Raw genomic sequence first — 120806 nt, forward strand, 5'->3', positions numbered from 1 at the left:
ACACCTAGGCAGCCCGTGACCATGTGGGATTTTTTCAGAGTGCTGGAGATGGGCATACTCTAACCCTCTTGATAGAGCTCCGCTTTTGTCTGGTGTTTAGAAAAACAAGAATATTAGATTACAATCTCAACATTAGAGCAGCTATTGTAACATTTATGGAAAGATTCCAGAATGAATATTTCCATGCTTTACTACAAAATCTGTATTATTATTATTATTATTATTATTATTATTATTATTATCTTTAAAGATTTTTTTCAGCTCTCTTTCTATTCTGAAGTTGCTCAAGTATTTATAAATACACAACCATGCAAAACACACACACACACAGAGGCCCCAAATGAACTTGTAGCTTTAAGCCTGATGGAAGCTAACTGGACTAAACCAGCTTAAACCGAAATGATCATCTGTCTAGGCATTTTTACAAGCAAGATCTCTAGAATTGGGATGATGTCATTCCTGGATCTAAGATATGGAACTGGGCAGATCTGAGTCTGGAGAACACCTGGATGGTCTACTCCTACCTAGGCCTCCACGATGGTAGATTGGCAGAATATATGCATATAGGTCATATGTATCATCACACTATTAGATTTCTAAGATCAGAAATAAGTATTAAAAATAAGAAGAAAAAACATATATCTCATTAAAACTATGAAGAAATGTTTTATAAAAAATGCAGTTTAAATATAATAATAATGGAGCCTTTCAAGATTCTCTGTCTGGCTCTGGGGATTTCCCTGCCCCCCCCCCCCGACCAAACCCCCTTCTCAGCAACTCTCTGTAGTGGCTCTGCTTTGCGCCCTCCTTCATCGCTGTATTGCCTAACTAGAATGTGTCTTTGAACTCTGATGATGCCTTTTGATTCCCTGGATGAGTGGATGAAGGACCCAACTGTACAGGGATGTATGAGTGAGTGCAAAAACTAATACAGTGGCAAAATTCACATTCATTGTTCCACCTACTTTTGCCTCTGGCCCTGCCCACCACTGGAATGTGGCCCCCAGAAAATTGCCCAGAAAGGGATGCAGCCCCCGGGCTGAACAAAGCCTTCCACCCCCGTCCTGGCCTTAGGGCACAATCCAACAGGTGTTTATCATGACAAAGTCCCACTGAAGGCAATGGGATGGAATTCAGTTGTACCTATTTTAAGTCCCACTGATTTCAATAGATCTTAACTGATACAATTTTTTTTTTTTTGGATTAACCTGATTATGTCTGATCTTACAGCCAACTAAGCCAGTAAACCAGCTGTTTCGATGGCAGGTAATGATACATTTAAAGTCCAGCGTCACTGAGCCTATTTCATGGCACAGAAATGAAAGCAGACAAATGGCGAGGAATTGAACACCTTTTTTTAAAAAAAAGTGTTTTATCCATAAGAATATCTTATTATGTACTACAACAGTCTGCAGTCTGAACTTCCTATAACTTGATTATCATTTATATTTCATGTATTACATTTCTATCCTGGCACACTTCTGCCAGGGAACTCAAGACCTGGAATGCCCAAGAGGCCTCCCATCTGGATGCTGACCAGATCCAGTCCAGCGTAGATTTAGCAAGTTTGTTGTATCAGGTACCTTTAGACCATGCCCAAATCATTCCCAGATTCCCAACACCTTCTTGCTCAGCACATAGCTTCTGGAGAAGTCTAAATGAGTTTATACACCTCTACATCCCCAAATCAGCTTCAGACCACCTCAAATCCTATTTAAATTTATTTCCATGCTCAGCCAAGCGCTTAAAGCCCTAAATGACCCAGGCTGCCTCCTTCTCAACAGACCTTCTTGAGGGTCAAGACTGGCAGAGGTGGCCTTTTTGGTAATTCCACTGCCCTCAGGTCACTGTCTGGGACAGGTGTGTTTTCAGGATCTATCCTATTCCTGTGACTGTAATTTGTTTTTAATTCTGAATTTTAAATTGCAACAACAACAACAATTTATTACTTATACCCCATCCATCTGGCTGGGCCTCCTCAACCACTCTGAGCGGCTTCCAACAGGATATTAAAAACACAATAAAAGATCAAACATTAAAAACTTCTCTAAACAGGGCTGCCTTCAGATGTCTTCTAAAAATCAGATCGTTGTTTATTTCCTTGACATCTGGTGGCAGGGTGTTCCACAGAGCTGGCACCACCACCGAGAAGGCCCTCTGCCTGGTTCCCTGTAACCTTACTTCTCACAGTGGGGGAACCGCCAGAAGGCCCTCAGAGCTGGAAATCAGTGTTCGGGCTGAAGTGGAGATGAGCCTTCAGGTCTACTGGGCCGAGGCCGTAACCCACCCTGGGACCGGAAGGGCTGCTACTACTCTGAAGTGTCGGTCCAGAGAAGTTTTATCTGAAATGCATTGCACAGGAAATAAGCTTTGGGCTGGAGACAAAGGTATGGAAGGTCTGCCTTAGTCATGCTCATTCATTTCAATAGTTCTACTCTGTGTAAAACTTAGTTGACTATCACCCACAATTTGGAGTGGCCCAGACCTTGACCCTAGATCCAGAGATGTGTCAACTTCAGTTTCATATTCAGATGGCTCATGTAGTTCTGTGCCAAAGAAGAAACATGGGACAGCTGCCCTTAAACCAGGCCAGGTGACTTGCCCATCTTACCTAGATCCATCTAACAGCAGCTCTAAAAAGTCTTAGGCTTAGAAGGGGCTTTTCCGTCACTTGAACCTTGATCTTTTTAATGGAAGATGTCAGGGATGGAGCCTGGACTCACCTGCTGATCTACTCTGCGTCCTCAACAAGGAACTGCTGACTGGTTCCAGCCTCATTTTGGAGTGAACTTAAAAAGAGGGCCACGTTCTCCCATTAGCCATTTCCAAGCGCAGGATGTCTCTGGCATTTTATCAGCACCAGCCACTCTGTGCATGGTGGCTTGTGACTCGTAAGGTCAACATATTGACTTCCACCCTTCTCTTCAGTCCTAATGCTCTGCCTCCATCAACAGTATGGGCGGGGAAGAGCCCCTCCAGATGTTGTTGGACTGTCCTGGATAGTAGAGCCAATGGTCATTGATAATGGGAGCTGTAGCAACATCTGGAGAGCCACAACTTCCCCACCCCTGTCCTACAGGAAAGAACAAAGAAGCTGTGACCCTCAAGATATTGCTGGGCTCCAGTCCCCATCACCCTTGCCCATTGGTCAAGCAGGCTGGAGGCAATGGAAGTTGAAGTTTCAGCACCATCTGGACGGTCTTGGTTTCCCCACCCTGGCATCAAAGGTTCTGGTTATTTCTTCCTCCACCTCCTCTGGTATCTGGCTGTTGCTCAACCCTAATACAACCAGCAATATCCCTGTGGAAATCTGCCCAGGTTCCCTTCATCCTCCTCCTGCAGCAAAGGCCTGATGGCTTACCTTAGGAAGCCTGTATTTATCCCGAAAGTGGGTCCGCAGGGTGGCTCGTTCTGCTTTGCGCTGTGCAAACTGGGCATCCCGCTCCATTCTGCAAACAACATTGGGAGAAGATGTCGATTAGCTGCAATGTGTGTGCCCCACTTGGCATGGCGAGCAAATGTCTTGGTCACTAGGGCAGAGGAAGCCTGAGAAATTTCCCGGTACAGGCCATTAATCTCTGCTCCTAAGCATTCCACACAGCTGATATGATGCTAGTCAGAGTGCATCCACAAGATCACACACTGTTTAATCTTGCCTAATTAACTTGGAATAATTGCCAGTGCTCTTTCTCCACTCATACTCAGTAATGCTGCAGATAACATGCACATCACACACACAAAGAGAGAGAGAGATTTTATTTTATTTTTACACAGCCTTGCATGTAAAACAACTCATTCTATTATTTTATGTATTCATCCCCAACAGAAAGGGCCATAGCTCAGTGGCAGATCACTTGCCTTGCATGCAAAAGATCCCAGGTTTGGGTCTTTGTGGCACCTCCAGTTAGGACAGGGAGACTCGCTGCCTGGAACCCTGGTAAGACACTGCCGGTCATTGTGGGCAGTATTGGGCCAGATGGACCAGGGGTCTAATTCACTGTAAGACTTCTTCTCATGTTCCTGTGTAAGTCGTAGTTGTTAAGCGCCATCCACACAACACTAAATCTCAGCCTCAACATTATACAATCCAGAACACTGACCATCTCAGGGTTTTACACTTACAATGGCTAATGCACACTGGGATGCCCATACTGGGACATGCTGGAGGTGTGGGGAGAAAAATCCCCATTTTTATCATTTTTAGAAAACCATGATGGAGAATAACAAGCTATGTGGTATGGAATTAATTCAGATTGGAAGAAATTAATATTAATAAATCCTGGGTTATGGTCTCAGGCTGCTCATTTAACCAAATGACTGGAGTGTAGGATAGCTGTGAGAGTTCTTTCACCCCAGGTATTCCCATCCCCGAATGAATCAGAGCCAGCCCATAATATCTAAGAACATAAGAGCCCTGAAGCTGGATAAGACCGAATGCCCATGATGTCAAAAATTTTGCTTCCACAGTGACCAACCAGATGCCTATGGGAAGCTCACAAGCAAGACATTGGCACAAATAATATGGCCATAATGACTTATAGCCATAAACAGCCATTCACCTCCTCCTTTTCTCCCTTCTATGACCACAGTAACATGGACAGGAGGGTTGTGTAGTTGGATAAGGATGGAGAAGCTTAACATTGGCCACAAGTAGACTCTTGTTTGCTAACTTCTAAGGCAGGCTTCCCCATTTGGCCAGTGAGGCCATTTCCATCAAGCCATGCCCACCTGCCATAGAATCATAGAATCATAGAATCCTAGAGTTGGAAGAGACCACAAGGGCCATCGAGTCCAAGCCCCTGCCAAGCAGGAAACACCATCAGAGCACTCCTGACATATGGTTGTCAAACCTCTGCTTAAAGACCTCCAAAGGAGGAGACTCCACCACACTCCTTGGCAGCAAATTCCACTGTCAAACAGCTCTTACTGTCAGGAAGTTCTTCCTAATGCTTAGGTGGAATCTTCTTTCTTGTAGTTTGGATCCATTGCTCCGTGTCCGCTTCTCTGGAGCAGCAGAAAACAACCTTTCTCCCTCCTCTATGTGACATCCTTTTATATATTTGAACATGGCTATCATATCACCCCTTAACCTCCTCTTCTCCAGGCTAAACATGCCCAGCTCCCTTAGCCGTTCCTCATAAGGCATCGTTTCCAGGCCTTTGACCATTTTGGTTGCCCTCCTCTGGACACGTTCCAGTTTGTCAGTGTCCTTCTTGAACTGTGGTGCCCAGAACTGGACACAGTACTCCAGGTGAGGTCTGACCAGAGCAGAATACAGTGGCACTATTACTTCCCTTGATCTAGATGCTATACTCCTATTGATGCAGCCTACACCTGATGTCATATATGATGGCAGGTGTGGGGCAGATGAGGGTGGGGCCTGGACAAAACCCCCTTGTGCAACCCTTCCTGAGTGCCCGACAACCAGCTGGTGCCCAGGTGTGCAAAGGTGTCTTGCAGGTCTTGTGCATGACTCACAGCAGCACAGTTCTCGGGAGAGTTTTACTTCCACTAAAACCAATGGGACGACTGAATACATTTCCTCTCATCAGGTGCTTTGGCTAAGTTCATTTGCAGCTCTGGAAATATCTAGTACTTCTGGCTGATTTTGGTACAGCTTCTGGGAGTCAGTGGAGACAGTATTGGTCTTCATGATGGGGAGATCAAATGATACTGAGCAAAACAGAAGCTGACTCTGTTGTATTGGGCTGGGGAACTTGCGCCTCCCCCCCCCCCCCGATGTTGCCTGGTTATCACTTTCATCATCCTCAAACCATGGTCCATACTGTCTGGGGTTGATGGGAGTTGGAGTCCAGCAACATCTGCTGGGCCACAGGTTCTAAGCCTTAAGTTAAATGGACTATATGAACAAAGAATGGAGGAAAAGAAGAATTATTATTGCTCTTTTTGACACCTCATTTGTTCCTCAGCTAAAAACGACCATTTCCAACCAGTTTCATCATTTTTGTGATTGTGAGCTCACTTTGCATATGAGTAGGGTATATATATATACATACATACATATATATATATATATATATATATATATATATATATATACATATATATATGGAAACATTATGATCAAAATTTAATATTTCCAATGTCTTTCAGCAACCAGATCTCTGAGCCAGCTCAGCCAATTAAAAAAACAAACTAGGAATTTGCTCATGAATGACTTTTCTAACTTTTTATGGTTTTATGTTCTAATTGTTGTAAACTCCTCTGATATATATATTTATGATACAGTGGTATGCAGTTTTAAAAAATAAGTAAATAAAAAATTCAAGAGTAACTTTCCTGGATCACTAATGACATAATGCTTCTATCAATGTGTCCCTAATATGCCTTGCAATGGTAGGTCTTCAGTATGATTTAGGTGTTTTATGCAAATCCAGGAGTAGATCTAAGTTCCCCAGAAGACCTGTGCTTGACAGTTCTGTGGGGCTTCCACCCAGACAAGTGTGTGTAGGATTGCCACCTAAGTGATGGTGCTGATGTGATCTGTTCTCCAGAACATAAATTGCAGCATAGAATGTTTCTTTTTCTTTTCTTTTTTTAAAAAGTAGGCTACTTTGTCCTCTTTCCAAAGATGATTGTAGTGATGTAGACAAGGGTACAGCGGGGTAATTAATGGTTTTTGTTTTGCTCTGGCAAGCGAATGAGGTGATACTGAGGCTTTCAAATTTGTTTGTGGAAGATTAGCAAGGCAGAAGGAAGAGAATGAAGAAAGTAATTGAGGAGTCTGGATACTTCTTTCCTTTTCCTCCTTGGAGTTCCTACTAGACACAAGCAATTTAAATGGCAATACTTCTTTGCAAAATTTCTTTTTCATTTATAATTAAATGCTAAAGGTTAAGTTTGAACTGGCTGGAAATATTTTATTAAAGCTCATTGTGTTTACCAGTCGAATTTATCCTGTGACTGCTGGCAGACTATAACAAACTGGGTATAGTGCTATTTCTGCACTGCTGCTCTTTGGAAGGTGTAAGGACATATGTGCATATATAAATCAATACAGCTGCCTGTGCGTTTGGAAAAAAAATCCTCAGGAGTGGAGTGACTACAGGGGCTGCCACAATCAGTTCTTGCACTTCAGAATTTTCTGGAATGCCACTTGATGCATTAAATGGACAGCAGAGAAAACTGCATAGCACAAGGCTTGGAAGCAAACTGCGGGTGGGAGGGACAGGTGAAACACAGTGAAATTATGCATGCAAACTACTACAGGAAGCAAACGGTTGGTGCGGGAGCAAAACGGCATTTAAAAAATGTGTGTAAATGCAGCCTTGAATACCCCTCCCCTTTTCAAAATCGGAAATGGTGAATAATCTAAACTCCAACTTCCGGGGGTGGGGGGAGCTATAGTGAGATGTAGTTTTTCCTGAGAAAACAATCCCATCTCTTGAAGGCAAAAGCGGATTAAAAGATTAGGGGTTCATTAAAATGCATTACTAACATTCCCCGCCTTCCACAACAAATGTAAAGTCCTGGGTTCACTTCCTCTTTCCCTTCACCACTTATTTGGGAGGAACTAAGGCAGAGGATCTCTTTAACCCAGTTTGGGCTTAAATGGAAAGATCAGCTTCCACAGGGCACCTTCTGTAGCCCAGATTCATATGCTGACATCTAAAAAGGGGAGGATTTGGGTCTGAACTTTGCATAAAAACTGCTTAGAGCAAGGGATTTATTTTTGCACAGACACTGCTTAGCGCTATTTTAAATTTATTTTTAAAATTGCCCTATTTTTATTGTAGGCGTGGACTTTTTAACATCCTGCTAGAATCAATCCAGTGGAGCCAGCATGAGGTTTTCAAATGCCCTCTTTTGTACACCACTGTTTGATGCTCAAGGTACAATCCCAGGACAATACAAAAGCAGTTTCTTGGGAAATAAATTTTACTGTGTGTGTAGTATTGGATGTTGGTGGAGGGATCTTTATCATCTCTCTGTGTGAACTTGCATGCTCTTCCTACATTCCCTTTAGCCTATTTCTCTCCTTCCTTAAAGATATAAACTGGTGCGATCAGTGAATAAGCTTAGACTTAGACCCACACTTGTATTGTTCTTCAGATGTTGATTCACCGAACTTGCTCACAGCAGCCCAGACGTCTCGTGATTCTGAGACCCTGATTCTAGACCTGGGAATAATAGTCATTTACCTCAACAGGGTTGGTGGTGGGATGAGTCTGAGATGAGGCAAAGCTCAGAATCCCCTTCATCTCAGACTTGCTTGCCTTGAGTCTTCTGGCCAGGCTCTACATTGAAATGCATAATATGTCATGAGCTGCTATCAAATCACTCACATTTCCCTGGTCTGATCTTGATTTTGCTCAGGAATTTCCTTAAAGGGGGTTATCAAGCAGTTTCTTTCTCCATCGCCTCTCCTGCTAATCTACCATGCAAACTAAGACAATAAAAGACACGTACGGCTAAGGTTTCTAAAAGTTACATACAGAAAGAGTCATGTGATATTCTCCAAAGGGATAGCCATGGCTCTCATGAAGTGGACTCTTCTCCATGAACGCTTGTGCCAAGGCTCTTGGTTGCAATATAACTGGACAGATACAAAAAGGAGCCCTTCATCACCCGATACTTACTTTTCCTCCACTAGCTGCTTCTGGTACTCTTCGTATTCTTCCTTCGTCATCCCCTGAGCTTCAGCCGGGGACTTCTCCCCTTCTCCTTTCTCTTCTCCCCCCAGTCCGCCGGTGAGGTTCTTCAGTTGCCCACCAACCATGGACTTCACCATGAAAGCCATGACTAGCTGTGTTGAGGAGGGGAGGAAGTTGCTGGAGGAAGAGTTAGGATCAAGGAAAGAAGAAAAGATGGGGATTGAGCTTGGCCGGCTTGTCAAAGCCCAGCGACCAGGTTTGATCTAAATCAGCATCGTCTCCTGTTGGGGATCCCGTTGCTCATTGGGAGATCTGGTTCTGCTGCAGAAGGAATGGTCCGGGATTCCGCTGGGCTTCAGCACCGGCGGGAGGCGGACAGTTCCGAAAGCTCCCAGCAGTGCCGAATGAATCCGCTCCCTTCCTTCGGACCACCGCGCGGCTTTTGCGTTCAGCACCACGGAGCGCGGACAGCGACTGCTGCTTCGGAGCGTCTGCGCGCGCCTGTGGCTGACGGAGCCGGCCGCGAGGAGGGGGCGCCCCCTTGCGGTGGGCAGTAGCTCACTTTCCAGGGACCCTCACGCTCATCTGACCTCGCCTCCGACGGTGTGGCAGTTTGGCTTTGCTCGCCCACTCCGCCCTCCCTCTCGCGCTCCAGCACCGCCTTCTTTGCCTTCGTAAAAAAAGATGAAAGCTGTTGACTGGTGTGACGAACCTCGCGCATCTTCCAGAGTGGGTAGCTCTGTGTTAGTCTGTTGCAAGAAAACCACAACGTATCTCGTGGCAAAGACAGGTTTGTTGTGGAAGTAACTGGCACAGAGTACAACCCGCTTCGTTAGTTGCAAGAAGGGTTTATGCTCAGCTGATAGATAAGCTACACAGAGAGAAAGTGATGAGCTTAAAGGGGGAAATGGGAAAGAGGGGAACCAAAGGCAAGAGGTCACCTGCGACAAACCTGTAAGGTAAAGGGACCCCTGACCATTAGGTCCAGTTGTGACTGACTCTGGGGTTGCGGCGCTCATCTCGCTTTATTGGCCGAGGGAGCCGGCGTACAGCTTCTGGGTCATGTGGCCAGCATGACTAAGCCGCTTCTGGCGAAACCAGAGCAGCGCACGGAAACGCCATTTACCTTCCCGCCAGAGCGGTACCTATTTATCTACTTGCACTTTGACGTGCTTTTGAACTGCTAGATTGGCAGGAGCAGGGACCGAGCAACGGGAGCTCACCCTGTCGCAGGGATTCGAACTGCCAACCTTCTGATCGGCAAGTCCTAGGCTCTGTGGTTTAACCCACAGCGCCACCTGCATCCCATGTGTAGCTTAAATGCATGCAAAAGAAGCACAGAGTGTGTGTGCAGGTGTGTATGTAATACAAACATGCATTTAAACTGTACATAGGAGTGTCATAAGCTGTACATATTGCGAGATACCTCAATTTCCCAGCAGTGAGAGACTCCGGGGGCTTCAAGTACTTGGTTTCCTTGGAATGAAGGCCAGCAGAGACTGTGGGGTCTTTAGAATACAGTGGTACCTCAGGTTAAGTACTTAATTCGTTCTGGAGCCCTGTTCTTAACCTGAAACTGTTCTTAACCTGAGACACCACTTTAGCTAATGGGGCCTCCTGCTCCCACCGCGCTGCTGGAGCACGATTTCTGTTCCCATCCTGAAGCAAAGTTCTTAACCCAAGGTACTATTTCTGGGTTAGCGGAGTCTGTAACCTGAAGCGTATGTAACTTGAGGTACCACTGTACAGTATATGGATACACATGTACACACAGAGGGAGCAGAGGCTGGCGGTGCTCACTGCGTTAACACTCCGACACAGTTTACTTCCCCATTCTGTTTTGGGCGGTGGGGTGGCAAGCACAGAGCAATCAATGTTTCTCTCCCTCTAGCACTGAACTTCCAGCTCACTCTTCACTCAGCTCAGCCCATTGTTCTTCTACCTACCAGGTGAGAGAGGTGGGCCCATCACTTTTTTCCTATGGCAACCTCTTTGGACTTCTAAATCACAGTACTTAAGTAGCTAGCAAATAGTCATTCCATTAACAAATGAACTGGATCAGGCATGCCCAAAGTCCATTTCAGGGGCCTAATCCAGCCCTCTGATCAGTTTAATCCAGCCCCTGTGGCAGTTTATTTCCTGGGGTAAAATCCTAAAAAAAAAGCTCAGCAGCTTCAACCCTAAAAAAAGCTCAACAACTACTTTGATTTGGACACTACTGTCCCAGTTCCTACAACTGCACTTTTGGAAAGTACAGAAGGTGTCATCCAGACTGATCCCTCCCCACATAAACTCATAACACTACTGCAGTGGTTTTCAACCAGTGTGCCATGGCACCCTGGGGTGCCTTGAATGGTGGTCAGGGGTACCGGGGCCTCTGTCCTTTCTCGCCTGCTTCCTCTGATGCCCTCTTGCGTCTCTGCCTCTCAAAGGCTTGTGCGTCTGTTTGTTGCAGCAGCCCTGGCTACAAGCTCCCTGGGCAAATGGTGCCTCTGGGGCTGGCCAGGGGGTGCTGGGTGCCAGGAGCTGAGGAAGCAAGTGGGTATGGGAGCCCAGGCAGCTAGTTTGCCAGTTGGGGGTGGATAGACAACTGGGAGGCCAGGCAGGCAAGTGCCGAAGCTACGGGGGAGGGGGCTAGCTTGGTTTTTTGCCCTGGGTGAAGCCTCCAGAGGCGTGCCATTGAGGCTCCCAGCCCGTGTGTGTGTGTGTGTGTGTGCGCGTGTGCACGCACAAATGGGTGTAGATGGGTGTGCCAAACTGGGTCTTGGACTCAAGTGAAATAAAGCCTAGTTTTTCCCGGGGGGGCGGGTGGGGGCGAGGTACATCTTATGAGGAATGGCCAGGGGCCTAACGCCCACTCCCAGCACCACCTTGTTCTACCTAATGGTAGGTCTGGTTTTGCTTTTGAACCTGCCAGGTGATGGTGTTCCAAATGAAGGTTGTCATCACCGAATAAAGGTGGGGCACCCAGAGAAGATCCGTGTGCCCTCAGTTCTGCTGCTAGGATCACCACGGAGATCTCTTTGGCACCTTGAAATGACTGTAGCTCAGTGGGAAAGCATCACCAGGGGTTCTCAACCTGTGGGTCCCCAGATGTTGTTGGACTACAACTCCCATCATCCCTGAGCTCTGGCCTTGCTAGCTAGGGATGATGGGAGCTGTAGTCCAACAACATCTGGGGACCCACAGGTTGAGAACCGCTGCTAGCCTCTCAAGTTCCATTTCTGACATCTCCAGGTGGAACTGGGAAAGCACTCCCCATCTGAAACTCTGGAGAGCTGCTGCCAGTTGGAGCAGGCTGTGCTAAACTAGATAGGCCTACACCCTGACCTGGTATAAGGCAGCTGCTCTTCACAGTGGCGTAGCGTGGGGGGTGCGGGGGGGGGGGCCCGGCCGCACCAGCCGCAACATCTGGGGGTTAGGGTTAGGGGGCGCAAATCCACGGGTTAGGGGGCGCAAATTACTTGCCTTGCCCCGGGTGCTGACAACCTACGCTACGCCACTGGCTCTTCATGTCACAGAACTGAAAGGAGGCTCACAGCCAGAGATGATAGAGATAGATAGATAGATAGATAGATAGATAGATAGATAGATAGATAGACAGATAGATGACCTCTGGATATGAACGGGATCCGTTCCGGAGCCCCATTCGCATCAGAAGCAAACGTAACTAGCAACAGCATGTCTGCGCACGCACAGGCCGCTTTTCGCCACTTCTGCACATGTGCGTGATGTCATTTTGAGCGTCTGCGCATGTGCAAGCGGTGAAACCCGGAAGTAACATGCTCCATTACTTCCAGGTTGCTGCAGAGCGCAACTCGAACGTGCTCAACCCGAAGCGCATTCAACCCGAGGTATGACTGTAGATAGATATTCTGCTTTTCCACCATGTTTGGGTCCTAAGCATGGTTTCCGGCAATGGAAATCAAATGCAATTGATACTGGAAGCAGCCTATTTGGGATCTTGGCAGTTGATGACCTCGTCAAGGGTCCCAGCTCTCAACTCCATGAAGGAGGGGGACAATGGGAGCCACATAAGGACTCACGGGGGGGTGGGTGAGCGCTGTTGAAAGGATGCCCACTGACAGAAGCAACCCACCCACTGATCTGCAAAAGAGTTCCTTCTGACCCTGGAGAGTTGGTGCCATCATCCAGAGCCGAGCTGTGCTTTTGCTGTTTTATTTATAGATGTTGTTATTATTTGCAAAATCCATGAATATTTCTATATCTCCAGCACCACCAGGATGCTTCCTGTCACTGTCTGGGATGGCTGCTGCCTGGGCAAGCAAGGCGTCCTCTTCACTTGTTCTGAGGCCTCCACCAGGAACCTTGCTCAAAGCAAGAGGGAGATGGAGGCCCATGGAAATCCCATGTGATGGGCACAAGCTCAGCAGAGGACAGCCTTGGCTCTCTCTCCTTCTATTTTCATCTGTGGATAGAAGCTGAAACCGGGGGGGGGGGGGGGGAGGACGCCTAGCAGAACTCCAGACTACCCTTTGAAAACTAGATTCGTCTCAAGGAGACAGGCTGATCTTCTCCCCCTCAGCCCTCTTCCAACGGAGGCAGGGCAGCCTTCAGATTGAATCAGGGCTCCTTAGGAGAATGCACTCTCTCCAATGAGACTTGCGCCGTTAAGTCACACAGAAGGCAGCAGAGCAGTTCAGTCGCCTCCAACAAGAGACTCTGGAGGCATATGGGCATGGGGGAGAGAGGTGCCCCCCCCCAAGTTTAACTGGGATCTGCAGTGGTGTTTTTTGAGGGGCAGAGAGAAATGCAAAAAGGAAGGAGCCAGGGCCCTTCTAAAGGGCAGGGGTGGGTAGCTCAGGACATTTTTGTACCACATGCATTTTGCACACAGTTATTTGTTAATTCATTCTGCCCTGTTTCCACATTAACAGGTGATTTCTCTCTAAAAGCAGCAACAAAAACTCTGTACAAAAATTAAATTTAAATGTATGTTTGTGTTTTTAAATCCCTGCTTAAATCCATTCTTTAATATATATTCTTTCAAAAAAAACCCCAACACATTGAAATGTGCATTTTATCCCCATGCATGCACTTCCAAAATAATGTTATCCTAAACCAGGCACTTTAAAAAAATAAATGTTGGTACATTTCTTGAGCCAAGAACTGTATTGCAAAAATTTGGAAAGCTGCAAAATTCCAGTCTGTGCATTACTTCAGGAAGAAACATTTGCTCCATATTTATTTCCTATATTTTTTATCCTGCTTTTCAGAGTTATTGTCTTCCCAAGACAAGGCTAGGGAGATCTGGATTCAAGTCTCACCTGTGCCACTTGGTAGCGCTGGAGAAATTCCTTCTCTCCAGCTCAACTCCCCATTTGCAAAATGGTAGTACAGGGACCTAACTTGCATGACTGTTGAAAAGACGAACGCAATATTATAATTTTCAGAGCAATTATTGCAGATTACAAGCTGGCATGTCAATAGAAAATGGTAATAGCAAAATGCAGCACTTTCCAGATGGCAGCAGCGTCCTTGGAGTTCACTCCCTCTTCCCGTTGCGTGATTTAGGTAGCAGCAGTGAAGAGGAATCCATTTATATCTGCTTTGATTTTTCAAGATTACAATGTACTATGTCTGAGGATTAAAATGTCGAAAGAAATGTAAATCTGCAGAGCTAAGGCAGAATACCTATCTTTCAGCGGGGGGGGGGGGGAGAGAGAGAGCGTGCGTGCACCACACTAGGGTCGTCTACACCTGCAGCACTGCCATAGGCAAAATGTCATTGACTTCCCTTTTCTTTCTTTGCTTGAGCAACAGTCTGGGATATGATGGTCGTTCCTTCACAAGGGTTCAGTTAAAAGCAGAACGTGCCGCTTCTAACAAGCCCTGGTCTTTATTTTCTACAACAAAAAAGACTTGCAGTTTAAGCTTTGCGAATTCCACTGGGCTCAACATAATGCTATGCTCTTCTCATTTTTCCTAAACAGGCGCTCTGCCACTGAGCTACACGCTTACCCTGATTTGATTCTTACAAACACCACACTGGAACTCACAGTTTGGGTGATGGTGCAGTTTAGAACATTTCCAAATAAAAATATTGCTCTCCCAGCCATTCACTCCCTTGCCTCTCCTGCCTTCCTCCCTTGTTTCAGTCATTCTTTGCCCACCCTCGGCTCTGTTCTGCTGCTGCTCTCTCACCTGGCCTGTTCAACTGTTGGCAAAAACTGTATGCTCCTTGGAGCAAGGCCTTGTCTTTGGGGCTTATGGGAGAGGCAGCATCATGTGTATTGATGGCGCTCAGTGGCGTAGCGTGGGTTGTCAGCACCCGGGGCAAGGCAAAAGTAATTTGCGCCCCCTAACCCGTGGATTTGCGCCCCCTAACCCTAACCCCCAGATGTTGCGCCCGGTGCGGCCGGCCCCCCCTGCACCCCCCACGCTACGCCACTGATGGCGCTGCATTAAACAAGAACAGCAGCAACAAGATCTTTCTTTTCTTAATGTCCTGAAACATCTCCAGAACCAGGAAAAAGAAGCATTTGTACGTTTCTAACCCACCTGCTTCTTAAGTGCCTGCAAAATGCACAAAATGAATATTCTCTACTTTTTTGACAGGCTACCTATTAACATAATTCCCATTTCTTTCCTTACAGGTTAGGGCCCTGAGCTTAAGCGTGACTCACGCTTGCTCAAGAATATGTCATGGATGGAGAACAGCTTAGTTCCCCAGCGCAAGGGGGTGGGGGTGGGGATGAACGCAAGTGCCTCTACCTTAAGCTTACCTACTTAGAGTCGAAAGGGATATGGAAAGAGGATTTTGACAGTGCAGATGTGTGGATGTTGTAACAGGAACAATTACAAAATGAAGAGGAAGCATTGAGTGTTGACATGAACTGAAGTCAACTTGTTGCCTGAGCTTTATTGAATGTTTGCTAAAATGAGAAAAGTCTGAAAGCTCTGCAGATTGATGCCTGCCTGGTTCTGGTTGTGCTTTGTTTGTTACCAAAAGGAACAGCTGCTGCCCTTTGTGACCAGACTGTGGTATTCAGTGCCAAGAAGGTGAATTGCAGGCAACTGGAGCCAAGAGGCAGTGTGGCATAGTGGCTAGCGAGTGCCATGCTTGAGCTGGGTGAGACCAGCTCCAGGGTTCAAATCTCCAGGAAGCCATGAAGCTCCCTGGAGAGGGTTTGGATGAGTTGCTGTTTCTCAACCTAGGCTACCTCATGAGTTGCTGTGATGCTAAAATGGATCCATCTCTGAGCTTCTTGGCCTGGGATGCAGCAGGCAAAAGTGAGTGCAATGCTGCTTGTTTAGGTTTGGATACCGGTAGGTGCCTCTCTTCCAAGCGAGACTGTGGCCACATTGCCTTGCCTTGAGCTCCAGGGAATTTAAAGGCAGGGAGCATATTTCAACTTTGTGAATAGAATAGAATAGAATAGAATAGAATAGAATAGAATAGAATAGAATAGAATAGAATAGAATAGAATAGAATAGAATAGAATAGAATAGAATAGAATAGAATAGAATTTATTATTTATACCCTGCCCATCTGGCTGGGTTTCCCCAGCCACTCTGGGCGGCTTCCAACAAAGTATTAAAATACAGTAGTCTGTTAAACATTAAAAGCTTCCCTAAACAGGGCTGCCTTCAGATGTCTTTAAAAGTCTGGTAGTTGTTCTTCTCTTTGACATCTGGTGGGAGGGCATTCCACAGGGCGGGTGCCACTACCGAGAAGGCCCTCTGCCTGGTTTCCTGTAACCTCACTTCTTGCAGTGAGGGAACCGCCAGAAGGCCCTCGGCGCTGGACCTCAGTGTCTGGGCTGAACAATGGGGGTGGAAACGCTCCTTCAGGTTTACTGGACCAAGGCTGTTTAGGGCTTTCAAGGTCAGCACCAACACTTTGAATTGTGCTCAGAAACAGGAGAGCCACTGTGTGCCAGTAGGTGCCTTCTCTGCAATTTACTGAGCATCGCTGTTAATGCTGTCCCTGACTTCCAAAGGGTCCTGTCTCTCACCCTTCATGCGCCAGGGCTTGTCCCCCCTGAACACTGAGCCTCAGGGGCTCCCTTGGCGCGCACTGGGCAGGCTGTCAAAGGGAGGAGCGGAAAATCCCTCCAAGCAGGCAGGCATGAAATCACAAAATGGCCCCATGTCACCCAGCCTTGGGAATATGCATGCGCTGCCGAGCGCTCATGGAGGGGAGGGGAGCGCATGCACCCAGAATGACACAAACATGCATGGACAGACACATACTGTGGCAGAGCCAGCCATGTAAACAGGCACATGGGGGTGACATGTGCTGCCGAGATGCCCTGTGGCTGGGAGTGAACCCTGAGTATGAACATGCGCACTAATATATATATATATATATATCTCTACGTGCGCACACACACACACACACACACACACACACACTCCCAGGGCTTCCCCCGAAGGGGACATCTCCATCCATGTGTGGTTTTCCTTGAGATGCAGGATGGGAGGTCAATGTCAGAGGATGGGGTGCCTTTCTGCACTGCTGTGCCATAAGCACACGGCAAGGAAGCACTGGGGTTTGTTGCAGGAAACGGCAGCCGTGTGTTTGCCCTGGGAGGGCTCCCCGGCTGGGCCCCCAGGGATGCAGCAGACGCTTCCCCACTCTTGCACTAACTGGCCCTAATTAGGAACTGCAAATAATTAGGCAGCCAGATGGCAAAGAGTCACCCCCTCTTCCCTGCTTCTAACTAGAGCAAGCCTCTCCAGACAGCGATGAGGCAGTTGTGTCCGGATCCAGCTTCCTCTCAGCTTTGCAAATGGAAGGGGAAAGTATCCCTTTCCAAAACAGAGAGGGTGTGTTGCTCCACACAAGAATGGGCTTTGCCAGACACCCACCCACCCACACTCCCCAGCATTCGCACCTATCCTGCTGCTCATATATCCTAGTGGGTGACATTGTTCCTGGGAAGAGGCAAAATCAACCTGGCTCTTTCTGCATTTAATACAGCACAGGATCATAGAATTCTAGTTGGAAGGGGCCCTGAGAGTCTTCAAAGACCTACATTGGCTCCCAGTACGTTTCCGAGCACAATTCAAAGTGTTGGTGCTGACCTTTAAAGCCCTAAACGGCCTCGGTCCTGTATACCTGAAGGAGCGTCTCCACCCCCATCGTTCTGCCCGGACGCTGAGGTCCAGGTCCAAGGGCCTTCTGGCGGTTCCCTCACTGCAAGAAATGAGGTTACAGGGAACCAGGCAGAGGGCCTTCTCAGTAGTGGTGCCCACCCTGTGGAACATCCTCCCACCAGATGTCAAAGAGAAGAACAACTACCAGACTTTTAGAAGACATCTGAAGGAAGTCTTGTTTAGGAAAACGTTTAATGTTTGATGCATTACTGTATTTTAATATTTTGTTGAAAGCTGCCCAGAGTGGCTGGGGAAGCCCAGCCAGATGGGTGATGTATAAATTATTATTATCATGATGATGATGATGATGATGATGATGATCATCATCATCATCATCATCATCTAGTCCAAGCAGAATTCTCAACTAAAGAATCCCTGACAGACAGCCATCCAACCTCCGCCTAAAAACCTCCAGAGAAGGTGAGTCCACCACCTTCTAAGGGAGTCCATTCCAGTGTCCAACAGCTCTTGCCACCAGAAAATTATTCCTGCTCTTGAGTGGGAATCTCTTTTCTTGTCATTTGAATCCATTGGTCCTACACTCTGGAGCAACAAAACACAAGCTTGCTCCATCTTCTTCTGACAGCCCTTGAAGCTGGTTCTCCCCTCTCCTCTCAGCCTCCTCTTTTCCAGGCTAAACATACCCAACTCCCTCAACCGTTCCACCTTCGGCTTGGTTTCCAGACCCTCAATCATCTTGGTTGCCCTGCGCTCCCCACGTTCCCGCTTATCAGTATCCTTCTGGATTGTGAAGCAGTGCACTGGATGCGGGAAATCCAGGTTTAAACTCCTGTCAAGATGGAGTTTGCGACACTCAATTGGGTGTGAGAAGTCACAAATGTGTTTTAAAAACCTAAAAATATTTTTGTAGATTGCGTTGAGGTTGTTGTTTTTTACAATCAAACGGTGTATAAATTTTATGAAATAAATAAATAAAATAAATGAAACCTTGAGCAAAATATTGACCTTTCGTGACCTTTAAATCATGAACCAATCCATGGTATTTCAATCATTTTTGCACCTCTATTTCTGTACTTTTCCTGCAAGTGAAACAAGGACATGTGAGAGCCAAACTGTCTTTAATTCTCACAATATTTTAACACCTTGGCACCAAGCCCTCTTCTGTTGCATGAACAAAACTTGCAAACTTGAGGACTATTAAGACTACAAAAGCTACGAAACGGTATAACTGTAAGCAAAACAGGCATCCACTAAAACACCTGCGGATTTCATCTGAAATTTGGGGTGTTGATTGTATATTGTAATAATTGTATATTGTGTATTGTAATAATGCAGGGGATGCGGGTGGTGCTGTGGTCTAAACCACTGAGCCTCTTGGGCCTTGCCAATCAGAAGGTCAACGGTTTGAAGCCCCACAACAGAGTGAGCTCCCATTGCTCTGTCTCAGCTCCTGCCAACCTAGCAGTTCAGAAGCACACCAGTGCAAGTAGATAAATAGGTACCGCTCTGGCAGGAAGGTAAACGGCATTTCCGTGTGCTCTGGTTTCTGTCACGGTGTCCTGTTGCACCAGAAGCGGTTTGGTCCTGCTGGCCACATGACCCAGAAAGCTGTCTGAGGACAAATGCCAGCTCCCTCCCTGAAAGTGAGATGAGTGCCACAACCCCATAGTTGCCTTTGACTGGACTTAACTGCCCAGGTGTCCCTTACCTTTGCCTTTTACCTGCAATAATGGCAGGGCCAACAGAATTAGCCCAAACTTGAACTTGCTGATGGGTTTTCCATGGAAACCTCCTGCTTGGAGAGTGGCAAATGAACCCCAAACTGAAATTCCTCCTGCTCTAGACCTAAGCTCTGGCACCTCTCACTCCTGACACTGAAGTTTGGCCATGGGAGTTGGCAGAGAGCCACTATGGTGTAGTACCGTATTTTTCGCCCTATAGGACGCACTTTTTCCCCTCCAAAAATGAAGGGGAAATCTGGGTGCGTCCTAATGGGGCGAATGCAGGCTTTTGCTGAAGCTTTGAGAGCGAGAGGAGTCAGTGCGCACCGACCCCTCTCGCTCTCCAGGCTTCAGGAAGACACCCGCAGCCTAGGCAGCCCTGTGGGAGTTCCCTGCAAGGCTCCCCACGCTGCGGATAGCAGCCTGCTGCCCAGCGCGAGGGGCGCCCTGAAGCAGAGCGCCCCCCGCGCCCGGCAGACATCCGCAGCGTGGGGAGCCTTGCAGGAGTTCCCCGCAAGGCTCCCCATGCTGCGGATAGCAGCCCGCCGCCCGAAACAGAGCGCCCCTCGCGCCGGACAGACATGGGCCAGCCCCACAAGCTCGGGGGACAGCAGGGAGGCACAGCGCCGCCATCCCGCTGTTCCTCAACCTGGTTCGGTTTCCCCAACCTGCTTTTGGAGGGGGAAATAAAGGGAAAATTTTTTTCCTTTATTTTCCCCCCAAAAAACTAGGTGCGTCCTATGGGACGGAGCGTCCTATGGGATGAAAAATACGGTAATTAGAACATCGAACAAAGACTAAGGGGACCCAGATTCAAATCCCTACACAGCTAGGAAGTCACTGAGTGACCTCAAGCCAGTCACCACGGCCACATCCTGCACTCAAAGCCCATTTATGGACAGAAGATTTTGCTTCTCCAGCAAAAACCAACCATGTCTCTCACTCTCTGGCTTCTGCCTGCTTTTAGCCCTCGCTCTCTCACACAGCCACTCTGGCTATTGTCTTTCATACTGCCAGCCAGCCAGGCGAGGGAGGGGGCACACCCCTTTGCCCTTTCTTATACTAGTGAGCCAAACTTAAGGGCCATTATGGCCCTTGCCTGGAGGATTCAACAGTTGGATCCTCCATTAGATTTTAATCCTTCCTAGAGCCAGGAGTTGTTGGGATGTGGGTGGCGCTGTGGGTTAAACCACTCTGCTGCTTGGGCTTGGCGATCGAAAGGTCGTGGTTCGAATCCCCACGACGGGGTGAGCTCATGTTCAGTCCCAGCTCCTGCCAACCTAGCAGTTTGACAGCACGTCAAAGTGCAAGTAGATAAATAGGTACCACTCTGGTGGGAAGGTAAACGGCATTTCCATGCACTGCTCTGGTTCGCCAGAAGCGGCTTAGTCATGCTGGCCACATGACCCAGAAAAACTGTCTGAGGACAACCATTGGCTCCCTCGGCCAGTAAAGCGAGATGAGCGCCGCAACTCCAGAGTCGTTCGCGACTGGACTTGTCAGGGGTCCCTTTACCTTTACCTTTAGAGCCAGGAGTTAAAAGGGACTCAGCCATTACACAGCCTAACTCCTCTTATCTCCAAATTCATGACGTTACTCTTAGTTACAGTTGCATAAGTGGACTAAGGATTTGTACCAAAGTAATTGTTACTCAACATGATAACACTATTCCGCCCCGCCCCGCCCCCGCCCCCCCATTTTGGTTTGCAAAGGGATGGGGATGGAGCAGGGAGTTCCTCCTGTTTTATCAGCTTCCTAAACCTAGTTGAGAACTGTAACAGCATCTCCACAGACCATTTTCAATTCGTGAACCGAAAAATCATATTCCAAACACAGGAAATAAGAATATCCTGGTTGAGGAGCAGGGTGGAACAGGACACGTGTTTCAAACATTTTGAATTGAGAGGGATGAACAGATAGATAAATAGATAGGGCAATAGCTTAAATTTTCCTATACTTAACAATGATGTTGCACCGAGGTGTTGGGAATGAGAAGGCAAGCTAGAGATTACAGATCTGCGATGAACAGGCATAGAATAATGAAGCAGCATGGAGGGAGAAGCCGGAAGCTAAAAATATAACCCAATTTTAGCCAGGGCAGATTTGGAAGGTGGGCACATGAATTTCTCAGATGGGGATATGCAAGCTGGCAACAGGGACGGCTGCCCTCTACAGTCTCCATCCCCAGCTGTAGCAATTTCAGGGCTACATTTGCAGGCTGCATTTCATGAGGAGGGTAAAAGGCCTGCTTGTTTTTTTGTGTGATGATTTGGTTTATTTATAAGTAATACAGGTGGAACAGGTGCTACGGGGGTGCAGAAGCAAGCAAACAGGCAGCATTCGTGCCAAGGAAGCATCCTTGCTGTTTTCTCAAAAACGTCTGCTGTTTTCTGTGACGTCTGCAGCCTTGCTGCATGTTGTGCTACATTGGTAGTTTGCTGGTGAATGCAGCAAGGTGGAAGTTGCAGGATATGGACGGGCGTTTGGGGGAGTAGCCTTTCACCCCAAGAGAGTGGTTCAGGCTATAGAGGGCTATTAAAGTTAGGGGTGGTCAAATCTGTCACTTTTGGTTTCTCTCAGTATTTAATTTTTCTAGCCTTAAGTTCTATTCTCCATATGCCCACGTCAGTTTGTGTTTTTTGTTAAAGTCCTCATGAAAATTCATTAGCATTTTTCACCCCATGTACACATTTTTGTTCGAATTTTCCCCCAATAGGCACATTTTTGCAAAGCAATTCCTGCTAATATAATGCATTTCTGCATGTTGCTTTCACTAAAATATGGACACTTTGCCCTAGGACTGTACCGTTCATGCATTTTCTACACATTACTTGGCCAGAGGATTGCATTGCAAAATCTGGACAAGTGCAAAGTTTGAAGGATGGGTGTGTTTTAGTTCAGGTCCTTTTTCAGAAAGTGTGAATTAGGCAGATTCTCCATACTCCTTGAAATGCAACCTGAATCCTTATGTACTTCCATTTCAATTAGAACCACAGTTTCTAAATTTGCATCTACTGTATGCATAAAAAACAGTGCATGCAAATGCTTTGTGAATCTGCAATCTCTTCTGCCCTCTTATTTGGGAGATGAGTGTTACCCATGCTACTGGTACACCAACTGACTGAAGGGGGTCTGCTCTTGCCTCAGTTTTCTCTGCACTTGTCACACCCTGGCTAGGCTACTGTAAAGTGGTTTACACAGGGCTGCCTTTAAAGATGGCTCAGAAGCTTTGGCTGGTCAACTGCCCAGGGACTGGTAGGAGGCAGGCTGCTTCACACCAGTTTCACTGGTCACCGGTGGCTTCCCAAGCCCAAGCAACAGTCTGGGACCACCTTCAACCTGCCTGCACTTGCAGCCCTGCAGCGGAGGCCCTTCTCACATTGCTGCTCTGACAGCAGCTAGGCTGGTGATGGCAAGCAAGAGGGCTTTGGTGCAGTCACCCCATGGCTGTGGGATGTATGAACATCAGGCAGGCTCTGTCACTCCAGCAGCTTGGGAGCGCATCAGCGACCAGGAGTCAGTTTCCTCTTCAGGTGATGGAGCCAAGGACAAGAAATCCTAGAGCACTCTCTTGTTTTCAGTCGATTTTCCTTGTGCTTAACCACAGTGCCAATAATTTCTCACTGCTATCCTGTATTTTGGGTGTGGGGTGTAGATGTTTGTTATTGTTATGAGTTGGGGAGAGAAAGAGAGTGTGATGTTTGACTTCTGTTTGAATCCAAGGCTGAGACTATGGGGGAAGTGAGGCCCTCTTGGGGTGTTAATGCCATGAACCCCTCCCTCTAGACTCAGGTTGTAGATATGTGTAAATAAACCATATATCCTAAAGACACCACAGTCTCCGCTGTGCCTCAATTCCAAAGGAAACCCAAACCCTGGACAAATGTCTGTAATCCCTCGACTCTCACACCACTCACGAGACTGAGGCAGCATGCAACATTGTATTACCATTACTGGCTTTTATTAATGGATTTATGCTGTTGGTTGTATTGTCTTTCATTTTGGAAGCCACTTCGGATGCGACCCTGACCCTCTCCGCAATGTAAACGTGCTGCTGGTCCTGGGAGCAGCACAGCATGTCCTGTTTCACCCCTTGAGGCAAGACAGGAAGTACCATCCCTCCCACCCTGGCACCTGAACTGCTCTCTCTCTCTCTTTTTTTTAAAAAAAGATATTTATTGAGAAAAAAAAATTAAATATAAGAAAAAATGGAAAATAAACATGCAAAATAATAAGCAGTTAAATACACACATTAATTTTCAATAACATATCTTCCATACCCTTATTTCCTCCAACCTCCTCATACTTCCCTTCTTTGTATTCCAGTTCAGTTTGTTAGCTCAGCAAATCCTTACCATAAATTTTTTACCCATTTATAATGCTTCCCCCCCCCCCTGTCTCCTAAAGCATTACAGCTGGAAACCGCTTAATTTCTATCCAACATCTTTCTAACATTCATTAATTTTACAATATTTCTTTAAGTAGTCTTTAAATTTCTTCCAGACTTCTTTCACCGACTCTTCTCCCTGGTCTCGGATTCTGCCGGTCATCTCAGCCATTTCCATGTAGTCAATCACCTTCATCTGCCATTCTTCCAGAGTGGGTAGATCTTGTGTCTTCCAATACTTAGCGATTAGTATTCTTGCTGCTGTTGTGGCGTACATAAAAAAGTTCTGTCTTTCTTTTGCACCAATTGGCCGACTATGCCCAGGAGAAAGGCCTCTGGTTTCTTCAGGAAGGTATACTTAAATACCTTTTTCAATACATTATATATCATTTCCCAGAAAGCCTTAATCCTAGGGCACGTCCACCAAAGGTGAAAAAATGTACCCTCAGTTTCCTTACATTTCCAACATTTATTATCGGGCAAATGATAGATTTTTGAAAGCTTGACTGGGGTCATGTACCACCTGTATATCATTTTCATAATATTCTCTCGGCACCTGAGCTGCTCTCATGCCACCCACCTCTGCCAACATCACCTCTGTGCTGCCTCTGCCACCGGCGGAGAAACAGCTCTGGTACCAGCACTGACTGCCAGCAGGATCTTGTGAGGTTTCACTGAAATGAAATGCTCTGTGAGATCTCCTAAGATTTCAGTGAGATCTCAGAATATCTTGCTGGAAATGGGTGCAGAGGTGGCAGAGCAGGTGGGGCACCCGTGGGGTGCTGCCTTGGCAGCTTCCACTGCCTGAGACAGCTGTTTCACACTGCCTCATCCTAGCCAGACTGGCCACTTGTCTGCTATCAACCTGTATGCTGCGTTCCAGCACCCTGGCAGCCTCGCTTTGGATCAATTGTATTTTCCAGGGCATCTCCACCCAAGTGCATTGCTATAATCTCTCCGTGCTGGTCTCTGATCTGCCGTTTGGGCTAACAAGGAGCAGCAGGGAAACATCTGCAGTTCTTGGACGGCTTGTTCAGGTGATGGACCTGACACTCAGTTCACCGCACTCTGCTCTGGGGGAAACCCTGAGAAATGTGACCTGAGAGACAGGAGGAGAAAAGAAAGGTTAGCCAAACAGTGAAAGGTTGCTACGGCATGTTTTTCTGCATTAGACTCACTTCTGACCTTGGCTTTGGCTTCTGCAGACCCAGAGGCAAGAGGTCAGAGGAACATTTGAGGTGCCGCATGCTATGATCTCATGGAACGCTTTGAGCCATCTTTGCGCTGTGGGATCCAACAAGTCTGATTCGGGTGGGGGAGAAGACAGAGGAAGGAAATGCACCCCAAACTTCCTTCTGCTGCCTCTCCCAGCTGGGTTTGTTACCAGGGGACACTCTTCTCAGCCCCCTGCACCCCCCCAAAAAAACAGCTGGCACCCTTGAGTATCTATGCAGCCTCTTCCAGTTCTGCAATGCAACCGACAGCCTGATATACTCACCCCCTCACCTTTCAAAACCTCCCTGAATGTGGTTTTTTGGGGTGACTTTAGGCAAATCACTCTTTCAGCCTTAGTTCCCTGGTCTGAGAAATGGGAATATTACTGTTGTTGTTGTTGTTGTTTCTTATATGAAAGTGTTCATTGGGAACTACATCAGGCAATGCTCAAAAGAGCACCCAGGCCCCACATGGCAGCCTCTGCTTGCCCCCACCAGCACTGCATGTGGGCCATGGCACTTGGAAGACGCAGGGTGGGCAGATGCCAGGACCCCATCACCCTAGCAGGGCCCATGTTGATGGGTCATTTGAATCCACTGCCTGCCGCCTGCCCCCATTGGCCTGGTGCTCTGAGCTGTCCTAAGTGGGGCTATCCTTTAGATTTCCCACAGGGACCCTGACCTACCACCACCCCAGGGCATTGCAGGGCAACTGAAGGGGGTGGGGCTTGCCTGGTGTTGCTCATGAGTTCTACCCCCATAGCTAAGAAAGACACCCAGGGCCCACAAAGCCCACTGGGGAACACTTTGGCCACTGGCCAGACCCTCTAAGTGTCCCTATTTTCCAGGCACAGGCCCATACACAGAAGCCATCCCGGTTTCAGATTTGATCCCAGAATGTCCCGCTTTTCCTTAGGACGTCCCTATTTTCAGCAGAGAAATATTGGAGGGTATGGTAGGTTGTCCCTGTTTTTTACAGATAGATGTTGGAGGGTATGGAGTTATTTGAAACCTGAGTATAGGGAAGTTTTTCAAATGTTTAATGGTTTATTATGTTTTTATATATGTTGGAAGCTGCAGAAAGCTGACTGGGTGATCTTGGGCCACATGCCATTCTTCTCAAGCAAACGCACCTCACAAGGTTGTCTTGAGGGTGAAATGGGGAGGAGGAGCTCAATGGAAGAAAGGTTGGCTATAAATGTAATGAGTAAATAAGAAGTCGTGCTAGTCTACCTCCCTTGGGATATATTTGTCCCTGAGCGGGTGGAACCAAGCCTTGTGGTGTAGTAGTTAAGAGCTGTAGACTCGTAATCTGGGGAACCGGGTTCGCGTCTCCGCTCCTCCACATGCAGCTGCTGGGTGACCTTGGGCCAGTCACACTTCTCTGAAGTCTCTCAGCCCCACTCACCTCACAGAGTGTTTGTTGTGGGGGAGGAAGGGAAAGGAGAATGTGAGCCGCTTTGAGACTCCTTAAAGGGAGTGAAAGGCGGGATATCAAATCCAAACTCTTCTTCTTCTTCTTCTTCTTGTGCTAGTTTGCCTGCCTTCTCCATGGGAGACCACTGATCATCACTTGAGCAGCAGTGAGGTCACCTGGCCAACTGGAGCGCCCTGGGAATGGCCTGATCAGGGAGGAGAAACAATTGTGTCTGATTTAGTGACTGATGACAATAGCTGCTGAAGATTCCTGCAGGCGCTGTGAGAAGTGATTGTGGAGCCCGCCCAGGGACTGCGGCTGCCATCCTTTGTTGCTGACAACGGATTAAAAACAAAGATGGAAGAGCAGGAATTGTTGGCCTTTCTGGAAAGATGCACAGTATCTACCTGGCTAAAGTGTCCTTTCTCATTGTTTCCAAACAAGCACCTGCAAACGGCCACCCAGACTGCCAGGCCCGCTGGGCAGCCCTCTCTGGCAATGCCACCAGCAAGGTCCCTCTGCTTCCAATGGGCTCTGAGAGGGCTGGCATTGGGGGGGAAAGCTCTTTCAAGTCCAAGCCATTGCGGGCTCTCTATGCTAGCTGTAACACCTTGAAGGGGGACCAGTGGTTCCCTGGCAGCTCATGCAGTGCTTTCAAGACAGGTGACACATAGGTGAACTCAGGGAAACTCATGGCAGCCTGGAGCTAGAAGGGACTATGGAGGATCTACAGCACAGGATGAATCCACAGCAGATCTAAGAAAGATGTATCAAGGCTTTGCTGATATGGTCCAAGGCCTATCGAGGCCCCTTCAATGCCTTCATTTCTGTGTTGCTCTGCTTGGAAATGCATGCAAGGCTAGAAACTCACCACAGTGCTTCGCACGCCTGGGCTCTTCCTGAGGATTTGTTGCACCTGAATCCAGGGGGACACATCACAGTGGATGGAGATGGAAGGCGCAGCAGTTTGAAGGCCCGTGTTCCAAGGCTGCATTGGCAAGTTGACCACCTGTTGTCGCTCATGATGATCTACCATGTAGCTTCATTTCCAGTCGGTGCAAGTTCTTTTATCCACCTGAAATCCTGTAACTTCTTACACTGCAAATGTTCTGGGGCTTTTATTTTTCACCCCACTTTTGTTGCATGGTGTAGTGGGTATGAGTTACTCGTGCATAAACTGGTGCCTCTCTAGGCTAATTTGCCTTGTTAAACCTTTCTGACTGCGCAGCCCCTTCTCATAGTGGCTGCCTCAATCGCTGGCAGAATCCGTCAGTGGGCGTTTCTTGAACCTCTTCCAGCATAAAAGTTGTTTGACGCCCAGTCTCCGCCTTCTCTCACTGCGCGGGAGCCTCCTGTGCAGGGAGGGCGTGGGCAGCGGAGGACCTGGGCTCTCCTCACTGATGTCCAGTGAAGAGTCCTGGAGCCCTCTCTCCGATTCCCCCATCAGCCCCCCTCTATCCCTGGTGTTGCGCTGAATGGCTTCCCCCTCTACTGGGCTGTTTCTCCCCCTGCTGCTTGGTCCTTCGCCAGCATCATCTGGGAGCCTCCCCTTCGCCTCTCGCTCTGATGTCAGTTCCCTGACACATGGATTTGCCCCTTCAGATGACGCTGATGCAACAAGTGGAATGTGATGTGTGGACAGTCCGCCACTGGCGCTTTCTTATTGTGCCAACATTGCAGGGTGCACTCATTTTGGTCCCCGCATTGTTTTGGAAAATGCTAACCAAGTAAGTTCGCTTTAGGATGCAAACTGAATCAAGATTCCTCCCTCATCCTTCATTCCAACCTCCATGTGTGAATCTACCCACTTGGGCAGCTGACATGCATATAAATCTCCTTGGCCTTGTTTTCTTCCTCACTTACCTACGATAAGTGAGATGATCAGGATGGAGCAAGACAGGTGCAAAAAATAATTTGAAGGGGAGAGAGAGAGAGAGAGAGGCAGCAGGTGAGATGTAGAGAAAGGGGGTGGGGTGAGGGAGAGAGAGGGGGGCCTTGTTTTTATCCCAAAAGGGCAAAGCAGCCATTGCATATTCTGTATCTTAAAACATTTCAAGCGTCGCTCATGTGGCTTTGACTGTAAATTATTTTAATCTTCATAATCCTCAAAAGGAAAGCTGCTTATGTGCCTGTGGCTGTTGGAGCAAAGAATATGGGGGGGGGGTGAGGAGGGGCCTTGTGGCAGGCGCAGGAGGCAGGAGGAGCCGCGAGGCCTAAGGAGGCCAGCAGAACAAAAGGGGGACAGGCACTGGGGAGGAATGGGTTAAGGAGCCCCGCCCTCCCACCAACCCTCTGTGCTTTTCCAAATGAGAAAATAGGAAGCTACCCTGCACTGTCAAAGCACTGGTCCACCCAGCTCATTATTGTCTGCAAGGACTAACAGTGGCTCTTCAGGGTTTGGGTCAGAGAGGTTTCTCCCAGCCCCACCTGGAGATGTCATTGGAGACTGAACTTGGGGCCTTCTGCATGCAAGACATGTGACCTGCGCTGTGTGTGTGTGTGTGTGTGTGTGTGTGTGTGTGTGTGTAATGTCACATCACTAAGCATCTAAACACACCAGGGATGGGGAACGTTGTTGCCCCTCCACAATGCTGTTGGACTACAACTCCCATCAGCCCCCAGGCACCATGGCTAATGGTCAGGGGTGATGGGAGTTATAGTTCCACAGCAACTGGAAGGCCATAGGTTCCCCATAGCCACAAGACCATTTGAGCTTCCTATGGGGCTCACCTCTGGGAGAGTGTGCATCGAGTTTCCAGCCAAAGAGAGCAACCCTTTACACGTCTGCTCATAAAGAGGTCCCCCTGGTTCATCGGGGCTAGCCGCCCCCATTACAGCACAGCCACTGGTGTTTACAGTGCATGCATGCACAAACAGATTTAAACTTAAATGTGCTAAAATGCCCTGAAAGCTTCCCATCTGTACCCCTGAATGCATGAGTTGTGTACAACAACGTCTGCCTGCCCGGCTAATCTGCCTCTTCTCTGACAGCTCAGATCCTGAAGCCATTGGCAAAGTAGGAAATGCAAAACCAAAGAGCTTCAGGTCATTGAATATTTGTTTTACACTGAATAATTCTTTCGGGAGGAAAGAGAACTATTTTAAACCTCTCCTTGCATGTGAGAGACGCTTCCTTGCAGAGGTGGATTAGAGCCCTGCTGTGGGGGAAGCATCCTATGCGGAATTACAGGCTAAGTCAGAAGGGCACAAGATGCTTCATCTCAGGGTTGTGGGTTCAAGCCCCACGTTGGACAAAAGATTCCTTCATTGCAGGGAGTTGAAGACCCTTGGGGACCCTTCCAGCTCTATGATTCTATGAAATAAATGCCTCTGTCCCCCTCTCCTGTTTGTCATTTCGTATTTCTGCCTGTGCTCCTGCAAGTGCACCTTAAAGCGAGGACTTCATGGAATAAAGTCACACCTGCTCCCCTGTTTAGCCCTACCTCTACTTCTGCTCCCACCAGAGTGGCGGAGTGTCTCTGCAGGCACATTCTGCAACATGCCACCGATGTAACAGGAGTGCAGTGCAGTTATACTGTGCCGTCCACACAGCATCCTGGTTTATTTGTTCTTCTGTGCTGCTTCCCCAGTATTACCATAGGATTGCCACCTGGAGGCACATTCTTGCACTATAAAGGTAAAAGGTAAAGGGACCCCTGACCATTAGGTCCAGTCGTGGCCGACTTTGGGGTTGCAGCGCTCATCTCGCTTTATTGGCCGAGGGAGCCGGTGTACAGCTTCCGGGTCATGTGGCCAGCATGACTAAGCCGCTTCTGGCGAACCAGAGCAGCGCACGGAAACGTCGTTTACCTTCCCACCAGAGCGGTACCTATTTATCTACTTGCACTTTGACGTGCTTTTGAACTGCTGGTTGGCAGGAGCAGGGAGCGAGCAACGGGAGCTCACCCCGTCGCGGGGATTTGAACCACCGACCTTCTGATAGGCTAGGCTCTGTGGTTTAACCCACAGTGCCACCTGCGTCCCTTTTCTTGTACTATAGCACATCACAAACTATCATGTGAATGTTAGTTTGCCCCATACAATCAATATTTATCAATATTTATAAATATTGGCTGGAGAATTGCATTGCAAAATCTGGAGATGTGTTAAATTGGAAGGATGGCTATTTGGGTTTCTGTGTTGTCTCAGATAAGGCAACTCAGGTAGACTCACCTATAAATGCAGTGTGACTGGGATCCCTCCCCCTCCCCCACAGCACAAGAGGGAACCTGGACGAGAGAGAACGCCAGCCGTGCAGTTGATTCTGTTGGTGATTTCCTCTGCATGAGACGGAGCCCCTTTTCAGCCAGTCAAGGGACTGTGCAGCCAGTTTATTGAGTAGCTCTTGCACTATCACAAATACCCTCAGTCTATGAAAGCTATTCTGGAAACTAGGAACATGTTACGCCATTGATTTTCTTGCCAGGGGACTGGAAGCAACACATTTTCCACAGAAGGATAGTCCCAGGAGGCCCCACTGCCTTTTTGAGCCTCGCTTGGGAGAGTTCTAGGGCGCCACAATAGTCTGTTGCTACAAAACCAGAAAGAGAAAAAGGGGGAAAAGAAAGAAAGAAAAGAGAAAAGTCATTTTATGGCACCTTCAGGACTAGCGACTCTAACGTAGAAGACATGGAGCAGAAGCCTGGGCTGGCAGGAGCCACACACAGGATGGGAGCGAAGAAACTGTCTTAAGAGGAGAGCAGCTCACTGGGTCTGCCTTAGCTCAGCACAGCTTGCTCTCTGGTGCCTCAGAAAGTCGGCTGTCGCCTCACTGCCACCTGATCCTTCTTAACCAAAGCAGGCAGGGACTGAATCTGGGATCAGGCACTTTGGAGAAGGTCCACAGTTCAGTGGCAAATGTTGCAAAGGAAGCTTCCTGTCACCTGGTGAGGCCGTGGAGCCAAGTAGCTCAGCAACACCCGCCGTCTGGTGGTGTGCAGGCTTCCAGGCCAAAGCCCCATTGGGAGATGCCAAGGACTGGACTAGGGACCTTTTGAGTGCAGGATGAGTGCTCTACTGGTGAGTTTTGTCTCTCCCCCAACCCCTGCCAGATACAGAAAATATTAACAGCTGGGACAGGAAGGAAGGAAGGAAGGAAGGAAGGAAGGAAGGAAGGAAGGAAGGAAGGAAGTTGTGTTGGTGCTTAAAAGGGGGGGGGGCACCAAAATCTACAAATAGGCAATAAAGGCATTAGGAGCAACCCAAATACTGAAAGGGGGAGTGCAAGCTCTTGAGCTCCAGAACTCACCTGAAATTTTACACCAAGTGCAGGGTGTGAGGAGGTAAATAAATTATATCGTGGCTGGATCCTGTAGCCCCCAGGTCTGCATTTAGACTCAGCCTAAAGATGGAGGCCACAGACTGAGTCTGGTACTTGCAGGCATCAGCAGGTTCCACCTAGAACGATGAAGCAACAGATAATCCCTGTTGTTGAAAACACAAAGCCTGGCGGTTACACAAAGCGCACACAAGACCTTATTAGAGCTTGTGCACAATTGGTCCTAATGAACATGTGGAGGGGAAGAAACAACAACAAATTGCGTCCACTTCTACACACACGTTAAAGTTCATGAGCCTTTTGACCCTGCTCCCTTTGACACTTGAATGTGTGTCTTCAGGACCCGCCCTATTTCCTGATGTCAACTGATTTTAATACTGAGTTTTAATTTCTTGTAAGCCACCCTGGGGCCTGCTGGTAAAGGGCGAGTAATAATGAGCTTTGCATCAAAATGCCCCAGGCACACACTGGCGCCACTCTTCATTGCATTTTTCCTCTGCGTATTTGTATACACCCAGAGAGACACACATCTTGTAACTGAGAACGACACTTCCTGCATCTGAGGACTTGTGACTCTCGTATACCGCTCTCATAACTTAATATGCAAAGTGGCTTCCAGTTGGGGAAAACTGGCTAGTATCAACAATGAAAGCCAACAAAACAGGGTACACTAGCAACATGAGGTGGGCTTTACGCTAGGAAAGCTGTTTCTACAATAGATGAAATAATATTTAAGGTGCTTCAAGATCAGGGGTCCCCAAACAAAGGTCTGCGGGCTGGATAAGGCCTGAGAGACTCATTTATCCGGCCCGCGGTGACCCCCACTGATGCCGCCCACTCTTACCGGCGCTGCGCTGCGCAGCTGCCCACTTCCGGGTTGGAAATAGCTTGTGCACATGCGTGTTTTTTCCGGTGCACATCCTGGTCGGAGGAGCCCGTGCACATGCGCACAAGCTATTTCCGGTGCTCCTCCGACCTCGAAGTGTGCCAGAAATAGCGTGTGCACACACGTATGGGCACAGGCTCCCCCACCCTCTGGCCCACCGCGCGATAGGCGCTGGAGACACCGGCGCGAGGCGCAGTAAGCTTGCTGCCCCGTTCCAGATGATGTAGTACCTCCCTCTTTTTTACCTAAGCCCAGTGGGAACCTGAGAGCTGGTGGCCAGATGTGGCCCCCCAGTCCTATCTGGCCCCTAAAACTCTCCCTGAGCCCCACACCACCCAGCCACCCAGCACTGCTCCACCCCCTCGAGTGTTTTTGCCTGGCTGGAAAGGGTCCTTGTACTCCAGTAATTGCCAGGATTGGGCAGGGGCATGGAGGGTCTCTCTCTCTCTCTCTCTGTGTGTGTGTGTGTGTGTGTGTGTAGAAAGTTAAACTAGCCTATTATACAAAGTAGGGATGCAGGTGGCGCTGTGGGTTAAACCACAGAGCCTAGGGCTTGCTGATCAGAAGGTTGGCAGTTCGAATCCCCGCAACGGGTGAGCTCCCATTGCTCTGTCCCTGCTCCTGCCAACCTAGCAATTTGAAAGCACGTCAAAGTGCAAGTAGATAAATAGGTACCGCTCCAGCGGGAAGGTAAACGGTGTTTCCGTGCGCTGCTCTGGTTCGCCAGAAGTGGCTTAGTCATGCTGGCCACATGACCCAGAAGCTGTACACCGGCTCCCTCGGCCAATAAAGCGAGATGAGTGTCGCGACCCCAGAGTCGGCCACAACTGGATCTAATTGTCCGGGGTCCCTTTACCTTTATTATACAAAGTTAAATTTTACATTTGTTGCTCTCCCCACTTTTCCTCCGGCCAGTCCCCCCCCCCCATGGCATGAGATCACCAAGCGGCTGCCCAATAGGGAATGTGAACCTTAAGACTCTATTGACCCGTAAGAGAAAAATAGAACAAAAGATTCTCATTAGGGCCACACCTTTACTAGGCCAACCAAAAGGCTGCACAATGATGTGGAAGTTTTTAGGTTCTACAGAGCTCTTCAGCAGGTCAGGTGGGAGAGGAAGAGGGTGGGGGGAACACATTGCTCTTCGATGTCGATTTTGGAATTTTTCTGTGGGCAAACATGGCTACCTTAGCTTCTCAGGCAAAGGAAGAAAACCTTTGGTCAGAGGGCCATCTAGTGGCGAAAGATTGCAGACAGCTATGTGGGTCCATTAGAAAAAGGGACTACTGTATTAAAACAGTCCAAAAATGCACAAAAGCACATTTCCTGATAAAGGTTTCATTTTCCTTGTATATTGTTGAGGAATTTCGCTCTTTTCCTGAAACGTTCAGCAAAATTGGTCCTCCTTCCAGTCTTTTCCTTTGTTCCATCACCCACTTACAGACACAAACAAAAGTGTTTTGTTTAACATTAAGTGAGCTGAAATTTCTCAGAAGAGTTTTCTAAGAAATGTTTGAGAACACTCATTTTTCTCTCCTCATCCAAACAGGTGAAGGAAACTACATGCTGTGCCATTGCACTATTTTCAGTAAATGGACCAAAGTGAAAATTAAAATTGAATTCGGATTCTTGTTATTTCTAGACAAAGCTGTGCAGTGTTGGATATTGCATTTTGAGATCAGGTGAAATGATTTGGGGAGCAGAACATTATAACATTGTCTCCAAGGATGTAGCACAGGTTGTTTGCAAGAGGAAGTGGCCTGATTCAGGAGCATACAGCTATCAAAAGTATCTAGTGGGCCACTCCATCCAAATGCTTGTTGATATTCTCAAAGAATCCTGAAAGCAAAGTTACACAGGACATATCCTTGCAGAAGCCATGCTGGTTTCTTTCCAGCAATGCTTGTTCTTCTCTCTGCTTGGTAAGTCTATCTTTAATCATGCTTTCCAGAGGTTTTCCCAGAGGAGACTTCAGCTAATTAGCCAGTAACTTCCTAGATTCCCTGGATCCCTGTTTCAAAAACAGTGTTGCATTGGCCATGTTCCCATCTTCAGGTATGGCGGGTGATCTTAGGGACTAGCTACCTAATTCTGTTCAAAGGCCACAGCAGGCCTCTCGGGTCGGTGCCTCCGGACAAGAGGACTGGAGCAGAGGTGTGAAAGATGCATCGTCCTGGTGCACTCACTGTTTTCCTCTTGCCCACGTGCCCCTGTGAAAGTGCTTCCAGGTGATGCCGCCACACATGGAACCTGAGAAATTTGACAATGCAAACATCCATAGCCCCCAAAGCTGCAGGTATTATGGGAGCCTCAAGCAGGAGACAACAGAGGTTTTTTTTTTGCCAAGATGTATCAACTCACCATTCACTCACCATTTCAGAAGTCAGCCCATTAGTTAGATTATAATCACACATCCATACTAAAGTTTTCGAGGCTGAACAACCACATTAAAAATCCCCTGATGATTGAAAACATACCCACAATTTTTTTGCTTATTTTTGTAATATGTTGAAACTTTAATAAATATCTTTAAAAAAAAGAAAAAGAAAACGTACCCACAATTAATCAGGCATTATTATTATTTTAAAAAAGCTTCCAATATAAGCACAAATATAAATCTATAATTATATTAGTACATTGCAGTCAATCACATGCTGAACAGGAGCCAGCAGCATGATGCAGCTGTAGGAATGCTGTTGTAAACAAAAATTGCCCTTTTCCCTTTTATCCAAGAGCCCATTTAGAGTCCTTACATAGGTTCCCTATTGGTAGGAGAGAATAACAGAGGCCAACCAGAGAATATTGAGAAGCAAAGCAGCTAGTAAGCTTGATCTTTATTGATCTGTTGCAGGAGAGAGGAGGGCCCCAGAAAAATGGCATGCAAGGCCTTATAAAGACTTTTGAAATTCCCATCCTGTAGATCAAGACCACCCCCAGAAACATCATACATACATCACAGAAGGGGTGTAACCTAAGACCACCCCTCAGATACCCCATCACAGAAAAGGAGGTCTAAAACAGAAATTTGAATATTGTTTTTCTCCTGTTGTTGTTTATCTCCTGTCTGGCAAGTTACTTGATTGGATTGCCTGGGGAGCCTGGCCATTCTTTTGCAGTGATAAATACTTATTTCCTGGGCCAGGTCACAGGCTCACACCCTATTCATATCTTAAATGTGCCCTTAAGACAGGATTTGTGAGGAAAGAGACAATGGGGAGGTTTCCCACTTTGACCTTGCAGAGAAAACATTTGGTCAGTTTAGGAATCAAAATGGTTCCAGGTTGGTCTTCCTGTGCCGATCTATGTACGTGTAGTTATGAACATTACCATATATCTAAGACCTCAAAATTCCTATCACAATGCCAACTTGACCCCGCAACCATGGGAGCCCGAGGCTGTGGCTGCCGCGCAGTGTGCATGGCCCTGGCACCGAAATTTGTGGGTGCCCGGTTCCTTCATGGGGAATTTTGTGGGTGCTCAGGCACCCAGGGAGTCGGCGCCTATGTGCAGCTGGGTGAAGTTGTAGTGTTGCATCACTGATTGCGGGCAGAGCCACAAACAAGAGTGGGTGGCGTTTGTAGTGCTATATAGTCCCTCCCCCCATGCCACCCCATTTTCTGTGTGCCCCCCCATGAGGTTCACAGGCTCCTCAACGCAAGCTGACCATTTGGAGCAGAAGTCTCCAATCTTTCAAGGCTCAGGACTCACCTTTTACCTGCAAATGCACGTGGGAACCCGTTTCTTAATTCTTTCGCCCTACATTTCCATGGTGATGGTGCCTTGGACGACCCACTCGGGGGTCTTGACCTACCAGTCAAAGTCCAGTGGATTTGGAGCCTTGTCATTTCTAACCAGGCAGCCCAGCCTCAAAACCACCGCCTGGGGCTTACAGAAGCAGGGAAAAGATGAGAACCAAGGCAGGAGCTCATACGTGTTCATATGGAATGATCTTTATTACAGTTTAATCTCACAGTTGGCAGCATTATATGAGCATAAAGCACTAGACAGGACTGGAAAAAGGCCTCTGGAGACAGCATGCAAACACTGTTTTTAAGCAAAGAAAACCCAAAAAACCCAACAGCCGTCCTTGGTGGCTTTGCGGTTTTAAACTTGCCCTGCCTTCATTTGGTTGGGGGTGGGGGGTGAGTTTGCTAAATTTCAGAGCGTGTTCTGTTTTCTTTTCTTCTTTTTTTTTAACCTTTTTTATTATTACTTTAAAAAATAAGATTTGCAACTTTAGTAAAACCCAGCAAAACGGCTGATTTCCGGTGCAGTTTGAAATAACATTAAAAGGAACAAAAAATAAAAACTGAACAAAAATCTTTTTTTTTTAAATAAAAAAAAGGTGTGTTGTGGGAAGCGGGGGTGGGGTAAAAGATGCTGGATTGGTAATTTGGGTATTTCCAGCAGTCACAGAAATACTGGGAGGGGAAGGGAAGTCCCTCTCCCCCCCCCACCTCATGGGGGCTCCCTTCCTCTCTCCCCTCCCCCCCATCTTCCCATTGTTTTGGTGCTATCTGAATGTCTTACATCTCCCCATGAAAATGGGAGGCATGGAGGTCTGGTTCTGGGGAGAAAGTCAAAGGGGGGAAGGAAGGAGGCGTGGCGGGGAGAGGCGCTTCTGTGAGGAGGGGGTCAAATGGGGTGGGGAGTGTGGGGTACATGCTACAAACGAACAGTCAGGGTCTCTCCCCGCTATAAGAGAACCGGGATTCCTACAGGACCAGGAGAAAATGTTGGGGTCTCCCATATTTTCTCTCTCCCTCGTGCATCTACTGGTGACCCCACTGAAAAAGATATGGGGGAGCCTTTTCCACGGAGGAGGAGGAGGGAGGAGCCGCCGGACCCCCACCCCACCCCCCCACCAGCTGGGGCACGGGGGTGGGGGGTAAATATGCACACAGTCCAATATGTTTCTCTAAATACAGTCCCTTGAGTGGAGGAATTCTGCATTCCTGGAGGGGTGGCCAAGAACCGCTCCCTCGGCCCCCTCGCCCGTTATCCCCAACCCCCAGGCGCATGGGCGTGGGAGGCGGGTCGCAGGAAGTGGTGGAGGAAGAGGCGTGTCCAAGGGAAACCCCACCCTCCCGCCCACCTCACAGGTAAAGCTCGCTGGCTTTGATATGCTCTAGCTGTTCCCGTAGTTGGTGGAAGGCGGGTCGGTGTGCGGGGTCTAAGGTCCAGCACTTCTTCATCACCTCGTAGACGATCTGAGGGCAGCCGTCGGGGGACTCCATTTTGTACCCCTTCTCCACGCGAGGGACTACATCCTTCAGAGGCTGCAAGGGGCGGGAGGAGAGGGAAACAAAAACAAAGGGACTGTGTCAACTGGAAGCAATACTGCGCTGGGTTCAGGACCAGGGTCAAAGCTCGCTGGTGGGTCTGGGGCCAGGTCACAAACTCTTGGCTTAGCCTACCTTGAGGGGTGCTGAGAGTAAAAGGGGGGAGTGGAGGACCGTGAGTGCTGCCGTGTGCACTTTGGAGGAAAGGTAAGATACAAATGTTATAATAACGTGGAAGGCGGATAAGGATCTCCGGGGGCTATAAAACTGGCAAGTGGGGGAAGGACCCCAAGGGGAAAACAGCAGTGTGGAAAGGAGGAGCCAGTGAAATGGGAAGGGGCCCCAAAAATTCACTTCGCTAAATATTTTAATCGTACCCTCTTGGGTTTGATGATGCAGAGGCAGGGAAATCTGAGCGTAGTCAGACATGCACTCTGGATTTTAAGGCCAATTTCAAAAAGCTTAAGAAACTGCCAGGTGAAATCTCATGGTCAGAAATACTGAAAGAGAAGGGAGTCCCAGATGGATGGGAGTTTCTTAAAGGTGAACTATTTAAGACACAAAAGCTGACCATTCCAACAAGAAAGAAAAGTGGGGGACATGTAAAGGAAGCACTGTGGTTGCATAAGGAGCTTTCAGATGAGCTGAGATGTAAGAAGGCTTGTGTGAGCAAACGCTCACATGTGCCGGAGGGATGAATGGGCATTGGGGACCCGGCAGGTGAGCTGGAGGGGTATGTGCACACAGGGTGCAAAGGGTAAAGGAGCCCTCTCTGCTGACACTGTTGGAGCGGCTCCACTCCGCACAGGAGCCAAGCAGGGGCAGGCTGTGGCACTTGGCTCCTGTGCAAAGCAGGCACCCCCATGCCAGCACCTCCAGAGCGGCCCATGCCAGTGCTCCTCTCTGTGAGTGTTGGTTCCTCTGGTGCCAGGAGAGGGGTGCCAGCATGGGGGCTGGACCCTGAGCCACGGCCCCTCTATCCCCCCCACACGCTATGCCCCTGTAAGAAGGGCATGTATAAGAAATGGAAAATCAGGGAGGAAGACTATACACAAGTATCCAACAGTTGCAGGGAGAAGGTCAGACAGGCCAAAGCTCAGAATGAACTCAGGCTTGCAAGAGAGGTTAAAAACAATTTTTAAAGGTCCTCTTTGGCTATGCTCAAAGTGGGGAGGGGAAGAGACAAGTAAATAGTAGATCCTCTACATGGAGAAGATGGAGAAAAGTTATTGGGGGACAGAGAGAAGGCGGAACTGCTCAACATCTACTTTGCCTCTGTCTTCACCCAAAAGGAAAGTGATACCCAACCAGGTGATAACGTAAAAAATTACCGTATTTTTCGCCCTATAGGACGCACTTTTCCCCCTCCAAAAATGAAGGGGAAATGTTTGTGCGTCCTATGAGGCGAATACAGGCTTTCGCTGAAGCCTGGAGAGCGAGAGGGGTCGGTGTGCATGGACCCCTCTCACTCTCCAGGCTTCAGGAAGCTATCCACAAGCCTTGCAAGCCCGGCAGGAAATCGCGCCGGGCTCCCAAGGCTTGCGGACAGCAGCCTGCAGCCCGAAACCTGGGGAGTGCAGTGAAGCGCACCCCGGACTTCGGGCAGATATCCGCAAGCCTGGGGAGCCCGGTGGGAGTTCCTGCGGGCTCCCCAGGCTTGCGGATAGCAGCCTGTTCTGGGGGCTGAGGTCGGGGGAAGCTCGGGCTTCCCCCACCCCAGCCCCACGCCTGGGGGGGGAAATAAAATTTTGTTCTTTATTCCCTCCCCCCCAAAAAAAAACTAGGTGCGCCCTATAGGGCGAAAAATACGGTATTTAAGGAGGGAGCTTGGGCCCAAACTACCACATTTTTCGCCCTATAGGGCACACCGTCCCATAAGGCGCACCCAGTTTTTTTGGGGGGAAATAAAAAGGGGAAAAATTATTTCCCCGCAGGCGCAGGGCTGGGGCGGGGGAGGCCCGAGCTTCCCCCGACCCCAGCCCCCAAACAGGCAGCTCTCTGCAAGCCGTGGGATCCCAGCGCTGGCTCCCGCTGCTTGCTGAGAGGTCCGCGAAGCCTGCATTCGCCCCATAGGACGCACACACATTTCCCCTTCATTTTTGGAGGGGAAAAAGTGCGTCCTATAGGGCGAAAAATACGGTAATGGCTTCAATTTACAAGAAAGGAGATTCTGACTAGACATCAGGGAAAGCTTTCTGACAGTAAAAGCTGTTTGACAGTGGAACTGACTCTCCCTCCTTGGAGGTTTTTAAGCAAGAGGTTTAATGGCCACCTCTCATGGACACTTTAGTTGAGATTCCCGCATTTCAGGGGGTTGGACTAGATGACCCTTGGGCTCCCTTCCAGCTCTACAATTCTATGGTTCTATGATTTTATGAAACGAGGGGAGCATTTTGGCTGGACCCCATCCCAGCAGTGAAAAATCATTCAGACTCATTTCAGACATGCTCTCTTCAGACCCTTCTGATCAGGAGCACAGGAAGACTGCCTTATAGTGAGTCAGCCTACTGGCTCCAGCACTGTCCATCCCGAGTAGAAGAAGCTTCTGCAAGGGCTTCCGGTCAGGGTCTTTTCCAGCCCTATCTAGAGAGGTCAGGGATTGAGCCTGGGATGTTACTGGGCTGTGGTGGCCCCTCCCCATAAGAAACAGCCTTATAACCGGGCCAGACAACTGGTCCACCTAGCTCACTATTGTCCACCCTGACTCGTAAGGACATCAAAAGAGCTGCAGGATCCGGCCAATGGCCATCTAGCCCAGCATCCTCTTCTCAAGAGGCCAATCAGATTCCTCAATGGGAAGCCTGCAAATGAAACATGTCCACAACACAGCCATCCTGTGGCTTCCGCCAACTGGCGTTCAGAAGGACTGTTGCCTTCAGCTTTGGAGGGCTGAGCAAAGCCATCGTGGCCAGGAGCCATCGACAGTCCTCTCCTACATGAATTCGTCCACTCCTCTTGTAAAGCCGTCTAGGCTGGTGACTCACAGTGGCTCTCAAGGGTCTTAGGCAGGGGTCTCTCTCCCAGCTCCACTGTGGATTGCACCTGGAACCTTCTGCATGCAAAGCAGGCGCTCTGCCATGGACTCACAGCCCTTCCTGAAGCAGGCACCTCAGCCAGGACAGCCTGCCGGGCAGCTGCTGTTCCCACCACTTTCCCATAGGCAGTGATGGCCCTCCAGCTGTTTTGGGACTACAACTCCCATCATCCCTAGCAAACAGGACCAGTGGTCAGGGATGATGGGAACTGTAGTCCCAAAACAGCTGGAGGGCCAAGTTTGGCCATCACTGCCCTAAGGCTATGAAAAGAGAAGGCAGAGCAAAAACGCAGTTGCTCCAAGCGTTGGCTGCAAAAAAGGGGAAGGGAGGGGCAGGGTCCCTGTCGAAACATCAAAAGCCGCCCAAGCTGAGCTTCCGTCACTTACAATTCTCGGATAAGGCACTCGCCCAAAGGAGTAGATTTCCCAGAGGAGGATCCCAAAGCTCCAGACGTCGGACTTGGTGGAAAATTTCTGCTAAGAGAAAGGAAGTCCATCGTTGAGGGAAACGGTTCCTGGGGGTGGCGAGATACTCCCCAAGCCTGGAGATCATCGCACAGCCTCTCGCCACAGAAGCGGATTTGGGCTCTCAAATTTCAGCAGCAGCACCCTCTGCCTCTTGCGCTCTGCTCCATAGCACTGAATGGGTGCCCCCCCCCCCACAGCACAGCAGCCAGCACAACCAAATCAGTCATGCCGTGTCCTAAAACCACCTCTGCTCACCACCCTCTTTTTAGGGAACTGGATTTTAGCCCTTTCCCAAAGCCACCAAATGTACCCCAAACTCCACCCAGCCTCCTCTGCATAATAGGAACTATCGTAGCTCATGATCAAGTCCATTTTGCAAATCAAGCTCATGCCGGCCAGCAGGGGGTGGGGCCTGGGAAGGGGCACACCCGCTCCCCAAGAGTCAGTCCCAAGGGCTGAAGAGAGGGGGCAGGAGGGCGCCACTTGCCCCCCAGGTTGAGGTTCCTCACGCTGGACAGACGGTCATGCCTGTGTCTGTGATGGCTCAGGGCCCCCCCCAGGTCACCCCCGTGTTGTGCCACACCTTTTCTCTAAGTGCTTCCGGCGCCGTCCATTTCACTGGCAGCTTGCCCGTGTCCTGGGTTGACGAGGCTTCTTTCGTCAGCCCGAAGTCACTGACTTTGGCAATGTTGTCTTCTGAGACCAGGACGTTCCGCGCTGCCAAGTCCCGATGGACGAAGTTGTTTGCTTCCAGGTACGCCATGGCTTCACAGACGTCTCTGTGTGGGGAGAACAGGCAGGCAAGACTCAGGAAAGGAAGCTGTTGCTCCAGGAGATGCTGCCAGCGCACAGCTGTCTCCCTGAATGAGCCTCCTTGCAGCCAAGACCTGCAAGTGAGGCTCTGCTCTGAATTGCAACTTGCAGCACAGCTTGGATTGCAAAGCAGGGCCTTTTTCTGTGGTGGCCCCCAGGATTTGGAATGCCCTGGCCACATTCTCTTTCTTTGTATGTAGGACCAAAATACCCTTTACCTGGTTCTGCTGCTGTTGTATTCTACACTGATTATTTGTGTTAATTAGTGCTTGCATCTGTTAAACCGTTGCATAATCTTATTTATTTTATTTTTTACATGAAAAGTAGTGCAGGCATTTTAAGACTGAATGATTGAAACGTTATCATTACAGGCCGTAGTTTTGACACTGTGATGAAAGGCCCATCAATCACCTGACATTCAAATCCTTCCCAGCATCTCCTTATCCATTTTCCTCTGTTTTAAGCTCCCATGAACACACGCTATCACCCCCAAGCAGATTCTCCTGTGCTTATAGATGCGTCCTCCAAATGATTAGCTGGGGAGATAGAAAGCTGCCTTATACCAAAACAACAACAGTTGTTTATTTCTAACAACAACAAGGTTGAAGCGACCTCTGCTTCTTTTTTTAAAATAATTTTTATTAACAGGCCAATCAAATCACATTAATTCCAAATCACATTAACTCCAAATTACACAGCCAAATTTTAAAATTTTTGTTGGGGGTACCCATACTTCAAACTCTGAAAGGGATCCAAACATCTCTCTTACTGCTGCTTTAGTATACACAGTTTTGTCCAAATAGTATTGACAGTTCTATTCCATCTTCTCTTTGTTGTTTTCCTCATCTTCCTCTGCTTCAGAGTATCTGATGAGGTGTGTATTACACAAGAAAGCTCATACCTTGAAAACTTATATTTAGTTGATCTTTAAGGTGCCACTGGAATTATTTATTTTTTCATCTTTCATCTTGTTATTTCTTATACCAGAACAGTCCATTACTTCATCTAGGTTAGTTCTGTCTACACTGATTGACAGCAGCTCTGCAGAGTTCCAGGCAGAAGTCTCTCCCAGCTGCCATTGGGTCTGAACCCGGTGCTCTCTGCATGGAATACTTGAACTTGATCACTGAGCTGTGGCTCTTCCCTGTAATTTTAAAACCAGTGTCTGGCATCGTATAATGCTGTGGGCAATTGATTAAAATGCATGGATTTAAGCCTCAACAGGTATTCAAGGTGGGCCACAGAATGCAATAAGAGAATGCAGAGCTGCAAAAAAGGCAAAACATTATCTGAAAAGTATACTAACAATTTTTTCTGGCTAGCCAGATGCCAAAAATGTACAACAGGGATGAGGAACAACCAGCCCACAAGCTCAAACTGGCCTGGCCAGGGTTCTTATTTGGTTGGCAAGGCTGTTTCCCCCAAACCATGCTCACATCTGACGTTGCAAGTGGTGCCCACGAAGCACTCAGCTGTCGGGTGCTTAGGGAAGTGCTGCGCAAGGGGCGTTGGTGGGTGGACATGTCAACCCACCTGCCAACCATGTGATGTTATGAGGGCTCCATGTGACTGACAGGCGGGCTGCCCCATCCACCCATCAAAGTTGTCCCATTGGGGTGGGGCTAGGTAATGACCCGGCTGGCTAGGTCACAAGAGAGTTTTCTTGAGGGTGTGGCTGAACATGCCTCCTCCAGCCGAGTTTTAAAGGGGGTCTTATTCCAAAATCATGCATGTCCATGCGAAGACGATAACGCTGACACATGGTTTTATGCGCTGCCGATCTGCCCTCTGTGCAGACATTTACATAATCAATCTGCTGCCGCCATCTCATCCAGAATGTGACTTTTCTCCTTGCGGATCAAGACAAACTGGTGACTGAAAAGACAGCAACAGTTCAACAACTGCCAATAGAATAAAACGGTTGACCCACAACGATCCTCTCTTGATTTTTAAACTGTGTGACTTTACATTTAGCTTTTGGCAACTTTATCTGCTTAGTGATGTTTGCATATGTTTGTACTTGGCACCCAAATTGCAATGGCTGGTGGCTGTTGCAAACATCTCTCTGTCTCTGTCTATTGATCCATCTGTCTACACACGAACAAGTTCTAATTGTTGTTTTGTGCAGGCACAGATCCTGCCAGGTGGGTGTGTGGCCTTGTCTCGCCCGCGCCATACTTACAAGGAGAACTTCAGCAGACATTCTCCCCCTAGCACAGACCTCCCTCGGGAGCGAAGGTAATCGACTAAACTTCCCTGCAGACAAAGAGAAGTGGGAAGAGAAGGGTTAATGTCACAAACAGGGTTGGGGGTCAAGTATGGAGTGCAACTCTCAGCCCATTTCTAGCCTCACCAGCCAGCGCGCTCTCTCTCTCTCTCTCTCTCTCTCTCTCTCTCTCTCCCTCTCCTTAGTCACCAAGGCCTCTTTTGTTACACAAATTTTAAGGTGCATACATAGGAGACCCTCCCCCAAAAACCCAATCCTTCACCCTTCAAAATTAGGAAATATTCCCTGAAAAAAGACACTTTATCTGAGTACACAGAACCATCCCAAAACCATCTTGGCCTTCTTAATAGCCCCGGATATTTTCTTTGCAGAAGAAGGAAGCATCTTGGGAAACCCTTCCCAATAGTTCTTTTCACTTGCAAATCCTTTCCAATCCTGTAAACAGACAAACCTTTTGGAATGAATGGGCTAACCCACTGCAAAACTGTTATGGCAAGTATCTGTTACAAAGATCATCTTCTGAGTATGAATGGGATCGGCCTTTATGGTATATAACGTTTCAAAAGAATGGCCCAGGTAGGTATATTGACAGACAGGAATCAAGTCACATTCTCAACTTTCTGTTGCAGAAAGCCTCTTTCTGTGACCTGGTATGATACTTTTGGGTGGTCTTTGGCTAAGGAGTTGGGCAATTTCTAAAGCCTTTAAAAGTTGTTACACACTCGGTATTATCGGCGAAGATATTAATAGGCAAGATGTTAAATTGTTTTTATATGCAACAATTGCAGCAAGAGTATTGATAGCCCAGAAATGAAAACAAGAAGAAATTCCGATGAAAGGAGAATGGCAGACAAAATTAATGGACTATGCAGAATTAGACAAAATGACAGGAAGGACTCGAAACCTGCGGGTTTACAGAAGATTGGAAGAAATATACAAACTATTTGAAGAGCAACTGTAATCAACTAATTACGCTAGTAGGACTACAAGAAGTTTTGTAAGGGGAAATGTATGAAGCATTGCAAAGTAGAGAAAGAATAGAGATATTAGTTATGAATTAAATGTAATTGTGGAAGTAAGAAATGTATATTTAGTGAATAGATTGGAAAATTTTCAGATGTGATTGATGGAAGTAAAAAAAAAATGGTATAAGATATGAAAGTATGTTTAATTACTGTTGAAAATGATATGTTGAAAAACTAATAAAAATTATTTTAAAAAATAAAAATTCAGTTCACCATGTTTTTATACAGCAGTCGTGCCCCCACCCCCTTTGACCAGGCCACGGTCTGGCCGTAGGTCCTGCCCAGCTGCTGAAAACTGCCTGGTAGGGTGGCCAAGCCTTTTGAGCACCCCTGGCCAGCAGCACCAGGAAGCCCCCAGGGCAGCACCAGCCCCTTACCTTTGCCATGTACTCTGTGACGAGGTAGAGGCCGCCCTTCTCCTCCACAATCACCCCCAGCATCTGAACCAGGTTGCTGTGCCGGAGCTGCCTGCAATGAGATTGGCCGGGGAGGGAGGGAAGAGAAGGTGTCATCCACAGGCCACTGGCTGGTATCAGAGGCAGCGCAGTGTAGTTGTACGAGTGTCAGTCTAGGAGCCCTTCAGACCAGGGTTCAAATCCCCACCCCGCTCAGCTATGAAGCTTACTATGTGGCCTTGGCCCAGTCACCACATTCTGTGGAACGCTCTCCCCAGGGCAGTTTGGCTGGCACCTCCATTTCACACCTTAAGGCGCCAGGTGAAAATGTTCCTCTTCAACCAGGCCTTTGGCCGATTGTTATTCCAACAGCCTTTTAAATGTGTTTGTGGGAGGGGGTTTGTTTCGTTTCGTTCTATTTATTTTGTGCTTTTATCATGTATTTTTGTGTTGTGAAACGCCCCGAGATCCTCATATGAAGTACGACATATGAATTTAATAACTAAATAAATGACTGGTGACACAGCAGGGACACTGCTGACATCCAAGGGCCCAAGTGTTGGGGGGCCTTGGATACCCCAGGGAAGCCTCCTTACACTCATCTCTCAGAAGAATGTCAGGAAGGACAGTGCATTTCTGAGCACAATTCAAAGTGTTGGTGTTGACCCTTAAAGCCCTAAACGGCCTCGGTCCAGTATACCTAAAGGAGCATCTCCACCCCCATAGTTCTGCCCGGACACTGAGGTCCAGCTCCGAGGGCCTTCTGGCGGTTCCCTCACTGCGAGAAGCCAAGTTACAGAGAACTAGGCAGAGGGCCTTCTCAGCAGTGGCACCCGCCCTGCGGAACGCCCTCCCACCAGATGTCAAAGAGAAAAATATCTACCAAACTTTTAGAAGACATCTGAAGGCAGCCCTGTTTAGGGAAGCTTTTAATGTTTAATAGGTTATTGTATTTTAGTGTTTTGTTGGAAGCCGCCCAGAGTGGCTGGGGAAACCCAGCCAGATGGGCGGGGTATAAATAATATATTATTATTATTATTATTATTATTATTATTATTATTATTATTATGCCCTAGACCAGAGTTAGGCCCCTGGTCCAGCTAGCTCAGAGCTCCCAACAAGGCCTGGCGGCAGTTCCTCGGGGGCTTCAGGTGCGAGTCTTTCCCATCTCTATTTGGAGATGCCATCGTGGACTGAACCTGGGATCTTCTGCAGGCACAGCAGGTGCTGAGCTGTGGCCCCGGTTCAGTCATGCGGATGTCAGACTGGAGCCCTGAAGCCCAGTCCGTCATGGGGCCCAGCACCCTTCTCCCAACTCTTAAGCAACCCAGGTGCTTACTCTGGGAGAAATCCCATGCGGACCTACTGACGGGCTTTTGCCTCCATCCTCAGTGCTATCAATCTCACTTCCTTGGGCAAACCTCCGTGTCAAGCTGGCGCCCTGCAGATATTGTTGGACTTGCCCGCCCCCCCCCCCCCCGCCAGCACTCACGTCATCACCGAGGCCTCGGCCAGGAAGGCCTGGGCGGTGGCGTCGTTCTTGATGCACTTCACGGCCACTTTGTTCCCATGGTAGTCGCCCAGCATCACATCTGGAAAGAAGAAGGGCAATCTGAAGGGGGGGCGCAGGGCTGGGAGACACGAGCACAGGTCAAGGTCCCTTGAACCCAGCACCCTGCTTCCAGGAAACAGCAGCCAGGTGCCCTCGGAGAGGCTCACAGCTCAGGCCATTAAGCCGCCCTCTCTTCTCCTCGAAGCTGAGGTTTGGGCAGATAAAAGGGCTTCTTCGCGCAGCACGGAGTTAAACAGTGGAACTCCCTCCCACATGAGACAGGGATGGTCACTAACCTAGATGCCTTTAAAAGGGAATTGGACAAATTCTTGGTGGAGGAGAAGGCTGTCAATGGCTCCTGGTCAGGATGGCTATGCTGTGCTCTCCACACTCAGAAGTACTAAATGCTTCTGAATAGCAGTTGCTGGAAGCTACAGGAGGGGGAGGACCATTGGCTGTCACATAGCTTATGTCCAGGGAGAGAACACCAGTCCACAGCCCTTTTCGTTAAGGGAGGAACATAGGAAGGGTGCCTCACACGGAGTCAAATCACCTTGGCTCAAGGTGGTTTTACCCTGACTAGATGGATAGATAATTTATTACGGTCCAAGACCAGCTCACGTAACATAACACAATAAAAACAGCGTTCATAAAGATAAAATATACAATCGGAGCAGAATGCAGCAATAGCTCATGAGTTAAAATTGAGATATATACATACAGTGGTACCTCGGGTTAAGTACTTAATTCGTTCCGGAGGTCTGTTCTTAACCTGAAACTGTTCTTAGCCTGAAGCACCACTTTAGCTAATGGGGCCTCCTGCTGCCGCAGCGCCGCCAGAGCATGATTTCTGTTCTCATCCTGAAGCAAAGTTCTTAACCCGAGGTAATATTCCTGGGTTAGCGGAGTCTGTAACCTGAAGCGTATGTAACCCGAGGTACCACTGTACACCCGTACAACTGAGATTTGGGCTACCATAAAAAAAAAAAAATTGACGCTGAGGCGCCCCAAAGGGCGATTTCAGCATTTCCCTAGTGAGGTATTTTGTTCTAGAGGATGATCTGTGCCTAGAAATCTGGGCGCAGAATCTGGCTACCAGCCAGGTCGTCTTGTGATCTTTGCCTAAGAGGAGAGAATTACGTTTAGACTTGTCTGAAAGTTCGACGAGCCTCTTCAGCAAAGGATCAATGGTGGCTCTACGGATCTCAACATAAAAAGGACATCTAAAAATATATATGTTTGGGGCGTCCTATTTCCCCTAACGGGCAAGCGCAAAGTCTCTGTGCGTACGGGACTCTTCTATAGGAGCCTTCCAGAACCGGTGAGGGCAAACCGAGCTTCTAGCAAGAGTATTTACCCTGACTAGAAGCAAGGGGACCTTCCCACCTGGAGAGGCTAGTGTGGACTGAACAGGGGACCTTTAGCGTCTGAAGTGGGCCCTCATGAGCTTCCGAGGTTCTTAGCTGAGCCTGGCTCAGGAGAACAACCGGCTGGATCAGGCCCATGGCCAATGTAGTCCAGCATCATCTTCTCACACTGGCCAACCAGATGCCTGCAGGAGACCAGCAAGCGGGATTCGAACACAAGCCCTCTTCTCCCTATGGCTTCCAGCAACTGGTATCCAGGAGCATTGCTGGCTCTGGCCGTAGAAGCAGAGCACAGACATCATGGCTAGTAGCCATCAATAGCCCTCTCCCCCATGAAATCTGCCTAATCTTTTAAAGCCACCTGTAGGTTGTTGGCCATCACTGTTTCCTGCAAAAGGGAGTTTGGTAGTTTAACTATGCGCTGCATAAAGAAGTCCTTTATCTGTCCCAAATCCTTGAGCATTCAGCTTCATGGGATATCCATTAACTTTGACCATGACCCTTAACAGAGCCATGGAGGGGCCTGACTTCCCCAGCTGCAGGAGAAGAAAGATCTCCCTGCGCCATCACTTGCCATCACTGCCCAACTCACCTCCAAACTCCCCTTTCCCGATGATCTGCAGCAGTTTCAAGTCCTTCATGTTGAGGGACCACCCGCCTGGAAGAGGGCAGAGATACAGAAAGGGAGAGGAAGTCAAAAAATAATAATAATAATAATAATAATAATAATAATAATAATAATAATAATAATTTATACCCCGCCCTCCCCAGCCAAGACCAGGCTCAGGGCGGCTAACAACCAATAATAAAAATAAATAAGCCGTGTGCCAACTCCCACGGGAGCCCAGCCCAACCAAAGGGTCTGCCCAATCCTGGCACCATGCTCACCGCGTGAGAACTCGTCCTGAGCAGCCACCGTGCCCTCCATGACCTTTGGCTTGATGAGGCGAGTGCAGAGCCCGTCAGGATCCGAGGTGTAGTGCTGCCAAGTGGAGGGGGGACAGGGGGGAGAGAACGTCAGATCAAACCAGAGTCCAGCACCCGGATGCCCCTTTCCCACCCAGAGGAGCAGGCTGGCTTGGGTGCTGCTTCTCGAAGACACCCTGAACGCCTTCTCATGGGGCATCCACCAGTCCCTTACTGAGCACCAGCCCTGAGCACCTCTGCAAAGGAGGACTGGCCCCCTTGACATGCTCGCCAAGAGGTGGGATTGGACTCGCCGTGGCGAACGGAACTGCTGAAACCCAGGAAAGTGCCGCTCTGACTATCTGAAAGGCACATGCTCCAAAATAAGACTAAGAGCACATATTGGTATAGGAATGTATTAATACGTAAAGAGGTATACAGGGATGTGGGTGGCGCTGTGGGTTAAACCACAGAGCCTAGGGCCTGCCGATCAGAAGGTCAGCAGTTCGAATCCCTGCGACGGGGTGAGCTCCCATTGATCGGTCCCTGCTCCTGCCAACCTAGCAGTTCGAAAGCACGTCAAAGTACAAGTAGATAAATAGGTACCGCTCCGGCGGGAAGGTAAATGGCATTTCCATGCGCTGCTCTGGTTCCCCAGAAGCAGCTTAGTCATGCTGGCCACATGACCCGGAAGCTGTACGCTGGCTCCCTCGGCCAATAAAGCGAGATGAGCGCTGCAACCCCAGAGTTGTCCGCAACTGGACCTAATGGTCAGGGGTCCCTTTACCTTTACGCTTACCCTTACCTAAAGAAATATACAATAACAAGAGTACATTCATTTGTAAAAAAGGAATATACAACAGGAAAGACAGGAAGTCTAGAGTGTTGGTATGTATATGATTTGGGGGGGGAATTGTTTTTGTTTTTTCTCTTTGATTTTTTGTTTGTTTGTTTGTTTCATTATCTTTCTAGGTATACAAAATTTGTATATAATTTATGTATACATGTTGGAAATTATATTGTAGTAAGTCCTGTAATGCAATATGACAACGCTTACAGATGTAATGTAAGAATGTTAACAAATAAATAAAATGCAAATTCAAAAAAGAAAAAAGAAAAGCACATGTTCCACCACCCGGCTGCAGCCCCTTCGTGCAACCTCCTGTCACAACTCCAGAGCTGCCATATCGGAGTCGAGTGACTCCTGGCCCGGAAAATGACTGCCAGAGCAGCCAAGGCTGGCACTTGAGGGCAAGCGGGCAGCAGCAACAGCACCAACCTGAAGGAGCGTCTCCACCCCCATCCTTCTGCCTGGACGCTGAGGTCCAGCACTGAGGACCTTCTGGCAGTTCCCTCCCTGCGAGAAGCCAAGTTACAGGGAACCAAGCAGAGGGCCTTCTCGGTAGTGGCACCCGCCCTGTGGAACGCCTGCCCACCAGATGTCAAAGAGAAAAATAACTACCAAACTTTTAGAAGACCTCTGAAGGCAGCCCTCTTTAGGGAAGCTTTTAATGTTTAATAGGTTATCGTATTTTAGTGTTCTGTTGGAAGCCGCCCAGAGTGGCTGGGGAAACCCAGCCAGATGGGCGGGGTATAAATAATAAATTATTATTATTATTATTATTATTATTATTATTATTATTATTATTACCTCTGCTGCCCCCACTTGCCTTCTCACCTGAAGTCAGCGGTCCCTGCCTGTTGGCTGCCCTCCCCCCCTTCTGCAGAACTCACCCAGGAGGCGGAGGAGGGTGGCAAAACTAGAACTGGCAGCTTGCCATTGTCCGTCCCCCTGTCCCCACGCTGCTTTCCAACAGCCACCACAGTCCCAAAGGAACACTCTGCAAGTTGCATGCAGGAAAATCAGCAAGCAATCTTGTGGCCAGATTTCTTGCGCTGGAAGTCTCTGAAGCAAATGCGGCCCTGGACAGGTCGGTCTTCCAGAGAGGTGTCACAAGGTTTTTTGGGATAGGAAAGGGGGGGGGATAAGAGAGAGGAGAAGCCCAAAGGCAAAAACATGGAAGCTGGACAAAGGTGGGAAGGAGTTTGGGGTAGAATCTCTGTCTTTGGAACTCCCTCCTAGAGAAGCCAGACTGGCTCCCTTTTTGCTGTGCTTCTGACATCAGCTGAAGAATCCCTTGTTCCGACAGGCTTTTGGGAACTGACTGTTTGTCTGGAAAAGGCTGGTGCGGTGATGTTTTTATTATAGTTACCTGAATGTTTTAATACATCATATGATAGAGTGTTTTAATTCTATTGTTTTTTAATGACTGGTGCCCCTGTTTTTAGCTGATTCTATTTTATCTGTAAACCGCCTTGAATACATGTCTGGGAAAACGGTGGGATATAAATAATAATAATGGGGAAAAGATGTAGGCGCTGGCTCTTCTCCAGGTCCTGGAGGGCTGGGAGTTTTGAGGCCTGGCAGAATCCCTTTTGAGACGGGGCTGCAGCTCAGCAGAGGAGCATTGCTTTGTGTGCAGAAAGAGACAGGAGCTACTCTCCTCCAGCATTTCCATGGAGAAAGACGCCTTCTTGGTCTTTTTATTTATTAACATTTATACACCACTTGATTGTAAAGCAAAACAAAACCCTCAAAGAGTTTTGCAAAAAGATTAAAAAAAGAAAATCAAGGGGGAAAAACTTAAATATACAAAAGGTTAAAATACGAAAACAGATTAAAATTCACACCAGCATTTCTAAGCATCTGGGTGGGCTCAGCTAAACAAGAATGTTTTCAGCAGGAGCCGAAAAAGAGTCCAGGGAAGGCGCCTGCTTGATCTCAAGAGGCAGGGAGTTCCAAAGTCTGGGTCCTGCCACACAAAACAACTGACTTCGTGCTAAGGCAGAGCAGGCATCACGCGGCCTTGAGCTTCTTTTGTTTTTAGAGTGCTGATTGTACTGATATTCTGCTTTATTACGACTTACATTACTGTAGTTTTATTATTGAAAGTTGATGTTACTCGTGCTTTACAGTTACCCTAACAGTGGGCCCTGATAATAAAAATAATTAAGTCTATTCTATTTGAGAGAGGCTGAATGGAATACACACACACACACACACACACACACACACACACACACAGTGGTACCCTGGTTTACGAACTTAATCCGTTCTGGACGTCCGTTCTTAAATCAAAACTGTTCTTAAACCGAGGTGCGCTTTCCCTAATGTGGCCTCCCGCCGCCGGCGCCCTTCCACCGTTCAGATTCCATTCTTAGACCGAGGTAAAGTTCTCAAACCAAGACACTATTTCCGGTTTTGCAGAGTTTGTAAACCAAATCATTCTTAAACCAGACTGTTCTTAAACCAAGGAACCACTGTATATCTCAGCCAGATGGGTGGGGTAGTAATAATAATAATAATAATAATAATAATAATAATAATAATAATAATAATATTCTTCAAAGGTCTGTTGCACATCTAGCCTGGTTGCAGTGGCGGCATCCCCCCACAAGGGGGCAGTAGGAGGTTGACAGTGGCCCACCGCCCTACATTCTGTGGGTTCTGCAGTATTCTTACCCCAGGAGAGCAGTTTGTGGGGGTGTCCTCCTCTGTTGTTGTGAGAGGGGGAAGAGGCGTTTCACATGGGCTCACTTATTTGGAAGGAGGGCCCCTGACTCCTCTGTTTCTTCCCCCCATCCCAGTAAGCACATAGTCCTCTCCACACACACCCACACCCTGGCTGGGCCCCACACCTGCTCTGCAAGTAGGGCACTTTCGGAATTGCTCAGAGCATCTTCCTGCCTCTGCAAGAAACAGGAAACCCTCCACAAGTCTGAGCTTTGCAGGCTGTGACCGCTGAGCAACCCTAGGTGGAGGGCAGGGCCCCCCGCTGATCTGGCAACGCATCTAGCAACAGCCCAACTCCCTCATGCTGGCACAAAGGGTGGCAGCTCAGGGGCACAGCACTCTTGATTTTATTATTATTATTATTTAGATTTTATTGATACCACTCACATTAACACACCATACAGAAAAAGAAAATAAAAATTCCATCACCGCCAAAGCAAAAAGAAGAGAATTAATACATCAATTAATAACTTTCAAAACATAAAACAAAAGAGGTCTTTTTCTATCGAACAGGCTTCCCGTCTATTCCTTATGACAGATTCTGTATGATTTGTTCCCTGCCACTGCATAACTACGGTAGTAAAGGTAAAGGGACCCCTGACCATTAGGTTCAGTCGTGACCGACTCTGGGGTTGCGGCGCTCATCTCGCTTTACTGGCCGAGGGAGCCGGCGTACAGCTTCCGGGTCATGTGGCCAGCATGGCTATGCCGCTTCTGGCAAACCAGAGCAGTGCACAGAAACGCCGTTTACCTTCCCACCACAGTGCACTTTGACGTGCTTGCATAATGGCTGAATAAATGATCACAATGGCAGGCCCACCTTTGGACCACGAGGCCGCTCTGAGGCAGGGCTGAAGCACGCAGGCGTTTGCTGCCTGAAACTCGCTGTTGCTCCGTCCCAAAGGGACGCCGGCACCGGGAAAGCGATTCTGCAGCTCTGCCCGACTTGGCCCTGCTCCTGCTGCCCCCCTTGCTGAAGCCTCACCTCCACCAGCTGCATGAGGTTCTCAAAGTAGACTTCCTCGTCGATGCTGAGTTTGCTGGAGGAGTAGATGATCCGGTAGTGCTCCACCTTCCCCTCGCAGCTGACGCACAGCGTGTAGTCCCCGGGGTAGTTGGTGCTCTCGCGGACCAGGAAGAGGCCCGTCTCCGGAGGGTAGAGGAGCCTCTCTGCCTGCTCCCGCGTGATCTTCCCATGGAACCAGCTGGGGGTGGGAGAGGAGGAGGGAAGGAGAGATGGAGAGAGAGGGAAGGAAGAAAGAGTGACCACGGCAGTCTCCACGAAGCCCACATAGTAATAGTAATAATAATAATAATAATAATAATAATAATAATAATAATAATAATAATAATAATAATAATAATTTATTTGTACCCCACCCATCTGGCTGGGTTTCTCCAGCCACTCCGGGCAGCTTCCAACAAAGATTAAAAATACATTAAAATGTCACACATTAAAAGCTTCCCTGAACAGGGCTGCCTTCAGATGACTTCTAAATGTCAGGTAGTTGTTTATCTCTTGGACATCTGGTGGGAGGGCGTTCCACAGGGCGGGTGCCACTACCGATAAGGCCCTCTGCCTGGTTCCGGGTAGCTTTGCTTCTCGCAATGAGGGAACCACCAGAAGGCCCTCAGAACTGGACCTCGTAACCACAGGACCATAGAACTGTAGGTCTGGAAGGGACCCAAAGGGCCACTCAGTCTAACCCCTCCCCCCACCAGACAACACAGGAAACATGGCCAGCCATTTTTCTAACACTTCCATGGGACAGCCTAGAGATTTAAAGGCGGTTGATTTACCTGTACACCCAGCCCAGGTTTATTTGTTTGTTTATATTTACTATTTCTTTATTGCATTTATATCCCTGCTTCTCCAAGGAGCTCAAGCGGTGCGCATGGCTCTTCTCCCTGCTGGAATCCCCACAACAACCCTTTGATGTAGGTCAGGCTGAGAGGCAGCGACTGGGCCAAGCTTGCCCAGGTGAGCTTCATGGCTGGGCGGGGGGATTCGAACCCTGGTCTCTCCCACGTCCTAGTCCTACACTCTAACCACTGGCTCTTAGGGCTCCAAGTTCCCACCACTGTGCTAGCACCATTAGGAAGATGCAATGCCTTCTGGTCTGTAATGCCCACACTGAAGGAAGGAAGGTTGCATCATACAGCCTCCAACAGCTAGGAATTGATCCCCAAGCTAATACATTGTCATATCTGTAACTACATCTGTATCTGTATGGTTCTATTTATTGGCCTGTTGATTCTGCACATGCGCAGAGAGCCTTCACAGAGAAAGAATCAGGTCTGTTGTGTGCCAGCACCCCTGGGAGTCTTCCTGTCGTTTGTCACGGATCAGGTCTTGCGCGTCGTAAGAACATGCAAAGCACCTGCTGGATCAGGCCATTAGCCCACCTAGCCCAGCATCCTGTTCTCACAGAAGCCACCCAGAAGCAGGACCCGAGTGCGAAAGCATTCTCCAAATGTTGTTCCACCTTATCTGGTATTCAGGGATAGACTGTCCCTGGACATGGAGGCTCTGCTATCACAAGAGGCCTCCATAAGAAGAGCCCTGCTGGATCAGGCCAAAGGCCCACCTAGTCCAGCATCTTGTTCTCACAGCGGCCACACAGATGGCCCAAGGGGAAGCCCACAGGCAGGATCCGGTCTCAGGCCTCTGAAGAATGCACTGTTCTGCTAATTGAAATCCTGGAAAACGGCAGCCTTTCCCTTATTGCGGAATGCACTGATCTGTGGTCAACCTCGAGGGTGTCCATGGCCTGCACAACTCAACCCTAAGGGCTGCACCCCCCAGGCCATGGCACTTCTCCTGCAAGCACAGACCACTAGTCCATCTAGCGCAGGATCTCCTGCACTGACTGGCAGCGACTCTGCAGAGTTTCAGGCAGCATTCTCCTCCAGCCCCACCTAGAGAAGTCACTGAGGATCGAACCTGAGCTATGGGGAGCATGGGCGAAAGAGGCAGGAAGTGTGGGGGTGCTTACTGGGGGGAGCTAAGGGTCGGCGCGGTGTCACAGACTGAGACAGAGAACTATGCTAGTATATCTGCATTCAGACGCCCACTCAAGTCATGCTGCCCTCTGGGTGGGCTTCTTCTTGGCACAGCCTAACTTGCAAAGCAGCTGAGAGGAGAATAGGGAAGGGAGAAGAATCTGCATGTACTGAATGAGTTCTGGCTGGCACACCTTTCCCCAAAGGCCCTTGTGTTCATCTAGGCCAGGCCTCTCCAACCGAGCGCCCTCCAGCTCCCGTGATGCCTGTCTACTGGCCACACTGGCTGGAGCTGATGGGAATTGGAATCCCAATTGAGGCCAGATGCCCCAGTCTAGAACCCCCCCCCCCAATATCCTGGTGCTCTCAAGATGTTGCTAGATTACAACTCCCATGACGCTGATGGGACTGATGGGAGCTGGGAGTCCACAACACCTGGAGGGCACCGGGTTGGGAAAGGCTGATCCAGCCACCTGCCCACGCCCTCCTCCCAGAGCTGTGCGCAAAGCTCGGCTCAGCAGGCGTCTCCCGTCTGCCCGGACTCACGGCATCAGGCTGAGCTTGGTTCCGGCTTTCACCCCTTCCCGCTTCTGCACATAGTTGGCCGGGATGATCCCCTCGCGGCCCACTTTGTTCTTCGCTTTGTACCAGTTGGGATCCTGGCAAGGGAAAGCAATTGTGAGCATAGAATCGTGGAGCTGGCAGGGACCACCAAATGTCATCTAGACCAACCCCCTGAAAAGCAACAATCCCAGCAATTCTAGCGACTTTCCAACACCCCCAAAGGTGGACTCCTCCATCGTCTCCTCAGATGGATGCATGCAATGAATACATCCAGCGTTTTTCTTCTAGGAAATAATGGTGCCGGTACTGTGTATCCTTGAGCACCTCCAGGAAAAAGGCACTGAATATATCTATATGCTGTTGTTCATTTAAAAGAAGACGACGACTTATACATAATACAATTAAAACCATATAAAAATCTATGACCAGAAATCAGTGCTGTTTTTGTGCTGCACTTGTGGAAATTGCACAGTATGTAAACATACAGAATCTCTTTCCTCCATCGTGGGCTATAACGGATGGTTTACAGTCTCGGCTTCTGCCCCTGATGGGCTTCATGTCCCCCCCTCTGTCCTCTCGAAATTCACAGCCACCAGGCAGCTCGACACTCTGCCAATGTTTAGCCTCTTCTCACAAATACAGTGGCTCAGTCTGCAAATCCTCTCCCTGGGACCTGACCAAGTGTCTTACTCTTGGAGAACTTTAAATAACGCTCACATCAATTAAAACATATTGCTTTCCCTGCCCCTTTTCAGGTCGCTAGGGAGGGAAGGAAGATCACAGCCGCAGAAGGAAATGCCTGGATCTTGCGGATAGTAGCACATTAGCATCATGTGAAGAGCTCTCTTGGAGCCAAACAAATACCTCCATCTCGTCCAGGATCTGGTTGTGACAGGGTCCAACCAGACACGTATGAGAAGCCCACAAGCAAGGTATGAGGGCAGCAACGCTCTCCACCTGTGATTCCCTGGCCACTGGCATTCAGAGACATATTGCCTCCGACACTGGAAGCAATTTCTAGTGCCCATGAATAGAATCATAGAATCATAGAATCATAGAATCATAGAGTTGGAAGAGACCACAAGGGCCTTCGAGTCCAACCCCCTGCCAAGCAGGAAACACCATCAGAGCACTCCTGACATATGGTTGTCAAGCCTCTGCTTAAAGACCTCCAAAGTAGGAGACTCCACCACACTCCTTGGCAGCAAATTCCACTGTCAAACAGCTCTTACTGTCAGGAAGTTCTTCCTAATGTTTAGGTGGAATCTTCTTTCTTGTAGTTTGGATCCATTGCTCCGTGTCCGCTTCTCTGGAGCAGCAGAAAACAACCTTTTTCCCTCCTCTATGTGACATCCTTTTATATATTTGAACATGGCTATCATATCACCCCTTAACCTCCTCTTCTCCAGGCTAAACATGCCCAGCTCTCTTAGCCATTCCTCATAAGGCATCGTTTCCAGGCCTTTGACCATTTTGGTTGCCCTCCTCTGGACACGTTCCAGTTTGTCAGTGTCCTTCTTGAATTGTGGAATAGGGAGGGGCGATATCAGTTTTTCAACAACGTGATGTATCACCAGCCAAACACCGTGATATTGCGATACATTGCAAGGTTGAAAAGCAGAGGGAGGAACAAGCTATATTGGCCTTGGCGCCTTGTGGCTCATTCCTCCCTCGGTTTGAGGACCAGAGCACAGGGAGTCAGGAGCAGCAGCAGTTTCACCTGCGATATACTGCTCCATCATGCTCTGGCCCTCAAACCAATCCTGGGTGGATGTATTGATGCATCGCCCAAGCCTAAGTTTTATTGCTAGTGGGTCGCCAAATGCTGCATTCGGTCAAAGACTTTCCATTTGGGCTCTCCTCTGCCCCATCCTTAGAAGGGGCCCATCCAGCCCAGAATTCTGTTGCCACGGTGGCCAAGCCCCAAGGGGGAGCCCAAAGCGGGACCCGAGAGCAGGGGTAGGCAACCTAAGGCCCATGGGCCACAAGCGGCCCACAGGCGTTGTTTACTGGCCCACAAGCTGCCCACTCAGTGAGTCCCTGCGCACTGTGCTAAACTGGCACAGCGCAGTGCAGTGCAGGGACTCGCTTCCACAGCGTCGGAAATTGCGTCTGTGCATGCGCAGATGCCGGAAATCGCATCTGCGTAGGCGCAGATGCTGGAAATCGCAGGCTCTCATGCGCGAGCGCAATCCAGCCCACGGAGGGATCTCTGCTGGAGTGAACTGGCCCAGGCGAGGTAAACCTTGCCAACTCCTGCCCTAGAGCAACAGCAACTCTCCCCGCTTGTGATTCCAGCAACCCATTTTCAGAGGTCTACTGCCTCCAATAAAGGAACTAGCCAGCTTTGCTGATGGGCGAGAAAAATGAGCACCCCCACTCCCCCAACTTCTGATTTCTCCCTGGTACCCGAGACGGCTAGGTTACCTTGGTGACAGAGATAATGGTGAGGACATCCCCTTTGCTGAACGGGAGGTCTTGATCCGCCGTGCCATGGAAGTTGTACTTAGCAATACATTCCGTACCAGATGGCCAGACGGCCTGTGGGAGAGAAGAGGGAGACGGCTGACTCAACAGGGTCTTGGCACTTCACAGAACCACAGAGCCGGAAGGAGGGACCCCAAAGGCCATCTAGTCCAACCCCCTGCAATGCAGGAATATCAAATAAAGCATCCCAGAGAAGTCTAACTATCGATCCATCTTCACAGGGATTTCTGGGAATTGTAGCTCTGAGAAAGGGAAGAGGCACCCTGGCCAAACTACAGGTCCCATAATTATTTGAATGCTTTTGACTATTTAATGTGATATCATGGTGGTTTAAATGCATGGTGTGAATTTGGCCTTTGGGATTATGTACGCCTGGTAAAAGAAATCCGAGTCTATTAAAATCAAATGAGTTTTTTATTGTCTTTTTTTCTGAAACATAGCTGCAAAAGGACTGAAAGGATAGTTTTGAATGAAAAACATGCTTGCTTTTTTTTTTAAGGGGGAAAAATACCAGGATGGAGATCCAGGGCCCCCTAGATACTGTCAGACTACAATTCCCTGCGCCTCCAACTGCTGGGCTTTGGGCCAACTGAAATGTGTCCTTGAACTTTGGCAACGACCCCACCTCATCCACCCAAAGCAGCATCATACCAGCCTCTGGAAGGCACCCCTTCCCACCTACCCAGCTAATTAAATGTTGCAGCCCAGATTCACGTTAGGGATGGCAGAGAGGGCAGGGAAGTTACACCTTTGGGCTCTTGCACAAGCCACCTTCAAGAAGCCACACGCCCAGTGTCAGGGAAGAATTAGAGCTTTTCAGTTTATCAGAGGGAGAAAGCATTCCCCAAGGGGGGGAGGAGAGCAGTGAATCTAATAGAAGGGAGCAAGAGGAACAACAGGGAGGGACCGGTTGTTCACAGGAAAGGCAAGGGTTAAGTTCTAGCTCAGATTCGGAGGAGAGGAGATACAGGCCAGCTCTAGCCAGGAGGTTAGAAAAAAGAGCGGGAAAGCGAAGGGAAAGGCGCCTTCGCCATTTTGAGAGTGGCTGGTCATGGAGAAGCAGAGCTCAGAAGGTATCTGAAAGAAGTGACTCTGAGGAATAATAGTTAAGAACTGTTTATAAGAATGTTTTGTTAATACGCAATAAAAAGTTTTATAAAAGAACAAGAAGCGTTTGTGTGGTGATCTGAAGAGGACAACGACCAGTCCTGACAGAATACCTTCTGCTCTGCGCCTCTTCACTATAAGTAAAGAAGGAGAAACCAAAATGGATGGAGCTGTGGCGCCAGTTGGGCAAGGAGAAACCCCCGCGCTCCAGCTAACATTACAGGACTTATGGCAACAGAACTTACAGTTGAAAAGTCAAGTCGACGTACTATCGGCAGCACTGGGAGAACATAGAACCATGCTGCAATCGACGTGTGGAGATAGAGTGAGTCAAACATTTACTGTACGTCCACGTAGCTTCAAGGGAGAAAGCTCTGAATACATGGCTTTCAAGACAGAAATTTCTTACATAATTGAGATAAAGGATAAAGAATTTCAATCTGAGCAAGAGAAGGTTGCTTATGTGATTAATTTCTTGGAAGGGAGGGCTAAGGACTGTGTTATACCCCTCATATCTCGGAGGGATGTCGCCCTAGGAAATCTACAAATTTTTCTGCAGTATCTAGACACAATTTTCTTAGACCCTGCGCATGAAACAACCACAGCTAGGCAGCTGTTGAGAATGAGACAAGGAAAAGACACTGTGGGAGTTTATTGGTCCAACTTTAGTTTGCTGGTGCAGAAATTAAAATGGGATCTGAATTCCCCAACAGTTGCAGCCCTTTTTAGGGAAGGACTGAATGATGAGATTTTAGACCAATTGGCCCAAATGCCAGAACCTAGTTCCTTGGACTCTCTGGTCCGAACGTGCCTGCAATTGAGCCTACGCGTGGAACGGAGGGCTAGTGAAAAGAAGGAACAATGGAGACCACGGTGGCGGGAAAATAATATCGAAAGTACAGAGAGCAGAGCGGGCAACGTGACAGGACGAGAGCGACCAGAGCCCATGGAATTAGGAGCAGCCAGACCCCTCCCAGTTACTACCTCTTCCATGGTAAGAGGAAATGCAGGGAAAGGAAGAGATGCAAGGCGTTGCTTTGTCTGTGGAAGTAATGGGAACAGAGGTAGAAGGGAAGTTGATGGGGAATGAAAGTGAGATTCCATCACAATATATGGCTTATCAGGATGTTTTTTGTGAAAAAGAAGCAGATAAACTTCCACCACATAGGCCCTATGATTGCAAGATAGATCTAGTCCCTGGGGCACAGTTGCCACCAAGCAAGATATATGCCATGTCGGAAGTAGAATCTGCAGCATTGAGGGAGTTCCTGCAAAAGAATTTGCAGAGAGGTTTTATTAGAGAGTCTACGGCCTCTGGGGGTGCTCCTGTCTTTTTTGTCAAAAAGAAAGGTGAGGAAGGGGCACCAAGATTAGTATGTGACTTCAGAATCCTTAACAGTCAAATGAAGCCTCGTGTGTGCCCACTGCCACGTATAGATGACCTCTTAGAGAGAGTAAGGTCAGCCAAAGTCTTTACCAAGCTTGATCTACGAGGAGCATATAATCTGATAAGGGTCAGAGAAGGGGATGATTGGAAAACCAGTTTTTGTACTAAGTATGGTGCATTTGAATTCTTGGTAATGCCTTTTGGCTTGCAAAATGGCTCAGGGGTATTTCAAACCTTCATCAATCACGTCTTAGCAGGTATACTGGATCAGTTCTGTGTCTCTTATTTAGATGACCTCTTAATATATAGTGAAAGTATGGAGGAACACGTAAAACATGTCACACAGGTGTTAGAGAGATTGAGGACCAACAGGTTATATGTGAAGTTAGAGAAGTGTAAATTCCACACACAAAAGGTGGAGTTCCTGGGATATTGCATTTCCCACAAAGGGGTGCACATGGACCCCAGTAAAGTTCAGGCAGTGGTGGAATGGGAGGCACCTAAAACTAAGAAAGATCTACAGAGGTTTTTAGGATTTGCTAATTTCTATCGTAAATTCATAGGTAATTACTCCAAAATCACAGCGCCACTAACTGATTGTCTAAGAGGCAAGGGGCCATTCAGATGGACTGAGGAAGCACAGAAGGCCTTTGATAAATTAAAGGTGGTGTTTGCTTCAGAAAAATATCTTATGCACCTAGATCCAAGTAAGCGTATAAAGGTAGAAACTGATGCCTCTGACAGGGCTATTGGGGCCATTCTGCTGCAACAGGACAAGGAAGGGGACTGGAGACCCTGTGCATTCTACTCTAGAAAATTAAATCAATCAGAACAAAACTACACCATATTTGATAAGGAACTTTTAGCTGTGCACACTGCCTTTAAAGTGTGGAGACATTTTTTGGAAGGGGCATCACATCAGGTGGTGGTACAAACAGATCATAAGAATTTAGAGTATTGGAGAACTGCTAGACAGCTAAACCAAAGGCAAATTAGGTGGGCAGAGTTTTTTGCTGGGTTTAATTTTAGGATTGAGTACATACCTGGGCATCAAAACATTCGTGCAGACGCGCTATCGCGCAAACCTGAGTATATGGAAGGGGAAGCACCTCCCAAGTTGCGAGAAATGCTGAGATCGGATCAGTGGGGGTGTGCAGCCGTAGTAGTGGACGGCAGGGAATTCCAGCAATTGACAGTAACAGATGAGTTTGCACAAAAGAAAATGGAGGAACTGAGAAAAGGTAAAGGGGAAGAGGAAGGTTTCAAAGAAAAAGATGGATTGTTGTACAGGAGAGGGGTGCTGTATGTACCTGCAGGTGAATTAAGAGGTAAAGTGTTGAGGCAACATCATGATAACCCGACTGCAGGACATTTTGGTAGAGAAAAGACCCTGTATCAGATCACACGGCAGTTCTGGTGGCCAAAGTTGAGGGAGGAAGTAACACAATATGTAAGAGGTTGTGAAGTATGTCAACGAGCCAAGGCACCCAGAGCAGCTCCCGCAGGGTTGTTGCAACCTATGCCCACGCCGGGAAGGCCTTGGGATGTGGTGTCTATGGATTTTATAACGGATCTACCGTCATCGCACAGGCAAACAGTGATCTTTGTAGTGGTTGACATGCTAACCAAGATGGCACATTTCATACCATGTACCAAAATTCCGACCGCACAGGAAACTGCAAAGATGTTTTTAGATAATATTTTTAGGTTGCATGGTATGCCATCACAAATCATTTCAGATAGAGGGGCCCAATTTACATCACAATTTTGGAAGAGGTTAATGCAGTTACTAGATGTGGAGCTAAGCCTCACGTCAGCGAGACACCCGCAAACCAATGGGGAAGCTGAAAGAACGAATGCAACACTACAACAATATCTGAGGTGTTATGCTGGTTATCAGCAGAGCGGGTGGTTAGAGAAGTTGAGTCTAGCAGAGTTTGCGTATAATAATGCAATGCATGTGTCTACGGGCAGAGCCCCATTTGTGGCAAACTATGGCTTGCACCCAAGGGCATTCCCAGGTCAAGAGGAGCAGTTAGCAGTACCAGCAGCAGAACAAATGATAGAGGAGTTGAGGTGCATGCATGAGATATTGAAAGAGGATTTGGAAGAAGCTAAAGAGGCTTACAAAAAAGCTGCAGATAGGCACCGGCGAGTTGGGGAAGAAATCCAAGTAGGGAGCTGGGTATGGCTGTCTACCAAGGGACTACCAATACGAGGGAAGTGTAAAAAGCTAGAACCAAGGAGATTGGGACCTTTCCAAGTAAAGGCTCAAATTAACCCAGTCGCTTTCAAGCTTCATTTGCCTGAAAATATGAGAATACACCCTGTATTTCATAGATCTTTATTGTCAGTGTTTGTACCAGCACATAAGTATCAAATCTCAAGGGAACCACCTCCTTTCCCCACCATGATGGGGGAAGAAGAGACCGAAGTGGAAGAGATATTAGACTCGAGAATAAGTAGGAGGAAATTACAGTATTTGGTTGCATGGAAAGGGTTAGATGAGTCTGAGAACTCATGGGAACCAGCAGAAAAAATTAACGTTCCGGAATTGCAGCGAGAATTTCATAGAAAATATCCCCACAAGCCAAAACCCCAGAACTGGCATCTTCAAGAAATTTTTGAAGAGACAGATAGCGAGGAAGAGGAGTTCATAGGGTTCGGTCCTCCAGAAACAGAGGAGAGCGAGGAGGAGGAAGGGGGGCTTAGGGGAGGGGGTGATGTCAGGGAAGAATTAGAGCTTTTCAGTTTATCAGAGGGAGAAAGCATTCCCCAAGGGGGGGAGGAGAGCAGTGAATCTAATAGAAGGGAGCAAGAGGAACAACAGGGAGGGACCGGTTGTTCACAGGAAAGGCAAGGGTTAAGTTCTAGCTCAGATTCGGAGGAGAGGAGATACAGGCCAGCTCTAGCCAGGAGGTTAGAAAAAAGAGCGGGAAAGCGAAGGGAAAGGCGCCTTCGCCATTTTGAGAGTGGCTGGTCATGGAGAAGCAGAGCTCAGAAGGTATCTGAAAGAAGTGACTCTGAGGAATAATAGTTAAGAACTGTTTATAAGAATGTTTTGTTAATACGCAATAAAAAGTTTTATAAAAGAACAAGAAGCGTTTGTGTGGTGATCTGAAGAGGACAACGACCAGTCCTGACACCCAGCTCTCAAAAACGATGCATCTGCAAAATCTGAAGACTTCTGTAGATTCAGGATGTTGTGCAAAATTCAGAACCTCTCAGCCAGAGAAGGGGGTGGGGAGGAAGAGCGCAAGTGCTCCCACCTTTGCACAGCACTGAAACCAAGAGGTGCGCACACCCCGCCCCGGTTCTCTAGCGGAGGAAACCAGCGTCTGGGTGCTCCCCAAAATTGTGCTTATTACAAATGCACCCATCGGTTTGATTCCTTACTTAGAGGGCTGCTAGCAAATCTCACAGCATTTGCTCTGCTGAGCGCCTGGGAAGCTCTACTGAGAAATTGTTATTTGAGATCAAGGAAACCACATGCATCCACAGGGCTTGAAAACTTTTTTTTAAATGAGCTTTCTGGGTGGGAAGGGGAGATCGCTCGCTGGTGTACTGTGACACCCCAGTAATTATTCCAGGAATGGATCACAAGTGGATCACTTTTGTACTTTGAAATCTTGCCCCGGTCCCCCACTATTCACTTGTCCCAATACAGTCCCCATGTAAAAGATGGGGGGGGACAACTCTTAAGCACCAGGAAGCTGCCTTCTTTCGTCAGAGCATTGGTGCAACTGGTCCAGTGCTGTTGACTTTGACCGGCAGCAGCTGCCCAGAGTCTCAAGCAGAGAACATCTCCCCATCCCTTGTGACCTGACCCCTTAACCAGAGATGCTGCTTTGGGGTGGGGGCCCCAGACCTCGTGCGCCCATCTCCTCCTCGGTGTCATTTTCAAACACACAGCCAAAGCTACTGCTACTCAGAGCAGACTCATTGAAATTAATGAACGTGGCTACCTCCAGTTCATTCATGTCAATGGGCCTGCTCTGAGTAGGACTAGCATTCGCTATAACTCATTGTACAGTGGTGCCTCGCAAGACGAAAAGAATCCGTTCTGTGATTCTCTTCGTCTAGCGGTTTTTTTCGTCTTGCGAAGCAAGCCCATTGACGGATTAGCGTATTAGCGGCTTTTAGCGGCTTATTGGCTTATCGGATCAGCTGATAAGCAGCTTAGCGGCTTAGAAAGGGGAGGGGGAGGAAAAAACCCCTGCAGGAACTCGCAAGACATTTTCGTCTTGCGAAGCAAGCCCATAGGAGATTCGTTTTGCGAAGCACCTCCAAAATGGAAAACTCTTTTGTCTAACGAGTTTTCCGTCTTGCGAGGCATTCGTCTTGCGGGGCACCACTGTAACTTGTTCTGGGAGACTTCGAACAGCAACAGTTGTAATAACAGAACAACTTCTCCTAAAATCGACAATTCTATGATTCTATATGGAGAGCCTTTCCCCGCCTTACCTGCATTCCTGACATTTTCTCAGGGGGTTCTGGGGACTGGATTTCACAAGAAGGACACGTCACTTGGTACCATGAGACCTGGGCAAGAAAGAAGAAACCTGAAGTCACGCTCCACTTCCTGTGAGCAGAGAGCATTCATGCGCACAGACATGCACCACCACCTTCTCTCACAAAGGAGAATGAGAGGAGAGAGACCCATGGAAGCTGGGAAACCAGGACAGCTCTTTCCCCCTCCAGCATCATTCTCTCATTCATATCATCTTTCTCTCTCCACATAATACTAAAAACATTGTGACATCAAAACAGCAGTGGTTTGAAACAATGCAGAACATCACAAATAAAAAAGCAGCGCTCAACACAAAACAAGTTTTCAAGGTTCATTTTAAAGCCAGTAAAGTAAAATTCCGATGTACCTCCCTAGGTAAGCAAATTCCACAGGTATGGAGCCACCATCAAAAGGGCCCTGTCTCCTGTGCCTGCCAGTGTGATGGATCTCGACAGCCATTCTTAAAGCCCAGGGCAGGTTCTGGTGGGTTTAAAGTCCTTCAAATAACCTGGTTCCAAAAAGTCTAGGGCTTTAAAAAGTCATTACCAGCACTTGAAATTGGGTTTGGCATCTTATCGTTTGTGGTTGTGATATAGAAGTCTGCTGACAGTCTGAGTGTGTGTCAGACACCCGGACTTCAAATCCCTCCTCAAGCAAAATCAAGCCACACCCCTCACAAGAACTAAGAAGAGACGCCTGGATCCGGCCAGTGGCCCATCTAGTCTCACAGCGGCCGGCCGGGTACCCCAAAGTGAAGAAGTCTGGATCCAAGCACAAGAGCAGTTCTCCCATCTTGTGCTTTCCATCAACTGGAATTCAGGAGCATTGCAGTGGAGGTACTGCGTCGCCATCGTGGCAAGGAGTCAGAGACCTCACTCTCCCCTTGAATATTTATCAATCACTGAAAACAATTGATGTTACACGAGCAATGAAGCTCTGTAACACTGAAAATAGCAATATCACATCACGTCATATCATTTATTACCTGCGCTTTACCCGGGGCAGGTTACACCATTAAAAACAATTAAAAACAACTTTAAAACTAAATAGCTCTCATTGCTACAGAACACATATAAATATAACACACTTTTCCCAGCTGAATAGCCAGCCCTGCACCCAAGTAAGATGAAGCTACAGGCTTTCTGCAGTGGGAAAGGTTTTACCTGCCCCTTGAATCCCAGGAGAGGCTCATGGGGACAGATCAGTGCAAGCAGCTGCCCCATTTTGGCTCTTTTCTTCAGCCATTCCTCACACCCCACAGAACAGCCTCCCACAGGGTAGACCCAAGACCTGCCATTTACTTAAAGAGAGAAAGACAAAACTCCAAATCTTTCATGGTGTCTCCCTCCTTGTCTCAGTGACTGGTGCCCCTTGACATACGGTTAGTTCTACAGCGCCCAGAGAGGTTTGGCAGATGACCATCTTCAGAAAATGCCAAGGATCCATTAGAACAGCACTGATTGTGAGGGGAAAGCTTTTCAAGAATAGTGAGAGGGGAGAGCACTGTTGGGGGGGCATCTCTAAGGAGGTGTGAATTATCAGTCTGCAAAAAGGGGCGAGGACCCGCAAACCCGTCTTTTGCTCCAAAAGCAAGGGAGGCAATAAGCTCTGGACCAGGGGTCTGCAACCCGTGGCTCCGGAGCCGCATGTGGCTCTTTTACACCTTTGCTGCAGCTCCGGGGTGGATACTAGCAATGGGAGGAGGCGCATTGTGCGCCCCGACACTCCCCACTGTGGCGGGCGCTGTACTGGCTGTGACGTCGCATGGGGGCAGTGCGTGTGTTAGTCACACATCGTCCCGACGTCGCCTTCCCGCCCACCCGCCCGCTACATTGTAAGGGGCATGTACGCTGGTCACTGCATTGAAAGGGGGCATGTACACTGGTCACTGTTTTGAAGGGGAGTGAAGAACACACACACACAAAAAGGTAACTTGTTAATTTAACATTTATTTCTATGAGGAGGAGTAATTCTGAGGGGTCAAACAAAGAAATAATAAAAAAAGTTATTTTTATAATGACGAGTTTTGCGGCTCCCAGTTTTTTTTTCTTCGGAAACGGGTCCAAGTGGCTCTTTTTGTCTTAAAGGTTGCAGACCCCTGCTCTGGACCTTCAAAGGCAGCTGAGCTCCAACTCCTCTCAACCTCAGCCAGCACAGCCAGTGGCCAGGGAGGATGGGAAATTGGAATTCACCTGCCCCTGGAGGACTACAGGGTGCCCACCTCTGCTTTGAAGTGTGAGGCTGGGTTTGCAAAAATGGTCCACATACCTTGAGAGCCACCTTTCCTTTTCTTCTTGCCAAAGAACCTTCAGAAATGTCCCTGAACTTGAAATCCAGCCTACGAATGCATTCAAGTGAAAGTGCAGAAAAAACCACAAGTGCCCAGCACAGTCTTCTAGCAGAAATGTCACCTAGAAGTGTGAAATAAATTGAATTGCTCTCCCATTCTGTATCCTAACCCAAAGTCACAGAATCCCTAAATATTCTGGAAGCTGCAGCTGCTTTATGTAATTTTGTTATCCAAGTTGCTCATAGCACTTGAAATGATGCAAGCTGATGGGCTTTTAAAAAATTTATGCATTGCTCCATCATCACATTCACTCTCTGAGCATTTGGCCCCTTCAGTTGTCTAAAGCGGGGGGGGGGGGGGAGCTGAAACCCCCGCAGAGTTGCTGCAGAAGAGCTTCTCCGCATCCACTAGCCTTGCTAGCTGGGGCTGGTAGGAGTTGGAGTCAGTGACATTTGGGTTAAAATAAAGTGCTTTAAACAAAAAACAACCCATAAACCCTTTACTCAACAGCCTTCCTTTCTTCCAAGTTTTAATTTGTTTGCCTCCCACACAAAATTGAAGTAATTTCCACCTTCCAGCTGAAATCAGCAAAAGAGTTTCAAGTGAAAGCTTTGGAATAGCTCTATTCTTTTCTAAAAGGTGTGTCGTCCTCGAGAGGATGTGCTCCATGCTTGTAAAGCACCACGACCGCAGCATGCTATTAAAAACACAGGAAAACATACCCTGTCTGACGGCAAAAAAGGGCTGTTTATGCCCCAGTCACTCTAAGCTGCTTCCAACATAGTATAAAAGCACAACTGTACATCAAGGATTGAAAACTTCCCGATACCTTGAAGGAGACGGCTCAAATATGAAGTCCATAACATTTGTCAAAATAAAAATGTGCTCATCATATTTATTAGTAAAATTCAGAGCCTGGCGGGCTCCCATTGCAAAGTATTTCCCCAGTTGCTCAGCACCCTTATTGCGCCCCTGCGGCAGGAGCTCCTACAAGTCCTTCGCACATTCCTCACAGGTAAGCATTTTCAGGGGCAAACCCTTTGCTTTAAGATGCAATTGAGAATAATGATTGCAAATGTTTTTTAAATTTTTTTCTCTGTTTTCTCTTTTTCTTTCTTTTTCCTGGATTTTTTTGAAAATTTCAATAAATATGTTATTTTTTAAAAAAAGAGAATAATGATTGCAACTTCCCTCAGCTCTGACCATTGGCCATGCTGGCTGCAGCTGATGGGACCTGGAATCCAAAACAGTCCGAATAAGATGCTTAAGATGCTCACAAGCACTTTCCTGTTTTCCTCTGAGCCCTGTATCTTTCCTGCACTGCATTTTGCCTAAGCCTGAGGTGCTTACCAGTTAGATTTTTAATCAACTAAAACGGAAGCCCCTTTCATTTGCCACCCCCCAAAAGGTGACACGTCACCGAATCGCAGAACTGTAGAGTTGGAAGGGACTGCAAGAATCATCTCATCTTGGCTGTGAGTCCTGGAAATCCTGCTCCAAGCCTTGCAGGTCCTTTGTGGTTTGATAAAGTTATGGTGCTCAACCCTGGCCACCCCCTCTTTTGTCCTGCCAAATCTAGAAGTCAGCTTGCTTTTCCTCTCCTGCTCTACAGCTGCATGTGAGAAATCTCCCCCCCCCCCCGGGCCACACACCTGTTTGTTGCAGCGCCTGCTATATTTAGGATTGCGCCGTTCCACTCTCCAAGGGACGCCCCCCTCAAGACCAGCAGCTGTTATTCATAGCAGCCAGTGCTCCAATGCATCTGCTTTGACAGCTGTGTGGCGGCACACTTGCCCAAGGGCTGAAGACGGTGCCCAGAGGCAGGCTGGCAAAGATGCCTGCAAGGAAGGAGCAGCAGCCCTCGGTAGGACAAGGCAGACCGCAAGACCTCCGGAGGGAGATTATCAGCAGCTGAACTACATCAGCAGCTAGGACTCCGGGGCAACCACTGTGTGGACCAGGATGCCTTTCTGTCTGCCACCTGCCAGACTGGGCTTCACAAGTAGGCACCAATGCAGGCTGGCAGAGGACTAAAAGGGACCTCATGGACCATCAAGTCACACCGCCTGCCAGCAGGAAGAAGCCTAAACTGTCACTAACCTTATTTTTATGCTGGTTTCTATAGACCTGGCTAGCGGCATGCTAATGTAAAGCAACTGCTGGATCCGGCCCATCCAGTCCAGTCCAGCCTCCTGTTCTCACAGTGGCCAACCAGAAGCATCTATTGGAAGGCCGCATGCAGGGCCTGGGGGCAACAGCACTCTGTCCCTTTGTGATACCCAGCAGCTCGTATTCAGAAGCATTTACAGTGGTACCTTGGGTTACATACGCTTCAGGTTACAGACTCCGCTAACCCAGAAATAGTACCTCGGGTTAAGAACTTTGTTTCAGGATGAGAACAGAAATTGTGCTCCGGCAGCACGGCAGCAGCAGGAGGCCCCATTAGCTAAAGGTGGTGCTTCAGGTTAAGAACAGTTTCAGGTTAAGAACGGACCTCCGGAACGAATTAAGTTCTTAACCCGAGGTAGCACTGTACTGCCTCTGACAGTGGAGGTGGAACATAAACCATCAGGGTTAGCAGTTACCAAAAGCCACAAACTCCACTCAACTGTTCCGTCTATTGCTGATGTCCAGGTTGCACGTGCTCAGCAGGAAATCCTCACTTAAGATTTATACATACAACAAGTGGTACCTGCAACAAAATGCTGTCGTGTGGGGGGCTCCTGTTCGGGATTCAAGCAGACCACGCCCTTTCCCTGAATATCCCCCCTCTTCCATTCTTTCCTGCCCTTCACTACCCCAAAAAACCATCTGGCACCATTCCATGCTAACTGAGAAAACTCACTGGGCTGCTTTATCTTTTTTTTGGGGGGGGGGAATATTCCCTCTTAAATATTCTTCTTTATTTCTGCAAAAAACCCAAACCTGCTAATTCCACCCCCCCCCCCAACACACACACTTTGCACGCAATGCAAGGATCTAGGTTTGGAGACTGAACATGCTAATAGTACTAGGATTCGGTCCACAAAGGTAACACCCAGACATGATTAACTGGGAGGCCCTTAAAACTCAGCCTTCGCAAGGGAGAGCGAGCAGCAGAGGCAGGCCAGCCGGGCTTGACAGACCCACCAGCTGGGTTACAGGCTCCTCCGAACAAACCCCACTTTGTCTGAAGCGCCTTGAGCCATGCGGAAGGATGAGATCACTGGCAAGAGGCGTCCATCAGACAAGAGACCTTCTCACTCCCCTCCATCTCCTTCTGAGATGGAGAAAGGCGTAGGTAGGTGATGAGGGAAGAAGACCGGCTGAGCGCTGGCCGGTGCCCAGGATTTGTGCAGGAGAGAAGCACTTGCTCCAGGGGCAGTCACAGAATCGTAGCGTTGGAAGGGATCCCAAGGGTTGCAGGAATCTCAACTGAAGCATCCAACCTCTGCCTAAAAACCTCCAAGGAAGGAGAGCCCACAACCTCAACTGTTCCGCTGCCAATCAGCTCTTACTATCAGAAAGTTCTTCCTGATGTTTAGTCAGCAGCAGCAGAAAACAAACTTGCTCCATCTTCCATGGGATAGTCCTTGAGACATCTGAAGATGGCTATTGTTATCTACTCCTCTTCTCCAGGCTAAACATACTCAGCTCCCTCAACTGTTCCTCATAATCCTTGGTTTCCACTCCCCTGATCATCTTTCTTATCCTCGTCTGCACACGTTCCAGCTTGTCAACATCCTCCTTAAATTGTGGCGCCGAGAACTGGACACAGTGTTCCAGGTGGGGTCTGACCAAGGCGGAATAGAGTGGTACTATTACTGGCCAAGAAAAAAACCTGTTTGATGGATCTCTTCACCCTGAGGCTTCATCCACACTTTGGGTGGGATTCAGCTAGGCTGCTGCATGTGTGGAATGAGGTCTATTCACACAAGGGCATGTGCCCACTCTCTCCTCCCTTCCACAGCCCCCAAACTTGCTCCAAAGGGGTGGGGAAACCTATGGAAAAGGATAATGGGCAAAGCATAAGGAGGGGAGAGGGGAGGCCTGCTGTGCAAAGGCCTCATTTTTCCCCCCATACCTACTTAGTGGCACGTTGAACTCCACCCTGCCCATTTAAAACCACTTTGGCTTCCGCCAAAGAGTTGTTAGGAGACCTCCGCTCACAGAGAAACTTCTCAGAGGGGTTCAACCTCCAATCCCCCTCCCCAGAGAACTCTGGGAATTGTAGCTCTGGGTGAGCAAGAGGGGTCTGCTAGCCAGTGGTGTAGCGTGGGTTGTCAGCACCCGGGGCAAGGCAAGTAATTTGCGCCCCCTAACCCATGGATTTGCGCCCCCTAACCCGTGGATTTGCGCCCCCTAACCCTAACCCCCATATGTTGCGCCCAGTGCGGCCGGCCCCCCCTGCACCCCCCACGCTATGCCACGTCTCCTAGCAACTCTCAGCACCCTTTTCAGACTATTGTTTCCAGGATTCCCTGGGTGAAGAAGCCACGACTGTTCAAAGTGGTAGTGATGCAGATTGAACTGTGGGGTGAAAACAGAGCCCTGGGCTTTGGAAAAGGGGTGTTTAGTCAAAAGCAACAGTTTTAACTTTCCATTCTCCCTCAAAAAAAACCCCAATCTATCTGAACAACCCCTCCCCAAAGTCCTCTGGAATGAGGAGGCAGGAGGATGTCTGTGTTGTTGGGTCTCTTTGCCTTGTACCATGAGAGCAGGCTTGGGGAACCTCAGGCCCAAGGTCAGAATACAGCTCTCTGAGCCTCTCTGCACAGCACTTGGGGTTCTTCCCAGGTCACCCCCTCAGTCTCCAGACCACACACCCCAACGGCCATGTTCTGCGCCCTCTTTAGAAGGTCCTTGATAATGCCTCTTCCTTGCCCAGATGGAGGGCAGAGAGACAAATAGCAGGTGCACGTAGAAACCCCTTGACTTTTACCGCAGAATCATAGAATCAGAGCTGGAAGCAGTGCTTGAAACTCCGCAGGCGTTTTGCCAGGCGCGGGTCCAATTGCAACCACATAGAGATCTCTGGATGCCAGGATGGCAACCATGCAGCGCTGCAACAAATGCTGCACATATTGTGCTTCTGTGCTGTTGTGCGAGTCAGCTGGCTCACACGGCAGCAATCCTTGGCGCACTTTCTTGAGGGTAAGAGAGTCTTATCTCATGCCCCTTTGGGACATTTCCCCTTGCCCCACGCGGGATGCTTTTTAGGAATAAGGGGAGGGTGCCCTCTGCCCTCCTCCAAACGGCCTCTGCACCTTCTGCCCACCATGTAAGCCCCCAAATTGTCTGTGTCTTCTGGGGACTCAAAGAAAGAAGATGAGAGAGTTGCCCAGGTAGAAATGAGAAGTGTTTATTCACTTACAACAGCACAGAGCAAACAGCTCCTGTTGGCTTCTTTTTGGTTCAAGGGGCTAAAAATAGCAGGGAAAGAGGAACAGAGATAAGGTAGAATCACGGGGCCAGCAGAACAAAAAGCGAGAGAGAAACCATATATTTAAAGTGGTACGACACCAAACAGGCATGGCTTCGCCCTCCCAAAGAATCCTGGTTCTGGTTTGTTAAGGGTTCTGGGTGCTGATGGGAGACCCCCTTCTTCCCCTGCACAGAACTACAATTCCCAGAGGGGTGAAACCATAAATAATCCTCTTCACCATTTGTTAACCATACCTGTTTAAATTGTGCATGCTTTTGCACCACAAATATAAAAGCATGCACAATTTAATACAAGCACAGGCTTTTTAAACAGGTACAGTTAATAAATTATTATTATTATTAAAGGTAAAGGGACCCCTGACCATTAGGTCCAGTCGTGACCGACTCTGGGGCTGCAGTGCTCATCTCGCTTTATTGGCCGAGGGAGCCGGCGTACAGCTTCCGGGTCATGTGGCCAGCATGACTAAGCCCCTTCTGGCGAACCGGGGCAGCGCAAGGAAACGCCATTTACCTTCCCGCCGGAGCGGTACCTATTTATCTACTTGCACTTTGACGTGCTTTCGAACTGCTATGTTGGCAGGAGCAGGGACCGAGCAACGGGAGCTCACGCCGTCGCGGGGATTCGAACCGCCGACCTTCTGATCAGCAAGTCCTAGGCTCTGTAGTTTAGCCCACAGCACCACCCGCGTCCCAAATTAATTATTATTATTGTTGTTGTTGTTGTTGTTGTTGTTGTTGTTGTTATTTACTAAATTTGTATACTGCCCTATACCTACAGGTCTCAGGGCGGTTCCAAAATAAAATCACAATATACAAACACAGAATACACAATCAAAATAAAAACAAGAACAATAACTCACCCCAACACAATTTAAAAGCGCATTGAATGTCAGTCAACCAAAGGCCTGGTTAAAGAGGAACTTTTTTGCCTGGCACCCAAAGGTATATAATGAAGGTGCCAGTGACTGGCCCAAGGTCACCCAGCTTCGTGGCTGAGAAGGGATTTGAACTCTGGACTCTCTCAGGTCCTAATCTGACCCTCTAACCACTACACCACCTGAGAGAGTCAGCTTGCTGCTGCTAAAAAACACAATAACACTCAATAGGTTTTTAAAAGGGAACTGGGCAAACGCATGGAAGGCAGGTCTATCAATGACACCGCTAAATGAAACCTCCGTGTTCCTAGGCAGTTTATCTCTGATCAGCAACTGCCAAGCAGCGAGGGAGGAATGCCACCTTCATGGCCTGTTCCTCATAGGCATGTCATTGGCTCCTCTGAGAAAGAGAAACTGGAAGATTGGTGGCCTGACCCAGCCGGGCTTCCTTTTACATTCTCTCTCTTTTTTAAAAAAAATATTTTGCATTCATTTTACATTCTCGTGAATATTCACATTAGTAAGTCACCTGGTTCTGCACTCTGCGGTGAAGAGCAGGTGAGCTGGGCAGGAAAAAGGATGGGGGAGGGGGCAGCAGAGCTCAGACCCCCAAGGATCTGTGTTTTGATTTAAAAAATTAAAAACAAGAGTGAAGTTGTCAGTGGCCTTTGGCAACACAATCACAGCCAAGCAGGTTCCTAGACTAGGTGTCCACGTCAACGGCCAAAGTCCAGACTCTCTACCTTTGGCTCTGGGGAAAGAGATGGATTCATGCTGGAGTAGAAGACGTAGAGAAAGCTCTCACTGCAGGATTTCAGGAAAGGTAACGGTAAAGGTACCCCTGACCGTTAGGTCCAGTCGTGGACGACTCTGGGGTTGCACACTCATCTCGCTTTACTGGCCAAGGGAGCTGGTGTTTGTCCACAGACAGCTTCCGGGTCATGTGGCCAGCATGACTAAGCCGCTTCTGGCAGCACACGGAAACGCCATTTACCTTCCCACCAGAGTGGTACCTATTTATCTACTTGCACTTTGACGTGCTTTCGAACTGCTAGGTGGGCAGGAGCTGGGACCGAACAACGGGAGCTCACCCCTTCGCAGAGATTCGAACCGCCGACCTTCTGATCAGCAAGTCCTAGGCTCTGTGGTTTAGACCACAGCGCCACCCATGTCCCCTGCAAGATTTCATTACAAGCCCCCAAAGGCTTGCTGGCAACCAAGGAAGAGGCTTGAAGGCTTGCACACCCCATTCATTCAAAGCACACCCACACCCATTCAAAAATATTCCTGGGAACTACAGTACCCAGCACCCTCAACTGTACATATAAGACACAGAGCACCCAGCTTCCCCCAAATAATTCGGAGAGCTACAGTTTGCTAAGGGTGCTGGGAATTGCAGCTCCATTGAGGCAAACAAACCCTCCCAGGATCCTGTGTGTTTTCAGTGTGCTTTTTTAAACACAAGGTGCAGCTGTGACCCCAGCAAGAGGGAAGAGCATGCTTTCACAACACAATTTTTGAATGTGGTTGCCAGCCTGAACTCCTATACCAGGAAATGCAAAAACGTCCCCATGGTAGCCGCCCGGGAGTGACGGCAGCTCAGAAAGCACCGTTTGTTCGGAATTAATCCCGGGCTTGTCAGGCTTGTCTTCTTCTTTGTCCAGTGGTTGATTTGTTTAAGAAATGCAGTTCAGTTTCACAAATTCAACACCACTTTTTTAAAATATATATATATTATTTTTTTTACCCTCACCCCGCTCAAATTCCTGCTTGCCCTCTGGAAGCCCAGGTTCCCTGTCCCTTGCACAATGTGGCCCCCAGGCTGTGGGACTGAAACCGGTTCCCGAACCCAGGTTTTAGGACACTCTTAACCAGCTACTGCTACATGCACCAAACCATGGTTAAAGGGGAATGGGAGACAGGCTGCAACCAGTGTTTGAAATTAGCCAGGCACCAAGCGCATTTTGCACCCGGCTTTCAATCATTTGCGACCAGCTGAAGATGCCTGGGTGCCAGGCTGGAGCCTCACATCTTCACCATCTGGGGATCATAGTATCTGGACTGTTTTCACACACTAATTACCCATATTGTAGAATTCTATCAGTTATATTTTATCTGCACAATCGGAATTAATTTCTGGAACCAAATTGCTTTCCCTGTGCAGCCTGAGCAGGAGCAGACACCATTAAGAAAGAGTTCAGAATAGCACAATACTGTATATATGTGGTCTGTCCTTGGATCAAGTGACTTTTCTTTAAGTTCTCAAACCTAACTCAAGATTGTCATCTGAACTGGCCAGATGTTTAACTGAGAATCAAACACAGTCAGTCCATCATTTGAAAAATAAGACTTTAGAGCCGCCTTACCCAAAAATGGCAACTACACATTCCGTTTTGGCAACTGCAATCTTGATTTAGAGCCATTTGACGCCTAGCTTATATATCTGAGTTTTGAACACTGGCTGCATCATGGCTGCAGACCTGAAAGCATCGCTTCTTTGCTGGCCCACAGAGAAGGCATTCCTTATTCGGAAGGGCTGTAGCAAAGTGGTTAGAACACATGTTTGGCATGCAGAAGGTCCCAGGTTTGATCCCCAGCAACTCTAGATAGGGCACTTTAAGCAATCCTGGCTTCCCCCAAAGAATCTGGGAGCTATAGTTCATTATGGCCCCTATTACCCACAAATATCTGCAATTCCCAGAGTGGTTTAACAATCAGTTCCTCCTCCCAGGGAATTCTGGGAATTGCAGCTCTGGGAGGTGAATAGGAGCCTCCTAACAAAATCTCAGTGCCAATAACAAACTACAGCTCCCAGAATTCTTTGGGGGAAAGTGGTAACTGTTTAGAGTGGTATCCTAGCACTTTGAATGCATGGTGCTGACGAGGCTAGTATTTAAAATGCTGGGAAACTGCAGCCACTTGATATATAGAAGACAACACTGAATGAGGTGGAACAATGGCCTGACTCTGCAGTGGGCAGCTGTTTCGTGGTTCTGCTGGGTCTCTCAGCGGCTTTTGATACTATCAACTATGTCATCTTTCTGGGCCCTCTAGGAGGGCTGGGAGTTGGGGACACTGTTATGCCGTGGTTCCACTCCTTTTTTCTGGGTCAAGTCCAGAAAGTAGTGTGGGGTGTTTGGGCTCCTGGGCGCTGACTTGTGGGGTGCCTCAGGACTCTGTCGTCTCCCCCATGCTTTTCAACATCCATATGAAGTCACTGGGAGAGATCATCAGGGGTTTGGGCTGGGTGTTCATCAATATGTAGTTCCACCTCTCATTTAAATCGGAACCAGTGAAGGCGGTGATGGTCCTGTGTGGGTGTCTAGAGGCTGTTGGGGGGTGGATGGCAGTCAACAGATTGAAGTTGAATCCTGACAAGACAAAAGTATTATTTGGGCAGGCAGGGGGGGGGACTCCCTGGTCCTGAATAGGGTAACTGTACCCTTGAAGGACCAGGTGCGCAGCCTGGGAATCATTTTGAACTCACAGCTGCCCATGGAGGTGCAGGTCAATTCTGTGTCCAGGGCAACTGTCTACCATCTCCATCTGGTACGCAGGATGAGACCCTCCCTGCCCGTGGACTGTCTCACCAGAGTGGGACATGCTCTGATTCTCCTGCTTGGAATACTACAACACACTCTATGTGGAGCTACCTTTGAAGGTGACCTGGAAACTACAACTAATCCAGAATGTGGCAGCTAGACTGGTAACCTGGAACAGCTGCCAGGACGATATAATACCGGTCCTAAAGGATCTACATTGGCTCCCAGTACGTTTCCGAGCACAATTCAAAGTGTTGGTGCTGACCTTTAAAGTCCTAAAAGGCCTCGGCCCAGTATACCTGAAGGAGCATCTTCACCCCCATTGTTCAGCCTGGACACTGAGGTCCAGCTCCGAGGGCCTTCTAACGGTTCCCTCCCTGCGAGAAGCAAAGTTACAGGGAACCAGGCAGAGGGCCTTTTCGGTAGTGGCGCCCTCCCTTCACATGTCAAGGAGATAAATAACTATACAACTTTTAGAAGACATCTGAAGGCAGCCCTGTTTAGGGACACTTGTAATACGTGATGTTCTAGTATGCTATTGTTGTATTTTTGTACACCCTGTTGACAGATTGTCACAAAATATAATAATAATAATAATAATAATAATAATAATAATAATAATAATAATTCCAAGAATCCTTGGCAGGGGGCCACCTGACCTCTGCTTAGAAACCTCCAGTGAAGGAGAGTCCACCACCATCTGCTATTTCAAGCAGAGGTCAATACCCCCGTAGAGATGAGGTTAACACAGGGCAGAGCTAGATCCTGCAGTCCAGGCCTGAGGGCCCCACCCTTGGCAGCGGCTCTCAAAAATAGAGAACCATGCAGACTCATGAAATTGTTGGGAGTTTGGTTCACCCCCCCCCCTGAAGTGCACTGCAAGTTTGGGGGCAGTGCAGGGGGGGGGGTGAGAATAATCCTCCTGCCTTAGCGAACGAAAACTCTCCGTCTGCTAGGGATTAGGATAAACTCTTCCAAGCGAATGTGATTATTTCACATCTGGCTCCCAGGGAAGCCTTACGTTTTCTGCCTGGGCATCTGGCAGAGCCTGGAGAGGGAGGCTGAGAGGATGGGAGCTGTGCAAGGGGGGCACCTGACCAGCGGTGCTGGGAAGAGCCCGTGAATGAAGGCAGGAGAATGTCTGATAACACGCTGGACCAATGGGCCATCCATGCCAGTGTTGTCTACACTGACTGGCAGCAGCTCTCCGGGGTTTCAGGCAAGAATCTTTCCCAGCACTGCCAAAATATGCTGCCAAGGATTGAACCTGGGACTTTCTGCAAGTAGAGCAGATGTTCTGCCACCGAGCTGCAGCCATTCCCCTAAAATTAAGTTTCTAGTCCTTATGGTTCTAAAAGAGAGAGAGATGGATTAAATAGTAAGCTGCCTTATATTGAACAGACCACTGGGTCAATCAAGCTCAATATTGCCTACACTGACTGGCAGCAGCCCTCCAGATTTCAGATGAGGGTCTCTTTCAACCCTTCCAGGAGGAGCCAGGGACTGAACCTGGGACCTTCTGTATGCAAAGCAGATGCTCCACTGCTGAGCTTTGGCCTTTTCCTCATGGAGGTGGCCTGGCCCTTAAAGGAAAAAAAATCTAGGCCACAGAGTGCTCGTTTATAAATTTATATTCCATTCTTCCTCCTAGGGAGCCCAGGGCAGCAAACACAAACATGACAAAACAAGGCAATTAAAAATAATAAAAAAACAGATTTTAAACCAATTTTTACATCTAAGAAACATGTAAAACAGTAAAAAGTCATTTAAAGACATGTAGGTCAACAGTCTTTTAAAAATATATAAAGATACAACTAAAGGTGTTAATCAGGAATCTAGTGCGGTGCTTTAAAAAGCCCCCTATTGTAGCCAATTGTAGAAAAGTGAGGGGGGATTCTTATTATGCTATTTTTATTATTTACGGCCCTGGCCCTAAGGTCCAGGAAGAGGTTACACAAATTTAAAACGCAACATAAAAAACTGTTTTTAAAAAACCCCTTACAATCACAAGAAACGCAATAATAGGAAAAAGGGGGGGCTGCAATTTACCTCCCTTGTTCTGTTCACCTTTGCCCTGCCCTCCCTTTGACCTGCGTCCCACTGGAACGTCAGCCAGGAAGGGGTTAGGGCCCTCGTGGTGGAAAAGACCCCCCAAACCGTGCCCTAGCGTCTAGGAGTTCGCTTTTTAAATTTTCTCTTCCACTTTTCATAACTGCTCTTCCTTCCTTTGCCAGATCTATTTTTAGGCCCTGCAAGACAGTCAAAGATTCTCTGAGCAGAGAGGGCAGCAGATGGAGCCCCAAAGCCCAGCATCAGCACAGCAGAGGGTGGCCGGAATGAGGGACATGTCTGAACTGCGCCACCTCGGATCAGGGAACAGCCCTTACATCCCAGTACAGCATTCTTGTTCCGGAACTCAGCTTCCCTCCCTCCCCACAGGACAAAAACCAGGCCCTGTAGCCACAAAATGAACACGTTTCCTCCCTCTCCCCAAGTACTCAAACTCTGGACCATCTCATGAAGTTGAGAGACTCAGGACAGACAAGACCTGGAGACCATGTTTAGCCTGGAGAAGAGGAGGTTAAGGGGTGATATGATAGCCATGTTCAAATATATAAAAGGATGTCACATAGAGGAAGGAGAAAGGTTGTTTTCTGCTGCTCCAGAGAAGCGGACACGGAGCAGTGGATCCAAACTACAAGAAAGAAGATTCCACCTAAACATTAGGAAGAACTTCCTGACAGTAAGAGCTGTTTGACAGTGGAATTTGCTGCCAAGGAGTGTGGTGGAGTCTCCTACTTTGGAGGTCTTTAAGCAGAGGCTTGACAACCATATGTCAGGAGTGCTCTGATGGTGTTTCCTGCTTGGCAGGGGGTTGGACTCGATGGCCCTTGTGGTCTCTTCCAACTCTATGATTCTAAGACCTGCAGCTGGTGAGGGTCCCAATACCCCACTCCAACCTTTGCAATCCTGCTATCCTCCGGCTGCTCCAAGCGGTGACAACTCTCAGCTCCAGCCCCAAACAGCCAGGCTGACGGGGGCAGATGGGAGTGGCAATCCCAAGCACCCAGCGATCACCAGACTGGTGGCCAAGAAAAGTAGGCTTCTCGCCAGTCAAACTGCTGGCCCACATCACGCCATAGTTCTCCCCACTGACCGGCTGCAATGGCTCTCCAGGATTTCAGGCAAAGGGCTCCCCCCGGCTCCCCCTGGAGTTGCCACTGGGGATCGGGCCTGGGGCTTTCTCCATACCACACAGCTGCTCCACCACTGAGCCACAGCCCAACAGAGCATCTTATCGAAACAAGAGCAGGACTTGTGTGACTCAGGGAGGCCAGCCAGCTTTTGAAAGCATCTTAAATCAGAGATAGGTAACCTAAGGCCCGGGGGCCGGATGCGGCCCAATCGCCTTCTAAACCCGGCCTGCGGACAGTCCGAGAATCAGCGAGTTTTTACATGGGTAGAATGTGTCATTTTATTTAAATTGCATCTCTGGGTTATTTGGGGGGCATAGGAATTCGTTGATTTATTCTCTCTTCAAAATATAGTCCTGCCCACCACATGGTCTGAGGGACAGTGGACTGGCCCACGGCTGAAAAAGGTTGCTGACCCCTGAGCAAGACCGACACTTCCACCCCATGTTGCTGCAAAAGCAGACTGTGGGAGTGTGCTCTGGCTGGGAATCTTGGGGGCCAAATTTTGAAAGTCCTGGGTTGTACAGGTATAAATAAAAGGAAATTTATCTAACACATAAAGAGTACAAAGATTCAAGCTGATTGACTGTATGGGACTAGCAGAAATGACTGGCAGAATCCGTGACTAGGGAGAAGAGTCGGCAGAAGAAGATTGGAAAAAATTTAAGGACTATTTACAAAAATACTGTAAAATTAAGGAATGTTGAATGATGTTGGATTGAAATCAAGTGGTTTCTAGCTGTAATGGTACAAAGGAATATGATAAAATGGTTTTCGTTTTATAAGTAAGAATTTAAGGTTATAATAGCCTAAGATGTTGGAGAGAAAATAAGGTGTTTTCTTGCCTTTAAAGTTGTAATGCTTTGAGATATGGATTTGCTGCACAAATAATTTGAACTGGATATACAAGAAGGGGAGGTATGAGGAGGTCAGGGAAATATGTTATGAAAAAATAAGTTGTGAAATTTATGTGTTTTTAACTTTTTTCTTTTTATGTCTGCTTTTTTCTTTTTGTTTGTAAAAAACTGGAAACTTTAATAAATATCTTTTTTTTAAAAAAAGAGTACAAAGATTCATAAAGTTAAAGACAGAGGGAGAGAAAATTGGGCATAATCCGTGCTGGCAAACCCTCTCTGCCTTTGAGGAAGGGCATCTGGTTCAGACTTGATCCTTCAATTCCCTTCTGATTCTCCCCTGCTATGCCAAGTGGCCTAACCTGACAGGGAGAAATCCTGATACGAGAGAGAGGGGTGCCGAGGTGGGGGGAAGCAAATGCAAGAATGACTCATGGTCTTGGGAGCAAGGATGGAGAAGCCGCTATTGGGGAGAGGGATTCCATCCTATGCTGGCACAACAAGTTGTGCCGTTCAACTTGGTGCTGAGACCCTTGTGCAACAAACATGCTTCCCCCGCCCCGTCAGACTTTTTGCAATAAAGGAAATTTACAGGGAGACACACTGGATAACCCTTGTTTTGATGTAACGGAATCTAACTCCCCTGCAAACAATTTGGAAAGAATGTGCAATAAAGTGTCCAGAATCTTCCTAACAACGCAGTCACTCAATTTGCTGAATTCTGCATGCCATCCTCTTCACTTTAAGGAGCAAATCTGGGCACGTTGTTTTGGAAGGAGCATCTGGAGAGCTTCTTCCCATGTGGCACAGCAGACAGTACCTGGAGACCTTGGCCCAAAGTCCCACTAGGCTACAAAGCTCATTGAGCAACCTTGCGACAGCACTAACCCTCAAGTCTACCTTACAGACTTGTTGAGAGGAGGGGAAACGAGTGCAATTGGGCTCCTTGGAGGAAGGGTTAAAAGGGGAAAATAATAAATGCTGCCTGTGAAATACAGTGCTTAAGAGCAGACTCTGCTCCTGGAACAGCAAGACAAGAATAACTGAGACGAGAGCATGTGCAGAGTGCCTCTCGCTCATCGCTGAACAACAGCTGGCTCCCTAATACTGGAGATTAGAATAACTTCCAGGCAAATAAGGGCTGCCCCCCCCCACAAGGACCTCTTACATACAAATGTACAAATAATGAAGCGTATTCCAGCTGGATGAGAAGCTGGCACACAGCCAAGTTCCTTATCTGAGGTCAGGCTGTTTGGTCCATCTAGCCCAGTACAGTCTGCTCTGAATGGCAGCAGCTCTGCAGGGTTTCATGCACAGACCTTTCTGATCACCTGCTACCAAAGCATTTTAAGTCAGAGGCTGGGAGTCACTGGCTTGTGTGTGGCCCTTTGGGCCTCTTCACCTGGCCCTCAGGACTCTTCCTAAGCCTTACCAGCCCTCCTTCACAAATATCTGCAAGTGTTGTTGCCCAGCAGGAATTTGCCCCCGAACTCTGAGGATGCCTATGACTTGCCTGGAGGAAGGAGCACGTGTGTGCAGATGTCAAGGCAATAGAAAACTATTTTACTTTTTAAAGACAACTGAAGGCAGCCCTGTTTAGGGAAGTTTTTAATGTCTGACGCTGTATTGTTTTTAATATTCGGTTGGAAGCCGCCCAGAGTGGCTGGGGAAACCCAGCCAGATGGGCGGGGTATAAATAATACAGTCATACCTCGGGTTGAATATGCTTCAGGATGAGCGCTTTCAGGTTGCGCTCCGTGGTGACCCAGAAGTAATGGAGCACATTACTTCCGGGTTTCACCGCTTGCGCATGCGCAGACGCTCAAAATGACGTCAAACGCATGTGTGGAAGCGGCAAATCACGACCCGCGCATGTGCAGACGCGCAGTCGCGGGTTGCGTTCGCTTCAGGATGCAAACAAGGCTCCAGAATGGATCCCATTCACATCCTCAGGTACCACTGTATTAATAACTTATTATTATTACTATTATTATTATTATGAGCAAAGCAAGCCTATTGTCCAAAAAGGTAATTACATAGAACTGTAAAGTTAGAAGGGACTCCCAAGGGCCATCTAGTCCAACCCCCTGAAATGCAGGAATCACAACTAAAGCATCCAAACTCTGACATCCAACCAATGTCTGTCACGACACTCACCTCCGTCCCTGGTTGTGCCCACCGCTATCAGCATGTGGCCCCTGGGTGGCTGCCCATCAATGAATGTGGGGAGGAGGTACCCCACGCCTGTCTGAATGGTAGATGCCAGTAGGGATCAAAGTGGGAACCCTTTGCATGCCAATCAGGTGTTCTCTACCCACTACCATCCCTCCGACACAGCCCTGGCCCTGCCCAACCCCACTCCCTTCCTCCCTCCCTCCCTCTGCTGCTGCTGCTCTCTCCAATTACCTGTCAAGGCAGACATGACCAGCTGGAGGACCAGATGGGAAGGGAAAGTCTCACCTGCCACCACTCCCCATTGCCCTCCAGGCTGCGCCTGCCCTTCTGCACAAGCCTCGAAGCCCCATGCAGCCGGCCAGCCGGCCTCCTCTCCAACTTTCTGCCGATTCAGAGCCTGCAGCCATCAAAGCAAAGAGCAACAGCGGCCCTGCCAGATCACTCCCCGTTTGGTAGCGCCCGGGATTCACTGGTTCCGTGTGGCGGTGGAGGAGCACTGCGTCGTGGGACTCAGCTAGCAGCTTCTTGGCCAACTTGAATTACAGATGAATTTTTAAAGGAAGAAAGAGGGAAAGGAGGTGGGCTGGGAAGAGGAGCAGCAGCAGCAGCAGCAGCAGCAGCAGGGATGGATCTTGCAAAAGAGGGGAGAAAAAGGAAGGTGCACTTACAAGACCAGAACAGAAGCTGAGAAGCATCTTGTGTTATATAACAAGTGGAGCAAGGAACCAAGGATACATGACAACTGTCGGGGTGCACTTGGAAGACGGCTCCGCTTCAGACACACACACACACACACACACACACACACACACTCACATCCTCTCCTCTCTTGCGGCTCCGGGGAGGACGGAAGGTGGGGGAAGGGAGAGCAGGCGGGAAGCAGCAGAGAGCCTGCCTGCCTGCAGCAGCCGCGGCAGAAAAGCTGAAACTGCGGTAACCCAGGATTCTCACGCCGCCCGCCAGTTCTCCGGAAACGCCACAGGGACCAGCTCCACGGCAACTGCCCACGTCCGCCAGGGGTGGTTTCAAAGAGCCGTTCGCCGCCACCACAAGCATGCACTCACCAGGATGGTAGAGTTGGAAGGGACCTCCAAAGGCCATCCAGCCCGACCCCCTGCAATGCAGGAATCAGAGCTAAAGAATCCCTGGCAGAGGACTGCTTAAAAGCTCTCCAAGGAAGGTCCCTCCCCTCCGGAGAAGCAGAATACAAGCTGGCTGAACCTTCAGCCCTACAGACATTGGAAAGTGGTTCCCGTATCTCACTCTCACACACACACATTCTCCCATGTTGCAAGAGGCCAGCTCGCTCAGGCTCCCACCCCCAGGCCCAGTCGAAAGAGAGGCTCTTCCTCAATATGGTGGGGAGGGGAGAACAGAATAATGGCAATTTCACCTGCAAGCCTTTGGTTCTTTTTCCAAAGCTGCAGCAGGATCCAACATCCCTTGAAGCTTGCCAAATTGCTAAGGATTAAGAGTGAATCAAATCTGCAATTGTACCTTATTTTTTGTGGTGGCAGGGGAGCCAGGATAGGGGAGAGGGGAATGGAAGGAAGAACACAGAGCACTAAAAGGGAAGAGAAACCGGGGCTTTAGCATAAAAACAACAACAACAGCCCAGTGTGCTTTCCTTGATTCCAAAGGGGGAAAAATATGCATGGCTTGGCAGGAATTATTGTTCTTACTGTATTTCCTCAGTGCCGCAGCAAAAGGGGTCCATGCGATAAGCTAAAAGGAGGGATTTTATTGTCTGGAGGAGTGACTGAAGACACCAAGCAGGCAGAGGTTAGGAAAATGAACTCTGGCCGTGATAATAAAGGTGCATAAACTCCTTGGGAGGGTCAAGTGGAAAGAACTGTTAGCTCAGAGGCAGAGTCGCTGCTTGGCATGCAGAAGAACCCGGGTTCTATCCATGGCTGCATCTCCAGGTGGAGCTGGAAGACACCCTGTCGGAAACACTGAGCCCTGAAGAACTGCTGCCTGTCAGTGTGGACAATATGGAGATTAAGGGGCCAGTGGCTGGCCTTGGCCAAAGTCAGCTGAGCAATGACTTGAACCCAGCTCTCCCTGACCCTGACTGCCCACTAAGGAAGAGGCTTTTGCCACTAGGGACTGCTACTGCCCCCATCCTGACATTTAGTTTTCATTTTTATTGATGGGATTTACTGCACAGTTTAACCAGGTCTTTGGCTGATGAACATCCTAACACCTTTTAAATGTGGTGGTTTTTGTTGTTTTTTTGTTTTGATTTGGTTTTATATTTGTGTGTGTGTGTGTGTGTGTGTGTGTGTGTGTGTGTATGTGTGTATATATATATATATATATATATATATATATATATATATATATTTGTTTTCGTAGATTTTCACGGGTACAGGAATGCAGGTTTTGGTGTCCTCGGGTGTCTTCCCGTGTAAAAGTTGGGGTGTCTAGGCGACGTTTCGACGAGGTCTCACTCGTCATCTTCAGGCTGGTGCTTTCGGCTTCTTGTTATTGGAACAGAGCGGGATCTCAGTGTTTGAGTTCCTATAAATACTGTAGAGGGGTGTGGTGTATTGCCTCAAAAGTTCTGGGCAGAGGGGAAGTTCCCAGGCTAGTGTTCTTTTCTTCTTTTGTTCCTTAATTACTTGAGGGATATCTTGAGTGATTACTTGAGTGATATTCTGAGTACCACTTAGGTGGGTCATTAGGTGTGGATTAGTTGCTAAAGCCTTCGTGTCTTGACCTCTTGAATTTGTGAAGAGTTTTTCTGGGAAGATGGCTGTACTGCACTTAGTTGTGCTTTGGCTTGGCTTCGTGTATAGGGGCGAGCTGTGGTTTTGTGCCCTGTGCCAGCCAGATCTGTGTAGGGATTGCAGGGGGGTGCAGCATCCGGAGGTGCCACTATGGTTTGGTTACTGGATGGTGTCTGTAATTTATCTGTGGAGAGGGTCTGGGTTTGGGTCTGGTGTGGTTGATTGGTGGTGGCGTTCTGTGTGCCTCTGGATCTGGTGTCGGTTTTTGTGGGGAGGGCTAATTTCCAGATGTCTGGCAGGCGGGACGTGTCGTCACGCTTGTTCATGTTGTGAGGGTGTTTCTCTATCTCGATGGCTTCCATGATTATTCTCTTGTGGTGATGTTCCATGTTAAAGAGCAATTTGGAATCTGCAAAATTAATTTCGTGTCCTGTTTCTTTCATGTGTTGGAAAAGAGAGGAAGATTTTTCTTCTTTTTTGACGGCATTCTTGTGTTCTGCGATACGTGCATTTATTCGTCTGTTTGTTTGTCCAATGTACGTGGCTGGGCAGACTTTGCAGGGTATTTCATAGACCCCTTGGTTTTCCAACTGGATTTTATCTTTGGGGTTTCTGAGGATATTGGCTATTTTTTGGTTGGTGCAAAAGGCTGTTTTGATATTGTGTTTATGGAGGATTTTGCTAATTTTATCTGTAGTGCCCTTGATATAAGGAAGGAGGGCCATGCCATTGTTTTCTTCTGTGTCTTGGTTTTTGGGGGGTGTTTCTTTTTGGATTAGCTTCGTAACCCTGTTTTGCTGGTATCCATTGGCGATTAACACATTTGAGAGATTCTGTAACTCAGTTGTCAAGTGGTCTTTGTCAGTCAGGCGTTTGGTTCTGGAGATGAGGGTCTTGGCTACGGAGTTTATTTGTGCAGGGTGGTGGTGTGATTGAGCATGTAAGTAGCGGTTGGTGTGTGTTTTTTTCCGGTAGATAGTGTGTCCTAGGGAGCCATCAGGTTTTTTGTAGATTAGGACGTCAAGGAAGGGAAGCTGGTTGTTGGCTTCTATTTCCATAGTGAATTGTATTTTGGGGTGTAGGCTGTTGAGATGTGTGAGGAAGCTATCTAGTTTTTCTTTCCCGTGTGGCCAAATTACAAAGGTGTCGTCAACATATCTGAGCCAAAGTTTGGGTTTGTGTTCTGACTTGTCTAAAGCATTGGTTTCAAAGTGTTCCATGTACAGATTTGCGATGACCGGTGAGAGGGGTGATCCCATAGGTGCTCCTTCTATCTGTTTGTATCTTTGTCCATTGTGGATGAAGTACGTGTTGGTTAGGCAGTGGTTGGTCAGGTCCAGGATGTATTTGGGGGGATTGTATTTGTTTTGAATGGCTGTCAAGGCTTCATTAATACACCACACCCCTCTACAGTATTTATAGGAACTCAAACACTGAGATCCCGCTCTGTTCCAATAACAAGAAGCCGAAAGCACCAGCCTGAAGATGACGAGTGAGACCTCGTCGAAACGTCGCCTAGACACCCCAACTTTTACACGGGAAGACACCCGAGGACACCAAAACCTGCATATATATATATATATATATATATAGTGTTTTTATATTGTATTTTTTACCTTGTGAACCACCTTGAGATCAACGGATGAAGGGTGGTATATAAATTTAATAAATAAATAAAATACAAATTTATATCCCACCTTCCCTACATGGAGCTCAAATAAAATGCAGCGAACGTGTGACTGCTAGGGGAATCCAGGAGAGTGGGGTGTGGTGGAAGGGTCCAATCCTTCCCACCCCCAAACATACTTTTCATGTGCTAAATTGTCTTGAACCCTGTGAGCTCTGTTTCAGAAACTGCAAGCACAGATCAGGACTTTTGGGATATTTTGTTCGAAATTTCCTGATGTCAGTAGCAAGCTCTAAGTCATTTGCTGGTCTTAATAAGAAAATATCCATGTTTGGATGTGTGGCATTCACACAGAGATCTGCATGTGGTTCTGTTTAGAGCATGGGTAGGCAAACTAAGGCCTGCGGGCCAGATCAGGCCCAATTGCCTTCTGGATCCGACCCGTGGACAGTCCAGGAATCACCGCTGGATCGCCAGCTCACATGTTCCTTCCCTCTCCCTCCCTTGGCAGCGGCAGCGCCTCCTCCCTCCCTCCTCTTGGCTTCTCCCTGCCCTGTCTAGAGGAGGAAGGGGGCTGGGCTTTGTTGGTGCCAGCAACAGCAGCACTCTTGTGGCTGCCATTTTAAGCAGCCCCTCTCCAGAGCTTCATGTGCCACTCATCGTCCCCCCGCCACCGCCGCCAGCTCCTGCTGCTCACAAGAAACAGGTAAGCAGCCACCAGGGCTCATGGTGCTCTTGCATCATCCCCCCAATATAGTCCTGCCCCCCACAAGGTCTGAGGGACAGTGGACCGGCCCCCTGCTGAAAAAGTTTGCTGACCCCTGGTTTAGAGTATATCTAGAATGCTGTTAATGTGTACATTTGGCATGTGCTCCTCGCAGAGGTGAACCGGGTGCCCACTCAGGTGTCTTCGCTGATGCCAAGAAGAGGGCCTTTCCTTCCCATTTCCCCAGGTTTCCTCTCCTTTTAAATGTCAACTCTTGCTTTATTCTCTCTTGTGTATTTAATGCTACTTTCACCAATTTGCTATTTTAAGCTTATTTTCACATATTACTCTCATCTGCTTTCTAATGGACGGTTTGCCAACATGGGGGTGACGTTCATGTCTTTCCCCTGGTGCCCACAAAGTCTCTGAACCTTCTCTTTTTCACTGCCCCCTCGGTATGAGTGGTTACCCTTTCTTCCTTTGAGAAAAACCACGGAACTGAAGGAGGAAGTTGGAGCGGTGACCCTCTCCTCTCCCACTTCCCTCTTCCAGCTCTATGCACTTTCCAAGGCTTCAATTAACTCTACTCCAGCACCCAGAGGGCATGGCACCCACTCAAAAATCCAAATGGGCCTGAAAAGGTAGACAATTCCCGTTTATCATAAGCTACCGAGATAAATTCACTGAAGGGCAAAGTCTCAGTAATATAACTTGATGGAAGGGCAAAGTTGTATTGTTTTTTCTTGGTTTACAAAAGATTTTCTTGGTTTCCAAACTATGTGCAATGTCTCTCTTCTTTTTTTCTTCAAGTAACATTTTTTTACAGATCAGTTTCATTTGTTGAGACATTAGAAAGAAAAGGGGGAAAGAGGTGGAGGGGGGAAAGGTGAGTGGGGGTGGAAGGGCAAAGTTAAAGTCTGAATAATAAATAACATTTATTTAATAAAATTATTTAACAGATATTTATCGTGCCTTTCTTCCTCAGTATGAGTCACTCAAGGTTTCTTGCAACAAAATCCAACACTTTTTTTTAACAGAAGCACTTGTCAACATTTTGGGTGTCATTGATCCCATGCTCTGGAACACTATTCCAGCGGAGATTCGGCAGACATCCTCTTGGGAACCTTTGCAGCTGTTTATGCTTTTAGTTTTGGTTAGGCAGTCATCTTAATGATAATCTGCATTTTTATTTTTTAAATGGTGTTTCACGTTTTAAATTTGCACACTGCCCTTTTATTTTATGGTATGGCAAAACAGAAATATTTATAAACACACACACACAATCAAAACCCAACAGATAATACCAATCAAAGTAACAAACAGGGAACAAGAAAATGTCAGGAAAAATCTAATAAACTGGAGCTTTTGTTTTACTTTAATTTAGCAAAGCCCTTGTTTTTAAGTAAACAATTTAAGACTGTAAAAAAGAGCATGAGAAGCAACATTCCTTATGGCACAACTAGACTAATATTTTGTTTTTCAAAAAAGATGGTTCCTGCAACAGAATGTTGCAGTGGGAAGTGTTCCCGTCTAGGGGCAACCATGCCCTTTACCAAGGAACTCTATTCCATCCTCCCATCCAAGTTTCCTGTTGTGGTTTTCCCCCTCCTAACCAACAATCAGTATTCCGAGCATGCACAGTTCTAATCGGGTGAGGGGCTTCCCCTCCTCAAGGGTTTTCCTTAAATATTTTGCATTTCTGTAAACCTTGGGATTCCCCTCACCAAAGTCTGTTGACACCTCCCTTCTTGAGCATGGATGGCCCAGCTTTGTCTATATAAGCACATGTATGGGTGAGGTAAAGGGACCCCTGACTCTTAAGTCCAGTTGCGGACGACTCTGGAGTTGCGGCGCTCATCTTGCTTTACTGGCCGAGGGAGCCGGTGTTTGTCCACAGACAGCTTCTGGGTCATGTGGCCAGCATGACTAAGCCCCTTCTGGCGAACCAGAGCAGTGCACGAAAACGCCGTTTACCTTCCCGCCGGAGCGGTACCTATTTATCTACTTGCACTTTGACGTGCTTTCGAACTGCTAGGTGGGCAGGAGCAAGGACCGAGCAATGGGCGCTCACCCCGTAGTGGGGATTTGAACCACCGACCTTCTGATCAGCAAGCCCTAGGCTCTGTGGTTTAGACCACAGCACCACCCGCATTCTCTATTTTAAGGGTGAGTTCACTATTAAACAAGCTAACAGGATGTTGTTTTTCTCAAGGGCAGATTTGCCAGTCCAGAAAACCTACATTGCCAGTTCTGTGCACCTGGCAGCCTCCAGCCAACAACAAGGTTGATGCTTTTGTTTCTGTGGCTGCTTTTACGCAGCCCAGCAACTTGCAAAGGGAGCAGAGTGCATTTGGTCTTCGTATCTCTGAGCCATTTCAAAATTAAATTTTGACTCAGTCTAATTGGCAAGTAATTTAATTGCCTATAAACAAAAATACAGAAAACTCACCCTCTAGTCAAGGAATAGAGTGCTCCTGACGCTGAGTAGGAGACAGCCTATTCTTTCACATAAAATTAGTGCTTGGATGCTTATCTCACATGCAGTAAAGGGCCCAGGTTTTACTACGCCACAAGTGTCTAGACCATAATCTAACAATCTGCCAACTCTCAATCTCATGGCGCTGCAGGCTTCCTAGCACTGGCAGGACTCAAACGAGCATTAATCTCGTTCTGTCCTCCCTACTACTTAGTCAAATGTTCTAAGAGAACATAGAATTTTAGAGTTTGAAGGGACTCCATCTAGTCCAGGGGTCTGCAACCTTTAAGACAAAAAGAGCCACTTGGACCCATTTCCAAAAAAAACCTGGGAGCCGCAAAACTCGTCATTATAAAAATAACTTTTGTTGTCACTTTTCTATTATTTCTTTGTTTGACTCCTCAGAATTACTCCTCCTCATAGAAATAAACGTTAAATTAACAAGTTACCTTTTTGTGTGTGTGTGTTCTTCACTCCCCTTCAAAACAGTGACCAGCGTACATGCCCCTTACAATGTAGCGGGCGGGCGGGCGGGAAGGTGACGTCGGGACGGTGCGTGACTAACACACGCACTGCCCCCATGCAACGTCACAGCCAGTACAGCGCCCACCACAGTGGGGAGTGTCGGGGCGCACAATGCGCCTCCTCCCCTCGCTAGTATCCGCCCCGGAGCCGCGGCAAAGGTGTAAAAGAGCCACATGCGGCTCCGGAGCCGCGGGTTGCAGACCCCTGATCTAGTCCAATCCCCTGCAATGCAGAAATCACAACTAAAAAATCCTTGACAGATGGCCATCTGACCTCCACTGCTGAATGGTTCTTACCCTCAGAATGCTCTTCCTAGAGTTTAGTCAGAAGAATTTCCTTTCTTGGAATGTGAACCCTCAGGGAGCAGGAGAAAGCAAGCTTGCTCCCTCTTCCATGTGACAGCCCTTAAGATACTTGGAGATGGCTATCTTATCTCCTCTCAGTCTCCTCTTCTCCAGGCTAAACATACCCAACTCTTTCCACTGTTCCTCATAAGGCTTGGTTTCCAGACCCTTGATCACCCAGGTTGTCAATATCCTCTGTAAATTGTGGTGCCCAGAACTGGACACAGGACTCCAAGAGGGGTATGAACAAGGCAGAATAGGGTGGTCCTGTGGTTTCTATTAATCTGGACACTATACTTTTATTGATGCAGCTTAGAATTGCATTAGCTTTTTTTTTTTGTGGTCACCTAAGACCCCAAGATCCTTCCTAAACATCAGTGAAAGTTTGACATGCTCGCCCTTAAAAGTAGGAATTGCCTCATTTTGCATTTCCTCAATGCCTTTCGGTCGTCTTGACTTCATGCTTCAACTTTGCCCGTAGGAGAGGGGGAAGTTATCACGGGATACAAGTGCAGAAAACAAAAAATAAGGAAACAGGTAAAGACCAGTATTTTCACAGAAAGTTTTGCAACTATCCCAAGAAGCCAACAAGAATTTCTGCATTCTGTTTGCATGGATCACGGCGTAAGAATTTAGACTGCAACTTGTTTTGTTTTGCTTAAAAAAAGCAGCCGACATCACAACCTGTCCAAGCATTCAATAAACTGGAGCATGTATCATCATTTGGTGCCGGAAATGACCATTTGACCTTCTGCAAGAACAGCCTCAGCTGTCCTGTTCTGTGTCTCCTTCATACCCATTGGCCGTAATTTCTCCCTATTTTGCTCTTAACCTGTGAAAAAGAGACCTCAGACCCCACCCATGCTACCACTGGATTGGCCTGCATTACCCCAATAAGCTCTATGTGGGGCTTCTGCAGTGAGTGCAGAATGCTGCAGCACGATTGCTGACAGGAGGCCTTGTCAGCATATAATACCTGTGCTCAGAGATCTCCACTGGTTACTGATCTGCTCCTGGGGTAGGTGTTACTAAAAGCCCTTAGCAGCTTGGGACCAGTGTACCAACAAGATCACCTAACCCCATATGTGCCCACACATAATACCTGTTCCATATTTGTAAGAACTCGATATTCTAGCGTGGCAGCACCGACTCCAGGAAGCTACTTTCCCTGTACTCCTTTCGGCGCCTGCTAAAAACATTCCTGTTTAGAGAAGCCTCCCTAGATGTTTAGAAAATTGATGTGAGTTCTAATTTGTTTTTAATCTATTGTTACTTTAACTTTTTGAAAGTTGTAAAACATTCTTGGTTTTTTTAATTCATTTTTTTTGGTAAGCCGCTTTGAGGAGTTGTTATACAATATTTACTTATTATTTATCTAAGTAAACAAATAAATACGGAGGAAGCTGCCTTATGCTGAGTCAGACCACTAGGTCCACCTAGACCAGTACTGTCTACACTGAATGGCAGCAGCTCTCTAGGGCAGGGGTCAGCAACCTAAGGCCCATGGGCCGGAAGCGGCCCATGGAGGTCGTTTGACCGGCCCACGAGCCGCCCCCGAACTGAGCTGCCCGCTCACGTGCTGCGCTAAACTGGTGCACCGTGGCGCAGGGACGCACTTCTGCGGCAGCGAAAATCGCATCTGTGCATGTGCAGACACCAAAAATCTCGGGGGGCGGGGCACACGATCCGGCCCACAGAGAGATCTCTGCGGGACTAATCTGGCCCAGGCAAGATAAACCTTGCTGACCCCTGCTCTAGGGTTGAGGGAAGCAGTGACAGGGTCAGATCCTGTCCGCTGAATCATGTGGAACCTACTGTGTGAACCGCACTGCAATTTACATCCCGAGGCACCTTCACACACACCATGCAGCAGTTATGCTTGATGCAATTGATACGTCTGGTATTAGCGGCAGCTGCACTACCTTTGGCTCCCTGCACCTTGCCCATGAGATACCCCAAAGCGCTTAGAAACTCGGATCTCTCCATTTTCCAGTTTACAGATTTAACCACAGCAGGCCCCAGGGGAAACACGGTAAAACATAACCAGCAAATTAAAGTGCAAAAAGGCTCTTGTTGCTGTCTTATTTAGAAGATTCAGAAATTAACTATTGCCCAATGAATATTCAACAAGACAGGCAGGGTTTTTTTTTTTATGCCTGGTTGCAAGCAATTAAAAGCGTCACTGCTGGGAGATTCTCTGAATGGCTGGCCTAAAAAAATGTTTCCATTTTTAGCACCTACGACTTCCTTCCTTCACGGAGGCAGACTTGAGGGCTGAATGAGTCCGCCTGCAAGAGCCGCTGGGTCACAGCACCCTAGAGCTGTGAGCCAAGAGGAGATCTGCATGCCTATCAGCTGGCTTGCCCTTGCCCTGCCTGCTGTGAGGGCCGCTTCCCCTTTTCAGCTATTTTAGATACTTCCCCCTTTAAAGAGCTGGGCTGGACTTCTGACTGCCATGTGGAGTTTTTTTTGCTGCTGACAAAATACTGGGAAAGAGAGGCGGTAGGAGGGACAAAGCCTATCTTGAAATGCAGCTTCCCTCTTGGGTCGCAGTTGCACTGGGTGTTTAAAATTACCCTTATTCCACTTCAAGAACCATGGAGAATCCTGGGAACCATAGTCTGTGAAGGGCGCTTTCCGCGCACAACTACAAATCCCAGCACCTTGCACAAACTAGTTCTCAGGATTCTCCTTGGCAAGTGCTTTCCGCAAAGAAGGCCTGAGACTCGGTCCCCAATCTCTGTAGGAAGATTTCCCTGCCTGAATGCCTGGGCAGTAGCTGCCAGTCAGTGTAGGTAGACAATACTGAGCTAGATGAACCAGTAGCCTGAGAAAATATAAGGCAGCTTCCTGATTAACTCAGCTCTCTTGTGCCAGCAGGCCCATAGATTTGCAGAATTGGAAAGGACCCAAAGAGTTTGAAGATTAATTTGCACACTACAAATATAACCGACGGCTGCGTTTGTGTTTATAGACGATCCCTCCAAGCAGGGACCGTGTAAAATCAAGTGCAGGGATCCCTCCATCAGGGACCAAGTGTAAAATCAATCTTTTGAGCCACCTTGTGATGGCCTAACACACTCTACTGCCCCAGCAAAAAATAACGTCACAAGTGACAGCACAAGGTGTGGTGATCTGAAGGGATGGAACCACAACTTCAGGCAGCAAGCAGCTCCAATTGTCTTCAGTAGCCGAGCTTAAATAGATGAAGGAACTGCACATGCTAAGGCAATACATAAACTCATGATGGCAAACATGGAAATCAGTGGCAAATTAAGTAACTCCTCCTCTCACTCTTTCCACTACACTAACCTTCGAAATGCAGGTCTGGTGGATCATCTCTTGCCTTTTAACACACCTGCCAACACAATTTCATTCTCTTCCAGCATTAAAGCAGGGGCTGGGGGAATGACAGCACCCCCAATTTTGGGGAAACGCATCAGCCCTATAGTCATTATCAATCTTTGCTCCCTCTCACCGGGTGTTAATGCCAGCAGAATAATCTCTTTCTCTCCCAGTATTAAACCCGAGAGGAGGGGGAAGAGGATCAAGCACACCACCTTGAGCACCTCGAAGGAAAGGTGGGATATAAATGCCATAAACTAAAAATGACAGCACATACAACCGCTGGGAAAAGGCAGCAGTGCTATGGGTACTACCAATCTCCATTCTTCATGTTAATGTGAGCAGGGGAAAGCAAGACAAAGCAATCGCAGAGGCCCTGCAAAACTGTGTGCTGCCTTCCCATCTGGCAAACCACAGTGCGGCTGCTAGGGCTGGATGATAACTGGTTTTCAATATTGCGATACGTCACCAGTTAAAGACTGTGATATACAGTGGTGCCTCGCAAGACGAAATTAATCCGTTCCGCGAGTCTCTTCGTCTAGCGGTTTTTTCGTCTTGCGAAGCAACCCTATTAGCGGCTTAGCGGATTAGCGGCTATTAAAGGTTTAGTGGCTATTAAAGGCTTAACGGATTAGCAGCTAAAAGGCTATTAGCGGCTTAGAAAAAGGGGGGGAGCGGGGAAAAAATCGGAACACTCGCAAGAAGTTGTCGTCTTGCAAAGCAAGCCCATAGGGAAAATCGTCTTGCGAAGCAGCTCAAAAACGGAAAACCCTTTCGTCTAGCGGGTTTTCCGTCTTGCGAGGCATTCGTCTTGCGGGGCACCACTGTATTGATATATCACGATATCTGAAATAAGGAAGGAACTATGCAGAGGCGAATGGGACAATGTCCTGGCAACTGCTACCTAAGGGTCTAAAACTGATAAATGGTGATATTATCAATCACCTCATAGTCACTTTCAGTAGCAGGCAAGCCAAGAGGAATCTAAATGAGACTTTTGGTTTGGGGCTTGGCTACCAAATGGTGGTATTCAGAACAATCCAAAGTACGGCGTTGAGTCATAGTGAATACAAATAATTTGAGACTGCCAGACTGCCAGCAGGCCTGCTAGGTGGCAGAAATGGCAGCAGCCTGTAAGGCCTTGTCGTGGTGGCAGCAGGAGAAGGTGGCAGAAGCAGAGGTGGCCTGCAAGGCCTCGGTGAGGCAGGCTGCCCCATCTTCTGTCACCATCTCCCACTACCACCAGGAGGACTTGCAGGCTGCCACCACTTCTTCCCACCATGGTGAGGCCTTGCAAGTCTCACTGCTTGTGTCACCATGAGGCCTCACAGCCTGCCACTACTATTGCCACCATCTCCCGTCACCACCAGAAGGCATCACAGGATGTTGCTACTGCAGTCACCTCCTGTCACTGCCACGAGTCCCCACAGGCTTCTGCTGTGAGGACTCGCAGGCCACTGCCGCTTCTGCTTCCAAATCCTGTCGCCACTGCAAGGCCTCGCAGGCTAATGCCATTACTGCTGCCATTTCTTGACACTGCCACAAGGCCTCGCAGTACGCTGCCACCTCTCCCTGTCACAGCCATGAGGCCTCACAGGCCGCAGCTGCTATTGCTGCCACCTCCTGTCACTGCTGTGAGTCCTTGCAGGCCGCCATTGCTACTGCTGCTGCCTCCCATCGCTGTCGTGAGGCCTCGCAGGCCGCTGCTGGAGATGTCACCTCCCATCACCTCAGATAAAATAGCCATGATCAAAATGATCATTCTCCCAAAATTAACCTACTTATTCCAAACCTTTCCAATCTGGATTCCGTCAATCCAATTCTGTAAATGGCAGAAAAAAATACAGTCATTCATTTTCCCAAACAAAAAGTCAAGAATAAGCCCCAAGGGGGTTGGGGAAATTCCCAACATTACATCGCTAATCAAGTGTGCCACAAAATCCAATATATTTTGGAAGAAGAGACCAAACGATGGGTACGCTTGGAGATGCACACATTGGAAAACATTCCCACTACTGCATTCCCATTCCTCCAACACGAGCTGAGAAAACTCCCCTCAACAATCAATAGATTCACACTATCCATGCTTAAGACCTAGACCATCCCCACTAATCCCTTTGGCTCATCACCCGTTATTCCGTCATGCAGCTCAAAACTTTCACATAGAAACACGGCAAACCAAAGACCTATACCGTTTAGCAGACTTTTACATAAACAATAAACCCATATCAACACAGGAAATACAGGATAAATTAGGGGACATTCAAGTACCCTGACTAACACACCATCAACTACATGCTTTCCTAAATATCACAACAGTAAAAGCAGCAGCCACTAGGCTCTTGACCACCTTTGAAAGGCTTCTTTTATTGGCAGATGGACATGGTAGGGGGATGGTATCTGCAATATACAGAATACCGCTTCACAACCCTGCAATCTTATGCGACACAATTAAAAAACAATGGGAACATGACATAGGTTACAAAATAAATTCTACCCAATGGACTACAATGTGATCCAAACCTCCCTTTAAATCCATCTCAGTCAAAAGAAGGGATCTCACTTTGAAACTTCTCTATTGATTGCATCTGACATTGAGGAAATTGGCATTAATACATCCAGGAACCTTACCAAAATGCTGGAAAGGCTCTACTTCTACAGGCACATACCTCCACATGTGGTGGAAATGTCCCTGAATCCAACCCTTTCAGACAGCAGTCCTACAAAAAATATTTAACGTATATAAACAGATATTGGAACCCACCCCAGAATTGGCCCTATTAAATATTTTCCAAGACAATAACGCTCACTTGCACCACAAAGAGCTTATGACTCACCTACTCTCAGTGGCCAGAAACGTAATAGTTAGACACTGGAGAGACTTGTCCGGAGTAAGTATGGACCATTGGTACCAAATTGTATGGGAAATGGCCTTATTAGAAAAGTTAACCAACAAACTAAAACTGACACAAGGACACCTTCATCCCAGTATATCCCTTTTATTACACACAGCGCAAACTGACAACAATGATAGCAGGGCTCTACCACCAGCATACAGATCAATATGGCAAACTTGACCCAATATTCCATACCCCCCTTCCACAAACACAAACAAATCTCACTACAGTTCATCAAAGGCAATTAAAGGCAAATAAACATGCCCTGCCTCCCTAATCTTCTCTCATCGCCAATACTGTATAAACCAACAAATTTACAGAAAGAAAGCCTACTCAATCGACGCTGACATGAAATATCCAGTTGACCAAACAACAAGATAGTCTGTAAGTTCACTACCCACCCTCTGCCCTCTTCCCCTACCTTTGAAATCATTGTTTTACATTTTGCATTGAACGTAACCAAAAGACTTTATACTGTACAGTGGTACCTCTGGATGCGAACGGGATCCGGAGCCCCGTTCACATCCTGAAGCGAACGCAACCTGCGTCTGCGCGGGTCGCGATTCGCCGCTTCTGCACATGCATGTGACGTCATTCTGACTGTCTGCGCATGCGCGGGTGGCGAAACCCAGAAGTAACGCGTTCCGTTACTTCCGGGTCACCGCAGAGCGCAACCCAAAAACGCTCAACCTGAAGCAGGTATGACTATAATCTGATCAAAAGAGAGAAAGACATTGCACGTTCTTTGTAGGTCATGAAAATCTCTAATAAAAATTATTTCAAAAAAGAAAGAAAGAAAGAAAGAAAGAAAGAAAGAAAGAAAGAAAGAAAGCAGGGAACAGACACCAGCACAGTAGCTCTTTCCTGTGCTTTCACAAGATCCCGAAGGTGAAGCTACCTTCCAAGTCGGTAAGGTAAAGGGACCCCTGACCATTAAGTCCAGTCACGGACCACTCTGGGGTTGCGGCGCTCATCTTGCTTTACTGGCCAAGGGAGCCGGCGTACCGGAGCAGCGCACTGAAACGCCGTTTACCTTTCTGCCAGAGCAGTACCTATTTATCTACTTGCACTTTGACATGCTTCCGAACTGTTAGGTTGGCAGGAGTCCAAGTCGGTGGCTCACGCCTGAGAGGAACTTTCCAGTAACTGCGCTCAGGCTCTCAAGGGACCAAGGCTGAGTATCCGAGCCTGCACTTTCCACGCAAGGGGACTCAGCTTCAATCCCCAGCGCCTCCAGAGGGGCACTGTAGAGCAGCATGGGTCAAGCTGGGAGGGGTAAGGCCCAGGCTCAGTGGCAGTGCCTGCTCTGCATGCCCAAGGTCGCAGGTTCAATCCCCAATGGCATCGCCAGGAAGAGGCAGAGAAGACTCTTGTTTGAAACCGTACAAAGGCAACTGCCTGGCAGTAGAGGCATCCCAGGAGCCAAACGTCTGGCAGTGCACAAGGCAGGTCTGGGTGGAACTATCTCCCCCAGGACCTGCAGCTGCCCTCCTTTCTCTTCTGTCCTCCAGCAGATGGATGGCAAAGATCCTTCAACTTCAAGAAGACTTTGCGGGGGGGGGGGGGGCAGACGTCAAACGTCTGCTGATCAGGATATTTATTATGTGCTTGCTGCTATTGATCGATTGCTCCCACATCACCATGTGTAATGGGTATGGGGTTGCTCATGCGTAAGTTGCCGCCTCTCCTGGTTATGTTGCCTTGTTAAACCTTTCTGTCTGGACAGCCCTTCAATTCGTGGCTGCCTCAGTCACTAGCAGAATCCGTCAGTGGGCGTTTCTTAAATCTTTTCCAAAATAAAAGTTGTTTGACACCCAGTCTCCTCCTACTCTCTCTGCGCGGAAGTCTTCTGCGCAGGGTGGGCGTGGGTAGCGGAGGACCCGTGCTCTCCCCGCTGGTGTCCGGTGAAGAGTCCTGGAGCCCCCCATCAGCCCCTCTATATCCCTGGTGTTGCGCTGATTTGCTTCCCCATCTGCGGAGCTGCCTCTCTCCCTGCTGGGCCCTTCTCCAGCATCATTTGAGAGCCTTCCCTCCGCCTCTAGCTCCGATGTCAGTTCCCTGACATCATGCTGCTGCTTTTAACACTATTTTGAGGCTATATTGTGGTGATTTAAAACAATTAAATGACTGGGTGATCCTTGAGTGTTCCAGTTAGGTGAGGCAACAATTTAGATATTTTATATAAAAAAGTGGGATAAAATCCTTTTAATAAATCAAACTATTAAAATGAAAATTAATCGCTCAGCAGGATTTTTATGTTCATCCTATTCTCACAGCTAGGCAATTGCAAAAGTGTGCACTTCCTCTAGCAAGAGACTGCATGTCACATACCCTTGAAAGGTTGGTTCCCAAGAGTGTTTATCAGAGTCAGTTCCAGGAATCACAGGAAGATGGGGTTTTATCCCAGCAAGTTTTTCCCAGAGTGGACACATACAAATTAATGGACCTGGGTTGGTCTGGGTTGAACCTAGGACCTTCAGCATCCAAAGCAGCTGCTCTGCCATTGAGCTACGGCCCTTTTCTTCTCAGAAAAATTACTTCCAGTCTAGAAAGCAGGCTAAGAACTTTGATATATTCTCCCAGGACTTAACCACATGATCCTCCTCCTGCAGAGAGGGAGAGGGAGGAGAGGAGAGGTACTTGTGGACACAGCATGTGGAAAATTGTATTCCTAGACGGCTGTATCCCATGTTCTATGTTCATGGGTGCAAGCTGCAATTCTGACCTGCTGAAAATTGCCAAGGGAATTAATTTGATCAGCACTGGTCATCTGTTCTGTGTTTTAGGATTTTATAATTTAATTATTGTACTATACACCTTGCTGACAAAGGTCCGTATAGTTCAAGCTATGGTTTTCCCAGTAGTGATGTATGGAAATGAGAACTGGCCCATAAAGAAGGCTGACTGCCGAAGAATTGATGCTTTTAAATTATGGTGCTGGAGGAGACTCTTGAGAGTCCCATGGACTGCAAGAAGATCAAACCTATCCATTCTGAAGGAAATCAGCCCTGAGTGCTCCTGGAAGGACAGATCGTGAAGCTGAGGCTCCAAGACTTTGGCCACCTCATGAGAAGAGAAGACTCCCTGGAAAAGACCCTGATGTTGGAAAAGATGGAGGGCACAAGGAGAAGGGGACGACAGAGAACGAGATGGTTGGACAATGTTCTCGTAACTACCAACATGAATTTGATGAAACTGTGGGAGGCAGCGGAGGCAGTGGAAGACAGGAGTGCCTGGCGTGCTCTGGTCCATGGGGTCACGAAAAGTCAGACACGACTAAACAAGCCTTTTTATTAGGTATTGTAGGAGCAGAGATTCCAAAAGACCAGAAAAATTGTTTATGTATGCTACGACGGCCACCCAGATGCTGTTTGCCCAAAGATGGAAAGAGGAAGCAGTCTTGACCAAAGAAGATTGGCAAACCAAGTTAATGGACTATGCTGAAATGGTGAAACTAACTGGAAAGCTCAGGAATCAAGATGATAAGAAATTTTTAAAAGAATGGGAAATATTTATTACCGTATTTTTTGCCCCATAGGACGCACCTAGATTTGGGGGGGGGGAATAAAGAAAAAAAATTATTTCCCCCCCAGGCGCGGGGGAAGTCCGAGCTTCCCCCAAGCCTAGCCCCCAGAACAGGCTGCTGCCTGCAAGCCTTGCAAGCCCGGCGGGACCTCCCGCCGGGCGCGCGAGGCTTGTGGATAGCTTCCTGAAACCTGGAGAGCGAGAGGGGTCGGTGCGCACTGACGCCCCTCGCTCTCCAGGCTTCAGCGAAAGCCTGCATTCACCCCATAGGATGCACACACATTTCCCCTTCATTTTTGGAGGGGGAAAAGTTCGTCCTATAGGGCGAAAAATACGGTATGTATTTGCAAAAGTATTGTAAACAGGTTAATATACTGGCAGGATTTTAAGAACACTTGTAATTTTAGAATAAATATAGGAAATTTGAGGTAGAAAAAATAATTTGGAGTAGAAATGACATGCAGCTGAAAAGGGAATTTAAAGAACGGAGGGAGGAAGTCATGGGATTCAAAGAATCCCATTTTATGGTTCTGATATCGTTGTCGTGTATAATTTTCTATGCTTGTTGTTGTTTATTTTTTGTTGAAAATTTAGTAAAAATATTATAAAACAAAAACAAATGTCGGACCCCCAACTTCCATCAGCTCCAGACAGCATGATCAATGGCCAAGCATGATGGAAGCTGGGAGTCCAAAATATCAGGAAGTTACTTTAGGTCACGCTGAAAGTGTATTTATGCTCCCTTTTTGTTTTGTTTTTAACTTTATTGGCCATGCATTTTCTGCTGTTTATCTTGTTAGGAACACGGAATCATAGAATTGTACAGCTGGGAGGAACTGAAAGGGTGATAGTCCAACGCTTGCAATGCAGGAATCATAGTTAAATGAAGCAACTTGCCTGCCTAGCCCAGCTTGGCCATTTCCGAGTGGCAAAAACTCTCCTGCGTCTCAGACAGCGCTCTGTCTCTCATCGACTCTTCCTTTTGAAACCTGGAAGCACTTGTGGAGGCTTGCAGGATAGATATTTAACAGGCAAATCCAGGCGTGAACAGAATGCTCCTGAACAGATTCTGCAGAGCCACCCTGCGTGCCTTCGCACTCTTTCCAATAGATGCAGCATTTGATGCCCAAATCTGTGAAGGTGCTACAACGCCACCCCTTTACTAAACAGTTTACTTTTGGGTACACCTTTGTTAAATGCCCCCTGCTGCTGCCGCTGCCGTAAATTCTCCAACTCCCTGCTGCTTTTCTCTCAGTGATAAACCCAGCTTCATTTAGGGCTGCAATGATTCATTGGCTAATCAGCAACACCGATCAGCTAGAAGGCTGCAAACAACTTTTTAAAAGTGTCCTGATTAAACTGCAGATTTAAAAAAATATTGCATGACTTTAAAGTAACTGCGGGTGATGGGCACCATACCAGAATATTCTCTCTCTCTCTCTCTCTCTCTCTCTCTCTCACACACACACACACACACACACACACACACACAAACACTTATGCATGGCAATGCTCTTTCTTTCTTCTTTGAAATACCGTATTTTTTGCACCATAACACTCACTTTTTTCCTCCTAGAAAGTAAGGGGAAATGTCTGTGCGTGTTATGGAGCGAATGCCTGCGGGTGGCAGGGGGGATCTGCTGCAGTTGTGAGCAGAGGATCCATGGTTCCCCTTCCTTCCCTCCTCCATGGTTACAAAGCATGGATCCACATGGATCCTCAGGATTTTTGCATTGGGCTACTCCAAACTCACTCTCAGATCACATGTCTGTGGCCACAGCATGAACCATAAAAATCATATATCCACTATTTCGTTTAGAATTTTTTTTTCTTGTTTTCCTCCTCTAAAAACTATGTGCGTGTTATGGTTGGGAGCGTGTTATATAGCGAAAAATACGGTAATTGTTACTGGTTTGGCAATGCCTCTTTCAAGATGGTGTCCCACCGCAGCATATGTCTGCATCATCTAAAAACTAATAAAGCACAAGCGGAAACAGCAACACAATGTTGCAGCGTGGTGTTCTCTAGTTCAAAACTCCAGCCAGCCAGCCATGCTGTCTTTCAGAATGCTCCATTTCATTCTATTCCTCCCCAGTTTTTTGTTATTTCTCCCAACACCAGTTGGTCAGTATTCTGCAGCTGCTGAGCATGTCTCATTGGGTCGTTTTACCCCCAAACTTAGGAATTTCTCTCTTTCTCTCTCATTGGTACTTTTGCAAACCCTGAAGTGCCCCCAGGCCTGGAGGTAACTTCTCCAAATTGGTGCCAATTGGGCCACATAAGGACCCATGCTTAGAGAAGAGTTTGCTATTCATTTACAGCAGGCATGGGGAACCTGCCATCTTCCAAGTGTTGTGGGACTACAACTTTCATCAGTCCCAGCCAGTGAAACGGTCAGGGGTGATGGGAACTGTAGCCCAACAACATCTAGATCAGTGTTTCCCAACCTTTTTTGGGCAAAGGCACACTTGTTTCATGAAAAAAATCTCGAGGCACACCACCATTACAGCCCCGTGACGTCAGCGCGCAGCGTCACGCCGGGAGGGACGCACGAAAGTGTAAGTTTCAATTTTTTCCCCTCCCCCTTGCCTTCCTTCTGTGCCAACCGCCAAAAAGCCAAGAAAAAAGCCAAGACTTTAGGGCAGCAGGTCGACACGGAAGAAGCTCCTACCTAAGGACAGGTGCGACGGCCGTGTCCTCTTCTGCCACACTTGGCAGCCCTGCCTCACGGTCGTGACTCCCACCCTGATTTCTCCCCGCAGGTCGAGCGGCACAGGCAGCCCAATGTGTCCAACCCAGACACAAGCCCCGCTTCCCCACTCTAGATCCTGAATGCGACCAAGTGCTCTGGACTCCCGAGCAGGGTGGGAAAGAGGACTCGCATCTGGTAGCCTCCGGGCTCCTCGCCTGCTCGAGGGATGGCATTGCAGGCAAGCTGCCGGCCGTCGCCATCGCCGCCCCCTCATGCGAGTGGACCTGCCCAGAGTGGTGGGCCGGGGGATGTGGCCCGCACGCGCGGCCCCGCTTCCTCCTGCCCAGGGCTGAGTTCCTTACCCGCGATCTCGGTCTCGCGCACGCGGATCCCACTTATTCCGAAGCTCGTGCCACTAGCCGGGGCTCTCACACCGTGCCAGGGCGAGGCGGCGCGGCCCACTGACGTCATCGCAGCTCGCCGCCGCCCTCAACTTCCCTGTTCCCTCCCCTCCCTCGGGTCGCCGTGGTTACCGAGGACTGCAAGCTGCTCGGGCGAGCGTGGGGCATTAAGTGGGAGAAGGAAAATTAAAATTAAAACTCGCCTGAAGGCCACCTCTCCAGATATGAAGCTATCTTTCGAATTTTTTAATTTTTCCCGCGGCACACCAGGCAACATCTCGCGGCACACTAGTGTGCCGCGGAACAGTGGTTGGGAAACACTGATCTAGATGGCCCCATGTCCCTGGTATATGGGGTGCTTTCACTTTTCAGTAGTGTTGTTTTCATCTTATGTACATTTATGAATCTTTTAACTGATCAATTGCCTAAGGTTTATTTGACCATGTGACAGCCCTGATTTAAAGTACCTCCAAAAAGTGGTCCTATTGTTTTTATATGCAACAACAGCGGCAAAAGTATTGTTGGCTCAGAAATGGAAGCAAGAAGAAATACCAATGAAAGAAGAATGGCAGACAAAATTAATGGACTACGCAGAATTGGATAAAATGACAGGCAGGATTCAAAACCTGCAGGACCAGAGATTTACAGAAGATTGGAAGAAATATACAAATTATTTGAAGAGCAACTGTAATCAACAAATTACGCTAGTAGGACTACAAGAAGTTTTGTAAGGAGAAATATATGAAATATTGCAAAGAAGAGAAAGATATTAGTTATGAGATTTAAATGTAATAGTGAAAATAAGAACTGTAAATTAAGCAAATAGATTGGAAAATTTTCAGATGTGATTGATGGAAGTCAAAAAATTGTATAAGATGTAAAAGTATGTTTAATTATTGTTGAAAATGATACGTTGAAAAACTAATAATTTTTTTTTTATAAAAAACAAAAAGTGGTCCTGAGCATCACAGTGAAGCAGGGAAATTATAGCCCTCTGGCCACTTTTGGCCCATGGGATCTTTTCATTCATTCATTCAGCCTTGAGAAGCTCAAAAACCCTGGCCGTCTTCTTAGCAGGCAAGCGAGTCCATCTGCCTCCTCCACGGACTCCCTTTCTCCCTGTAAGGCAAGCCTGACAATTTGCAGGGGGTGGGGAGAAATCTCATAGAATCTTAAGAGTTGTGGGGTTGAAAGGAACTCAGGGGTCCTAGCCCAACCCCCTGCAGTGTAGGGATCACAGCACCCCTGACAGATGGCCACCTGACCCCTGCTTAGAAACCTCCAACAAAGGCGAGTCCATCACCCTCCAAGGAAGTTCATTCCACTGTTAAACAGCTCTTACCCTCAGAAAGTTCTTCCCAAGGTTGAGTCAGAATCTCCTTCCCTGTAATTTGAATCCATTAATTCCCCCTAGAGCAGCAGAAAACAAGTTTGCTCCCTCTTCCATGTGACAGCCCTTCAGATATTTGAAAGTGGCTAAGAGATCTCCTCTCAGTCTTCTTTTCTCTAGGCTAAACATCCCCATCTTACCTTGGGACTCATCACAACTCCATCATCTTGACAAGACAGGCATGAGCAGTAGAGATCATGGAGGACACCACAACTGCAGACTTAACCAGTTATGGATAGGCCATTGGTCATAGAATCATAGAGTTGGAAGAGACCACAAGGGCCATCGAGTCCAACCCCCTGCCAAGCAGGAAACACCATCAGAGCACTCCTGACATATGGTTGTCAAGGCTCTGCTTAAAGACCTCCAAAGAAGGAGACTCCACCACACTCCTTGGCAGCAAATTCCACTGTCAAACAGCTCTTACTGTCAGGAAGTTCTTCCTAATGTTTAGGTGGAATCTTCTTTCTTGTAGTTTGGATCCACTGCTCCGTGTCCGCTTCTCTGGAGCAGCAGAAAACAACCTTTCTCCCTCCTCTATGTGACATCCTTTTATATATTTGAACATGGCTATCATATCACCCCTTAACCTCCTCTTCTCCAGGCTAAACATGCCCAGCTCCCTTAGCCGTTCCTCATAAGGCACCGTTTCCAGGCCTTTGACCATTTTGGTTGCCCTCCTCTGGACACGTTCCAGTTTGTCAGTGTCCTTCTTGAATTGTGGTGCCCAGAACTGGGCACAGTACTCCAGGTGAGGTCTGACCAGAGCAGAATACAGTGGCACTATTACTTCCCTTGATCTAGATGCTATACTCCTATTGATGCAGCCCAGAATTGCATTGGCTTTTTTAGCTGCCGCGTCACACTGTTGGCTCATGTCAAGTTTGTGGTCAACCAAGACTCCTAGATCCTTTTCACATGTACTGCTCTCAAGCCAGGTGTCACCCATCTTGTATTTGTGCCTCTCTAGCTCAGTCCACCTAACTCAGTCTTGTCTACACAGACTGCCAGTTGCTCCTCAGGAACTCAGAGCAGGTACTCTCTCACTCCTACCTGGAGATACTACTGGGGATTGAATTTGGGACCCTCTGCATGCCACTGTCAAAATGAGCTGGAAGAAGGAATAAAATGGGAAGTAACTGCCATGGAAATTATGGTCATTGGCGCATTTAAGCCTTGTCACGTAGGCTTCTAAGCCAGGATTCGGCCACCCCCGCCAGCCAGAACAATTAGCCTGCTCCCAGTAGAGAACAGGGTGCAATGGCCTCTATTAATTTGGCGGCTAGCAATCCAAACAGAAGAACAAAGCCCGTCTCTTCCACTAACTCAGCAGGGCACAAACAAAAAGGCTTCCCACCAACAGCACAAAACAAACACCACAAGTGTGAAGCACCAAAGTGCTGTTTTAACAGAAATTGCTCTGTGGTTGCTTAGTTGCAGACAGCCTGGCTTGCATTTGCTACTAGCAATGTGCTTTATCGAGCCTTGATTACATGGAGAGTAACTGCAGCACTCATAGCACCAGCAAATTGTATGGACACTGGCTTCATCTCAGGAATAACATGGGGGCAGCTATCCCTAACGGGAGGTGGGCAAGCACCAATGAACTCTTAGCTAGGCAAGGGTCACAACATCACAAAAGAGTCACATGAACATCATTTAAGGAGCACTACCAAGAGGGACGCGGGTGGCGCTGTGGTCTAAACCACAGAGCCTAGGGCTTGCCGATCAGAAGGTCGGCGGTTCGAATCCCCGCAAAGGGGTGAGCTCTTGTTGCTCGGTCCCTGTTCCTGCCAACCTAGCAGATTGAAAACATGTCAAAGTGCAAGTAGATAAATAGGTACCACTCCGGCGGGAAGGTAAACTGTGTTTCCGTGTGCTGCTCTAGTTCGCAAGAAGTGGCTCAGTCATGCTGGCCACATGACCCGGAAGCTGTATGCCGGCTCCCTCGGCCAGTAAAGCGAGATGAGCGCTGCAACCCAAGTCGGTCACGGCTGGACCTAATGGTCAGGGGTCCCTTTACCTTTACCTTACCAGGAGGCTCAGCTTCCATCAGGAATGGGGAACCTCCAAATGTTGCTGGACTACAACTCCCAACATCCTTGACGGTTGTGCACACGAGCAGGAGCTGATGGGATTCAGGAATCCAGCAGCACCTGGAGGGTTGCAGGTTTCCCTGGTTTCCAGAGAGAGAGAACATCTCAGGCCACAGCAAAGTGCCCTATGATCTCATTGCTGGACAAGGAAGTACTGCACACAATCAAAGTAAAGATGGCTAATTGAGGAAATAGACTGCACACAACCTGATTCAGTTGGGGTGTGCAATGCAAGGACTGATACAGGCCAGTGATAGAGACAGACATATAGATGATCCCTATCCTCATTCAAGTTTAACATCTTAACAGACAGTGCATATACTACAGTACTGACTCAACAGAACACCTCTAAGCAGCTTGACAATCTAAAACGTCAATTAAAATAAACCAATTATGAGCAAGCATTTTTTTAAAAAGTTGATGCAAAAATATTAGCCAAAATAAAAATAAAACCAGGAATTTTAATAAACTTACGCACAATAAAATTACATGGTAATTTCATGGGTATGCATGCTGGCAGTGGGGGATGGTAGAAGCTTCTCAGCAGGCACCCAAAATAATGTGAAGTCACCACCTGGCAGAACAAACCTAACAAATTTCTTCACACTATCAGAACAGCAACCCATCTGGACCAGCACTCTGCCTTCAACAGTGGACAGATGTCTAGCTGTTTGCCATAATACTGAAATAATTGTTTTAGGATAATGTTGGGGGGGAATTTAGAAATCATTTGGTTGATTTAGCGTTCCTATTTTTCTTTAGATATTTTAGGATTTTGATGTTTAGTTGTTTATTTTTATGCATATATTTGCTTACTATATTTCAAAATATTTAATTTTTCTATATTAAGAGCTGCTAACACAGCTAACACAACTAAATGCAAACTGTTTAAAATTATGAAAATAGTATTCATATTAGACCACATGAGAAACAGGAAGCAGGGTTTTTTTACCAAAAAAAGAGAGTACACATCAGCAGATCAACAATCTATAGATCAATAGATATGGAAAGGGATGAGGCTCAGTGGTGCATCTGCTTTGAAGATCTGAGTCCACCCTCTGAATCTCCCGTGGGGCCAGGAGAGACCCCTGTCTGAAACACTGGACAGCCACTGCCAGTCAGTGTAAGACAGTACTGAGCTAGATGGCGTGACTTGGCATACTATATATGACCCTATAGAGCTGTCAACCAGAACTCAAATGCCTGCTAAAATGAATGCAAGGTGCAAGCAACAACTGAGCCAGCCAGTTCTTCTCTTAGGAGGGGACTGTCAAATCTAGGTGGGATGAAATGCCACGTTGTGCTGTTCTCAGATACTGTTTATTGCATTCAAAGCTGGGCACAAACTGCACAATGAACCTTATTTCTGTCTCCAACTCCCATCAGTCCCAGCCAGCCTGGTCAATGATCAGGGATGATGGCAGTTGGAGTCCAATAACATCTGGAGGGCCACATTCCCCCCCCCCCATTTTAATTACAAGGGGCACCTCTTTTGAGGTGTTTTGTGTAACAAGCGACTAACAAATTCAATAAATTAACAATTTGTTCCTTGTAACTAAAACCTTTAAAAGTTACAATCCAAAAAATACTAGATCACTCAACTTGTTTTTTCCCTGAATAATTTTCAAGCGACTTCCTCTTAATCTGTTGAGCATCACATTTTTATTCAGATTCAGGGACCTGCAAAAGAAGGCTCCTCAAACACCGTGTGGTGACTAACGTCTTGCAAAATGTCAAAACGATAATGCCTACATAATTTTGTGGCCACAATCCTGCCACTGAAAAGTACAGCTAGTGCTTCCGTAACTCAGAAGTGCATGCAGGTTTCTTGAAAAACACTCCTGATCTTGTGTGGCTTTGTGTGAATCCACATCGGATTGTGGTTACAGGTGCAGGTGGTTCCAGCCCAGAAGCTATTAAGAACATAAGAGTCTGCAGGATCAGGCCAATGGCCCATCTAGTCCAGCATCCTCTTCTCACAGGGGCCAAGCAGATGCCCTAATGAGAAACTCAAAAGCAGGATTCAACCACAAGACCAAACCTCTCTCCTCCTTGGCTTCCAGCGAAAGCTTTGTTGCCTACTGACCATGGAGGCAGAAAATAAGCCGTGGAGGCTAGAAGCCATTGATGGCCTTCTCTTCCTCCATGAATTTATTTCTCTTTTAAAGCCATCTACGCTGGTAGCTATCACTGCCTCCTGCAGGAGTGAGTTCCACAGTTTAATTATGCATAATAATAATAATAAAATAATTTATTTATATCCCGTCCTCCCCAGGCTCAGGGCAGCTAACACCAACAAAATCACAGTAAAAACGTAACAGGGGGGAAAGGGGGGGGAACCAATTTAAAACACAGGTTAAAATGCAATTTAAAATTCCAGCCTCATTTTAAAGTAGCTGATAAATCAAGACCATAAGGGGAGGGAAACATAAGGGTCAGACCGAGTCCAAACCAAAGGCCAGGTGGAACAGCTCCGTCTTGCAGGCCCTGCGGAAAGATGCCAAGTCCCGCTGGGCCCTGGTCTCTTGTGACAGAGCGTTCCACCAAGTCGGGGCCAGTGCTGAAAAGGCCCTGGCCCTAGTTGAAACCAATCTAACCACCTTGAGACCTGGGACCTCCAAAGTGTTGTTATTTGTGGACCTTAAGGTCCTCCATGGGGCATACCAGGAGAGGTGGTCCTGTATGTACGTGGTACCGTAGGTACTGCATGAAGAAGTACAGTGGTACCTCGGGTTAAATATGCTTCAGGTTACAGCCTCCACTAACCCAGAAAAAGTGCTTCAGGTTAAGAACTTTGCTTCAGGATGAGAACAGAAATCGTGCTCTGGGCGGCGCAGCAGCAGCAGAGAGGCCCCATTAGCTAAAGTGGTGCTTCAGGTTAAGCACAGTTTCAGGTTAAGTACAGACCTCTGGAACATATTAAGTACTTAACCCAAGGTACCACTGTACTTTCTTCTCTCTGTCCTGAATCTTTCAACATTCAACTTCACAGGATGTTCGAGAGTTCTAGTGTTGGGAGGGATGGAGAAACTTTCCTCTTTAAATTACTTAATCCAGCCTTTGCCCAGCTGGTGCCCTCTAGATGTTGTGGACTACAATTCCCATCAGCCAGCACAGCCATGGAGGGCACCAGCTTGGCAGAGACTGGATTAATCTGAAATAGATATCCAATATCTCAGTCACTCCCTCTCTAATCTATCTCCATTTGAATGAGGCAAGACAAGCCTTTGGCAAACAGACTTGAAAACGAAAATACGGTACACGGCAGAGACTCGCAAGGCAAAACCCGACAGATCTGAGCCACGGAGCGTTCTTGACTTTGCTCTCTCAAAAGTTAGCTGCCTTCTTCCGCAGCCTAAGAGCCAAGAGGCCACGTGCAGACAAAGACAGGCAAATCAGCTGCACTTTCACTTTTCTTGCCTTTATGCATTCAGCCTCCAAGAGCCCCATAATTCTTCCTTCTCACATACACACTCACAACAACTCTGTAAGGTAGGCTAAGCTGAGAAAATGTAATTGGCCCACAATTATTCCAGGAGGTCCCCAAGCACATGGAGATTTCAACCAGCAAGGACTAATGGTTAGAGCACTGAGCTATGAATTGGGAGGCGCAGGTTCACTCCCTACTCAGCCATAAACCTGAGCATGGATGACCCTGAGTCAATCCTGCCCAACCAACCTCACAGGGGAGCTACCAGGCTAAACTGAGAGGGTGAGAGAACAATGCAGGGTTTGGTAGAGGAATTAAGTAAAAATAAAAACCTAACAGTAGGATTCAACTTTGTGCAAGAAAACCTTTGTTCCTGCATTGCAGGGGGTTGGACTCTGTTCTCCTTGAGGTCCCTCCCTACTCTACACTTCTATGATTATTCTGGAAACAAAAAACACACATGTATCTCTCCATGCAGGTATTTAAAGCGCTGACTAAGGGCTGACTTTGGATTTTAATCCACTGCTGTATTGTTTAATGGTTGAATTGTTTTGAGCCCCACTTGATTATATATGTGTGTGTTACGGTTTCTTGGACACTGCCCTGAGATCCTGTAGGAGGAAGGGCAATATAGAAAAATAGCAAAGAAACAAACTTTTCAGCCCACAATCCAACATGCATTTACCTGGAAGAAAGTGCCACTGAACAGAACGAGCATTCTTTCTGAGTAAACTTACTTTTGTGCTCTGAAAATGTCATACTCACACCACAGAGTACACTTTCATAAACTAAAACCATAAATGATGAGTTGTATGTAGTTAAACAGGTAAAATAAGCTAAGGCTTGATTGGGAAAGTCTTACACATATTTCAATTCTTCCTAAAATCTCTATTGCTCCCTTCCCCCTCCAGGGTGGCAAGAAACGGGCTTTTTCCCAGGATTTATGGAAATTCTACACCCCCATTTTGAACAGAAATAGCAGAGAACAACTTGCAGGCGATAGTCATAAAGGGCTGTGCATTATTTAAAGGGCAATGGAGTAAGTAAGTCGTACTTCCTGATGCTCAGGCCATCTGAAAAACAGGAAGAATCTAACCTGGCCTCCTACCTCCAGCAATGTGGAGCTAGTGGGGACCAGATCTTTGCCCTTCCTTTAATTTCTTTGCACCTTTCTCAATCTCCATTCAAAAAGAACTCCTGCCTGGAAAACATGTATGTATGCAAACATGCATGAAGAAGCCGCTCTCTGCCCTCAGCAGCACGCCACTAATCCTGAGCGCCCAGCGCCACTGAGCCCTCACAGGGGCAGCTTTAATCAGCTGTTGCCAGACCTTTAAATTAGCTGCGGTAACAATAAGCTCCCACCCACCTGTCCCTGAGCCTTTTAAACCCCTTATCCCATCAAATGCCTATTGGCAAAGGGGGGAGGGTGAGCTTTGCTGCATTGTGCCCCCGCCTGCCCCCAGGCCTGCTGGTGTGACAATGGCTGTTGTGAGGGCGGCAGCACAGATCCCTCCCCGCTGGCCGGACAAGCCACTCCACACACAATATGACTCACTGATGGTGACAATGTGCGTCTGCAAAGGCCCAGCTGGGGAGGACTGTGCAACCACTGTCCGTGGGGATGGACGGCAGCAGCCATACAAAGGCAACGTGGATCTCCAAGCCGCCAGCCCTTCTTCACACCCGTGCAACCCCACAAGCGTGCAACCCCACAAGAGGCGTTTCTGCTGCCACACACACCTCAGAAGAAAAGTTCATTGAGAACTCCCGGGGGAAGTTAAGAGGGAGCTCTGCAGAAGCAACTCCGTGGGGCACGGAGGGAAGGGTCTGCCAGATGTGGGCAGAAAAGGGAGGGGTAACCAAGGGGTCAGACAATAAGCGGCAGGGAAGAGATGGGTGATCAGCATTCCAGGAAGCATCTATTTGTTTAATTATGTTTTGCTGCTGCTGCTGATGGGACCCCATTGTTTCTGTGTATCGTCTTGGGCTCCAGGAAATGTTCACTTACCAAGAACCACTGAAGGGAAATTTCATTTATTCTAGGAAAGAGGGGAGGGCGAAACCATCCAAAAGACGGCCTTTCCCCGTGGCATTGATTCTCGCCTTCCACACCGCTGAGGTCCCTCCAGGAAGACCAGGCCACTTTCTAAGGTGTGATCTGAAAATATATCCCTCCGCCGCTGGTCCTGCATCAGGTCACCACGAAGCCGGACATCAACATTCAAGGCACACACAGGGAGGATGCAGATCCGAAGACACCTCAGCAGCGCGACGGATCTCGCCCACCCGCCAGACCCCGACGGGTCTTGCACCCAGAGAAAGGGAAGCAGCAACGGGGCCGAAGGGAAGTGGCAGGCCTCGTCCAAGTCGAAGGGAGAGCGACTCTCCCCGAGGCAGCGACGCGAGACAGGAGCACGCCCCGCCGCCGCCGCCTCCTCGCACCCTGGGGCGGCTGGGGGAGGCTGATCGGACGGACGGACGGCCTGCCAGCCACTTCCCCTCGGGTGGGTGTGATGCACTCCCCCCCCCCCCCCGCCACGGCTCTTCCCCAGGGACTAGTCACTTGAATATCCCCCGAGTTCCCACCCGCCTACAAAGCGCCAGCAAAAGGCGTGAGGAAGGATGGGCAAGTCGCCCCTTTCCAGGCGGCCTGCGAGGAAGCGGGGGGCACGAACCTTTAGATCCCCACACAACGCACCGTGGGGCGGCAAGGAATCCGCGCTGCTCACCTCTCTCCAGGCTCCGTGTTGCCTCGGCGGCCCGGCTGGTCTCGGCGAGCCGCTGTGGGGTTAGTCCATGCAGCGGGAGAGCCCCCGGGGACTCGGGGCCACAGGGCCGGCGGAGAAGGCAGCTCCGAGGGCCGGAGGGGTCCCAGCAGCGGGGGGGGGGGGCGGAGATCCGGAGATGCAGCAGGAGGAAGGCAGAGGGCGGGAGGGGCGCTCGGGCAGCAGCGGCGGGACCCGGGGCGGGGGCGGGGAAACAATGTAGCGCCGCCGCCGCCGCGAACGTTCCGATTTCGAACGCCGCCGGCTCCCTTTGGAACGTTGGCGCCGCCGGAGTTCCAGGCGCGTCGCTGCAGCCTCGGAAGCGGCGCGGCGGCTGCGAGGGAAGGAGCGGCGCCCGAGGCCCCCGGCGAGGAAGGCGAGCGTCCTTCGCGTCCCACCACCGCTTGCTCTCGTTCCGCGCCCGCGCCCCAGCTCCGCCGCCGCCGCCGCCGGGAGCCTCGCAGGGCCTGGCTGCACAGAGAGAGAGGGAGACAGAGAGGGAGGAAGCCCCGAGCGGTCCTACGGCGCCTGCGCCGCCCCAGCTCATTCCTTCCCACCATCGCCCGCCCAGCCCTCTCGGCAGCAGGTCCCTCCCAGCCGGCGGCGGAGGGAGCGCGTCACCTGCCGGCCGAGAGGAGAAGCGGAGCTACCGGGCCGGCGCGCTCGGGCTCTCTCCCATTGAGCCGCTAAGGCGGTGTAGCCAGGCTGTGCCAAAGTGCGGGGTTGCTACTGGGGATAGAATATTCTGTGTTGCATCCGACTCCGTTGCGCTCAGAGTAGACCCGCTGAAATTAGTGGACATGCATTGTTCATGACCATTCATTTCATTGGGTGCGCTCTGAGTGTGGCTGACTCACCAGACACCTCTTTGTAAGTGCCTTGGAAGAAATGGGTGATCAACAAGCCAAGGAGCTTCTATTTATTTCATTAGGTTTTGCTTATTATTATTATTTATTTCATAAAATTTATACAGTGCTTGATTGTATAAAAAAAACCTCAAAGCAGTTTACAAAGAGAACAAAACAATAAAATTATCAGTGAAGAAACCTGTTTAAAACATTCCAAGGATAACATCAGGAATAAATACATAACTAGGAATAAATACATGACTAAGCCATTTTTCACCTTCTCACCCCTTGCCTTTTCCTGTAAGACCTATTGCAGTCGTTAAGAGTCATCAACAGGCTCATCTCAGCTATCTGCCAATCACCCATTCCCACCACCCTTCTGAGTAATACCCCTCCCCACCTTCTCACTATATAGAAGGATCTGGCAACTTCTGTTTCAGTGTATCTGAAGAAGTGTGCATGCACACGAAAGCTCATACCAAGAACTAACTTAGTTGGTCTTTAAGGTGCTACTGGAAGGGATTTTTTTTATTTTGATCAGGAATAAACACACACATACATATACACACATTCAAGGTGTCTTCATAGGGTTCTCTAAACAAACATGTTCTTATATCCCATCTTTCCTATTAGGAGCTCTCCCATTTTACCCTCCCAGCAACTCTACAAAGTAGGTTAAGCTGAGAGAAGTGACTGAGCCAGCAAGTGGAGATTGGAACCCTGGCCTTTCCCAGGTCCTAGTCCAACATCCTAATCACTGCACCACACTGGCTCTCAGTTGGCGGTACATGAACTGGGAATCTTTGGCCCTTCAGGTGTTGCTGGATGAGCTCCCCTGACCCCTGACCATTGGTTATGCTGGCTGGGGCTGTTGAGAGTTACAGTCCCACCTGGGTTAGAGTCCTTTTAACTACATGTGCAGCACACAACCTTGTTATTACCAACAAGTGCAGCTTTCTCCCGACTGAAGTGCAGAGTGTTGGAGGACCGGGTCATTCGCAGGGAAACCAAAATGCTTGTTTACAAAGCTATTGTACTACCAACCTTACTATATGCTTGGGAAACATGGACCACTTATAAACGCCATCTCCAACTCCCCGAAAGATACCACCAACGGTGTCTCTGAAAAAAATTACACATCACTTTGGAAGACAGGCGAATTAATATCAGTGTACTGGAAGAAGCAAAGATCACCAGTGTTGAAGCAATGATTCTTCAACATCAACTTTGTTGGACTGGTCATGTTGTGTGGATGCCGGATTATCGTCTTCCAAAGCAACTACTCTTTTCTGAACTTAAAAATGGAAAGTGTAATGCTGGGGGTCAACAAAAGAGGTTTAAAGACTCTCTCAAGGCAAATCTAAAAAAATGTAGTATAAACACTGACAACTGGGAAACACTGGCCTGTGAGCACTCCAATTGGAGAACAGCCTTTACCAAAGGTGTCATGGGCTTTGAAGACATTTGAACTCAGGACGCAAGGGAGAAACGTGCGAAAAGGAAGGCACGCTTGGCAAATCCACACCATGATCAACTCCCGCCCGGAAACCAATGTCCCCACTGTGGAAGGACGTGTGGATCCATAATTGGCCTCCACAGTCACTTACAGACTCATTGTTAAAACCATGTTTATGGAAGACAATCTTACTCGGCTACGAGTGATCGCCAAAGAAGAAGAAGAGTCCTTCCTATCTCTGATTTACCATTGAAGGTTTTACCATTGCCATTACTCAGGTGTAATACAGAGATGCAGAGCAGAAGTCAAGCTGCAACATTAGATTAATGAATCAGTTAAAATTCATTGCTATAGAAAACAGAAACAATGAACTTTCAATTGACTAAAATAGTGTTCCCTGATTAATCAGTCCAGTGACTCTATCTATCTATATCTACATACATACAACAAGAGAGTCATGTGGCACGTTAAAGCCTAACATTTATTATGGCATAAGCTTGCATGGACCACACATGAGCATGACATTCCACCATGCCATCTACTGCTGTGTCCTGATAAGTAAGCTCCTTTAAGTGACTTGGGTAAGTGTTGTATAGGATTGCAGCCTTGGATATATTTAATTTGGTGTCAGGCCTTAAGTATATGTCAAGGCGAGTGCTGTGATTCCTGCATTGCAGGACTGGACTGGACTTTGTTGCATTTTGGGTCCTGTGCAGCTCTACAACTCTACTGTTCCAAGCCAGTTAATGTAACGAACTATCTGCAGATGGTGCACATGCCTCCAACCCAATGGAATGGAGACCCTATGGCCCTGCCAGAGACTGTTGTACTCCAACTCCCATTACCCCCAGCTAGCATAGCCCACTAGTCAGGGATGATGGGAGCTGTAGTTCAGCATCGTGAGGGCCATGTGCTCTTATGCAGATCAGGAATAGGATATATTATCTTCCTACTTGCCTGGTTTGCAGGGAATTTTGGCTAAGCAGGTAAGTATGGATTGCCTGATGGATGAATGCCTTTTCTTTCTGTAGGTTGATTATAGTGCATAAGCCAGGGGTCTGCAACCTTTAAGACAAAAAGAGCCACTTGGACCCGTTTCCGAAGAAAAAAAAAACAGGGAGCCGCAAAACTCGTCATTGTAAAAATAACTTTTTTGTCACTTTTATTATTATTTCTTTGTTTGACCCCTCAGAATTACTCCTCCTCATAGAAATAAACGTTAAATTAACAAGTTACCTTTTTTTTGTGTGTGTTCTTCACTCCCCTTCAAAACAGTGACCAGCGTACATGCCCCCTTTCAATGCAGTGACCAGCGTACATGCCCCTTACAATGTAGCAGGCAGGCGGGCGGGAAGGTGACGTCGGGACGGTGCGTGACTAACGCACGCACCGCCCCCATGCGACGTCACAGCCAGTACAGCGCCCGCCACAGTGGGGAGTGTCGGGGCGCACAATGCGCCTCCTCCCCTTGCTAAGTATCCGCCCCGGAGCCGCGGCAAAGGTGTAAAAGAGCCACATGCGGCTCCGGAGCCGTGGGTTGCAGACCCCTGGCATAAGCCAACATGCAAAACAGGATGTAGAAACAGCAGCAGCTCTGTCGGCACTAAGCGCCACCGAGGATCCATGGAGGAATAAACATTGTGAAAATGTAGATGGGGTTAGGATTTGTATGAGTTTCTCTAAACTTTTTGCAAAAGTAGGTGGTTTCAGAACTGAATGCTGCTGAGCAGGGCCACATGTTCACTGTTCCTGGGACAGGGAGAGGTGCCCCCAAATGGATCTTCTCAATTTTGTACCATCTGTACCACCCTAAATTCAGTGCTGCAGTTGATGCTGAACTACAACTCCCAACAGTCGGTGTGACATGCCCTGGCCTGCATGCAGGGTGACAGGGGCCAATATCATGTGGCAGGTGACACCTGCAGATTTGCAGTGCGCTCCGCCCTGCATGCCAGATGACGGCGTTGTTCAACACAGAGAAGGCCATGTTGAGCAGGCATGGTGCACCCCGCCCTGTGTTGCTCAGAGACGGGTCCAATATTGCGCTGCAGGCTGTGTTTGCCGTTTGCTGTGCGTATCTCACCATGCCCTGCACGCTGGGTGGCAGTGTGCACCGCCCTGCGAACTAGGCAATGGGGTCCCTTGCTTCATGGCAGGCCGCATCTGATGGCTGTGACATGCAAGCTAGGTGACAAGGTCCAATATTGCTCAGCAGGCCGCATTTGATGGTGGAATATGGTTAGAAAAGCCCAAAATGCCACAAAAGGTAAAGAATGGTCAGATAAACCAAAAAGGTGCCAGGGGGGCGGGCACATCTTCAGAAACAAGCACAATTTAATCAGTACTGAAGAATGCTCAGAAAATGTATAAGGTACAAGGAAAAGCAGAACACACTGAGAAACATGCTGAATCCCACAAAAATCAAGAAAGCTTGGGAAAACCATAAAGTCCTAGAAAAGGTGGAAATGGTCTGGAAAAACCCAAATGCCAGAAAAAGCAAGGGTCGTCAGAAATTATTTTACCGTTGCTGTATTATTTTACTGTTGTTAGCCACTCTGAGCCTGGCTTTGGCTGGGGAGGGCGGGATATAAATAAAATTTTATTATTTTATTATTATTATTAAAAACCCAAAAGTCCCTGATAAGAGAAACACACTTAGGGAAAATCCCACCAGTACTGAAGAGTGTGAGAAGAACTGGGCGCATGAAAAATAATAGCACCCTGAGAAGAACGGAAAACCACAACAACTGGTTTATTTCACCATTTTTCAGGAATGGCGGTGAAGGGCATTTTGAGTCTTCACCTTCATTTCTTCTAAGACTCTTCATTATTGGTGGGATTGTGTTTGTGTCTGAACGTGTTCCCCCTTTCTTTGGGTTTTGGTCCATCAG

At 48.0% G+C, this 120806-nt stretch overlaps 2 protein-coding genes across 11 annotated transcripts in view; both read right to left on the bottom strand.

Annotated features, from left to right (window-relative positions):
• Positions 1-9240, bottom strand: part of CPLX3 (complexin 3) — an 11290-nt gene extending 2050 nt beyond the window's left edge. Inside the window, exons 1-2 of the mRNA XM_083460252.1 lie at positions 8601-9240; positions 3362-3449 (exon numbers count right to left, since the gene is read on the bottom strand). Of these exons, the coding sequence (XP_083316378.1) occupies positions 3362-3449; positions 8601-8761 (249 nt within the window). The 5' untranslated portion in view covers positions 8762-9240. The remainder of the gene's footprint in view (positions 1-3361; positions 3450-8600) is intronic.
• A 27290-nt stretch (positions 9241-36530) lies between these two features.
• CSK (C-terminal Src kinase) lies at positions 36531-116298 on the bottom strand. 10 transcript variants are annotated; one of them, XM_083460527.1, is made up of 14 exons: positions 114402-114500; positions 99082-99132; positions 66258-66335; positions 59240-59353; positions 56795-56907; positions 54231-54450; positions 49654-49747; positions 49358-49423; positions 47339-47438; positions 45829-45919; positions 44382-44455; positions 41970-42165; positions 41306-41392; positions 36531-37881 (listed from the first exon to the last, which is right to left on the bottom strand). In XM_083460527.1, the coding sequence occupies exons 1-14, from the start codon at positions 114483-114485 to the stop codon at positions 37699-37701; spliced, it is 1551 nt and encodes a 516-aa protein (XP_083316653.1). In that variant the 5' UTR covers positions 114486-114500; the 3' UTR covers positions 36531-37698. The 10 variants fall into 10 exon arrangements, with proteins under 10 accessions (XP_083316653.1, XP_083316651.1, XP_083316659.1 ...); XM_083460525.1 differs by having other exon boundaries at positions 41306-41395; XM_083460533.1 differs by lacking the exons at positions 99082-99132; positions 114402-114500 and adding an exon at positions 115576-116298.
• Positions 116299-120806: the final 4508 nt, after the last annotated feature.

The sequence above is a fragment of the Podarcis liolepis genome (genome assembly GCF_965112155.1).
Source record: "Podarcis liolepis genome assembly, chromosome: 9".
Taxonomy (NCBI): domain Eukaryota; kingdom Metazoa; phylum Chordata; class Lepidosauria; order Squamata; family Lacertidae; genus Podarcis; species Podarcis liolepis.

What these genes read in the sequence shown, in the direction of transcription:
- CSK (XM_083460525.1), bottom strand. Translation starts at nt 114,485, where the DNA reads ATGGCTGCTGCCGTCCATCCCCACGGACAGTGGTTGCACAGTCCTCCC. An exon ending in TCAGGACGAGTTCTCACGCG is followed by an intron (nt 49,424 to 49,653) that starts GTGAGCATGGTG and finishes GCCCTCTTCCAG; the next exon opens with GCGGGTGGTCCCTCAACATG. An exon ending in CGGGAAAGGGGAGTTTGGAG is followed by an intron (nt 47,439 to 49,357) that starts GTGAGTTGGGCA and finishes TCTTCTTTCCAG; the next exon opens with ATGTGATGCTGGGCGACTAC.